Here is a 108,380-nt window from a genome sequence, read left to right as displayed (position 1 = left end):
TAAGTATGAGTAGTTTTTTGAAATATTAGTTGATTACACATGATGTATCATTGAAATAAATGTTTGCCCAAAAATATGTTCCCCCATTTTACAGAATTATATTTGGATAAGAAATAGAACACTATTAAATGAAGTGTTGCTTTAATAATTACAGAATGGTCAACTAATGTTAATATATCATCTCTCAATATCAATCAACTGAGATCATCAGCAGAGTGTTTCCATCTAACTGCCCTTCAATATTTGCTTATTAGTTTGGTGAGTAAAAGAATAAAATACTCTACTTCCTTTTTATCATTAAATATACTTTGATTAGAGTTTGAAATACATAACATAATTAGAAAGCAAGTAGTTTTTACATAACAACTACATATGTATATCAGCATTTTTTATTATTATGATTAATAGTATGAGTATTTATGAATAAATATCAATTATTTTATTACACTGTTCAAAATTAGAGTCTCTCATTTAAAATGAAATTATTTTTAAATATTTTATTGTCCTCATTGAATGCAATTTTATTAATATAAAATAAAATATGATCTCAATATAACAGTTTTTTACATAATAATTTGGTTGAAGAATAAAGATACTTATTCTGATAGTTTTTTTACACTTATTCTGATAGTTTTTTTACACTTCATTATTATTTCTCTGCATTTATATTTTATGGCTATTATATTTATGTATTCTACTTAACATAATCTTTACTTAAATGTAAGGGTAAGTACAATGTTCATACTTATGTCAGTTTATTTACAATTAGCTGTAGCCTTCTAATATTTGTGATAAGGCACAGATATTTTATATAAATTACAATAATAGAGGAAACAGGGGATTTATAAATTTAAAAAAAGCAGCATTTTAGACAAAATAAATAAAATTTCAGTAATCCTGTGTGACACAGCGAAACAAAATCAGAATAATCACTCATTTGTTCATATCGATTGAGAGCATTTTATAAAATAATATACAGTTCTCTATTGCACATTAAGCAGATACTACAAGAGTATATCAAGCTTTCGTATCTTCCTCTAAATTTATGTTATATTTAATACAATAGTATTAAATATAAATTCGATGCCAGATACAAACATGATAAGACAAATTTTGTTGAATAATTGTAAGGAGAAGCGTTTTCCATTTGCTATTTGTGTATGTTAATTTTGATTTGTTAGACATCTTCCTACAAGATTTGCATCATTTTTAATCAAACCCTGGTTGATTTCTCTTGATCTGTGCCTTATCTCCTTTTTTAATGCATTATTATCCTTAATCAACAGATCTGTTTGTGTCAATTTTCATTTTTGCAATTATATTATTATTAAAAGTTTTTATTGGTACTTCAGGTGCTGTTACTGAGGTTGCTAATATGTTTAGATATTGATTATACTTTATATTATTTCAAATTTCTATTCACCGTGTCAACTTTATCTTCTGCATTGTCCCTCACTTTATTGATTTTCTATTTGATTTTTATTGATGAATGAAATTTCCATTAATATTATTTAAACACCAGCTTTTTTTTGAAACGTGATTGTATCTATCTAGTATTATCAAACCAATTTATTTCATTGTTTGCCATAGCATCTTCCTGTACAATTTAGTGCAATTTCTTCTTCTTTTCTGCCATTTCTAACATTTCGCTTATGCATACATTGCACATGAGTGTCAGAATTTATATCTCAAATAATATGTTCATAAATATTTCTTAGCAAAATCACGCCATAGGAAAGTGTTATTAAAGTAATATTTCCCTTTATTTATTACATAATTGCAATAATCTAAAGGATAATACAAGACAGGTGTTGCTAAAAAAGTACATTATTTAATTTTTTCGCTGGTATTTATTATATGAACGTTTCCATTACAAACGGAATCTTGACTTTCGTTCAATATGGCGTCGATAATTTTTAACGAATCTTTCCCTTACGATTAGCATTAAAGTATCGAAGTATTTCGAAACTTCTACCAATGGCTGTGATTGGACAATCCATTCTGCGTCTTCTCATTTCGACCAATCAGATTCATCGCTACGCGGGTGCGTGCACAGACTTGTAGCATAACGCAGCATTCTTCTTCGAAGCTTCGTTCGTTCTGCACGCTTCTCTAACAGGTGAGATTAAATTATCTCCAAATATTAAATTAAACTGTTTTTCTGGTGTTGAAAGTTCAAAAAACAAATAGAATAGCCGAACAGAAATCTAAATTCCTGATTTTTGATATTAATTCGAGGTTTTCTACAAAAATACGTTAGCTCAAAATTTTTGCTCTTGCCGCGAATTAACAATGAGATTGGAACATCAGTATCTGAATTATTTTCCCTTAATATCAATAATTTTTTGCACATTATTGCATTTTTTCATGTTTTCAATACATATTTCCCATAATTTATTGTTATAATTTGTTATAATTGACTTTCTTGTTTTTGACTATACTACCGATATAGATACGAATTAAAATAGCATTTTCTTCATTTATTCTGCTTTTATATCAATAATTTCTTCAATCCCGTCAATATCTTACGTTTTTTCTACTTTGTTTCGTATATTTTGGTGTTTAAAATTGAGAAAAGTAATCTTGACTTTATTTCAATATGGCGTTGATAATTTTTAACGATTCCCTTCCTTTTCCCTTACGATTAGTATTAAAGTTTCGAAACTTCTATCAATGGCTGTGATTGGTCGTCCCATGTTGGCATCCTCTTATTTCGACCAATCAGACACGTCGCTGCGTGAGCGAGTGCGTCGATTTCTGGCGCATTGCGTCATTCCTCTTCGAAGCTTCGTTCGCTTTCCACGCGTCTGCAACAGGTAAGGTTAAATTATCTTCAAACATTAAAATAAATTGTCTTTCGGGTATTGAAAATACAAAAAAGAGAAAGAATAGCCGAAGAGAAGTCTAGCTTTTTGTTTTTTGACATTAATTCGACGGTTTCTTCAAAAATACGTGAGATGAAATTTTTTGCTCTTGCCGTGAATTCACAATGAAATTTGAACAGTAGAATCTGAATTATTTTCCCTTTATATCAATAATTTCTCGAATATCATTGCATTATTTCATGTATTTAGTACATTTTTCCCATAATTTATTGTTATTTATGGTGATAATTGATTTTCTTGTTTTTTACTATTACGTCGATATAGATATGAATTAAAATAACATTTCCTTCATTTATTCTGCTTTTATATCAATAATTTCTTAAGCACCATTGATATCTTATGTTATTTTCTGCTTTATTTTCTATATTTTGGTGTTTTGAGTTGAGAAAAGTAATCTTGACTTTATTTCAATATGGCGTCGATAATCTTCAATACTTTATAGCGCGAAATTCAAATGTCTCACTTATTCCAGCCATTGTTCAAGCTTTCGTATTTGTTGATTATTACATTATCACAATTCAGAATTAACTTTTATACGGTGATAGACACGTTTAATAATATAATAGGCATGCAAATTTGATTAATGTTAAAGAATTAAAAAATATTGATTCAAAAATTTATGTTTTGAAGATATGGAGATTTTTTGAAATATTGATTGATTGATTGATTGAATATATATGATGTACCACAAAAGTATATATGTGAAAAATCGTTCTCTTTTTTATTACAGAATTGCAGTCGAATAAAGAATAAAACATCACAAGCATGATATGAAATTATTAAATGAATCTTCGTCAAAATAAATGTAAGTTTTATTATTAAGTAGTTACAATAAATTATTATGGTAAATTTAAAATGGCACAAATATAATATTATTGTTTTTTAATTACAGAATTATCAACCAATGCCTACTATACTACTCTATAACATCAATCTGCTGAGGAGACCATTTGCCGAGGAGACCATCCGCCGGGTGTTTTCTCCCACCTTTCTTCCAATAGCTGCTCACCGGTTCGGTGAGCCCTAAGAATTACAAATTTTATTCTTATTTTAAGTGAGCATAGTGACCCATGAGTGGATGTATACTCATGGAAATATGTTACATATTTTTCATATCTTTTTTCATTTTTATATTGTTGTATTTCTTAGTTCAGGCTAGGGTCTTCTTGTCTCTTTTTAAAAAATAGTTTGTAGAATCGAAGTCGGATGACCCTCCGATTTCACAAATAAAATACAACTTTTAAAATATTTTTTTAATTAAAAGATACTTAAGTTTTGATAATGTATACAAAATTTGTATATTTTATATGCAGTAAATATTACGTACATTTGCTACAATACATTGATTATACTATAATATTTCAATGCAGTATATTATTATATTGTTGATTTCAATATGTTTTATGAGCAAGAAGACATTTCGCGACGGTTAGATGCTAACGTCAAAGTAACATTTTAGAATGCACATTTGATGTAACTTAGACAATTTACTTCGACAGGCAATCAACCGAGGATGTATTACATTTATATTAATTATTAAATTGCATTTCCAACAGATACAGGTTTTTGCTTAAAGTAGAGTGATTTTTTTAATACTTTTCTTTCTTTAGCTATGATTAAATACAGTTCAATTATTTTAATAATTATTTAATTCAATTGCAATTTTTTATTTTAATTTTTATTAATCGGAGTCTTGTATTACAAATAGAATCATTTTTTAATGTTTTATTCTTCTAATCAATTTCAATCTCATCAGTTCAAAGAAAACATAGTTCCAACATAAGAATTTTTTACATAATAATTTATTTTCAAATTTAAAATGTTTATTAGCCCGTTAGCTTCACGATGTATTAATCTATCATTTTAGCTTAGGATTTTCAGCTTCACACGGTAGGTGTATTATTTCTTTACCCGTATTCATTACTTATTAGCCTGAGCTCATCAACGAACCCAGGTGTGCGTTGTTGGGTAAGGGCGGTGGGTACGGTTTTAGAATTAAGGAATATTACAGCGATTGACAAACGTATTAGCGTATTGTGCACGATGTACGTTTCACATGTGTGTGTGTGTATTTAAATTAGTGGAATGTACGTCGATTTTATTATTCAACTTAAATAGTTTATATAAATACATACAGAATAAATATGTTACATATCTAATCAATATTTTCCATATTACATACTGTATGTATAATATCATACAATCATATTACATTGAATGGATACTTGTTTGAAAGTATTTCATGTATAAAAATCATAATAATACTTTACAATATATGAAGAAAATTTACCATTTGAATACCATATTCTTTTTTTAAATCAATGAAATACTAATTATTACTGTGTTTAGTTTTATAAAGAACAGAATGACTCAAAGTCAGCATTATAGCATAAATAATTTTACATTCTAATAAGAGTTTTATGTGACACAATACATTAATATTATATTAATAATAACGCAATATACGCTACGTTGTCAGTCGATTACAGGAAATGGTACGTACATAAAGTATAAATGTGTGTGTTACAAGCTTGGGTGACGGAGGCGTCCCGGGACGTTCTCTCTAGGGCAGGCTTGCACCCGGGTGTTATGTGTGAGTACCGTGGATTGTGTGTGTTGGAATGAATGAGTTTTGCTTTTTTAAATATAGGGATAGGCAGGCAGGTAGCTTACTTCTGGTGTGTGTGATTTAGATGTAAGTAGGAAGGGCCAGGAAAGCAGACCGATCACATTTCTCTTTCGGGTACGCTTATAGGTCCGGTGAAAAGTCTGCACCTGGGGTGGTATAATCAATTACTTTTTAGTTAATTGATTTTGATTAAATCTTGGTCTATACCTAGTATGTAAGCTCGCCCGCGGCTCTAGGCCCGGACGAAAAAGGACTACTTCAATGAAATCTGCTCAAAAATTCCTTTTTTTTTTTTGTTGCATGCTTCGGACAGCTATTCTATTTAATAGTTGGTCGTTGTGTGTGACACTCATTTTCAATATATATCTTATTTTTATGGAATCTTTGAGCTAATTCATTGAGTAGTCGAAGAAAGAATATCGTCGTGGGACATCGTGGGACATCATCGCACATCACCAAAGGATGTCTTTCCTTCTTTTTATGGAAAGTCATCCTTCAATTCTGATTTAAGTACATATTAATATCTTTTTCACTACTTTTTACAGTCACTATGCTCACTAGATATCTGTTGTCAATTTAACATGTTTAGTAATAGCACTTAATTAGAAATTTGTCCATCATAGACTATTTCTTTCCTTATATTATGAAATAACATAAAACAAAGAAATATTACTATAGACTATTATATTATTTTATGGATTTTGTGATAGATTCTGAATTTAAAACATATGATACAAAATATTTTGATAGATATATGTGACTAGTAGCAAACATGTTAAATTGCGAATTATATTACATTTTGTCTACAAATGACGTCAAGTATATCTACCTCATTGTGAACTGACATTATATGTTGTTTTCCAATTAAATTAAATTTAATCATTTAAATTAAATTGATTGCTACATTAGCAAGTAAAGTCACGGGCTTCTTCTTTTTTTTTTTTTTTAAATTAATCTTTATCGTTATCCTTTTTAACATTTTTTATTAGCTTCCATTTTACTTACATTTTTAAATTATTGCATTCAAGTAAATTTTAACAATGACAAAACAAGATTTACTTACATAGACGAATAATTTTCTACGATAACCCAACCCTATATAATTACTTGTTCATAAATAAAAATAAAATGGTTTCAATTTATCATATTTTTATTGGTATTGCACTGTACATTTGTATTGTATTTTTTATCGTCTCAAATCACCCCCTATGCGCGGGGGGATGTAGAATACGCGCATAGTATCCCTGCTTGTCGTAAAAGGCGACTAAAAGGGCGCGATTGTGCCACCGTTAATAAATTTCGAATTTTATATTTCTAATTTTGATCAAGGCATTCGAGCTGTTTTACGAAAATTTGCAGTAGCGGTGCGGCTGAAATTTCATAACCATCATATGCCACACTTACCGAGTGTGATGACGGTGATAGGGAGCCAACGCGTCACGACGGGAAACAGTTAAGGCTCACGGGATATATACGCGATTTTATGCGACGAGCGAATTGAATTCGCGAGTAGGAATGCGATCGAATACAATGAAATTCCACGCTTACCGAGCGTGATGACGGTGCTTAGGGAGCCAACGCGTCGCGACGGGAAACATAAAAGGCTCACGGGATATATTCGCGATTTTATGCGACGAACGAATTGAATTCGCGAGTAGGAATGCGATCGAATCCAATGAAATTCCACGCTTACCGAGCGTGATGACGGTGCTTAGGGAGCCAACGCGTCGCGACGAGAAACTTAAAAGGCTCACGGGATATATACGCGATTTTATGCGACGAACGAATTGAATTCGCGAGTAGGAATGCGATCGAATCCAATGAAATTCCACGCTTACCGAGCGTGATGACGGTGCTTAGGGAGCCAACGCGTCGCGACGGGAAACATAAAAGGCTCACGGGATATGTACGCGAATTTATGCGACGAACGAATTGAATTCGCGAGTAGGAATGCGATCGAATCCAATGAAATTCCACGCTTACCGAGCGTGATGACGGTGCTTAGGGAGCCAACGCGTCGCGACGAGAAACTTAAAAGGCTCACGGGATATGTACGCGAATTTATGCGACGAACGAATTGAATTCGCGAGTAGGAATGCGATCGAATCCAATGAAATTCCACGCTTACCGAGCGTGATGACGGTGGTTAGGGAGCAGCGAACTAATGCTTTCGATGCATTTGTACCGTTAAGTTATCATTTTCAATCAAGTATTGTCTTGTCACTTAATACTTAGTCTCACTAGTTTACAAGATCTCTTCGTGACTGGCGAGTGAAGTATGTACGAGCAAAGTTCTTCGCGTTGCATGCTCGCGAACGTGAACATTTTCATGTGCCTCGTCGTTCTTATTTTTTTTTTCCTTCGCGAAATTTCGTGTTTGAAAGGCACCGTAGGATAGCTTATGGGGATACATAGTACACATGTGGGTGGGGTTAGGGCCGGGGGGTATCAACACCGAAACGTATTTCATCCGATATGCTAATCGGGAACGTGAATTAAGTGTGCCAGGCGTACGCGGACGGATAGGGGATTAGGAAGATGGTACACTCAGATCGCTCGCTTAAAATACGTATCAGAACTATGTGCGTACATACTTTACAACACCAGTCATTTTGAGAATTTCCAATTTTTTGTTTACTTTATGACGAGACGTGGATTAATGCGATCGAATACAATAAAATTCCACGCTTACCGAGCGTGATGACGGTGATTAGGGAGCCAACGCGTCACGACGGGAATCTGTTAAGGCTCACGCGATATATATGCGAATTTCCGCGACGTACGAATTCAATTCGCGGGTAGTAATACGATCGAATATAATGAAATTCCACGCTTACCGAGCGTGATGACGGTGATTAGGGAGCCAACGCGTCACGACGGGAATCTGTTAAGGCTCACGCGATATATATGCGAATTTCCGCGACGTACGAATTCAATTCGCGGGTAGTAATACGATCTAATATAATGAAATTCCACGCTTACCGAGCGTGATGACGGTGATTAGGGAGCCAACGCGTCACGACGGGAATCTGTTAAGGCTCACGCGATATATATGCGAATTTCCGCGACGTACGAATTCAATTCGCGGGTAGTAATGCGAGCGAATATAATGAAATTCCACGCTTACCGAGCGTGATGACGGTGATTAGGGAGCCAACGCGTCACGACGGGAATCTGTTAAGGCTCACGCGACATATATGCGAATTTCCGCGACGTACGAATTCAATTCGCGGGTAGTAATACGATCGAATATAATGAAATTCCACGCTTACCGAGCGTGATGACGGTGATTAGGGAGCCAACGCGTCACGACGGGAATCTGTTAAGGCTCACGCGATATATATGCGAATTTCCGCGACGTACGAATTCAATTCGCGGGTAGTAATGCGAGCGAATATAATGAAATTCCACGCTTACCGAGCGTGATGACGGTGATTAGGGAGCCAACGCGTCACGACGGGAATCTGTTAAGGCTCACGCGATATATATGCGAATTTCCGCGACGTACGAATTCAATTCGCGGGTAGTAATACGATCTAATATAATGAAATTCCACGCTTACCGAGCGTGATGACGGTGATTAGGGAGCCAACGCGTCACGACGGGAATCTGTTAAGGCTCACGCGATATATATGCGAATTTCCGCGACGTACGAATTCAATTCGCGGGTAGTAATGCGAGCGAATATAATGAAATTCCACGCTTACCGAGCGTGATGACGGTGATTAGGGAGCCAACGCGTCACGACGGGAATCTGTTAAGGCTCACGCGATATATATGCGAATTTCCGCGACGTACGAATTCAATTCGCGGGTAGTAATGCGAGCGAATATAATGAAATTCCACGCTTACCGAGCGTGATGACGGTGGCGAAGGAGCCAACTCATCACGACGGGAATCTGTTAAGGCTCACGCGACATATATGCGAATTTCCGCGACGTACGAATTCAATTCGCGGGTAGTAATACGATCGAATATAATGAAATTCCACGCTTACCGAGCGTGATGACGGTGATTAGGGAGCCAACGCGTCACGACGGGAATCTGTTAAGGCTCACGCGATATATATGCGAATTTCCGCGACGTACGAATTCAATTCGCGGGTAGTAATGCGAGCGAATATAATGAAATTCCACGCTTACCGAGCGTGATGACGGTGATTAGGGAGCCAACGCGTCACGACGGGAATCTGTTAAGGCTCACGCGACATATATGCGAATTTCCGCGACGTACGAATTCAATTCGCGGGTAGTAATACGATCGAATATAATGAAATTCCACGCTTACCGAGCGTGATGACGGTGATTAGGGAGCCAACGCGTCACGACGGGAAACTGTTAAGGCTCACGCGATATATATGCGAATTTCCGCGACGTACGAATTCAATTCGCGGGTAGTAATGCGAGCGAATATAATGAAATTCCACGCTTACCGAGCGTGATGACGGTGATTAGGGAGCCAACGCGTCACGACGGGAATCTGTTAAGGCTCACGCGATATATATGCGAATTTCCGCGACGTACGAATTCAATTCGCGGGTAGTAATGCGAGCGAATATAATGAAATTCCACGCTTACCGAGCGTGATGACGGTGATTAGGGAGCCAACGCGTCACGACGGGAATCTGTTAAGGCTCGCGCGACATATATGCGAATTTCCGCGACGTACGAATTCAATTCGCGGGTAGTAATACGATCGAATATAATGAAATTCCACGCTTACCGAGCGTGATGACGGTGATTAGGGAGCCAACGCGTCACGACGGGAATCTGTTAAGGCTCACGCGATATATATGCGAATTTCCGCGACGTACGAATTCAATTCGCGGGTAGTAATGCGAGCGAATATAATGAAATTCCACGCTTACCGAGCGTGAAGACGTTGATTAGGAAATAGGCAGTCAACTTAAAATTAGAGAGATAGAACGAACGGCAGATTGAATTAGAGCCGATGCTAATGCGAAAGCTAAAGTGGAAGCTGAAGCTAAGGCTAAGGTGGAAGCTAAAGCTAAGGCTAAGGTGAAAACCCGAGCTAAGGCCTAGGTGAAAGCTGAATCCAAAGCCAAGGTGTAAAACTTAAGCTAAGGTGAAAGTGATAGCTAAAGCTAAGGCGAAGGTGATAGCTAAAGCTAAGGCCAAGGTGGAAGCTAAAGCTAAGGCTAAGGCGAAAACTAAGGCGAAAGCTAAAGCTGAGGCTGAGGTGTAGGACGTGATATATTCGGGACTGTCAATAATGATCGAATTCGATTCGCGAGTAGTAATGCGATCGAATATAATGAAATTCCACGCTTACCGAGCGTGATGACGGTGGTTAGGGAGCCAACGCGTCGCGACGAGAAACTTAAAAGGCTCACGGGATATGTACGCGAATTTATGCGGCGAACGAATTGAATTCGCGAGTAGGAATGCGATCCAATGCAATGAAATTCCACGCTTACCGAGCGTGATGACGGTGATAGGGAGCCAACGCGTCGCGACGGGAAACTTAAAAGGCTCACGCGATATATATGCGAATTTCCGCGACGTACGAATTGAGTTTGCGAGTAGAAATGCGACCGAATATAATGAAATTCCACGCTTACCGAGCGTGAAGACGTTGATTAGGAAGTAGGGAGTCAACTTAAAATTAGAGAGATAGAACGAACGATAGATTGAATTAGAGCCGATGCTAATGCGAAAGCTAAGGTGGAAGCTGAAGCTAAGGCTAAGGTGGAAGCTAAAGCTAAGGCTAAGGTGAAAACCCAAGCTAAGGCCTAGGTGAAAGCTGAATCCAAAGCCAAGGTGTAAAACTTAAGCTAAGGTGAAAGTGATAGCTAAAGCTAAGGCGAAGGTGATAGCTAAAGCTAATGCCAAGGTGAAAGCTAAAGTTAAGGCTAAGGCGAAAACTAAGGCGAAAGCTAAAGCTGAGGCTGAAGTGTAGGACGTGATATATTCGGGACTGTCAATAATGATCGAATTCGATTCGCGAGTAGTAATGCGATCGGATATAATGAAATTCCACGCTTACCGAGCGTGATGACGGTGGTTAGGGAGCCAACGCGTCGCGACGGGAAACTTAAAAGGCTCACGGGATATATACGCGATTTTATGCGGCGAACGAATTGAATTCGCGAGTAGGAATTCGATCGAATGCAATGAAATTCCACGCTTACCGAGCGTGATGACGGTGGTTAGGGAGCCAACGCGTCGCGACGGGAAACTTAAAAGGCTCACGGGATATATACGCGATTTTATGCGGCGAACGAATTGAATTCGCGAGTAGGAATTCGATCGAATGCAATGAAATTCCACGCTTACCGAGCGTGATGACGGTGGTTAGGGAGCCAACGCGTCGCGACGGGAAACTTAAAAGGCTCACGGGATATATACGCGATTTTATGCGGCGAACGAATTGAATTCGCGAGTAGGAATTCGATCGAATGCAATGAAATTCCACGCTTACCGAGCGTGATGACGGTGGTTAGGGAGCCAACGCGTCGCGACGGGAAACTTAAAAGGCTCACGGGATATATACGCGATTTTATGCGGCGAACGAATTGAATTCGCGAGTAGGAATTCGATCGAATGAAATGAAATTCCACGCTTACCGAGCGTGATGACGGTGGTTAGGGAGCCAACGCGTCGCGACGGGAAACTTAAAAGGCTCACAGGATATATACGCGATTTTATGCGGCGAACGAATTGAATTCGCGAGTAGGAATTCGATCGAATGCAATGAAATTCCACGCTTACCGAGCGTGATGACGGTGGTTAGGGAGCCAACGCGTCGCGACGGGAAACTTAAAAGGCTCACGGGATATATACGCGATTTTATGCGGCGAACGAATTGAATTCGCGAGTAGGAATTCGATCGAATGAAATGAAATTCCACGCTTACCGAGCGTGATGACGGTGGTTAGGGAGCCAACGCGTCGCGACGGGAAACTTAAAAGGCTCACGGGATATATACGCGATTTTATGCGGCGAACGAATTGAATTCGCGAGTAGGAATTCGATCGAATGCAATGAAATTCCACGCTTACCGAGCGTGATGACGGTGGTTAGGGAGCCAACGCGTCGCGACGGGAAACTTAAAAGGCTCACGGGATATATACGCGATTTTATGCGGCGAACGAATTGAATTCGCGAGTAGGAATTCGATCGAATGCAATGAAATTCCACGCTTACCGAGCGTGATGACGGTGGTTAGGGAGCCAACGCGTCGCGACGGGAAACTTAAAAGGCTCACGGGATATATACGCGATTTTATGCGGCGAACGAATTGAATTCGCGAGTAGGAATTCGATCGAATGCAATGAAATTCCACGCTTACCGAGCGTGATGACGGTGGTTAGGGAGCCAACGCGTCGCGACGGGAAACTTAAAAGGCTCACGGGATATATACGCGATTTTATGCGGCGAACGAATTGAATTCGCGAGTAGGAATTCGATCGAATGCAATGAAATTCCACGCTTACCGAGCGTGATGACGGTGGTTAGGGAGCCAACGCGTCGCGACGGGAAACTTAAAAGGCTCACGGGATATATACGCGATTTTATGCGGCGAACGAATTGAATTCGCGAGTAGGAATTCGATCGAATGCAATGAAATTCCACGCTTACCGAGCGTGATGACGGTGGTTAGGGAGCCAACGCGTCGCGACGGGAAACTTAAAAGGCTCACGGGATATATACGCGATTTTATGCGGCGAACGAATTGAATTCGCGAGTAGGAATTCGATCGAATGCAATGAAATTCCACGCTTACCGAGCGTGATGACGGTGGTTAGGGAGCCAACGCGTCGCGACGGGAAACTTAAAAGGCTCACGGGATATATACGCGATTTTATGCGGCGAACGAATTGAATTCGCGAGTAGGAATTCGATCGAATGCAATGAAATTCCACGCTTACCGAGCGTGATGACGGTGGTTAGGGAGCCAACGCGTCGCGACGGGAAACTTAAAAGGCTCACGGGATATATACGCGATTTTATGCGGCGAACGAATTGAATTCGCGAGTAGGAATTCGATCGAATGCAATGAAATTCCACGCTTACCGAGCGTGATGACGGTGGTTAGGGAGCCAACGCGTCGCGACGGGAAACTTAAAAGGCTCACGGGATATATACGCGATTTTATGCGGCGAACGAATTGAATTCGCGAGTAGGAATTCGATCGAATGCAATGAAATTCCACGCTTACCGAGCGTGATGACGGTGGTTAGGGAGCCAACGCGTCGCGACGGGAAACTTAAAAGGCTCACGGGATATATACGCGATTTTATGCGGCGAACGAATTGAATTCGCGAGTAGGAATTCGATCGAATGCAATGAAATTCCACGCTTACCGAGCGTGATGACGGTGGTTAGGGAGCCAACGCGTCGCGACGGGAAACTTAAAAGGCTCACGGGATATATACGCGATTTTATGCGGCGAACGAATTGAATTCGCGAGTAGGAATTCGATCGAATGAAATGAAATTCCACGCTTACCGAGCGTGATGACGGTGGTTAGGGAGCCAACGCGTCGCGACGGGAAACTTAAAAGGCTCACGGGATATATACGCGATTTTATGCGGCGAACGAATTGAATTCGCGAGTAGGAATTCGATCGAATGAAATGAAATTCCACGCTTACCGAGCGTGATGACGGTGGTTAGGGAGCCAACGCGTCGCGACGGGAAACTTAAAAGGCTCACGGGATATATACGCGATTTTATGCGGCGAACGAATTGAATTCGCGAGTAGGAATTCGATCGAATGAAATGAAATTCCACGCTTACCGAGCGTGATGACGGTGGTTAGGGAGCCAACGCGTCGCGACGGGAAACTTAAAAGGCTCACGGGATATATACGCGATTTTATGCGGCGAACGAATTGAATTCGCGAGTAGGAATTCGATCGAATGCAATGAAATTCCACGCTTACCGAGCGTGATGACGGTGGTTAGGGAGCCAACGCGTCGCGACGGGAAACTTAAAAGGCTCACGGGATATATACGCGATTTTATGCGGCGAACGAATTGAATTCGCGAGTAGGAATTCGATCGAATGCAATGAAATTCCACGCTTACCGAGCGTGATGACGGTGGTTAGGGAGCCAACGCGTCGCGACGGGAAACTTAAAAGGCTCACGGGATATATACGCGATTTTATGCGGCGAACGAATTGAATTCGCGAGTAGGAATTCGATCGAATGCAATGAAATTCCACGCTTACCGAGCGTGATGACGGTGGTTAGGGAGCCAACGCGTCGCGACGGGAAACTTAAAAGGCTCACGGGATATATACGCGATTTTATGCGGCGAACGAATTGAATTCGCGAGTAGGAATTCGATCGAATGAAATGAAATTCCACGCTTACCGAGCGTGATGACGGTGGTTAGGGAGCCAACGCGTCGCGACGGGAAACTTAAAAGGCTCACGGGATATATACGCGATTTTATGCGGCGAACGAATTGAATTCGCGAGTAGGAATTCGATCGAATGAAATGAAATTCCACGCTTACCGAGCGTGATGACGGTGGTTAGGGAGCCAACGCGTCGCGACGGGAAACTTAAAAGGCTCACGGGATATATACGCGATTTTATGCGGCGAACGAATTGAATTCGCGAGTAGGAATTCGATCGAATGCAATGAAATTCCACGCTTACCGAGCGTGATGACGGTGGTTAGGGAGCCAACGCGTCGCGACGGGAAACTTAAAAGGCTCACGGGATATATACGCGATTTTATGCGGCGAACGAATTGAATTCGCGAGTAGGAATTCGATCGAATGCAATGAAATTCCACGCTTACCGAGCGTGATGACGGTGGTTAGGGAGCCAACGCGTCGCGACGGGAAACTTAAAAGGCTCACGGGATATATACGCGATTTTATGCGGCGAACGAATTGAATTCGCGAGTAGGAATTCGATCGAATGCAATGAAATTCCACGCTTACCGAGCGTGATGACGGTGGTTAGGGAGCCAACGCGTCGCGACGGGAAACTTAAAAGGCTCACGGGATATATACGCGATTTTATGCGGCGAACGAATTGAATTCGCGAGTAGGAATTCGATCGAATGCAATGAAATTCCACGCTTACCGAGCGTGATGACGGTGGTTAGGGAGCCAACGCGTCGCGACGGGAAACTTAAAAGGCTCACGGGATATATACGCGATTTTATGCGGCGAACGAATTGAATTCGCGAGTAGGAATTCGATCGAATGCAATGAAATTCCACGCTTACCGAGCGTGATGACGGTGGTTAGGGAGCCAACGCGTCGCGACGGGAAACTTAAAAGGCTCACGGGATATATACGCGATTTTATGCGGCGAACGAATTGAATTCGCGAGTAGGAATTCGATCGAATGCAATGAAATTCCACGCTTACCGAGCGTGATGACGGTGGTTAGGGAGCCAACGCGTCGCGACGGGAAACTTAAAAGGCTCACGGGATATATACGCGATTTTATGCGGCGAACGAATTGAATTCGCGAGTAGGAATTCGATCGAATGCAATGAAATTCCACGCTTACCGAGCGTGATGACGGTGGTTAGGGAGCCAACGCGTCGCGACGGGAAACTTAAAAGGCTCACGGGATATATACGCGATTTTATGCGGCGAACGAATTGAATTCGCGAGTAGGAATTCGATCGAATGCAATGAAATTCCACGCTTACCGAGCGTGATGACGGTGGTTAGGGAGCCAACGCGTCGCGACGGGAAACTTAAAAGGCTCACGGGATATATACGCGATTTTATGCGGCGAACGAATTGAATTCGCGAGTAGGAATTCGATCGAATGCAATGAAATTCCACGCTTACCGAGCGTGATGACGGTGGTTAGGGAGCCAACGCGTCGCGACGGGAAACTTAAAAGGCTCACGGGATATATACGCGATTTTATGCGGCGAACGAATTGAATTCGCGAGTAGGAATTCGATCGAATGCAATGAAATTCCACGCTTACCGAGCGTGATGACGGTGGTTAGGGAGCCAACGCGTCGCGACGGGAATCTTAAAAGGCTCACGGGATATATACGCGATTTTATGCGGCGAACGAATTGAATTCGCGAGTAGGAATTCGATCGAATGCAATGAAATTCCACGCTTACCGAGCGTGATGACGGTGGTTAGGGAGCCAACGCGTCGCGACGGGAAACTTAAAAGGCTCACGGGATATATACGCGATTTTATGCGGCGAACGAATTGAATTCGCGAGTAGGAATTCGATCGAATGCAATGAAATTCCACGCTTACCGAGCGTGATGACGGTGGTTAGGGAGCCAACGCGTCGCGACGGGAAACTTAAAAGGCTCACGGGATATATACGCGATTTTATGCGGCGAACGAATTGAATTCGCGAGTAGGAATTCGATCGAATGAAATGAAATTCCACGCTTACCGAGCGTGATGACGGTGGTTAGGGAGCCAACGCGTCGCGACGGGAAACTTAAAAGGCTCACGGGATATATACGCGATTTTATGCGGCGAACGAATTGAATTCGCGAGTAGGAATTCGATCGAATGAAATGAAATTCCACGCTTACCGAGCGTGATGACGGTGGTTAGGGAGCCAACGCGTCGCGACGGGAAACTTAAAAGGCTCACGGGATATATACGCGATTTTATGCGGCGAACGAATTGAATTCGCGAGTAGGAATTCGATCGAATGCAATGAAATTCCACGCTTACCGAGCGTGATGACGGTGGTTAGGGAGCCAACGCGTCGCGACGGGAAACTTAAAAGGCTCACGGGATATATACGCGATTTTATGCGGCGAACGAATTGAATTCGCGAGTAGGAATTCGATCGAATGCAATGAAATTCCACGCTTACCGAGCGTGATGACGGTGGTTAGGGAGCCAACGCGTCGCGACGGGAAACTTAAAAGGCTCACGGGATATATACGCGATTTTATGCGGCGAACGAATTGAATTCGCGAGTAGGAATTCGATCGAATGCAATGAAATTCCACGCTTACCGAGCGTGATGACGGTGGTTAGGGAGCCAACGCGTCGCGACGGGAAACTTAAAAGGCTCACGGGATATATACGCGATTTTATGCGGCGAACGAATTGAATTCGCGAGTAGGAATTCGATCGAATGCAATGAAATTCCACGCTTACCGAGCGTGATGACGGTGGTTAGGGAGCCAACGCGTCGCGACGGGAAACTTAAAAGGCTCACGGGATATATACGCGATTTTATGCGGCGAACGAATTGAATTCGCGAGTAGGAATTCGATCGAATGCAATGAAATTCCACGCTTACCGAGCGTGATGACGGTGGTTAGGGAGCCAACGCGTCGCGACGGGAAACTTAAAAGGCTCACGGGATATATACGCGATTTTATGCGGCGAACGAATTGAATTCGCGAGTAGGAATTCGATCGAATGCAATGAAATTCCACGCTTACCGAGCGTGATGACGGTGGTTAGGGAGCCAACGCGTCGCGACGGGAAACTTAAAAGGCTCACGGGATATATACGCGATTTTATGCGGCGAACGAATTGAATTCGCGAGTAGGAATTCGATCGAATGCAATGAAATTCCACGCTTACCGAGCGTGATGACGGTGGTTAGGGAGCCAACGCGTCGCGACGGGAAACTTAAAAGGCTCACGGGATATATACGCGATTTTATGCGGCGAACGAATTGAATTCGCGAGTAGGAATTCGATCGAATGCAATGAAATTCCACGCTTACCGAGCGTGATGACGGTGGTTAGGGAGCCAACGCGTCGCGACGGGAAACTTAAAAGGCTCACGGGATATATACGCGATTTTATGCGGCGAACGAATTGAATTCGCGAGTAGGAATTCGATCGAATGCAATGAAATTCCACGCTTACCGAGCGTGATGACGGTGGTTAGGGAGCCAACGCGTCGCGACGGGAAACTTAAAAGGCTCACGGGATATATACGCGATTTTATGCGGCGAACGAATTGAATTCGCGAGTAGGAATTCGATCGAATGCAATGAAATTCCACGCTTACCGAGCGTGATGACGGTGGTTAGGGAGCCAACGCGTCGCGACGGGAAACTTAAAAGGCTCACGGGATATATACGCGATTTTATGCGGCGAACGAATTGAATTCGCGAGTAGGAATTCGATCGAATGCAATGAAATTCCACGCTTACCGAGCGTGATGACGGTGGTTAGGGAGCCAACGCGTCGCGACGGGAAACTTAAAAGGCTCACGGGATATATACGCGATTTTATGCGGCGAACGAATTGAATTCGCGAGTAGGAATTCGATCGAATGCAATGAAATTCCACGCTTACCGAGCGTGATGACGGTGGTTAGGGAGCCAACGCGTCGCGACGGGAAACTTAAAAGGCTCACGGGATATATACGCGATTTTATGCGGCGAACGAATTGAATTCGCGAGTAGGAATTCGATCGAATGCAATGAAATTCCACGCTTACCGAGCGTGATGACGGTGGTTAGGGAGCCAACGCGTCGCGACGGGAAACTTAAAAGGCTCACGGGATATATACGCGATTTTATGCGGCGAACGAATTGAATTCGCGAGTAGGAATTCGATCGAATGCAATGAAATTCCACGCTTACCGAGCGTGATGACGGTGGTTAGGGAGCCAACGCGTCGCGACGGGAAACTTAAAAGGCTCACGGGATATATACGCGATTTTATGCGGCGAACGAATTGAATTCGCGAGTAGGAATTCGATCGAATGCAATGAAATTCCACGCTTACCGAGCGTGATGACGGTGGTTAGGGAGCCAACGCGTCGCGACGGGAAACTTAAAAGGCTCACGGGATATAGACGCGATTTTATGCGGCGAACGAATTGAATTCGCGAGTAGGAATTCGATCGAATGCAATGAAATTCCACGCTTACCGAGCGTGATGACGGTGGTTAGGGAGCCAACGCGTCGCGACGGGAAACTTAAAAGGCTCACGGGATATATACGCGATTTTATGCGGCGAACGAATTGAATTCGCGAGTAGGAATTCGATCGAATGCAATGAAATTCCACGCTTACCGAGCGTGATGACGGTGGTTAGGGAGCCAACGCGTCGCGACGGGAAACTTAAAAGGCTCACGGGATATAGACGCGATTTTATGCGGCGAACGAATTGAATTCGCGAGTAGGAATTCGATCGAATGCAATGAAATTCCACGCTTGCCGAGCGTGATGACGGTGGTTAGGGAGCAGCGAACTAATGCTTTCGATGCATTTGTACCGTTATGTTATCATTTTCAATCAAGTATTGTCTTGTCACTTAATACTTAGTCTCACTAGTTTACAAGATCTCTTCGTGACTGGCGAGTGAAGTATGTACGAGCAAAGTTCTTCGCGTTGCATGCTCGCGAACGTGAACATTTTTATGTGCCTCGTCGTTCTTATTTTTTTTTTTCTTCGCGAAATTTCGTGTTTGAAAGGCACCGTAGGATAGCTTATGGGGATACATAGTACACATGTGGGTGGGGTTAGGGCCGGGGGGTATCAACACCGAAACGTATTTCATCCGATATGCTAATCGGGAACGTGAATTAAGTGTGCCAGGCGTACGCGGACGGATAGGGGATTAGGAAGATGGTACACTCAGATCGCTCGCTTAAAATACGTATCAGAACTATGTGCGTACATACTTTACAACACCAGTCCTTTTGAGAATTTCCAATTTTTTGTTTACTTTATGACGAGACGTGGATTAATGCGATCGAATACAATAAAATTCCACGCTTACCGAGCGTGATGACGGTGATTAGGGAGCCAACGCGTCACGACGGGAATCTGTTAAGGCTCACGCGATATATATGCGAATTTCCGCGACGTACGAATTCAATTCGCGGGTAGTAATGCGAGCGAATATAATGAAATTCCACGCTTACCGAGCGTGATGACGGTGATTAGGGAGCCAACGCGTCACGACGGGAATCTGTTAAGGCTCACGCGATATATATGCGAATTTCCGCGACGTACGAATTCAATTCGCGGGTAGTAATACGATCGAATATAATGAAATTCCACGCTTACCGAGCGTGATGACGGTGATTAGGGAGCCAACGCGTCACGACGGGAATCTGTTAAGGCTCACGCGATATATATGCGAATTTCCGCGACGTACGAATTCAATTCGCGGGTAGTAATACGATCGAATATAATCAAATTCCACGCTTACCGAGCGTGATGACGGTGATTAGGGAGCCAACGCGTCACGACGGGAAACTGTTAAGGCTCACGCGATATATATGCGAATTTCCGCGACGTACGAATTCAATTCGCGGGTAGTAATGCGAGCGAATATAATGAAATTCCACGCTTACCGAGCGTGATGACGGTGATTAGGGAGCCAACGCGTCACGACGGGAATCTGTTAAGGCTCACGCGACATATATGCGAATTTCCGCGACGTACGAATTCAATTCGCGGGTAGTAATACGATCGAATATAATGAAATTCCACGCTTACCGAGCGTGATGACGGTGATTAGGGAGCCAACGCGTCACGACGGGAAACTGTTAAGGCTCACGCGATATATATGCGAATTTCCGCGACGTACGAATTCAATTCGCGGGTAGTAATGCGAGCGAATATAATGAAATTCCACGCTTACCGAGCGTGATGACGGTGATTAGGGAGCCAACGCGTCACGACGGGAATCTGTTAAGGCTCACGCGATATATATGCGAATTTCCGCGACGTACGAATTCAATTCGCGGGTAGTAATACGATCGAATATAATGAAATTCCACGCTTACCGAGCGTGATGACGGTGATTAGGGAGCCAACGCGTCACGACGGGAAACTGTTAAGGCTCACGCGATATATATGCGAATTTCCGCGACGTACGAATTCAATTCGCGGGTAGTAATGCGAGCGAATATAATGAAATTCCACGCTTACCGAGCGTGATGACGGTGATTAGGGAGCCAACGCGTCACGACGGGAATCTGTTAAGGCTCACGCGATATATATGCGAATTTCCGCGACGTACGAATTCAATTCGCGGGTAGTAATACGAGCGAATATAATGAAATTCCACGCTTACCGAGCGTGATGACGGTGATTAGGGAGCCAACGCGTCACGACGGGAATCTGTTAAGGCTCACGCGATATATATGCGAATTTCCGCGACGTACGAATTCAATTCGCGGGTAGTAATACGATCGAATATAATGAAATTCCACGCTTACCGAGCGTGATGACGGTGATTAGGGAGCCAACGCGTCACGACGGGAATCTGTTAAGGCTCACGCGATATATATGCGAATTTCCGCGACGTACGAATTCAATTCGCGGGTAGTAATGCGAGCGAATATAATGAAATTCCACGCTTACCGAGCGTGATGACGGTGATTAGGGAGCCAACGCGTCACGACGGGAATCTGTTAAGGCTCACGCGATATATATGCGAATTTCCGCGACGTACGAATTCAATTCGCGGGTAGTAATACGATCGAATATAATGAAATTCCACGCTTACCGAGCGTGATGACGGTGATTAGGGAGCCAACGCGTCACGACGGGAAACTGTTAAGGCTCACGCGATATATATGCGAATTTCCGCGACGTACGAATTCAATTCGCGGGTAGTAATGCGAGCGAATATAATGAAATTCCACGCTTACCGAGCGTGATGACGGTGATTAGGGAGCCAACGCGTCACGACGGGAATCTGTTAAGGCTCACGCGATATATATGCGAATTTCCGCGACGTACGAATTCAATTCGCGGGTAGTAATACGATCGAATATAATGAAATTCCACGCTTACCGAGCGTGATGACGGTGATTAGGGAGCCAACGCGTCACGACGGGAATCTGTTAAGGCTCACGCGATATATATGCGAATTTCCGCGACGTACGAATTCAATTCGCGGGTAGTAATGCGAGCGAATATAATGAAATTCCACGCTTACCGAGCGTGATGACGGTGATTAGGGAGCCAACGCGTCACGACGGGAATCTGTTAAGGCTCACGCGATATATATGCGAATTTCCGCGACGTACGAATTCAATTCGCGGGTAGTAATGCGAGCGAATATAATGAAATTCCACGCTTACCGAGCGTGATGACGGTGATTAGGGAGCCAACGCGTCACGACGGGAATCTGTTAAGGCTCACGCGATATATATGCGAATTTCCGCGACGTACGAATTCAATTCGCGGGTAGTAATGCGAGCGAATATAATGAAATTCCACGCTTACCGAGCGTGATGACGGTGATTAGGGAGCCAACGCGTCACGACGGGAATCTGTTAAGGCTCACGCGATATATATGCGAATTTCCGCGACGTACGAATTCAATTCGCGGGTAGTAATACGATCGAATATAATGAAATTCCACGCTTACCGAGCGTGATGACGGTGATTAGGGAGCCAACGCGTCACGACGGGTATCTGTTAAGGCTCACGCGATATATATGCGGATTTCCGCGACGTTCGAATTCAATTCGCGGGTAGTAATGCGAGCGAATATACTGAAATTCCACGCTTACCGAGCGTGAAGACGTTGATTAGGAAATAGGGAGTCAACTTAAAATTAGAGAGATAGAACGAACGACAGATTGAATTAGAGCCGATGCTAATGCGAAAGCTAAGGTGGAAGCTGAAGCTAAGGCTAAGGTGGAAGCTAAAGCTAAGGCTAAGGTGAAAACCCGAGCTAAGGCCTAGGTGAAAGCTGAATCCAAAGCCAAGGTGTAAAACTTAAGCTAAGGTGAAAGTGATAGCTAAAGCTAAGGCGAAGGTGATAGCTAAAGCTAAGGCTAAGGTGGAAGCTAAAGCTAAGGCTAAGGCGAAAACTAAGGCGAAAGCTAAAGCTGAGGCTGAGGTGTAGGACGTGATATATTCGGGACTTTCAACAATGATCGAATTCGATTCGCGAGTAGTAATGCGATCAATATAATGAAATTCCACGCTTACCGAGCGTGATGACGGTATTAGGGAGCCAATGCGTCACGACGGGAAACTTAAAAGGCTCACGGGATATACATGCGAATTTCCGCTACGTACGAATTCAATTCGCGGGTAGTAATACGATCGAATATAATGAAATTCCACGCTTACCGAGCGTGATGACGGTGATAGGGAGCCAACGCGTCACGACGGGAATCTGTTAAGGCTCACGCGATATATATGCGAATTTCCGCGACGTACGAATTCAATTCGCGGGTAGTAATGCGATCGAATATAATGAAATTCCACGCTTACCGAGCGTGATGACGGTATTAGGGAGCCAATGCGTCACGACGGGAAACTTAAAAGGCTCACGGGATATACATGCGAATTTCCGCTACGTACGAATTCAATTCGCGGGTAGTAATACGATCGAATATAATGAAATTCCACGCTTACCGAGCGTGATGACGGTGATTAGGGAGCCAACGCGTCACGACGGGAATCTGTTAAGGCTCACGCGATATATATGCGAATTTCCGCGACGTACGAATTCAATTCGCGGGTAGTAATACGATCGAATATAATGAAATTCCACGCTTACCGAGCGTGATGACGGTGATTAGGGAGCCAACGCGTCACGACGGGAATCTGTTAAGGCTCACGCGATATATATGCGAATTTCCGCGACGTACGAATTCAATTCGCGGGTAGTAATACGATCGAATATAATGAAATTCCACGCTTACCGAGCGTGATGACGGTGATTAGGGAGCCAACGCGTCACGACGGGAATCTGTTAAGGCTCACGCGATATATATGCGAATTTCCGCGACGTACGAATTCAATTCGCGGGTAGTAATGCGAGCGAATATAATGAAATTCCACGCTTACCGAGCGTGATGACGGTGATTAGGGAGCCAACGCGTCACGACGGGAATCTGTTAAGGCTCACGCGATATATATGCGAATTTCCGCGACGTACGAATTCAATTCGCGGGTAGTAATACGATCGAATATAATGAAATTCCACGCTTACCGAGCGTGATGACGGTGATTAGGGAGCCAACGCGTCACGACGGGAATCTGTTAAGGCTCACGCGATATATATGCGAATTTCCGCGACGTACGAATTCAATTCGCGGGTAGTAATGCGAGCGAATATAATGAAATTCCACGCTTACCGAGCGTGATGACGGTGATTAGGGAGCCAACGCGTCACGACGGGAATCTGTTAAGGCTCACGCGATATATATGCGAATTTCCGCGACGTACGAATTCAATTCGCGGGTAGTAATGCGAGCGAATATAATGAAATTCCACGCTTACCGAGCGTGATGACGGTGATTAGGGAGCCAACGCGTCACGACGGGAATCTGTTAAGGCTCACGCGATATATATGCGAATTTCCGCGACGTACGAATTCAATTCGCGGGTAGTAATGCGAGCGAATATAATGAAATTCCACGCTTACCGAGCGTGATGACGGTGATTAGGGAGCCAACGCGTCACGACGGGAATCTGTTAAGGCTCACGCGATATATATGCGAATTTCCGCGACGTACGAATTCAATTCGCGGGTAGTAATACGATCGAATATAATGAAATTCCACGCTTACCGAGCGTGATGACGGTGATTAGGGAGCCAACGCGTCACGACGGGAATCTGTTAAGGCTCACGCGATATATATGCGAATTTCCGCGACGTACGAATTCAATTCGCGGGTAGTAATGCGAGCGAATATAATGAAATTCCACGCTTACCGAGCGTGATGACGGTGATTAGGGAGCCAACGCGTCACGACGGGAATCTGTTAAGGCTCACGCGATATATATGCGAATTTCCGCGACGTACGAATTCAATTCGCGGGTAGTAATGCGAGCGAATATAATGAAATTCCACGCTTACCGAGCGTGATGACGGTGATTAGGGAGCCAACGCGTCACGACGGGAAACTGTTAAGGCTCACGCGATATATATGCGAATTTCCGCGACGTACGAATTCAATTCGCGGGTAGTAATGCGAGCGAATATAATGAAATTCCACGCTTACCGAGCGTGATGACGGTGATTAGGGAGCCAACGCGTCACGACGGGAATCTGTTAAGGCTCACGCGATATATATGCGAATTTCCGCGACGTACGAATTCAATTCGCGGGTAGTAATACGATCGAATATAATGAAATTCCACGCTTACCGAGCGTGATGACGGTGATTAGGGAGCCAACGCGTCACGACGGGTATCTGTTTAGGCTCACGCGATATATATGCGGATTTCCGCGACGTTCGAATTCAATTCGCGGGTAGTAATGCGAGCGAATATACTGAAATTCCACGCTTACCGAGCGTGAAGACGTTGATTAGGAAATAGGGAGTCAACTTAAAATTAGAGAGATAGAACGAACGACAGATTGAATTAGAGCCGATGCTAATGCGAAAGCTAAGGTGGAAGCTGAAGCTAAGGCTAAGGTGGAAGCTAAAGCTAAGGCTAAGGTGAAAACCCGAGCTAAGGCCTAGGTGAAAGCTGAATCCAAAGCCAAGGTGTAAAACTTAAGCTAAGGTGAAAGTGATAGCTAAAGCTAAGGCGAAGGTGATAGCTAAAGCTAAGGCTAAGGTGGAAGCTAAAGCTAAGGCTAAGGCGAAAACTAAGGCGAAAGCTAAAGCTGAGGCTGAGGTGTAGGACGTGATATATTCGGGACTTTCAACAATGATCGAATTCGATTCGCGAGTAGTAATGCGATCAATATAATGAAATTCCACGCTTACCGAGCGTGATGACGGTATTAGGGAGCCAATGCGTCACGACGGGAAACTTAAAAGGCTCACGGGATATACATGCGAATTTCCGCTACGTACGAATTCAATTCGCGGGTAGTAATACGATCGAATATAATGAAATTCCACGCTTACCGAGCGTGATGACGGTGATAGGGAGCCAACGCGTCACGACGGGAATCTGTTAAGGCTCACGCGATATATATGCGAATTTCCGCGACGTACGAATTCAATTCGCGGGTAGTAATGCGATCGAATATAATGAAATTCCACGCTTACCGAGCGTGATGACGGTATTAGGGAGCCAATGCGTCACGACGGGAAACTTAAAAGGCTCACGGGATATACATGCGAATTTCCGCTACGTACGAATTCAATTCGCGGGTAGTAATACGATCGAATATAATGAAATTCCACGCTTACCGAGCGTGATGACGGTGATTAGGGAGCCAACGCGTCACGACGGGAATCTGTTACGGCTCACGCGATATATATGCGAATTTCCGCGACGTACGAATTCAATTCGCGGGTAGTAATACGATCGAATATAATGAAATTCCACGCTTACCGAGCGTGATGACGGTGATAGGGAGCCAACGCGTCACGACGGGAATCTGTTAAGGCTCACGCGATATATATGCGAATTTCCGCGACGTACGAATTCAATTCGCGGGTAGTAATGCGATCGAATATAATGAAATTCCACGCTTACCGAGCGTGATGACGGTATTAGGGAGCCAATGCGTCACGACGGGAAACTTAAAAGGCTCACGGGATATACATGCGAATTTCCGCTACGTACGAATTCAATTCGCGGGTAGTAATACGATCGAATATAATGAAATTCCACGCTTACCGAGCGTGATGACGGTGATAGGGAGCCAACGCGTCACGACGGGAATCTGTTAAGGCTCACGCGATATATATGCGAATTTCCGCGACGTACGAATTCAATTCGCGGGTAGTAATGCGATCGAATATAATGAAATTCCACGCTTACCGAGCGTGATGACGGTGATAGGGAGCCAACGCGTCACGACGGGAAACTGTTAAGGCTCACGCGATATATATGCGAATTTCCGCGACGTACGAATTCAATTCGCGGGTAGTAATGCGATCGAATATAATGAAATTCCACGCTTACCGAGCGTGATGACGGTGATTAGGGAGCCAACGCGTCACGACGGGAATCTGTTAAGGCTCACGCGATATATATGCGAATTTCCGCGACGTACGAATTCAATTCGCGGGTAGTAATGCGATCGAAGATAATGAAATTCCACGCTTACCGAGCGTGATGACGGTGATTAGGGAGCCAACGCGTCACGACGGGAATCTGTTAAGGCTCACGCGATGTATATGCGAATTTCCGCGACGTACGAATTCAATTCGCGGGTAGTATTGCGATCGAATATAATAAAATTCCACGCTTACCGAGCGTGATCGCGGTGGTCGAGGCGTTAGACAGAGAACGTCTTCGACTGCGTAAATCGGTTCCGTTCACGCTCCGCTAAGATTCCGTTTACAACTAGCTGCTCATACATATGGCTCACGCGGTTTATTCGCGGATGTCGGTTATTTTCGCGGAGATTTTATTATTCGGGTTCTATCGGTATTTGTTATTGAAGACGGTGGCACATTCGCAACTGTTAGGTTAAGTTGCACGGTGCAGAAGAAAAGAAGATTTTGCAATGAAACGAAAGACGATGCAGATGAGAAGAGGATGCTTTAGAACAGCGAAGGAATCGCGGTAGAAAAGAAGAATGCAACAGGATAGTCGGAGAGACGGAAGAAGAAATGAGACTGTCCCAGATGAAGAATGAGGGGGATGTCCCAGAGGAGAAGGGAAAGCGGCAATGCAGAAAAAAGCGATGTCTTCAGAAGAGAAGAGATGAAGATAGAAGACCAACGGAGAATAAAGAGGAAAGAAGAAAAAAGAAGAGGAGAAGCTCCATAGGAGGAGAGAAAGCGGCGGCTTCAGAGGAGAAGAGCTGAAGATAGAAGACCAACGGAGAAGAGAGAAGTGGTTAGGACGCTGCAGTAGAGAAGAGCGAGTGAAGCAGGAGACAGAAAAGAAGAAAAACGCTCCAATATGGAAGAGAACACGGCGGAAGAGGAAAGAAGAGGAGAAGCTCCATAGGAGAAGAGAAAGCGGCGGCTTCAGAGGAGAAGAACTGAAGATAGAAGACCAACGAAGAAGAGAGAAGATAGGACGCTGCAGTAGAGAAGAGTATGCTCGGAGCGAGTGAAGCAGGGGACAGAAAAGAAGAAAAACGCTCCAATACGGAAGACAACACGGTGGATGAGGAAAGAAGAGGAGAAGCTCCATAGGAGAAGAGAAAGTGGCGGCTTCAGAGGAGAAGAACTGAAGATAGAAGACCAACGGAGAAGAGAGAAGATAGGACGCTGCAGTAGAGAAGAGTACGCTCGGAGCGAGTGAAGCAGGAGACAGAAAAAAAGAAAAATGCTATAATATGGAAGAGAATACGGTGGAAGCGGAAAGAAGAGGAGAGAAGAGGAAAGAAGAGGAAAGAAGAGGAAAGAATTGTATTGTATTATTATAGTACATTTTTTTATCTGCACAAGGAAGGGTGGATGGGTGCGGATCGGGCAGGTCTCCAGTCGCGGCAACCTCCACGTGGTGAGACCTGGGCAATCGTTATTATTTGATGACTAATTAGTAACTGTATCATTACATTTATTAATTATGCAGCAAATAATACGAGCGAATTGGCTGCGAAAATGCTTTTTTTTCTATTTAATCGCTGTTATATTTTTTTCGGGAACTATGCCTTTGAGATTCTGAACTGCATCACATTGCAAATGCAATTTTACGGAATGAAAATTAATAATAATGAATGCATGGTCAGTATTGTTTAATTATGTACTTATACATATAGCTATCGTAACATAATAACGTGTCATTTAGGTGTATGCGAAAGGTGACGTAGTATAGCATGCCGTTAGTTGGATGCAATAGCCAAGGTGGCGCTTGAATTAGTTTCTGTTCAGCTTAATTTTCGATCAAACATGGGCTGTTTTACCGATGCGGAATTCGGAGTTCGGCCTAAAATAATTGATTTTTGAGCTTGACTGACATGTGTATAGCACTCTACAAATATAGTTCTATAAGTGTAATATAAAATATGTTATAATTCGAAACATACAAACTATAGAGAACATTGAAAAAGGTTGAAAAAGTGGAGTACTACAAGAACGATGTTTCAAATTTAGTTCCAACAGTTCATCGTTAGTTGGCGACACCATTCAATCCTCTGAAACGCGTTTTTTTTTTAAATTATTAATTTTTCCGCGCATAATGAGAGGGCACCGCTAGTACTGTTTTTAAAAAGCGCATCAATATAAAAAGTTAGAAAACGTGAAATAATAGCATTTTACAACGCTTTTAGCTTATTGAATTAATTTTTCAAAAACGATATGATATTCTCTTCTTTTAGTACCAATCAAGTAATTATAGCACATGATTCATGAGTTTTATTAGTCTTGCTACAATTCCCATATATACAAATGTGAACCTATCGAACTACACGAACAAGATACTGAATAAAAAGATAAATAAAAGAAAAATTCGTACACTACTACGAATAGCAGACATTACGAGTATCAACAATCGTATAACTTCAAGTAACATTTACAACCCTAAATGATCTTTTTCAATGCTATGACTTGATCTAACTTTGCACAGGGAAAAGATTTGCATTTCGTGATACTTCAGTTATAAAATACGATTATTAATCGTGTGTTAATCGCACGTGTATACATATATACTATAGTTTATTTTAACATACCGTAGATTCTCGTTACAATATACGTACAATATTCTATTATTTTATTGTATAATCGTATCATACCTTAACCAGATATACTCTCTTCTTTTTTTCACTCATACATACGTAGTGCCTTATATTAAAATTTGCTGGGAGCAAAATAGGAACTGTGATCGCCTGATGTACTAGATTCGTCTTTTAAAAATGTACATCCAAAGTAATAAGAAATGAAACACCTTAAATTAGAACTGCGTAAATGTTCCTTTAAACGAAATATGTGAAATATTAAACCTAACATTATAACAACTTACGTTCTATAAAACTAAAGAATAAATAGTATAATAAATCCTCGTGAAATGGACGAATCAATGATGCAGGTTCCGTACAAACAGGCCGTAAGAAGGCACCGAGCAACGCAACGTAAGAAATCTTCGAAATCCTCGAGGGCGACCGCGAGAGGAAGTCCAGCGACTTCCGCCGATTTGTATCGCGAAAAATGTGAAAAATGCGTGGCTCGTTACGGAAACGTCTCGTTGATCAAACGAAGGATCATCGACTCGGTGTTTCATGGGAAGATTGGTCAGGTTCTTCGCGGGGCAACGCGTTTTCACGAGGAGGAAACGCTAGCTCGTGAAATACGCGACGTCGAATCGATGAAAACGTCGCGCGCATCCGTATTAAAGCGGAGCTTTTCTCTTTGACTCGCTTCGGATCCTCGAATCAGCGCCTCGACCCTAAATTCCGCCTTTCTCGACGCTTTAAACGACGCGTTATTACGTTCGATCGATTGCCACCATGAGAATCAACGCAGAGATACTAGGGAAACTACCATCTGATGGATATTGTAGACATTTTTTGGGAATGTGACAGAAGGAAATTCGCAGTCGCTGCGGTAAATTTTGAAAAAATTATGCGCAAATAATATCCAATCGCCTAATGATATTTCGAATTTCGGGATGATCCAAACGGTACCTAAATACACTCTGCGTATTTCGTGTAACGACCACGAGGACGAAACGAGCCGCAATAAAAGACAAGAGTATAATTTATATCCTCGTAGACGAGTGTTTCCAATTTTACGATCGGAATTCATGTCTCTAAGCCTCTCTCCCGGTCGATCTCGTGATTAGAATGGACACACATACTGGACGCGATTAACATGAACGTTACGCAAAGAATCTGGCTAAGATTATTACTACTTTTTCTTTTCCTTCACATACACGCGTATATCTATCACTCTATGCTTCGTCCCTCTCAAACAACGAAGCACTGCGGGTGCTTGTACGATTCTGTGTCGGTTTCACGCTCTCGAACGTATTAGAGGCAATTTCCGGTCCGATCCATTATTCCTCGACACGGCCAGCCTCGATAAATAATAAACGGCGATAAAACGCATTCGCTACACGTTTACCGAGCTCATCGGTTACGCGTGAATCGCTTTTAAACGTAACAAAATCCGTATCCTCTCGAATGATCTTTCTGAAATAACTGTGTTTTCTTGTATTTATTGTTTCTCGAATCGAAATCATTCGGATTCCACGCATACATGTCTAGTTTACGGGTAATTTTGTACTTTGATCGAGACATTTGATTGCAGTTCGGTGGATCACTGATTACGTGTGGAGGGCAATCGACGTACGGTGTGATTTTAAGTTTCTGATAAAAATTAAGTATACAAAAATGTGTACATTCATATTTAATGTAAATCAGTAATTAAAAAAGAAATTCGAGTATTGTAATATTGATATTACATTAAATTCATAAAATATCAAGTGGAGCAAATTGGAAAATGAAACGATAATATGTATTCTGAAATTATAGCGTGTCTGATTACGAAAAGTTGATGTCTAAATTATTGAATTTTTATAATAACTATCAGAAACTGAATTCGTATGTGTATGTTGTGTTTCTGTTAGAGACTTACCCGTGCCTCGAAAATCACAAAACCAAACACACCCCACAAAAATACATACTTACACTTCGCGACCGAACAAGAACAGAAGGAACTGAAATAAATGGGCATAAACTAAACTCAATTACAATGTCTCTCCTTTCTAAACATATTTATTGTAATCGTATTGGCAAGTTGGATGGCTTACATGCTAAGAATGGCAAAAAAAGTAACGTAAAGAACATAAAGTAGTAACGTATTTACGTGCGAGGAGAAAAGGAAGAACAAAGTAAAAGGATCATTAAAAAAAGAAGATAGGAAACTGAAAGGATCCTTGGACTGGGAACAATTAATAGATAAATATATATGATATTTACAAACAAGAAAGGAAGAAGAAAGGAAGACGAGAAGTATAGAATCGAGGGAAGGAAAGACGGGATATAATATCTGACATACTGGCTCGTTCACGTACAGTAAAGATTTGCCTCTGTCTCGTTGGCGGATCAACATCAAAACAAACGAAAGCAAAAGAAAAATGAAAAATTCAAGCGTAAAAATCATTCTCTTTCATTTGAAATTACAATTAACAGAATGGCCACGAAATAAAAATGAAGTTCGTCTCACAGATTTCGAATCCCTGCCAGGAGACAGATGTACATATCCCTCTAACACGATCTATCGAAGCTAATAATAATGAAAATGATAATGATAATAATAACATTAATCTTAAAATGGCGGTAATAAAAAAAAAGAAAAAAACGTAACAATATTGAAGCACCTTAATGATAGTTAACCGTAAAAAGTAAAGAACGAGATGTGTGTCTCGATGACGAGGCTGATGAGTGGATCATTAAATGATGATCGTCTCTTTTTTCCTTTTTTGACGAAATCGAAACACGTCTAGATATGCTAAACTTTCGCGCTTTATAATCCTTTTTCGTTCGCTCACTCGCCTATTTATTTCGCCTTTCAATTTCCTCAATGCTATCGTCATCAACGATAATCACCGACTGAAGATATTATAACGAGCGAGTCGATGAGACGGCGTGCACATTTATCACTTTAGTCATCGTGTGACGAACGAGCAATTTTTGAAAAAACGCAACGTGTTAAACAGAGGAAGCTACGATAAAATTATAATCATTTTTGAGGATTTGACTGGTACTTTAATAGTATCGTTAGAAGGTAAAATTCATAGTGACGATCGCGTGGTTGATCGATTCGGGGTGAAATTAATTAGCCTTTCTCGCGGCATCGTCTCCGAAGTAATTAACGAGAACGAACGAGAAAAAAGAAGAAAAAGAAAATTCGATGTTCCTTGGAGATCATCAGATCGAACTTTAATAAACGTTTCATCGAGTTTCCTCCGTTCGGGTCGTTATTAAAAATCATAGATCAATAAATTGTCGGGAGCGACAATTCTTTTTTAATTTCTTTTCGAAATAAAATAAAAAATTAAAGAGTCACACCGTACGTCGAGTGATTGCACGCTTATTTGTTTCGCCACGCGACCGTGTTTTCCTCAGATCCGACGTGAATTACAAAATAAGTTAGGAGTTTATGGTTTCTATCACTAGAAAGACTCTATTATATAATAATAATAATAATATATATACAGGGTGGGCCACGTAATTGTTTCAAGTCATAACTCCGTTATTAGCGTATTCACCCAAAAATGCCAAAGGAGAAAGATAAATGGCACGAAGAGCACTACATTCGTATATTTTCATTTTAAAAAATGATACAATTATTAATCGCACATGCACTGTTTGCACTTAAAAAAATCTAATGACTTATGGATGTAGTGCTCTTCCAGCCATTATGCTCTAATAACGGAGTTATGACTTGAAACAATTACGTGGCCCACCCTGTATATGCATATTGTTACGACGCATCCCTGATTATGTTCTCTGTAAAATATCACGTAGATAGGTATATTTTATATTTTTTCTCTTTTTTCTCACTTTCTAATAATAATAATATATATATATATAATTATATGCGTATAGTAGGAGGCCATCCGAACATTTTCTTTTTATTCGACACATTTTCTCACTGATTTTTAACATTCTCACAGTATCTCTCACGCGATGTATACATCATAATGCATCACACTAAAACACGCTCACGCGAAAAAAAATGATTATTTCTTCTCTCTCGATGCAGCAGTAAAATCACTAACCGGTATATATCGACGAGTCAACGCGTAAAAACGACTGTAAGTACAACGTATTGCATTGTGATTTTGGAATTCAGCACATTTCGCTCGCGGAACAGTCTCGGGCCGATCGCGTTTTGGCAGTGAATTCAATTCGTCCGCTAACTTTTAATAATGCATTCGTTAAACTGAGGTAGCTCTATTGTATTTATTCTTTCTTGTTGATTTCTCATATGCTTTTCTATTTCTTTTCTATTTGCTTCGTTTTTTACCGCGTAGGCTCGACTGTTCCGCGCAAGGAGGCAAATTCTTAAACCTATATAATCCGTGGAAGCTATATATTTATCTCTCGCGCTTCTGACTATGTATAAACATTGTGTATATATATAATTATGTATATAATATATACACGATACGGAGACGTGGTTTACGGGGACGAATCGACGTCGTAAAAGTAAAACTTTCGGTAAAATATGAGCGTGAGTATAGCGCGAGAAGAAGACTGATATTTAATAACATGGAGGTAGCTGTGGTGATTTTCACAATTATTTCTCTTTCCTCTTTTTTTTTCGTATCCTAATGATCGTGACGTGTTTCTCGTGAAATAAATTCGAGCTGCAAAATATTGTGACGGTATTATAATTCTGATAATTGTTAACGAAAAGAGAGCGACAGAGGAAAATAAAAGTAATTTTAATTAAAATGTGCGAGTATCGATGTTGACAAAAAGCTCGATTCAATTTCATCGATCACACGTCGATGCACGCGGATACGGTGTGCACACGCCTTGCCACTTGCCAGTGTAAAATCTCGTAACAAACAAGAAACAAACAAACAAACGAAACAAAACAGAATATAGACGCTGGCTCGCGAATCACCCGAGCGCCCGATTAACGCAAGAATCACACCTGTAGTAGTAGTAGTAGCAGTAGTAGTAGTAGTAGTAGTTTCTATAAGTATAGTATCACGGCCTGGCTGCTTCAGATTTCCTGAGTTTGTTATTACATTTATATAATGCATTATTTAATCGTGCCGGTGTTCGAGTACCTGAGATGGCAACACGCTCCCCTTCATACAATTTTCACCAAATCCTGCTGATTTTCAAGAATCACGCACGACAGAACTTCTATTATTAATTCGAAATAAACAAAGAAATTTTAATTATAGGCAGTCTTGTATTTTATTTTTATTTTTATTGAAACGAAATTTAGTCCTATCTCTGGGATCATTTTCTTCGTACAGTTAAGACCATTCTGGCACCCCTCGGTCAGGGCGCTTATTTGCATTCACCCCAAGGACACCCCGACGTTCGAAAGCTGCCTGCCCGACAATTCGTGAAAGGCTTGCCGCGTTTACGGCGTCGTTAATCCGCCTTTATAATCACCGTAATGCCACGCACGAGTGTGCACTCGTACGATTCGGTCTTTACGACACACCGGTCTTTTATCGTTGTACCGAGAACCGCGTTCACCACTACTGTTTATCGTCGACAAGTTCTGTCGTGCGTTCTTCCGCCGTCCTTTCGTTTCTACCCCTTTCGAGTCGTCTGAAATCGCGATCATTTCATCCTCGAAGAGATATTCGGGTTAACCTTGCTTAACCCTTTTCGTTTCATTCGAAAGTGTTGGTACAATTTTATTGAAAAATGAAATGTTCGCCAGACGCCGGGGAGAAAGGTGATCGATCGATGCCCTCGGACGGGAGCGTTTGATGGCTACGCACACGATTGTCATTCTAACAACTATTGCAATACTGTAGTTGGTGGTATTCTATTCCAAGTGACTATTGCGAACTATGTTCAACGGACTATCATTCATCGTGGGGATGCAACCCCTATGCGCGGGGTGACGGGGCACCGTCGCTGAAACGTTCGTGTAAAAATACGTGTATATGTACATCTCGTATATACATATAATTCATCTGTTTGTATACATACATATATATATAACTATATAAATACTGTCGTAGAAAACTATGATCTGAGGGGAGGGGGTTAAATCTGTCACTTTGAGGGGAGATACGAACGCACCCCGTCAACCCTGTAATTATGTAATATATTCTTGCTTAAAACTCGTGTAATTAGTGTTTTTTTTTGTGTGTCTCTGTATACGTGTGTGCGCGTGTGTATACGTGTAACATATGTATATCATGCGACGGTCTGTCGCTTTTCTATCCGTACAGTTAAAAAAAAAGATACAGAAAAATAAAGAAAAAAAAACGACGAAGAAAGTCTATCGACGAGATCACTGTTGGGTTCCATCAACTTTGCATGCTCGATCGTTGATCGTCATGGGATTTTATAGTGGGAGACACTCTAACCGTGGCGAGGAAAAGATGAAAAACGAAATGACAAAGGAAAAAAGGAAAATTCTTCGAAGTACAATTAATTATTTACGTGGATTTTCACGCGAAACGTGCTTTTTTTCTTCTTTAAGCTTCCTCCTTCGATCGGTGTTTATTCTTTCAAGATTCACCTTCGAACACCGTGGATAAATTTGTACTCTATGAAAATTTTGCTCTTTCTCCGATTTTCCATTTGTTCCTTTCCAACTTCTGTCTCGCGACACGATTACCCGATCCGTATAACATTTATAGAGAGCTTTTTTTCAAGGCAAGAAGTGGTTTCTTTGTACCGATTAGATCCGGATTCGCGTCACGATCGATTATTCTCTTCCCTAAAACGAGCTCGTGGATCCGCGGCGAAATGCGAGATACGATCTTCAAAATTTCGTCGATAACAAGCGTCCAAAAATCACCAAGCCCGAGCTTGTCCCGTGATTTTCACGACGATTCGTATACAAGTGTTCCAATCGTATACAATTACCCTTTCATATGTACATACGATATAAAGTTTTAAAAAAATTCGGAAAAGCTCGCGAATCAGCCGACGAACTCACCCCATCGATCCGATAATTCCGATCATACAACGTATTTCTAATGTTTCTAATACGTTCGTACAATTTTATTGTCTCAAAGAAATTATCGTTTGCCGTCGATAGAAATTATTTTAAGTAGCTAAAGCAAGGGGGTGAGTTTTCCGTCGCCGAACAAAATTTTCCCTCGGTCCGCACGCGATCCACGGTCGATTTTATTTTATTTTTTTTTATTTTTTTTTTTTGATTTGCTGAACTTTATTTCGGACGTATCGTCTCGCACGAGATATATGAAGCATGCCTGCGAATGATATATACCGCGTGTGTCAGTGATCAGCAAAATCACTGACAATGAGAGTCCCTGTCTGTTATTTTCTTTTTCCATCGAGTAAAATTCTCTTACAGGCTAGAGAAAAAAAGAATGGGGGTTAGTATACTCCGAGTATTGTGTACAACCTACTAATCTAGACGAGATAGTCTCTAACACCTGCAGAGTGGTTTATCGTTAAGATTTCTCAATCGTTAAGTCGTCAGCCATTTAATCGATTCTCTCTCATTTGCTCGCTGTCACTCTCTGCCTTACACGCACACTCGTAAAAACCAAAAGAATAATAATAATGTCGATAATAATAATGAAGAATACGAAACGGAAGAAATTATCTTCGTTCAAACCACGCTGCGTAACTACCGTATTGCTAAGTTCTCTTTTCTCTAGGCGTATCTAAATTAGGTATACCTGTATGCGTGTATATATTTATTTATACACACATACATGTTCTATATATATATATATCTATATCAAGGTATATCGTAAATCAAAGTAGCTCGTGTATGAATATTCATTAGTAGGAACCATTTTAAGATTACACTCGAGCCTGGACGCGAAATCGCGCGCGATGATTCGAATCGTTATTTCCACTAAAAAAGAAACACTTGCCTCGATTTTTTTTCTTTCCATTGTCACCGAAGAACGAGAATCACGGCCGAGGATTCACGCGTGAAAACAAACATTAACGATTTATAAATAACGCAAAGTGGAGGGAGATCGTTGATCGAGAGATGAGTCAGGGTCTAATGACACGTTCAAGAATGCGGAAGGAAAAATTCGATGGATGTTCCAAAGGGAACGAACGAAAATAAAAAGATGCTGGGTGATTCTCGTTTTATCGCGACGCCGTATCGTTCCCTCTCGCTGGATCTTTTATTTGTCCCGAGTCGTAAGTATACGATGCAGGAGCAAGTAAGAAGATTTCGTCCGCGGTGTAAATAATCGTCTCGAAGAATGAAAAAGCAACGTCAAAGTTGAAAACTTAAGTACTAGAGAGTCATGGCAAGCCCTTGAGTGTATTTCGAGGCCGATTAAGTAGAAAAAAGATCACGCGGACCGTGGAACGACGAAAGGGTACGACAAGAGGGTCGAGGCATTTTTCCAAGTTCGCGCGCTATTTCGCCTGCTTTGTTTTCAAATACCAGGAGAATTATCGTGTCGATTAGCATGCGATAAATAATTCATGCGATTCAGAAACGGCATTTGTCGCGTTCACTTTGATCGCTAAACATTTTCACGAATCGCTCGAAAGATCCCTCGTTCGCCAATCGACGGATGAATTACACTGACATCGTTCCCGCCTCTTTCACCTACGATAAAACGAGTAGACAATTAACAATCTCGATGATCGTGACGATCATCAATCGAAGACACGTGTCTTCTGCTCTTCTCTAATATTCCTATTCCTGTGTTCTCCGTTTGTGTATAAATGTTTGCGTCTGTTCGTGTATGTAACTGCCGTGTATTTCCAAAGTGCACGCGTCTAAAAAATATAATTAAGGGATGTGCTAACCCTAGCGCTACACGTATCCGTTCTACTCGTTAAATATAATGCGTGTGGTTTCTCTCTCTCTCATCCTGTGTATTCGTGTACGTACGTGTCGTGGTACACTAACTTCTCTATAAATCTAGATAATATATATTTGTCCTCAACATTCATATATAATAATAATAATATAATAATAATAATAATAATATAATATAATAATAATATCTTCTCGGGAGTCGCGTGTTCGCGATGCTCGCCGTTTTCTCTTTAAACCTTTAGAAAATAAAAAGAATAAACAGTTGCCCTGGCGTTACCTGGCTTCTCGATTCTGTTCTCTTTCTCTCGTTCGAGGCTCGTGAGAAAATTGGTAAAAAACGTCAATGAGATTCGTTTATCGTAATTATTCACTATATCGTTTCATCGTGTTGTTCACTTGAGGTAGACAGATGGAATATTATAACGGGGGAGGGTAAAATATGTGTACACGCGTGTGGATGTGTGTATGTCGTGTAGAGTGTGTAGTCGGGTGCAATGTAGATTTCTTTTGGACTAAAAGTGAATCCACCATTGGCTTGAATCCCCAAATCGGTCGGGACGCGACCAAACGTACCGTACAACTCGTATCGTCGTCTTCATTCTTCTTTGGAAAACTGTATCTCTCGCGACAAAAGAAAACAGGAGTAAGTCTCTACTGAGGTAGTGGATGGATTTGACTGTGAACAGAGACTACGCCCGGATCGACAGGAACCGGGCCACGTCTCGAAGCACTTCTTCTAATCGGGTCACGTGTCACGAACTCTTCGGGTTCACAAGTTCCCGGCGAGCGCGTCCGTCTATTCAGCTTTCACGATCTCCGGCTCCTCGTTGTCGCTGAAATCGTCCTCCTCGCCGCCGGATGACTCGCCCTCCTCCATCAGTACACCGTGCCTGTCCTGCAACAGATCCTGACGATCCTCGTGCACAACCCCGGGTCCCCGACCTTCGTCTCGTCCGATCATCGGATAATCCTCGATCCCGCGTCCACCAAGCTTATCCATCGCGCTCATGTGTGCCATTTTGGCCGCGTGAGCAGCTGCGACCGCGGCGGCTTGTTCCGGACTGAGTCCCATCGTCGTCAGTCCCGAATTCTCCGCGATAAACTGGAGGTAAGTGTCTAGAATCGCCGATCCCGTCGCGCTGGCATTATGGTGACCGGGATGTAGGTGTCCGGGTGGATGAAGAGGCGCCGTATTCGGTTCGCGACTACCGTGCATCGTGTCCAAAGACTTAGCCGCTATCGCGGTTGCGGTAGAGTTCTTGGCGCTGCTGCTACTGTTACTACCGCTCACTTTGGTGATCACAGTGTTGTTGTTGGGCGTGGGTGATCCATACCTGAGGCTCAGAGGTAACGTGAGATCCTCAGGATCGTCACCCCCGCACACGCTGCTCCCTGCTTCGGACGGCGCGCCTCCGCGCGGTATCTCCAGTCTCATGTCCCCTCGCCTCGGTCCCGTGGGACTGGCACGAGCTCGCAACTCCGCGGGACTCACCTTGACACCCGCCTTGGCCAACAGACGCGACGCCAAATCGGGATCGAACGGACTGGGCATCGGTAGCACCGGTAGATCCTTGGTACTGATGCCACGATGCTGTCGGGACATGTGGGAGTGCAAGGAGTTCCTCGATTTCGCCACGGTTCCGCACAACACGCAACGATATCCCGGACAGATCGTGTGCTTATCTTCCAGATGGGTGCGCAACGTGTGGGCAGATCGATAGATCTTGCCGCACTTCGGGCAGGGCCGTGGATCTGTCGCGCGTACCCGAAGCATGTCCAAACTGCGTCGGCCTGGAAAAGAGAAGATAAACAAAAGGCTGATGAAGATGAGTTGTTCCCGCGTGATGGTCTGCTGTCTGCGATCGGTGGGCAACGAGAAACTAGCAGAAAAAGATACGGTTTAAAGAAATGAAAGATGGAACTCAAAAGAAAATGAGCAATTATTGTTTTTAGAAAAGGATCGAAGATGGACGTACCACGTCGGCTTCTTTGAATACCTTTTATTGTACAAAGCATTACTTAAATAGTATATATACTTCATTTCGTGTGTTTTATGTATAATCTTACGTATGCTAGTGTCTGCTAAAATAGTGCGTATGATGCTCTATACATTGTCCGTGGCCGCGAGCTGTCAATTGTGAAAGCGATTCAACGAACCAACAGAATTTTGTTTAAAATAGAACAGCATAATTATTTTTCCTTTTAAATTAATATTAAAACACGGACATCGAGAATAGGGGTAGTTTTCCTGCAACCGCTCGCGCAACCAACAACTCGCGCACGCGAATATATATTCGTATTTATATATATTTTTCGTATTTATTCGCAGCGTATCCTCTAGTAACTATCGTACATCGTGTGTCGTGAAACTTAACCAGTAACGGGGAATATTCTTTACCTAGGGAATACTGACGAAAACAGAAGACTGTAGAAAAATAAGGCTAGGCGTTGTTCATCGTGTGCTGGTCGATCATTAATCAACGTTCGCTCGCGTATATATACGTCTGCCATTAAATGTATTTCTCTACGCGTGTGTGTCTGTGGTGTGTGTCTGTTAAATATACGTATAATATTCGTATTGCGTCGCACATCTTCGAATAACGATTACGGAAGCATCGCGAAAGTTAGTCTCGACAATTAACGTCGTTTCAGTTTCTTCCGTTGTTTTCTTTCTCATTCCATTTAGTTTCTTTGCTTTAAACTTACAATCCTTCTTCCATATCTAAACACTTTTCTCGACTCCTGTCTATGCTCTTAAAAACTACGCTCTTTAAGGTAAGGCTGGCTTACTCAGCTTAGAGGAACATTGTTTTCTCTTGTTAAGATACATAACCTAATCGTCAATTATCGTCAATTATCAACATCATTGTAGTCTTATAATCAACGACGACCTCTTATTTATTATTACACAATCTCTATTGGTGTGACTACGGTATTTTTTTCTTTTTCTCAGGCTCTACTAGAAATACTGCTTCGTACATTTTTTTATACAAAATCAACTCTCTTTCTTTTTTTTATCTATATAGATTTACTCTTCGTATGTATATATATATATATATATATACTCTCTCTATATTTATATAATATATATCTTTTTTCTTTCTTCTGCAATATAATCTCCCGAATATTTACAAAATGTGCGCTTCTCAGTGGGTACGTTAATTCTCAGGAAGAGAGGTGGGGGTGTTTGTGTGACGTTCTCGAGACTAAAGCACTAACGACAATCTTCGACGTTCAGACTTGTTTGCTGGTTATACTTACAATTCAACCAGCTCGTAATTTCGCGTATTACAATCCCCCCTTCGAACTTTTGTAGACTCTGGCACGCGAGACCTTCTCGCTGCAACGCACCCTCCACCGTATCCCAGAAACGATACATCGAGTCACGAGCAATCGATAGGCGACTGATAAATTGGCGAAGAGAAAACGATTCGATGCAATCGGACACGATCGAATGACGATTCAAAGAAAAGAAAAAAGGATAGAGAGAAAAACATTTAGATAGAAATCTCCTTCTGTTGAACTTTGGTTTCAAACCTAGAAGTATTCGAATTGAAATTATTGAAGAGTTTGAATTTTGCCAATTTCAATTTTCCAAATATCTCGCTAATGAAATAAAGAGTTGAATGGTTCTAAAGGGAAGAAAAACGAAGAAAAATGAAAATTCCACGATTTCCCGCGCGAACGTGTCCAACCCTAATCCACAGAGATACCCAGCTCGAGCCCATTGCCTCTTTATCAGACGTAGGTCCATCTGAGCGTCTTTATCCGATCCCATTGCACCGGATGCTTCAACCGCATGTGGTTCCTTACGCTGTTTGGGTGAGAGAAGGTTTTGGCGCAAGAGGCAACGGGACAGGTGGGCGAGTCACGAGGATAATGATGCTCCAAGTGAGCTCTCATCGTGCTGATGTCCTGCAACGTTCTACAACAAAGAGGACACCTGTAACCGTGTTGCTGATGATGATCACGTATCATCTTTTGTTGCCTGAAGTCGGCTGGACTCCGTTGATACTTGGTAGTTGTGTTGTTCGGTGTGGTAGAGGTGGTCGACGACTGGTCTTGTTGCTGTTGCTGCTGTTGATCGTCTTCCTGTAGCGCCTGATGATGATGATGGTGAGGAGGAGGAACGGATAGTGGATGATGATGACGATGCCGATGATGTTGCTGGTGATGGCTGTGGTGGTGGTGGTAAGCCGCGCCCTCTGCCTCATCGAGCCCGTGATCTGCAACCACCACCACACCAACGTTACCACCAGCCACCACCACCATAAACCCAACCCAACCCCTAATAAAAACACAGTGTACCCAAAACGTTGCCCCCTTCTAACGTTTCCCCTTGGTACAGTCTGTTTCAAATAAACTTGCTACCGAAACTCTTTTAATTAGGAAAACTTCAGAATTTAACAAATTGAGATATAATAATTATTTTCTGAGATTTTTATTGTGATTAACCCCTCGGATGGTGAACCGCGGAGACAACGACAATTAAAATTTTATTTTCTATTATTTTTTCTCCCTAAATTTTAGGAGATTGCTAATCAAAGATTCTACGATTATTTTAAACAGCCTGTACTTGTGGAATATCTAGAGGAGGTTACATCCCCGCAAATCGTTACCCGGTTATACTGGTATCTGACGGAATCGCTAATTGCTCTCTCTCCCCGTGTTCGGATATCGTGCGCGCAATTGGCAGACAGGACTGTATGGAATTCGCGCAATCATCGCGTAAATCGAATACTGAAGGGAGATGTTCGAACGTGTCCGGACAGAATCTCACGTGCCAGATTATTACGGAAGCGGCTGTGTCTCTGTGTGGGGTAGGGTTGAACACGTTCTCCCCGGATAGTCATCTAAGGCTAAACGAGGCACACGTTGGCTCGAAGGTGGCGGAGGTGTGTAAACGTTTCGTTATTACAATAAATAAAGTACACTATATTTTTACTTAACACGCAAACGATCGATTATCGATTATTCGTGCCATGCGTTCGAAAGGTGCCTGACAAAATATCCCGACTGTTTTTCGTGCCGCATTAGATACCTGGTTGCACGATGATATCGTGACCAGGGAACATTAAGCGTGTCTGAGTCTCGGTACGTTCTATAGTCTGAAGATTTCTCGTTTTCCCGGCTCGTTCTCGAGGCAATCGGTTCGTCTGCCATCGTTAAATAGACATAGAAAATAGGAATCTTTGCGTGAGCTCGTCGATACAAGCGGCCACGCCTCGAACGTCGCGTGAGATTATTTCAACTTTCTCTATCGACGACGTGCAAATACGAAACGACAGCGTAACCCGGATTCCCTTAAAGATCGCTTTCGTAAAAATAACGCGTCGATATTTCAAAGAGAATAGACCGACGACACCGAGCGATTCTTGACGTGGATGCAACAACAACGGGAACGTCAGAATTCTAAAGCGAGCCAAAATCAAACCGGGGACCGCTCTGTATCGACGAACATCCTCTAACGACTCCCAACTTCATCTGGTCGCGGATCGCGGCTTTCTGTGGTCGTTTCTCAACGACAACACGAGGGCAGACGAGGAGGACCGTACTCATGGCAACGAGGAGGACGAAGAGGGTGACTGGTGCTGCTGTTGTTGATTCGGATTGTTCAGGCTCGGTCGTTGATGTATCCCGTGAGCCTGTAGCTGATGATTGATCAGGTAATGCTTCGTCTTGCATCGTTTCCCGCACACGTTGCACTGCGGCCACGTCTCCGGCGGCGGCCAATTCGAGTGGACATTTTTCACGTGTTGCCGAAGGTTGCTCGGCGACGAGTAGCTTCTGCCGCAGTAACGACAAAGAGGCCTAGCATCATCGTGTCGCAGTGCCGTGTACAGTCTCGCGAAATTCTCCACGGCTTGCGTAGTTTCGCTGGCGGCCGCGGCCACCGCCGCCATCGCGGCTTCCTCCCTCTTCGGCATCACCGATCCTACAACCAGGACGTGCCCGTCAGTTGATTCTGTCGCCTTACTCTCTTTCTCTCTCACGACATCTGTTCCCCTCTCTCTCTCGCTCTCTCTCTCTCTCTCTCTTTCTCTTCTTTACACATACAATCCCTTCACATATGAGCACACGTGCTAAGCCTCTCTCTCCATTGACACAAACGCCCACGCATGAAACACATGCGACCACTCATACCGACTCCTTTCCTCGATTGTCTCACTTTCTCTTTCGATCGTTCCGCACCCTCGAGCACACCAACGCACTCAATTCATCGATCTCTCTCTCTCTCTTACTCCTCTCCTTCACGTGCACACGCTGCGCTTTTCATGCACACGCACTCTCATACCTGTACACACGCACGCAGACTACTCTCGTACTCTCAGGGCATGCCCGGTTGTAGGATGTTTAGTGTGTTGTTCTTGTTGATGTTGTTCTTGTCGATGTAGCTGTGCTCGTTGCTATCGATTTTATTTAAAAAATTTACTTCGTGGCGGAACGCATTGATCGCGCACTCTTTGATCTTTAGCGCTCCTGGAAATTCTCGAGCGCGTCTTTGAGGTCCGCGCCCAAGAAAACAGCGTTTCTCGTTCCTTCGTTCGCTCTCCCTCGCTCGTTCCGTCTTGAACGCGTTTCCATTTCGCGGCAGGAAACTTTCCTTTCGCGTCTCCTCGACGCGAGGGTTGCGAAAATTCGGACGATATGCAAAGGTGTGAAGAGAAACGCGCGAAGAGCATCGTCGCCACCTTCGTCCTCGTGCATTTCAAGCTCTCGATGAGTGAGAGAGAGAGAGAGAGAGAGAAAGAGAGAAAAGTAGAGAGAAAACAAAGAGAGAAAGTCAGATAAAAGGGAGTTCCCGACGTAAGAACGAGACAAGTGAAGCCGGAAGACAGGGTGGAGTTTGTGGAAAGGACGAGAGAGCGTACGAAGAGAGAAAGAGAGACAGCCAGACAGAGAGAGTGAGCGAACTACGTAAGAACCCTCGTATTGATCCACCCTCTACGCCTCGTTACGACTATCTTTCCTACGAATCTCTAAGCAAAAGGCCTCTCCCACTTTCGTGCACGTCTCATTACGTAAAAGGGGAAGAGGATGTGCAGGCACGGCGTGACAGGTACCCGCCTTCGAAATCGTCTTCCATAAGCGAGCCACCCCTCTAATCTTCCTCCCACATACCCCCATAGATTTTGTTCGAAGGAAAGCAGGGATGATTGGACGCCACGATCGCTCACTCGCGGACCATATTAATTTACGACCTGATATCGTCGTCGTTCTCCACGTGACTCGATAAAGAGGATCGATTTTTCTTCAACATTGGAATAAGGAACTTCGCGCGGGAAAACTGAACTGACTTAAGGTCACATCGTTTGTTTTAACTTCGAACCCTTTTCCCGGGTTGGCGAATGGATAATAAAAGGGACCCGAAATGTTCCAGGAGACTCGAGACACGATTGTCCGAATCGTTTTTCTTCGTAAAGCAAACGTTAACTCCTCTGACTCGACCATCAGAAATTTTGTTACATTTCAATTATTATAACTTCCAAGGTATTTAAATCATTGCCAGAATAGATTACGTAAATGAAAACGTACGAAAATTTATGTCGAGTCCGAGGGGTTAAAGGGTACGTTTCAATTTTGTTCCAAGAGAAAATATCAAACGCGGTTGTATTTAGGGGTAGAAGAATAGCAGAAAATCGAATAACTCGGGAGGAATTTCTTCTCTGTCAGATGGAATCACGTAAGACAGTCGGCTGAGTAATTGTAGTAGCCAGTTCGATCGATTAGGGTGGGAAGTGTACGTGCGCGTTTGATTACAACGAACCTCGAAGTCGATCGGTCGGAAGAGAGTGATAGAACGTCGGGAAAGGGATGGGAAAAGCATCCAGCACGGAAGAGAAAATACACCGTTAGAGGATGGGAATGGAACATTGATAGCGTGACAAAAGGATCGAAAAACGGTGGTACATTTAACCCTGAAACACAAGATGTGTCCAAAACGAAGCATCCAATTTACCAACACAAAATTTAGGATCTTCTATCCTAAAATTACTAAAATATCGTTCTTAGAACCGGACGCTTCGTTTCAGAAATACCTCGTACAGATTCGAAAAGGAAAGTAAGCAACATCAAAACGTTTGAATTTGGGAAAACGGAAACAGAAGGCGGAACGAATGGACGACAACGATCTACTTTGAAACAGAGCCAGGTACAAAGTTGGGTGAAAAGTGGGAAGCGTGAGAGGCGCGGTTGGCGGTCTGGTTCGAATTAAAACGGGGACAAAAACACGAAATGAGTGAGTTATGAAATGGATGCAGAAAATGGAACGAGGAGGAAGGAAGGAATAAAGGAATGCTGTTGACGAGGAAGAAGAAATTCAGAAGTAAGGGATGATTGCGCCGGTCCATTAGCGGCGTCTCTCCGACGAATTGCGGCGCATTAACGAGGGCCTGCTTCTCAAGAAGCAGTCAGCACGCTGATTGGCTGAAAGGAAGCCGAAGATCGATGTCTTCGGGGTTTTCGGTAAACTTCTTCGTTGTCTGTTTCCTCTTACGAAAAGGAATTCCTCGACGAGAAAATTCGTAACGAGAAACGATCGTTGAAATCAATTTATCGACGACGATCGAATTCGAATCCCAGCCATCGACCCTCTGGGGATCTAATTAGAACAACGTGTCGAGGGGTATGTTCTTTCAATCCTTTAACATTCACGTCAGAACGTCCAATTTGTTTAAACACGCGACACTCGAGGGCACAGTTTGCTTATCCCAAGCATTGATATAATTTCTCTATACTATAGAGAATTGGAATAATTACCCACGGTTGTAGGGTTAATAGCTCGAATTTTACATAGTTAAAAGGTAGATTGCCTCTACCTCTAATACTTTCAAACTCACGAGAACTCATTAAAACCAACCAAAAAAAGAAAAAAAAAATTGTTCATCCCAGGGTTGAAAACTTTCATATTTCTTTGGGAAGTCGAGCAATTTCGAAGCGATCAATAACACCCTCCCGCCACTTTTATCTATCGTGAGCCCTCCTCGAGTTTCTTCGAGCGGTTATTCCCGTCGGAAGGAACACCTGGTTTCCGGTACCAAGTTTCTTAACGATCGGTTACATCGAACGCGCTTGGCACGGCTTAGGTTTATGACAGGCTGATGTATGGGGCCTCGACGGATGGGGGAGGGGTGCGTTTCGAACGGGGAGAAAAGTTTAATTTAGGTAGCCCGCGTTGTTGCCCGCCAACTCTTGGCCCTTCTCTCAACGTTCGCTTCCACGTCGCCCTTCGCCGATGTCGGGCCAAATTTTTACGAGCCTCATCGTGGAAACTCGCGGGCTACGAGGGATGAAAGGGGAGAAAAAATTGCACAAGCAGGGTAAATAATGTTCGTCTTCCCGTTCGTGATTTTGAATATTTAAAATGCGCCTATAATTGCCTGAACTTTCTCTGCTTGTTTTAACTCGGAACATAATGTTTACACGTAACCCTGCATTCATTAGCAGAAATTCTGATTAATCCCACGTGAAAACGCGTCGAAAAAAAAGACACCCTTCTGTCCCTAGACGACGAAGAAACCTGTCGATCGCTGGTAGCAACCCACCCCAATAACCATTCGAAAATCTCCTTTTTCCCTCAAATTGAAAAACCGTGTCTGCCGCGAGGCGTAACGCGTACGAAGCGTGACACACGCTCGCGTGTCGAGCGGCGAGGATTCTAAAGCCCTCTAAGGCACATTAGCGAGAAACTAAAGGGGGGTGGGGTGGAGTGTCTCGGGCGTAGTTCAAACGGCTTTGGACAGCGGATGGTGCGAGTGGATGTTTTGGGCGATCGTAGGAACCCTGAAGAAGTTGAGGGTGGTTGGCGGTGACGGTGGCGTCAGTGACGGCGTCAGTGGGGGTGGCGGTGGTTGAGTGTGGCAAGGGTGGGTGCCGGGGGCAAGTGAGGGCAGATCAATGCGGACATGTGCGGGAAATTGCACAGGGATCGATCCCAGGACCCTCGGGGGAAACGCGGCCTCTCTCCCTTTCTTTCCGTCTTTCTCTCACACCCTTTTCTCTCTTTCTCTCTCTCTCTCTGCTGTCTCTCTCACGTCACCCCTCCTCCCACTGGTGCCCTCGTAACCGTGTCTCACCTCCTCACAACTCGTCTGTCCCTCTTTCCACCGCTTCGTGAAACGTCCGATGGCTTTTGCGCGTCGCTTACCCCTTACACCAAACCCTGACGACGACTTCACCGATAACGCGGACAGGTTCTTTTTCTCTTTTCCTTTTTCGTTGGTACTTTTAGGGGACATTTGTTGCGTCGCTGCGAGAGAAAAATTCTCGGAAAAACGGCGCGTCTTCGGCTTGAACGATCACGTTCGTGGAAAAATTGTGTCTCTCGGGGGGAAACAGATTTCGGTAATTGAACCAAGGTCGAATTTCATGGATTTGAATCATCTTGATATATTATAGAGATCAATTTTCTGCGATTATTCGTCGAAATGAAAAAACAACTGAAACTGTTCAGCTTGAAAACGTCTAAGAAATGTCCTCCCAGCGGGAATTCCGAGGGAAAACGAACGAAGGAAATTGACAAAAGGCCGGCGTTAGGCTTCAATCCTGCGACGAAACAAGAATGAAGGAAAAACGGTCGGTCACCTTCGGTGAAATTGATGAGAAGTTGTTGCAAGGAGGTAAGATGGAAAGGACCTTGGGATCTCGGAGGATCCACGCGGTGCCGAAAATTCGTGACAATGTCGGCGGCAAACGCGCCTAACGGGATCTTCATGAAAAATGCAATCTACGGCGACGAGCCGAAGGAAACCCCGTCGACAAGACGTCGTGGAAAATAGAAAAACAGGGACAAAGAAGCGCCTCGAAATAAATATTCCGCCGGGATAAAATATCTATTCTGGCTTCCGCCACCCCCCAGTGCTCTCACCACCCCGTCCCGCCTCACCTCGTCCTCTCCGTTTTAATTTCAAACTCTATTTTAATTTCAAATACGTCGTCCGCCGGAGAGACGGTTTTAAAATTGAAGCCGCGCGAGGTTTTAATAAAAAGCCTGCGGGTCCGGTCGTGCTTCAATTCAGAAACTACAACAGGAACGAACATTTAGCGCGGCAATAACGAAACTCTGTAATCCCCCTCGTCCTCTCTAATCCCTCTGGCGAACGTGAGAACCGAAAATAACCCCGTCGAGGGACCAAAACTCGACCGTGTTCCAATGGAAAGGTTAAAAGCTTTCCAACGAACGGCGTACAATCGGAAAGAAACGAAGAAAGCGCTAGAACTTGTCCATTTCCTGATACCGGCCACTCGTTAGAATTCAATCAAACTTGCAAAGCTTTCTAGCCAGCAGCTTCTCTCGAGTACTAACTCGAGATTTACGGTTAAGTAAACAACAAGCTCGATAGATAGAGGGCTAGGTAGAAGGATTTCGGGACGATAACGACGAAGAAAACCCCAACATTTTCCTGGTACACCTTGGTGCAACGCAGACTTCTCTTTGAGAAGAAGGAGAGGCAGTTGGACGTTCCTTAAATAAGAGAAGTCTACACTGCGTTCAAGGTACTTGTAGTTTAACGAAGAAACGGAAGAGCTATGTGGCGAAGAAAATTACCGACAAGGAAGAAATCGAGAGGCGAGAGACGGTTGTAAAAGGAAGAAAGAGCAGCGTGGAAAATCAATGTGGTCAGAGAAGAAGATAGGGATGAGAGATGGGTAGGAGAGAAAGAGACGGATGGTAGCCGAAGACGGGGTGCCTTTATGTCGGGTCACGTCTTTAATATACCTCGCGTGGGCGGTGGTGGCTGCGGCAGCTTAATCAATCTTCCTGGTAAAGTGTGCTGCACCACCCCATCCGTAGCTGCCGCTGCAACCGTGAAACCCAATCTCGTTCTATCGTTCGTCTCTACGTTCGACGCGGAACAATCGATACGCTCCAGGCATTCGAAACGAGCATTCGCGATGCCTATACAAGCGGGTCAGCAGCGAGAAACTGAAACTTCCAACCCGTGTTCCAGCCTCTGTCTCCGGGATACCGAGTTGAAAAACGATCCTCGTTAATTAGAGAGCGATTTAATTAAGCCGCACTCGCACCGGAAGGCTTTAGTTTCTTTAATTAACTTCGCGAACGATCATCACGACTCCGGCTATCTTTCGTTTGTTATGAAATCTTGCCGGGATAAGAAACGAGTTTCCGTTTTCTTCGTTCTTTCTTCTTTTTCATCCTAGTCATTTCCTTTCTCGCCTGGATAGTATGAACGAATCGATACGATGAGACTTAAGGGGGGCGTTTCATTTTTTCGGTGACAAAAATCGATTTTTTTTTGTAATCTTGTAGTTTGAAGTCTTGAGAATGTCTCTACAAAGTTTCAATTCAAAACTAATTAAATTGTGAAAGTTATAGACTGTAAACCGACTTGGTGCGCAGGTATATTGTGGAGCGCGCAGCAACTTTAAACGCGTTTTTCTCGAAACAGGTTTTTTACAACTGGCGGTCATGATTTCTAAAAAACTATTCAATCGATTGACTTGAAATTTTAACTGTATGTTCAGAAAACATCCCTTTATCGTCTGAACTAGGGAAAAAGTGATACGTTGTATATATTTCTTTTTATCGCAAGAACAATTACCAATTTTAAGAGTAAAATCGATCATCCAAGTTTGACAAGTTGCCATTTTCTCAGAAACAATTTTTTTTTCTTACTTCCAGTTCAAACGATAACTACATGTATACAGAACAAAATACCATTGGATTTATTGATATCAGATAATCGTAACAACTGATATCGTGCACGCCAGCAAAAAAGGCACCCCACGCGGCATCCAAATTTACAAGGAACACAATGCAATATTTTTAAGTACAAAAATATATTGTGAAAAGATGTACCAAAGATGAAATTAAAATACTGCGTGGTTTTGCTGAAAAGAATTCCCAAAAAACTCGTTTTTCTCCACCGAAAAAATGAAACGCCCCTCTTAAGAAAGAAAGAACGCGTTCGTGGAGCGATACCGAGCGTACACGAGCGGAATAACAAAGTTCAGATACGAGGCGCCATGTGACACGCACGCTCCAGCTGCGCTCGTCCCGTCATTTTTCTCGATGGCACGCGAAAACTTTTGCAATTTCGAGGAGAAACGCGCCGACTATGGGACGCGTAACTCGTAGAAAATTGTACACCTTATGGCCGGGAGCATTTATGATTCTCTAAGTCGTTTTTATAACTCCTTTTTAAGTTCACGAGGAGAGAAATCGAAATTATAGAAGACACGTATCATTATGAATGATTTTTGCGAACATGTCAAAAGAAAGACAGGTAGTTTTGCAATCTAAGGGGATCCGGACGACTAATACGATAGATTCCGAAAGGGAATTGCAATTGTCATTTGTCCGGACGACGCAATATACGGTGAACCCTTCGGGTCGAGCAACCCCTCTTGTTGGCTGGTCGCGCCCACGCGCGCGCGACCAGCACGTGCATGCCACGAGGGTGAAAGCGAAGAAAAAGAGGATTCCAGAACATTAAGTAGACAAGAAACGAGAAGGATGGTGAAATCGGGATAAGGTGGACCGTGGGTGGGCCGAAAAAGAAAAAAATAGCGAAGACAAAAAAATACGCTACGTTGGGGTAGAAGAGGGAATCGAGCGGACAAACATTTGAACTCGACGACGGACGGTCGGATCCGGGTTCGGTCTGCTTATCGCATAAAATCCCATTTTTATTCTTTCACCCGGTCCTTTTCCTGCTTTCTACCAGCAGCCATCTTCCTTCTCCCACCCCCTCGAAACCTTCGATGTATCTGATCGCCGCCACCCAAGTAGGCCACAATATCCTATATTCCATCTCATTTCCTGTTCCTCCTCGTCCTTGTTTTTGCTTCGTTCTCGAGACAGATTGCGTTTTTGTCCCGGCGAACTTTTCATTTTCCATCCCTCGTTTTATTTTTTGATCGAAGAAAGTTTTTTTCGTAAATTACATACGCGGAGGATATTGCGTACACAAGCAGAAATGTTAGTAAAGAGCACGCTGTTGTTATCAGGGAAACTCGTCAGGGTGATAAGAATCGAGTCGGGAGCGAAACGAACGGCAAAGTTATCCGGATCGAATCCGGGTGATAGATCACTCTAATCTGGAGGGGTGAAGCGAATCGAGAGCCGATCTTACGAATGTAAGCTGGCATTTCCGATTGGATGACCAATGATAAGGCAGCGAATAACGAAGACAATACTGCATTTTATAATTAAGATTTAAAATCGAAAGTAAAAATAAAAAAAGTATATAAACCACTTCTTTTCCCTTGCTCCTCGAAAACCGGGGCGGTTTCTTGCAAGAGCCTTTGGGGAGGTAGCTTTCAAAGACGATGCAGTTTCATGCGGTCGCCTTGAAATAAGAAGACGAAGAAACCGACCGGCAGGGTGAAGGTAAAAACCGAAGAGAAAGGCGGAAAGTACGAGCGAGGAAGAAAGACGAAGAAGGGTTAGAAGGGGCAGAGGAGGGTGTGACTGGAACAAATGCGAGTATCCACCTCCATTACGTTGGAACTGCGAACGTCAGGGTTGGGTAACACGGACAGGAGATGGAAGAGATTCGTGGAAATACCGTGGAATTGGATAAACCGGCAGGGTTTGTTTTGTCAGGGGTTCGCAATGAGGGTGATAGGCTGATCGTGAGCTAGGATCGCGTGGCTCGTGCTCGTAGGGATGGGTATCGCGTGTTTCGTGCAACTTTCTTTCTTTTCACCCTTGAAAAACGTGAATTTACCGGCTCGAGACCGACACACACCCCATTAGCGATGGACACTAGATCCACGGACGATTCATAGTATCTTTTCTATTCTCGAAGCGTATAAGTTTAATTTGAAACTTTAGTTCCAGTGAATTTCTATTAAGATTTATTCGTCTTTGGAATAAATCAATTTGAAGTACAAGAAACCTATATAACCGGCAGCAAGGAGGCTGGAAACTATCTTTGGGAAGGGGGGTGTTGTTCATCAAACTCTATCCAGAAGACGAGTCGAATTGTGCGGAATACGTGGAGAACGAACTAAAGAGGGTGAAGGCAGAGGGTGGAAGAGTAAGGTGAAGTTGGAGAGGAAGGAGCGGGCGGCACTAGGTGCTGTTTGTTGAATCCTCGAGATCAATACAAGCCAGTCTATCTCTTTCTGCCTCGTAATTCCGTGAGCCTAAATGTGCGCGGGCATTCGACGTGTGTACGTGTGTGTTTTCACGTGTGTACGAAAGCACACCTTCTCTCATACAGGTACACACGCGGTGCGATGCAGCGAAATGTGGTTCGTCAAGACGGGAAAGCGACAGAGAGCAAATGGAACGCGCACGTTGCATTGCTAGCTACTCGTTTTAGCCAGGCGTGTCAATGTTTTAAAAGCAGCCTACAGAGATGTACGAAGCGAGAATATTGTGTCCCAAATCGTAGAATTTAGCTCGTTTGAAAATAATTCCTTTGCTCTAATTTACGGAACGAACGAAACGATTCCGCTGAAAGTTTAATCGGTTAAGTATTTTTTACCGCGGAGACCTGGTTTTCCTTTTGCACTCTCGAAAAAAAAAAAGAAATAAGGTGGTGAATAGAGTTTTAGCTGAACCACTTTCTATCTTCTTATTCTACACTATTTTTACGCCGATAAGAATTCCCTGCGAGAGAACTTCAAGAAGTCTCTGTTGGCCAATCGCGAGAGCTTACTTATCGCAGCCCCCAAAGGATTGGCTGCGCACTGCGGTACAATACGAAAATAGGTCGGCCAATCCTCGTATCAGCACCCTCCTTTCACCCTCCTCTGCCTACTATTATCGCCACCTCTCTCCTCTTATCCTTAACTATCAAGAGAACTCCGAAGTAGAGATGAACGAACAAATTCAAACTATCTATCTATCGAATGTTCGTAAATACTTCCCTATACAATTTTACAACTTATCAACAATTGCTACAAAGATTATTGCGAGGTCATATAATAGTCGTCTTCCTGTCGACAATCCGGAAGTCAGACTCGGTTTTCTCAAATACTGATATTCACTTTCGTCGACCTTGTCTTTTCCACCCCCTTTAGGACCAGGGTGAAATCACGTTTTTCTTATCGATTTTCGTTCGTAAATAAATACACAAGTCACGTGCACACGATCATCCCTTCGTTCTCGTATCGTCGCGTGTGTCGTATTACTGTTGCGATTGCTGACTGCCAGATATCTGCGAGCCAGGCGGCACGGATTGTTGCTGTTGTATCTGAGTCTGCATCTGGTACAATGGATAACTCTTTCGTTTTCTGATTCCGTGCATCGACAACAGATGTATCTGAAGGTATTGCTTCGTTTTGAATTGCTTGCTACACACGTGACACGACACGTACTCGGTCTGAACCGTGTGAACGTTCACGATGTGTTGCTTCAGGTTCGAATTGTTCGAATAAATTTTACCGCACTCCGGACACTTCGGTTTACCAGACTGGTTCATGGTGTCCGTCTGATGAGGGTGTTGATGCTGTTGATAGCGACGCGACGTTTGCTGATGGAACAACGCGATGCTCTCTTGAATTTTGCTCTTCGTCGTGGCGTTCTGTTGCTGTTGTTGCAAACTTTGCAGATTGTTCTGCAGTTTCTGATGCATCATCGTCAGCTGCTCGGTATTCAGGCTGTTCAGGGAGTTCAGTGAGTTCAAGGCATTGAGGGCGTGTTGCTGCGACGCTTGGCTGGTGGCGTGGAGGTGATGATGATGATGCTGCTGGAGGAGGGACGACAGATCCTGACCTTTCGAGTTGTGAACTCCGCTCTGGTAAGTTCCAGATCCAGCGAGATCGTTCCCCGTGGAGGACGTGGCCGGCAACCAACCGGAACTCGAGCTTGAACCGTCTCCTCCAGAGGGCTGCCATCGCCCTGGAACCACCAGCCAATGTCAGTCCTCAGCCAACCTCGTACGATCCCTTAAACACTATTCAATTTTTTTTCTTTCGTCCTCCCACAGCCCTTCGTTTTCATTTTCATTTACTTCCGTTTTTCATATTCTAGTCCGAGCAACACACGTTGTTCCGTTCCCACCCCTGATTGCGTGTATCGTTTCACCCCAAATATCTATGCGATCGAATCGATGAACATTTATATTTCATTTTATTATATTCACTTTTTTTTTTAAATCTTTATCTCAAGATTTTTTTTTTCTTGTCCTTTTTCTTGTCTCTGTCCTTCTTCATTGCCATTTCCGTACCTCCACCCTCTTTCTCTTTCTCTCTCTTTCTCTTTCATATCTTTTTTTTCCGTAAACAGTTTTAACAGTCGATTGAATTCGCACCATATCAACCGATCGAGCGACCAATTAGTACGTGTTTAGCCTCGTTAAAGGAAATCAAGTGAAACGGCGAAGCTTGGCACTCGCATGGCAACCCTAACGATCTGTTCTAGCGACAGCAGCCTGGCTTATGCCGAGGAAGATCGATATATTTATTCCGGGAAACGAACTCGAAGAGCCGTCGGAGACGCGGCTCTTGCTCGCTATGTTACCTTATTTTATTTCATTCCTTTTTTCCTTTTCATAGGGGGTAGTTGGGCAAGGGAATGCAGGGTTGTGAGAGGTACGAGAGTTCCATGCATTCAACGCAACAACGAGAGACCAGAGTCTTGAGGGAACGACGGGAGGATACTAAGTTTGGGCTATCGGAATCGTAATAAACTGTGAAATCGAATCGTTGCATTGATCACTTACCGAAATTCGGATCCTGATTCGCCGCATGGATCCCGGACGGGCCTGGTATCAGTCCTGTAATTATCAATCACAATCGTAACGTTATTATCGAACAATGAATTCTTCATTAAACGTGTTGAACGACGCAAAAGTCATCAAACATGAATATAAATTTACGATGAATTATTAAAAAGAATTCAAATGAATTACCTGGTATTCCCAAAAAAGTCGAAGTAAACGAGTTACGATGATGCTCCATAGAGTCATTCGGGATGTCGCTTGGTTCGGTTTTCACAGAATTCAGGATACTATCGTTGTTTGACATTTCCTCCTCGTTGTCCGACATCGAATTCGAATCCTCGCCGGTAGACTGTGCCTAGGATCACCAAAGATTCCTTTCCGTTATCACCTAATCCTACAGGACACTTCCGAAAACGATGAATCAATCAATTTTACCTGTACATTGTTGGTGGAGGCTGTGTGTATCGTGGGTCCTCCTTCCAGAGCCTGGCCCAACAGCGACTCCTGGAGGTCTGACGACTTTTGTTCGACATGATTGCCCAGGGGTGGACTGTAACTTCTGGGTCTCTTCTCCGGTGGTGGGCTCAAACCACCCTCGTTTAAGTCTCCTCTGCCGTTGTCTTGCCAAGGATTGCGCGGCGTCGCCTGTAATGACACACCAAACGGATCTATATTATCAATCTTGTATCAATGAAGGATTTGAAATAAAGATCTAGGGGTGGACTTACCGGTGCGCTACCATTATTGCCAGCCGACGATGGCGGTGGCGGAATCTTGGCCGTGGCAGCTCCGCTGTTCACGTCAGCTAATCCTCGAACCTGCAGCATCTGCGCCGTCTTCAGGAACGCGGCCAGCTGCTCTTGACCCACGTGAACCTCGCCGTGGTACATGAAACGCAGCAACGACTCCATGTCAGACGAGGCAACGTCCCTCAGGATCACGATCGGGTGCTGGCATGGATTCGCCTGAAAGGAAAAGAGCAGAAAACAAGCGTTGATTCGGTCTGTCTGCATCGAAGGAAATTAATTCGAGATCCTGCCTTTCCAGGCTGCGTTGATTATGATCGATGCCGGCCGAACGAATCTCGTTCATGTAAATCAGTTAATCCTATTTATCAGACCGTTCAGCCTGACCAGATCTGGCCAATTGATTTACAACGACGATTTACCACCGCGACACGTATAACGAGCCACGTTTAATCCACGTCGTCGATATCTTGCGCGGGCTTTTAAGGACTCACGGACCACTCTCTGTGCCTCTTCTCCTCTTTCTCTCATTTAATTATTTTTCTTTCCGAGCCTACAAATTGACTACTCGTAGTAACGCGTTACAAGCGTCGTAGATCGTCTCGTTGGAAGATGAAAATTTACATGGACATACGTATCGCTTACTTGTTTGCTACGCGATTTCTCGTCTACATAGAGTAATATACATATTACTGCTTGTCGTTATCGCTATGAATATTAATTACAATTAATAACCGCCTTTCGAAACGGACGCGATAGGTGATTCCGAGAGAATGCAAGCGTGCTACCAGTGTCCCTGATGAAAATACGAAAGCATCAAGAGTGGACACGATCGAAATCTCGACGAGAATACCTGCGTAAACAGGTCCCTCAAGGCAATGTTCTTGAATCGAGCATACGCTAAAACACGGAAGCCACGGAATATTTATTATACCCCGAGACCACTATCGACTTGTTCGCACCGTTATAATCGTTCTCGGTTTTGTAACATCGGCTGGCGGTATTGACCGGTTGAAATTCGACGCCATCGATCGAGTTGAAACTGTTTTATTTTTTCAATCTTTCGTGAAAGTAGTTGCTACCAGCGATGTAACACGATAGGTGTGAAAATTTGTCGTTACAACAGTGTTTTTCATGCGACCGATCTTTTGCCAAACACCGAGATATAGTGCAACGACGGCGAAGTGTTTCATAAAAATATGTTTCAAGATAATAATTGCGATGGGGTTTTCGTAAACACCGGCGAAGCAATTAATTTCGCGAAACGATCAGGCGCCCGAAGAATTATGATAAACCACGCTCGATTGAAATTCTTATTTTAGCAACTTTCTGAATGGGATTACGACGCAACCGTGGCGCGTAAACATCGTAAGTGGCCGAGCGTGGCGTCCATTATGAACCCCGACGACGGCTTCTCACGAGCTGGAACGGCGTCGTCGGTTCGATCGGTGTAACCCGGTGTAATTGAAATGATCACGGTAGCTAAAGGTATATCCGTGCACGGTTCTTTGCAAGCGGATACAAAAGAGACGCGACGACGAACGGAGAGGGGCGATGGAAAGAGGCGAGAAGAGAAAAGGGAACGAAGAGAACTCCGCTATGGACTCCTTTATCGCATTAACCAATTTAATTAACAACTTTGAGACGGACTCCCTCCCCACTAATTAGACCTAACGCGATTAAAACGGGTCAATAATTAATTGTATGGACGCTCCTGCGTTGTAGACACCGGACTCTGACCGTTCAGTAAAAATTTCTAACGAGAATTATCTATCATTCGTTTTTATTCTGATTCTATTTTAAAAAAAATTTTTTTTTTTTTCATGGATCTTGAATATATGTAGGTAAGTCTTGCTAGGAAGAGAAACGCAATTTCGAAATTGAATCGAAGGTAATTAGACACGTCGATGCCGTACACGTAATAATACGCGCGCTACGTGCCGCCTCGAGCCGGGAATTATATTTCGCGTACGCATTCCGTCAACAACCAGGGAAAAGTACGTATCCAACCCGTTGCTGGATGATTAAAGCGTATCCTCGGCCAAGTACAACGTTGTTCAGCCGTTAGCTGTGTTATTTTTATCCGAGCATCGAGATTTGCTGTGAAATGAAAATTGCGATTCCGGAATGAAACTTTCATCCTCGATTCTCTTATTAACATCGGTGGATCTGGAATGATCTGTGCAAATTTTGCAAGTTTTTTGGTAAAAACATACAATCGCACTTGTAATTATTTTAAGTGTCTGTATTACCGTAAATGGTCATTATTTTATTCTCGTTAAAAACACATCAAGCCCCATCGAGCTGGCATATCGGAAGTGACGATCTGAAAACAGGTCGCGAGTAAGCAATTGGTTCTATCTCAGGTACATTCCTCGCTATCTAGTTTATTCCTTCCAGTTCACCTTCATTGTCCCCCACGTTCTCCTCTATTTCCATTAATCAATTATCGAACCGAGCCGGATCACGAGCAAGAAAACGCGAAACATTCAAACCCTTGCACGTTCTCCAAGCACAGCCTCTTTAATCGATCGAAACGATCTTCCTGCATTACTTACGGTTTTTAGAAAGCGGGGCGCTCTGGATTCCAGCCTGATCGTTTACAGGTGGCTAGAAAATTATGGCCGGCAAACGGTGATACACGAGAGAGGTTTAAACTGGCCGTTGCTCACGGCGAATCATTCGTAGAAAATCCGTGTTTGCCCGCGCGAGAGCGTGACTACAAAGCGTCGTAATAAAGTGGGCGAGAGGTTTCCCACGTTTCGCGGTATCTACCATCGCGCGGTTAACGCGCGAGCGAATCCGTTGAAAACGCTCGCGGATGAGAATCAACGCGGAAAAATGAGAGGAATTACTGCGAGCACGAGGAATCGTTAAATTCCCCTCTACACACTCGTATCGTGCGACTCTGTTTCCTTCGATCTCTTTCACCGATTCTCCTCTAACAGTATGCTTGCATAGCGAATTAAATTATTTTATTCGTTCTCAAATACGCCGCTCTCCAAACGGAAAGCTTGTATTTAACAAATTCATAGTTCTCCCTGCCAATGAGGGGTTTTAAAGAAGAAAGTTCTTGTAATCGCGCCTCGCCGTGATCGCATGTAGGCGAAGCACCCCAACTAAAGCGTAAGTAGAAAAGTAGATACGATTGCATGGTTTCTGATCCGGTTATGCAGTGAATGTGCAGCTGTCATGGCTTCGCGAAACATATCCGTCCGTCGTTCCCGGAGCCCCGGCTGCATACACGGCCTGCCGCCGTGCGAGCAAATACACGGGCAAGTGGTTCGCTCCGTGTGTACACACACCACACCCTTATCTGCTTATCTGGATAGTTGATGTTTTACTGACGCATGTTTTTAAGCTTCGAAGCAGTCAAATCATGAAATAACAGGGAGGAGGTTGGATATCGATCAAACTTTGCCCGTTAGTTACCCTCTCGAGTCTTTTCACCCCCTGAACAAACCTAAATCGTTCTCCCGATTTCCCTCTCCCCTTTGATGATCCATTAGTTTTGGGAAATAGAAACGGTTCTATTTCCAATTTCGAAGGGAAAATATAATAGTGTCCAAATTTCGAACAGACACGCCACAGCTCTGTCACTGTCCTCGATCGACGATGACAATGGCGGGAAACAAGAAAATACACGTACTCTCTGCGTGTTTCACGCTCCCTTCTCCTGGTTCTGCGTCGCTTTTCCAGGCGCAGCCTGTGCAGGAATGCGCGCGGGTACAACTACGCACTTCCGTTGATAAAAATACACGGGTGGTATAATGTGTCTGTCTCTCGGTACACGCGCGAACGTCGTCATTTCGCTCGGCTGTACTCGTGCGCCGGAAACAGAGCAAACAGAAACGTGGACAAGAAAAGACGGGTAAAAAAGGAGGAGGGAAAGGAGGAGCGTCGAAAGAGGAGTGCACGTTATACGCACACGCAGCACAATAATATACCGGTGATAATTTGCTGGCTGCATGCGCGCGGCTAAGAGCGACTGGACGCGCGACATTAAGCGTAATGCGAGTGCATAGACGCCGCATTAACGAAAAACGAGAATACGAAAGGCTTATTAGAGACGGCGGGGAGCCGGTGCAACGCGCGGAAATAAAATACGCGCGTGAACCGAGAAGCGGGAAAGAAAATAAGTATTCTTCCGCTGTGTCGCCACGTGCATTCCGCAAAATTCACATTGGAAAAGAATTGTATATTTAGACGGAGGGAGGCGAGATATTTTCAAATATGAATGCGACCGCAGGAAGACGCAATCCCTGGCCGAATTGTAAGGCTGGAAATAAAATGCGGACATTGATGGGATCGATCGAACTGCAAGCTGGAAATGGAAACGAGGAAAGTGAATCAGAGGATGAGAATGTTTCACATTTTTATATCTTTTCGAAAAAGAATCGTTTCGCTACAGATTTTGAGGGGTGATGAATGGCAATCGCTATTCTAATCCTAATCATATCACTCGAAGCAAAATTATGTTTCGTATATTGCTAAATTCCAAATGAATATCCCCAAAGACCGGCGGTAAAATAAAAAAAACTGTGAAACCGCGCTTTCGAATTCCTAATCCCTCGATATTCCCACAGTTTCTGCGGCAACTGCTATTCCGGCTCTGTCATCCGTACAATAAATTCCATGTAACCGCGCATTAAATCTGCTGAAAGAACCGAGCACACCACCAACGGTACTTAAATCACCGATGGCTCGATCTCCGAAATACCAAACGTGTCTCGGGAATTACACGCAAGAGGGAAAGACAAGAAAAAAAAAAGTAACACCGCCACGTAGACAGGGGACTTAGAAATACATATTTCGACGCGTTCGATGCTTAGATATTCCGCAAACGGCAGTCTCGTTTGGTAGTGAACGAGTAATTGATAGCCAGAAGAGGAACGTACTGTTATTTCACCTATCTGCCGGGCTGATCTTCGCGCGTTTTAAATTCACGCCGCCGCGACTCGCGAGAGGTATATATCCATTTCGGAACGAGAGGACGCTTTCGATTCGACCAGCAGGGATAAATCACCGCTACGGTTCTCCGTAATGGCGCGCGTAGATGCCGTCCCCCAGCGAGGGGTACCTAGACGCGCGTTTAATACGTCACTTACACACCAGTGTCCGTGTTTCACGTATGGAACACACGGCCACCGACTCGTTCTACGACCGCCGTCAGATGGAAATTACCGATCCGATATGCAAATAGCCACGGCGACCACTAATGCGTGGTTAACGGTAACGTTATTAACGGATCGTTACACGATGTCCACGCGACGTAGGTGTACGCGAAGCGTAATTACACGTGTACGAGTTTAATCGTTACGGCGCGGATGAAATATGGCACGCGTGAAAAGGAAATCGAGAAAAATTGTTTAACGCGCGACTGGATAGGAGGAAATGGATCTGCATTATAGCAACGCGAGAATTTCTATAAGGTTGAGGAGTAAAATCGTTATCCTGATAAGATATGTTGCAAGGAAATGATTCAATGATAACAGGATTTTCGAATGAATAATCAGGATGGAATGGAAAACGAATACCTAGGTGCTCGAAAGATGGCAGGATAAATTGATGAATGCTAGGAGAAGTGACTCAGGTGAAATTCTTGGATTTAAAAACGATGAGTAACTATGGAAGGATTAATAAAACTCAGGGAATGGGTAATTGGTCCAGTGTCTAATAGATCGAACCGCAGAAAGAAAAGAAGAATTAAGATCACCTCGAGAATCAGGATGATTCAGTTCAGTATTTCCAGAAAGTATTGGCAGAATGCACGAAGAAGGGAACTGACGGTTAACAGGCAGGATTTTCGCGGAAACAGACTCTCGTGAAATAAGAAATATTAATACTGTCGCGAAGAGCAGGGACGAGTACCCTGGGAAGTCGGTGTTACGACCGCTTGGAAGGATGTCACTTCGCGGTAAAAAAAGAACCGGTGTTTTGTTAAAGCAGTGACTCAGTGACGAAAGAAAACCGGGAACAAAGGGGCTGTTTGTTAGCTGATGATAATTGCAGGCTACAATTTAGTTCCACGAGGGCTACGATCACCTGGCGTGTACATGTTTCTTATCAGAGCTAGTTGTTATCAGGACCTGTCGCGAATCACCAGCAACAAAGGAACCTCCGAAACAAAAGCGTCCAGGTATCCGGTAATGATAATGATAATACAGGGAAAAGCGGACGGAGACGCGGTGACAAGTTGATCCCGATAAAAATTAAATTTGTCGTCTTTCAAAACATAATCAAGCTTGTTTCGAAACTTTTAATTTCCTGTCTCTTTATCAGTTCACTTAAAAAAACCTATCATATACGAGAGCTAATATAGAGAGCCATGTTTCAAGTCAGCTTTCTCCGGATTTCGTTGGCCGCTTGTGTCGCGGTGGCGTCGTGTGTCGGGAGCTGAATTCTTGAATTACATCGTTAACATATATAGCAACATCTTCTGGCGAGCACATTTATAAGTAACGCGCGTGCCTTTGGTGCGCACTCGAAGGAACAGGGTGTTCTCCTTCCTCTTCCCAATCCCTCGGTGACTCACTTTATTCTTTTCACTCCATTTTTTTTTTTTATTTTTCGCTTCTTTTTCCTCCTCCGCCAACACCTCGAAACGCTCATTCCCCCCGCTGAATTCGGCTGACACTTCAAGAGACACGCGGGCGCGATACGTGCGAGGAAAGAGGCGCACTGAGAATTTATTACGGTGCGGTGGCCGGTCTTATTTTAAGACCCAAGAGCTGCGGCAACACGCATATTCTGTGTGCACGCACACGTACGTACGAATTACACCAACTCGTGTCAGTGTTAGGTACTTACGGGGACAGGAGTCAATGGATATTATAGTCGACAGATGTACTACGGCTGTCTAAATTTGACGCGTCTACGAGTCGCTTCTTCGGGAAAAATTTTCCTCCTAGTCGCTCGGATTGCTTTGATACACTGCGTCGAATCGCGTGAATTAGCCGCTGGTACCAGGAATTTCCGACAAAAATTCTGTCTTCGATATGGAGATTTATTTTAAATGGTATCTTAAGTGCGAAAGAAGTATCAAAACATTTAATGCAATTTGGAAAAGAACCGAATGGATGATTCGTCGTCCAGAAATAAGACACAAGTATGGAATATTACTTTTTTTTTTTCCGAGGGAAGATCCATTGAATATGCATGCACAGCAATGGTCTCGCATACCAACCGACACTATGATTCGATAAAATGCACGTTACGTCATGTTTATAACGATAATTCGATATATTATTTGCGTACTAATGACGAGGTGACTTTATTGAAATTATGCTCTCTATATTTGGCCAACCCGATCCTATGCGTGAGTCAGCGCGAAAAATAATAGCATCCATGTGTATTGAAGATAACTTGATATTTGGCAAAGGAAACAAGCGATAATCTCTACTTTTGGCTTATTTTATCGCGAAAGATCATCTAAATTCGAGAGACTTAAGCAACACCGGATAATTTTACTGGTATTTCATAAATTTCAAACAACCCATCCAACGATTACACTGAAAATCGCGTGCTCCAACAGCCGATTATTTAACGAACGCTCCCAACTCTAATAATTAAGAATCGATCGTTTGCGCGTCACGAAGTTTCTCCCACCTCGGTGTAGAGGAACATATTTCGATCGTTAATTACACGGTTTCACGGAAAGCGACTAGAAAGACTCAGTATCCGATATGATATTTGGTATCTCGTTTCTTAATTCATTTTTAATGCCTGCCCGGCTCGACGTCGGAGCAAAGGTCGCGCATAAAATTTACAATCGTTAAATGCCATCGATTACCAGCGACGGAAAGAAAAATTCTAGTTATTTGTCATTGAATGCAGCCCAGACGTTTTAACGAACCTGCCGTGATTCCAGTTACGATACGCGTGAACGTTAAGTTCGATCACCGACGAAAGAAACGCGCTTCGTTAGCGGATTATTTCACGTATTTGTAATTAATCCCAGCAACGTGGATCACGAAGCTAGCGGAGGAGAAGAAGGGAAAAAAAGAAACGAAAGAAAATTAGGACAGACCGAGGGGTCTCTATCGTCTTTCTAATCCACACGCTCGTTTGAGCCATAGGCGCGGCCCATTAACGGCCTCTCCATCGAAGGAAGTACGCGGGTTAGAGGGGTTAAATGACGCCGTATATCCGAGGCAACGTCATGAAATTGTGGCTTGTTTTCCTTTACTGCCGTTCCTATGGAACCACTTACCCGGCACGTACGCATACATTAAAGCACGTGTCCGCCACCATGGGCCCCTCTTAATGCGTGGCCCATTTGCGTTTCTTACTCTTACAAGCAACCGGCACCCATCTACAGCCTCTATCAATGGAACGTTTTTCGAACGTTTACATCAGAGGCGAACTTAAAACGACATTGTTCAGATGTGCGTGCCAGTATCACACATTTCATTGTCTCGTTTATTTGAATGTTGGGCGCCTCGAATCTCGACCGTCCGACACGTTCATTGTCGCCGTAAAAACGCAGACACGCGGCTACAGAATAAATTGACGTGCAATTTAACCGTTTTGTTTCTATAAGCAAGTACTTGTCAACTGCCATGGAATATTAAATGCGCATCATTTCCTTTTTTTACCGATATTCAATTTATTCGTTTAAACCATGTAGAAACTCGATCGAGTAATCGTTTTGAATGGTAACATACAGTGTTGCAGAAACAAGTTGAAGAACAGGTTCTTCAAGAACGAAAAATAATAAACGAACCCGAGACGAGTATACCAATTAAAATATCACGCGGTTAGGTAGCGAAAGAAATTTAAAAAGATCGTAGTGGTTTGACATGTGGTAATCGATCGTTGATTTGATCGCTGTTCTCTTATGAAGTACCACGGGGGTCACTGCTGATCAAGTAATTAAAAAAATTGCGGATGGAAAGATTCTGAAGACCGTGAAGATTTCTTAATCCCAACATTGGCGTAACTAGGATATTTTTCTAGGGCAGGTCCAGTACCTTAGATTTATTAACAATGTCAAGTGTTTTAATTTTTTAATTTAAAAATTTCTGAATCCTAAAATTTTAGAATCTTAGAATTTTACAACCTTAGGAACTTAGAATCATAGAATGATGAGTGCACATATTTTGGGGGGTGGCCAGGCTCTTAATCCTTACGTAGCCACGCCAATGACTATCGATACCATTCTAAAATCGAAGAGAATTAGAAATCCTTCGTTTGTATAGAGCTATGTTGCAAGAAGCGTGATTTTCCAATTGACCCGTGAAGGGTTTACTTCGAAAACGATTGCAATAAGCAACGAGAGGGTTTTCTATTCAACAACAGATGGCATTCGTGAAGAAACGTTGAACCGTGCAATTATGCGGTTACGTTCGAGCATGTTAGGTGGGGATCGTGTGGTCGTAAGTTTCCATCGGATCGTTACTCACTGGCTGGTGAGAATCATTACTCGCCTCTGCCATTATGCGACTCGCTTTTTGCCCGATCGTACGTGGGTGTGCTAAGCATGACGTATGTAATCGTAAACAGCCGTGACGTTACACAAAGCGGAAGAAGCGAACAAGTCTTTGATTGGATACTGTTGTTGCTCGCTTATTATCATGCGATTTCCAAGAATAATGCGGACCGAAGGAAAACATTCGGTATTGCGATTAGAGCGTCTCCAAAAGCGATCGCTCCACTGGAAATTGCGATCGATCAGTTTGATTCAGGATCCTCGACGATCCTAATCTACGATCTGAAAGACTTTCGAAAGGTATCCGTTCAATGGGGGATTGGAAACATCGAATGATTTTTTTTCTAAGCAACTTGAACATGCAATGATTCGTGATCGAGCTCCTTCGAGATATCGTTGACTATTAATTATCGGTTATCTCACGTGGAATCTTTACCTATACTTTGACTATTACACTAAAATTACCCAACTATTCGGAGTAGTCGTTAACTACTTCTATTTTAGAATAAAATTTGTAAAATTCATAAGGATCTCTCAGCAAATTGTCGAAATGCTCCTCGATCTCGACAACAGTGAAATCTTCATGATGACTAACCCAAAACGAATCTCTTCGTCTGCATTACCGGCTCGTAAATTATTTGTAGGATTTCGAAGCGATCCGCATTTCCCGGGAATTATCGTCGATTCGAAGGCGTCGAGGCTGTTCGAGTAGAAAATAGAAGCCACGATCTCTTAGCTCGTCCTCTCGCCCTTCTCCTCGGGCTGCTTGCGGCCCTCTTCGGCGTTAAGGTTCTCGTTACAGCCACGTTTCGAATCACACGGCCGGAAACAAACGGGATCGAGAGCCTCGGTCTCGTATATTTCCAGCGTCTTCATCTCTCCTCCTAGTCTCTTCGATACGACACGAGCAAAAAGCCCGCGCGTTTCGTTGGTAAATTTAAATACGACCGGTCACGAGACGCGAAGCGCAAGTACCGAGCGAGTACGAGATGGTAAGAGGCGCGCGTGCGTATTCACGCACACGCACGTGGTAATCTCGGTTGGCCCGCGTGCGCGCCTTTTAAATATAGAATATGGAGCACCTTTTGCCCGCCACCACGATGCGATGGGATGGATTGTGCAAGCATGATTTCTGTTCCCTGCACTCGCCACCACGTGTCAGGCGTCTACGTTGTTTTCCCTCTTTTTAATATATATAGATATATATTTCCCATAGTTCCATGATGTTTCTTCAGCAAACAGATCGAACCTCTCGACCTCGAACGCGTTTCGAATGAAATTTTCAAGCTGCTGTTTCCCCGCTGTACTTCTATAATTGGTCCGTTCCATCCCCTGCAATTTCGAGGAGACAAGCGTTTCGAATCGATCGCATCGATTATTCATTCACTTTCAACGCGTCTTCTCTGCTTGTAATTTATGTTCAGACGATATTCCTCGGACCGACGTAGAAATAACGCTGTCGTCGCTCCACTTTCGAGCCTCTGTCCCTCCGTTCCTTCACATTATTATTTTCACGCGACGCGTGGGTCGTTCGCGCGCACCATGCGTGTACACGAGCGATCCCTCGCGATTAATATAGCCGGGACGCGTGTAGCGTACGATTCCGTGAAAACGATAACGAGCCACAGACTTCCTTTAATTCTAACCAACATTACCAGCAGCCCCCCCACATCAGACGTCTTTAATATGTTCATCGGAGACCCGAGAGTATTTCTCGAGCGAATAAAATCAAAATAATATTATTAAACCACGTTGTACAGCACCCTGCTGCATTTTATAAGTTCACCGTAGACGTCAGACACGAAAGATATTATGCAATATCAAGGCTATTTATAAATCACTAGAGGCTGGAACTAATCTCCAGATTTTTAATCAAAAGCCATTTTTAAAGGGACCCCTGTGTAATTTATATCGACGATAATCACCGCTTCTATTACCCCGTTCTCTTTCTCGTATCAATGAATTTTACACGGTAGATCGAAGCCGAGAACTCACCGATAAACTACGTAGAACTCGTTCAGCCTGTTTTTCTATAACATAACCGGCAGCTGGGGATATCAGAAAGCCGGCTGATCCACTAGAGACACGCCTTTCAGACGCTGTCACGATTCGAGATAACTGCATTAATGGGTCAGCAGCCGTGATGACCATTTCAGAGGAATTAATCTACTCTCGACGGTTACGTTCGAAATTACCGTAACTCTGACTCGCTATTATTGCCTTGTACTTATTTCGCGGAGCTCTGAGCGACACGCGATTACACGCACGGTTTAATCCAATCCTCTCGGTCGACGCGCGCTTTTACCTTGCAATTACACCTCGCCAATCGGAGTGTCTACCTTTCCGAAGTTAAACGAAACTCGGTATCACCGTTTCGTAAATAATCGTACGCTGACAATTGATTTATCGTTACAAATGATCGCGAAAGGAAAATGAATTACTCTATCGATCGATCGAACGAACAGGATTTTCCAAAACAGAAAAACCGATCTCTATCCGTGGATTCTTTTTTTTTTCTAACGAATACTTGTAACTGCGATAGTCGAGCAATTTATTATCTGTTTCAAAACGGGTCGAAATTTATGATCAATAGTAGACGCGCACAGCAGCCGATCGTGTTTTGGCAAATATCATTGCGGACGCAGTCGATAGCTCAGTGATTCGTCATCGACTGCCGGCCGATAATCAAACGAATGGTCTCTATCGTAAATCGTAGCACGGCTCTGCGCTAACGCATAAATCAAAATGGGTGCACGGTTGTCAGGTGTTCCGGTCAGCTTCGTTATCGCTGTATCCACGCGGATTGATATCGAAGAGAAATATTTCCGCAAAGGAAAAAAGTGGCAACGCGAACGCTATTAATCCTCGTTAATTGCAGCGTTCAACGTTTACCTGCAAATTGGAGATTTGAATAATTTTAAGTTAAACGAACAATCAACCTCGAATGCAAGTAAATGGAGCGTTAATTACTGGTATGCCTCTCTCCCGTGTGTTATAAAGTCCGCGACGCTTTGAGACGGAATACTATGATGATAATCAGCAAGGCGACCGCGATCATTAAATAAACGTTCCAGCGCTTCTAGGACGCCGGTGAAAGTATAATGGTGATATATTAACGAGCAGAAAAGGCCCCACCTTCGTGACCGCGCAACTCGTGCTTTTTATTACGTCGTCCGCGTGACTTATATTTAAACGAAGCGCCATCGCGACGAGCCGTATGCCGGTCGTCTTCGTGGCGTCGTGACGCACAAGCAACGGAGAACAAATCCGTCCGATTTTATTAACGCCAGTCTAGATCGGCTAGTACAGCTCTCGACACTTAAAATCAATTAGCGGTACGCGTCAATTAGAAAGTCGAACGCCTCTTCGATGTCGGTTCCTTGCTGAACGCCAGCATCAAGGCGTGAAAGAATTTAAATAAAATTGTTGAAAAACTAGCAAACGGTACTTGAATTTTACGATCTTTGACGAATCGTTTGACATGGCAGAAGGAAACCTCGTCGAGAGGCAGCGATGAAAGTATCAATCAAAGAAGAAGTGGAGGGAACGGCTTCCACGCGGGATAGGTGGACACGGTTGACATCGCGACGACGCATCCAGGTGATCGATAGTCCCTTTGCTCGGCAAGAAGGATTCGAGTTGGGTCGAACGACTTTGACGGCACGTTATTATGTAAATTAAACCGGAAGTTCTTTCTGGATTCTTCGTACCACGGCGAACTCATAATTGGGCTCTTCCGTTCTTGGCACAACTGCAAACAATGTCCGACCGAATTTCATACTCTAATCGACAGCATAAATTGGTCTCTTTCCCTGTTAGATTTCGAGGATAAATTGAAGGAAATTCGACAAATTGACGTGTACTCGAGTCGTTAACGTCCGCTAAAAGAGCAATTGCTTTTTTCACCGTTTCTTTTGCCATTACGATAAGACAATGGCAATTATGTCATTGTAATTGAGAAAATAATGCTTGTACTTCGTACCAGTCACGTTGTACGTGCGTGCCTCTTACTGCGCTTCGCAAATATTGTATCTGTTTTTCTGGAAATTGAAGATTCCTCGCAACATTGTCACCGTCATTTGTTCAACGTAGAAAAAAAGTGTCTATTCTTAATAGCCACGATATAATTTGCGTCAAAACACCCACACGCGAAGGATTGAAAATGTCGTTTTCACGATCAGTCAACTTCAAAACACAAAAGCCCTGTTCGCGAATAGGTGCTCCGAATAATTCATGTGTCACAATGACGCAGATAGAGCAAGATATAATAAAATATAATTTGCGCAAATTACGAAACGACCGTTTCGTGCCGATTCCGGTGCACGGTGAACCGGCAACGAATTTTTCACGTGAAAGCCGCTCGATCGATTTCACCTCGTGCCAATTTGGAAATTTCCACGGTACACGTACGGTTCGCGCGATAATTAAACAATTGAACGTTGAAATTGCCGATGGGGTGAAATATTTCACCTTCAAGAACGCGAGAGCAATTTCATTTTCTCTGATACCTTCACCGATGAAGATACCGATGCATTCGATAGAAAGGAAAAATCGATGGTAAATGATAGGGGGAAAAAAAAGCACTAACCTTGAGAAGCCTGCGGAAGTAAGGGCTGCACGCAGAGAGGACGACCTTGTGCGCGGTGAAGCTGCTACTGTCGCATGCCAGGGTCACATCCACGAAATCCTCCTCATCCCTGAGATGACGAAATGAGCTGAGGATGCTCGAGTGGAAATCGTTCCACCTGAGTGAGTACTGTTGCTCGCCGCTCGACGAGGACGAAGAGGCCGCCATGGCGTCCGTCCCCTCGGGACCCACGGCCGAGGGTACCAGAGGTGCTATCGTGCTCACTCTGGCACCCCACGGGGACACCTTCACTTCACCCTCTCGTCGCGTTTCACCACGCACCCCTCTATTCTTATCAACCCTGTGCCGTTCTTCCGCACAGACGAACAGCTGCTTCCTCTGCTACCGTCCTTTTTCTCTCAAACCACACGAGAATGATCTTTTCTCGAGGTTAAACGATCACCGTTCTTCTCTCTCTTTCTTCCGCTCGATTAACCTTGACCTCGTTCGTGGCACGTCCTTGCGGATCTGTCTGGCAGAATCAAGTTCTTCGCTACTTCTTCCACCGTTTTATCGAAATCGCTTCAGCCTTCTTTACGAACAACACGTGATCGAATGATTTCGTGAAAAAAACTGTCAGGTATAAGGAAGTTTCGAGTCTATGGATCTCATAGTAACGACATCGCGAATTATCCGTCGTTGTTGGAGGATGCTGAGACAATGAGCCCGCGATTACTTCTGAAAACAATGCGGCGTTTATTGTGAGCGAATGGTAACACGTGACGCGGATATCAGACATTTTTGTACACCAATCGATAAATTCCGTTAGATTCGTTCGTATTAAATGCTTGCAACTCGACCGAAATTAATTACACTTCTATGGTATCGAAACAATTTTGCAATTATCAACTTTTCCAATTACAGAAATAGAAACAGGGATTCGTAGAAAAGATAGCGAATAAAATAACTTACCTTAAGTGTAAAAGATCCAACAATTCACCAACGCTTCTTCCTTTCGTTTCTCCCTTGTCTATCGAACTCTTCTCCGCCTTGTCCGGCACAACCACGACGTGTATCACTTTTCCCCGTTTAACGAAGTCCTTACGCCCTCTGCCCTGCCACGGTTTGATCGACGCGTCATTCCGACATCCGTTGTCGTAAAACGCGACGATTAATCTGTCGATACTTCCTCGCCCTTTGGAGAACACTGAGCGATTCACCGTCGTCTGTCAGGTCACTCGATCTAACACCTGTATCCTTGATTATCATTCCCCCTTTGACCTATGCTCGATCCTCTCTTTCGGTCGTTTCTCTTCCACTCTTACCTCCGCCTATTAAATCGCCTGTTCTCGTCTGCAAACAAGACAAAACATACACACGGTTAACGCGAGATCATTCAATTTGTTTATCTATATACTCTTTTAACGTCCGAGGAACGTAGCGGCTTAAGATTCAGTCAGTCCTGATTCCATCTTCGAATGTCACAGCAAGCAATTAATTCCTGATTAATTGGCAACGTTCTTATCCGACTATTATCGAGTGCTTCAATGTTAGGAAAAATGATACAAAACCACCAAAGAAGAAAGTCAACCGATCTACGGAAGACATTATCAGAAGATTAACGAGTAATGAAGATCAATTCCATCGGTGTTCATCCATCTCCTTCGAGGAACATAATCGATCAGCGATAAGAAACGAGTAATTGCACGGCGACGGGGAGAGAAGCTTACGACTTACGCGCTGTAATTTCCCGATCGATTGAACGACTTTCGAGAAATTGTTACGCGTTTACTTCCTCGTAAACATGCACAATGGTAAAACCATGAATGAGAGACCGAAGAAAGCTCGTAGTATCTTACAACGCGTTCTTTGCCTGATCAATCACATGCTGGAATTTAAATCCGAATCTTCATAACAATTCGGGTTAAGAGAAAAAGAAAACACGTAGAAAGGAGGCTCCCTTCTTTGTGCATCTGTCAAGCATGATCAACGCAAGAATTCGATGCACGGAGTTTCTTTCGTCGACGTCTCGCATATACATATTTCATATTGCATCATGGAAATCGTCTAGCCGCGCGATAACATCGCGATTTTCCAGCGGGGAATAATTTATCTGACAAGCAAAAGCGTCGATGCGACAGCTGAGACAGATCTCGCTGGGAATCTTCTTAGCTGTCCGTTCGTTCGGGGGTAAAGAACTCTTCTGATTTTTATCCGACACGAATTCGAAAAGGAAAGAAGAGAAAAGTGAAACGAATGGATAATAATAGTGGGAGAGAATCATGAACAGACGAGTTACTCCGTGGTGTACAAACGATAACGCGGCTATCGCGGTTGTTTACGATTTCCATGAAATTTATTATACTTTGTAACCGGCTCGAAAAATGTTAGAAAAGTGTGCTTCAATTCGTTCGGGACTTCGCTTGCGTAGGCTTTTAATTTAATTCCGATGAAAAAAAATGTGGAACGATCCACATGACAGAAATTAAAAAGCACACACACGCCTCCGAGCAATTGCACATTATGAAACTGACATAATGACCAGCGGCTGATTTCGCAAGCGCATACCTAGAAAGCGTTACGAGGTGTGGAGAGCCCGAGCGTTCTTAGTTATCTCAGTTTCGATACTGAAATTAAATACGCATTTTCCCGTCCCTCGGGCCCCCGGAGGCGAGATTGAAAATTATTTACACGAAAGCAGCTGGCCAGTGCACGTCGGAATCGTCGATAAATAAGAATTAATTCACCGACGGCGTTGCTGGATTAAAACAAATACTAAGGCGAAGAAACATTTAACCAATTAACGTTTTGTACGTAAAAAAATGTCGAGTGATAAATGCTTGAACGGTTACACGATTATCCGCAGGAAGGATTAAAGTGTTTAATTCATCCCCGTATCGTGTAATCGTCTAATTATTCCGTAACCATTAAATGCGTTGAAATTTTCACCTATAATCCCGCAACGGCTCATTCTCTGGATCAAGTGTTTCGATTGCAGAACATTGTTTGCGTAAAATCGCGATGAAAATGAGCTGCGTTCCGCGTGTGCGTGACCGACATATTCCATTATACCGTATGAATGAATCCCGCGTCCCTGAATATATTTTGAACGAATCGATCGGTTCGTCTGTTGGCGATTAAACCACGCGTTCACTGTAAACAGTGTAAAACAACGTAGCTCACGTTGGAAATTCCGGAAAATTGTTTTCTCCGCTGCCAAATGACCACCGAGATACCGCTATCAAACTGGTTAATTACTCGCATTCGGGCTAAGCTTCGAACAGTGTACTGTGATTCGAAATGCATGCACAAAGGAGAAGTTATTCGACGTAAAAAGACGCTGATCTGCATACGTCTGTCGCGGAAGTGATTTATGAAGCTACCGAGAGAAGATCGACGACTGAAAGTCGACATCATTAGCGATCGTTCCTTTTGTGCCTTCGATCTTTTTACAATGCACGCTTATCGACTCGGTTTAAATCGCGAACATGCTATACGAGTCTTATAATACTAATTTACATTGGTAAAATTAGTAAAAATGGAAACATGAATTCGGAAATCACTCGTATTATTAACTCTCGGACGGCGGACCATGGAGAGAGCCACAGTCTTTATGTAATTTTGGATCACGATTGACTAAGGCTTCGCTCTGTTCGTGGGTTAATAATTAAAGATCAAAGCGAAGCTTTCAAAATAACAAAAAATGAAAAAAGAATTTCATTGCCTGTTATTAATGCTTCCTGTCCTAAAATATTTCAAATCCATCCGTCAGTTGGTATGCAACCTTTTCTCTTTTTATCACAAGTGTTTGCACGGTCGACGGCGATACGCGCGGAAACGCGATAAATCAAAAGATACAAGGTTTAAATATTTCATTGGCGAAGAAAAATTTCGTCGAAACGAATGAAGGACGCCTGTGTGTTGTGCAGCGAGCTTCCTCGAATCCGCGGATCGTTTTATTATTCCACGGTGCGATTCGCAAGCCTCATTGCAGTGCGTCGCAACGCGTTTGTTAATCGCGAGTCAACAACGCCCTATCGTGTTTTAGCTCCGTGAATCGTCGGTACTTTTTCAATACATATTTTATTGCGTTTCACCGTCACTCAACAGCGCGTTACCCATGAATCTTTCATTCATCGACGGACACGCGTATCCGATCAGTACCGAAGCCTTGATCCGCCATCGGTGAATGCAATTAAACAGAGATATCAAGATATCCGGACAAGATTTCGCGAGATATTGTTCCGTAACGTATGTTGTGCCGGCGCGAAAGTTGTTCGCCAACACCTACGAGCCGACGATTTGCATACGCGTTGAAATTCGCGTAACACGCGTGTGTAATCGCGAGTCAACAACGCCTATCGCGGTTACTGCACACGCTCGTCCACTATCCTCTAATACGTTATTGCGCTTTTTATTTTTCATAGAATATCTTTCAGTAACCGTCCCGTTATTTCATTAGCATTCAATTAGCGATTAGCATATTTAATCAAGTTTTTCCATCGGTTCTGTCTTTCATGTAATCAGCACATTTGCACAATTTACATATTTTCTGTTCATTCTTGTATCAAACGTGACACTGTTATAAATAGAACTTATTTCTTTATTTTATTGTTTAACCATTTCCAAGAACCGTATGTAAGGGGAGGGATAAATTGAACTTCACCAAAGCTGATTAACGGATCGGAAATTAAAACGAGACGAGAAGAAATAAGTAAATAAGTATGGTCGTTCGAGGAACGACAGCAACAATTCAAGAATAGTAATGACCAGATTCGATGAAAACAAAGATCGAAAAAGCGTTCGATGATCGCATCCAATGTACAGATAGCAGGGGCTTCGTCTGTCACGAAAATATCGTGTTCCCGGCGATGCGAGCGGACGCAAATTGAATTCGAAAGGTGTTGAACAGCAGCGTGGAACGATTTGCATACGCGTTGAATTTCGCGCAACGCAGTAGGCGGGCCCGGGTTTCGCGCGTCCAGCGTAATTACGCCGCTCGAAGACGGGCCATCGGTGTAATAATTGAATGACGATTGCTCGGAGAGCATAATAATCAGCCCACCGTGGCCAAAATGACTTTCACCGTGTTCCCGGTGACGAGGAACGGGCGTGTACTGTTTAACGCGTACCGTCCCATACATACGTTTCAAACTCCCTGGCCATTTAACGACACTCGACGATGACACTTTCTTCTCGACAAACGTCGTACTTTCTACGCGTATTCCGCACACGTTGCTCCACTACTTTCGCTTCTATGCTCGAGAAATACAAAGAATTCTTAGCCCATTTGCAGAAATGCTACTTTACATTTTAAATTTAAATTTTGCCCCACCAATTGACACGTCATTCCTAATCAAAATATTTGATCACTGGCTCGCGAAAAAGGAAAAAGAACACGATATAAAGATAAACTGTGTTATTTGCGTCGCGTTGTCGCACATAAACATCGTCTGCCGTCTGAAAACAGCCACGTTATTTCCATTTTCCTAATCCGCTCCTCGTCGTCCTGTACTTTTCCAGATTCGAAGCGTAAATGAGAAGATCGCGCGATTACCCTTATCAGCAGACTCGTATCGATACGCAGAACAGCGCCGATGCTCGTCTACCTGTAACGTCGTATGTTTACAGGTATTTCCTTGATCAGCTCGCTACGGAACGTCGGGTTGACGACCCTTTGATAACCGAGGCGCGTTCTCGTGATTCTCGTGTCATCCAATTAGGAGACATTTTGTAATCGAAGCCGTTAATGAGCTACCCATGCTCGCGGCTCTCTAAATTGACCGTAACGAAAGAAAATGAAAACGAAGGAAATAATAAGGAAGAGAGAAAAAGAGGGAAACAACATTTAACGGTTACGTACTTATAAGGAGAAGTCGGATTTTAATGAGCTTTTTCGTCTTGATAGATCATATTATTATGAATCTTTCTGTGTATGGTTTTGGGCGTAGTCGGTTGATAGTTTAAGAGACATTTAATATTAAATTATCGAGAAAGATTTAATTACAATGATAAGAACGTTTTAAGATTCTTTAACGATTGATATTGAAAATAACTGGAATGATTATATATTTCTATTTCTGAGTTGGTGTAAGTATTAATTACTGTAAATGCAGAATAAGGATGTTGTACCAGTCGTAAAATCAACGACCAGAACCCATAAAATCTTATAACGTAAAATAATTTTATTTTTCTATAATTTAAAGCTTGTACCATGTTAATTATCGTAGTCAGCTGTAATCGAGTGAAAGGAGTGAATAACATTATTAGAGTACTGATAAGCAATTCCTTATTTGAGAAACCACTTTCCTTCATTGGAAAAAATGAAACTGAATAACTCATGGGAAAGAGGACAGCTCCGACACGAATTTAATCGCGAGCACAAATAACGCGCTAGATAAAGAACGAGGCTCGAAATCGATTCCATATGGACAGGAGCGGGCAAAATAAAGGGGGTCCGAGAGAAAAAGCTGCGATGAAAATGGAAAAAAGTTGCCGATGCAGCACAATGCTCCAAGCGTTTGCATGCTCGTACGTAAATAACGGGCGAGCACTGTTATCTCGTCGGCTCTGTGCAATATGGAACGCGTTATCTTGCAGTCGGCTACGGAATATTGCGTTTTTATCGCGAAAAACCGCGAGATCTGCGCGGCGGGAAAAGAAGTAGAGGGGCAGATAGGAGAGATCGGAATTAAGATCGATTACGAGTCTCATCCAGAGAATCTACGATGATTTTTCATCAAAGAAAATTATTGATAATTTCGTGGAATTTTGTATTTTCCTTTCAAAAAGTGTCAGACTAAAGAAGAAAGAAATCTACCTTGAATGATGGAAATGACTAATGATGTTTATTGGCTTGTTTACAGTTACTCTTGTGAAATGATAATGCTTTATCTAAATAATCGTTAATACCGTTGACGTTTATTGTTGCAACGAGTAAATTTCAGCGTGCAATTGCTGTGCAATCGATTTGATTAAACATTTCAGTATCAAAAAATTTTCAATTTGCAATTAAAAATGAAAAACTGACGTTGATAATTTACATTTTTTCCCTCATTTTTTAACGAAGGTTTCGGATGAAAGAGGAAGCCAAAGTCTCTTTAACGATCATTCATGCAGACTACGCCACGTATCGTTCATGAATATATTTCGACTTCGGCGATCGGCTTGAAATTTTTTTGTTCGCCCGTCCGCTCGTAATTTATCGCACTTACTACGATATTCAAGGTGAAGTGACTGGCTAATTTCGTCGGTTGAGCAACGCGATCGCAACTCCTAAGAGAACGCGACTGAACAGAATCTCGTTTCTAGCTGACTCCGTGAAAAAGAAACGTTAAATCGCGATTCGAACGATAAATCCGACTCGTACGTCTAGTAATCTGCTTTCAAACGCGTAATCGCTCGCGATTACTAGTGAATACGATTTTTTCAAGACCGGAACGAGGAAAAGCGAGAGGGTATCGCGACCTAACGACCGACCACTCGCGCGGATAAAACCGCGATATTTATGCATCAGGGAAATGCATAAATGCATCGTTCACGAATCGATAGCCACCGTTCGAGAAAAGAACAGAGACACGGATGCAGAGAAATAATCAAAACGAATCTTGATCGATCACTGTGAAAGAATGTGATGAATTTGAGGTGCGGCATCAAAGATCTTTGCCATTTTCGCCTTCTGTCACGGGTCTATTCGACTACCGCGCGATTAATTCTGACGCTAAATCGATGAAATTTAGATTATAAAGAGAAGAATTTCTGAAGCGAAGATGGAACAAGCTTTGTCAAAGTCACGAAGCTTCGCGATTGCAACTCTTGGCTCGGATTCAATCATGAACAAACGGAATTTTCATGATGCATTCACAGAAACTGACCGACGTATGGAGAGCATGAATGTTTGATTCTGAATAGAATTGCAAAATTGAATGGTTTCAAATGGGTTGATTCGTGGAAGCTCGCAATACACTTTCAATAAAAGGTACTTGTCTTCGGTGCATTCAACGTTTTGATGGATTACAGGATATAAAGTGTAATCGTGGAAGAATAAAATTAAACGAATGTGTGCTGATAAGAAAATACACGCTTATCGTATCAGTTTTGCATCGATCTCGAACAAAGTAATATTTCACTGCTTGGAATAATTGTAGAATAAATTGCTTTAATGACTCGTGTTGAAATAATCAATTTTTTCTGCTTTAATTATTCTTGGAAATAGTAATTTGTTGACGCTACATTTATTAATACTGATACGTTCGCACGTTTCAACAGACAAATCTTATCATTTTATGTATTTCTTCTATAATGTATGTTATAAAATTACTCGTTTGCAGAGTTTCTATAATGCACACTATAAAATTACTAATTCCCGGGGATTCTATAATGCACACTACAAAATTACTCATTTCCAGCGTTTCTATAATGCAAGCAACAAAATTACGAATTTCCATAGATACAAATAGACCGAAGAGCGAAGTAAATTCATGAATATATAACACCTGGCATCAAAATGTTGAATACACATTTTTATCACATTTTTCATTCCTGTCGTTCCCTATATAAAATATTTAAAGAGCTGCCGTATCGATCGTTCCAAATAATACATTTCAATTCCACGAATACAAACAATCTCTAAAAAGGGGTTCAGGAAGTTCTATGAAAAATTTAATTCTCATCCCAGTTGAGATTTCGACGGGAGAATATTCAGAGGAACGTTCCGAAGGCGTAACTTGCACGAAGACTGCAGTTGAGCGGAAATCGTTCCTAAATATTGAAATGTATTCGCGACCGAACGGAGAATAGAAATGCACGATTTTCATCGGCTCTCAAAAGATCTGACGTCAAGGCTTAAATATTAAAGAGGAATAATATCGGTTGGCGTGCAAGGAAAGACGAAAACGTGGACGTTACAATGAATGAAAACGCGCGTCCTTGATTTTAAATTCCTCCGAGTGTCGTTACGTTTCCTCTCGCGCCATTTTCTGTGCTCACAGTGAAAGTTTCCTTAACGAAAACGAAAGTGAAAACACAGATTTTCACGTGTTGGACGCCTGGATGTGTCCACTCTGGGAATTCCCATAAACGTGGCTCGTGTTACCGCCAGATCCATTTCGAACCACGTTCGAAACGATCAGGAACGGAAATGTTCGGGTTGGAAAAGAAGAAAATGTACCTAGAGCTCGAATTACCAGAGGAGAAGTTTTTCACGAAGCTGTAATGAAAGTGTGCTGCAGCCGAGCTAACATTCCGTTTCTAACCGAAAATAAACACTCCTAACCCTCCTTCCACCCCTAACCCTTCTTGGCTAAGTAACCGAGAAATTCTGCCCCTCCTTTGCTCCACTGAATCCATGAATTTGAAAAATTTGCACGTCACTTCGAAAAGGAAAAACGAGAATACTTCTCGTGCAAAATAATTTAATCCCACTGAGAAATTCAAACCTACACCCTCGTATTTTTCTGACAGCATAAAAAATTTCGTATATTTCTAAATTTTAAATTAGAAACACGCGTAGTTTCAAGCTGTTCGAAGATGAAAGAACATTTTTCCTTCTTTTTACCCTGCATCAATGGATGGTATATCATTGTGGCACGGTTGCATCCTGTACTTTTTCACGTTCCTCGAGGATTAGGCACACAACGTGCAAGTACAGTACCGTATACGCCGTCGTATACCTGGCTCTCGTCCGAAGCAAATCTTTGGGACCATTAATAATATCGCCGGCGCAATTATCGGGCCAGCTGCTACGTTCCCTCGAGGCCCGGTTCGGTCTTCACAGCAGGTATACATACGTACGTGGCTAGAGAACCCATCTTGTGTACGTGTGTACGTTTTCCAGCCAGGTACGTAGCTACAGACCCCTAGAACCCTTAATTTCTGTTATCTCATTGCGGTTCGCCGCTCGGAGACCTCTCTAAAACAATCCCGCTCGTGTTACTTTCCAACGATACCTTGGAATTATTACGGAAGAGACTGTGTTTTCGAAACCGGTCGATTTTACGAGTACCCGAAAATTCTACTACCGAACAGAAAAAAGAAAAAAAATAAAGGACCAGAGAGATTTTCATCGAGGTAAATGTTACGTAGACGTAGAGGCACGCTTGTGTATTAAACAGGGATAGGATCGGTCGCTTGTAAAATTTTACACCCGGCCATTATTGGCTACCATTTTCCTAGTAATTATCTTTTTATTGCGTTACTCGATCATCGAACGATCGCCTTGTCTATTTATTAGACTCCCCGCTTGGTTCGAGCGTTTTTATACACAGATCCCAAGCGACGGTTAACGCTGTTCGATCGGCCGGATATATCGACTCGTAATAATACTTCCTGTTGTTGGACAGGGAATAAAGGAAAACTCTTCAGGTATTCCCACGGTGACCGCCGTATCTTTGTACGTACAGTAGCCGTTCGATAATTCGTCGCCCTCGGGCCTCGAGCGGTGGACCTTTCTAGGGAATCATCGAGCGGCCACTTTAGTAATATCGATACAGCTGTAGCAAGTTTGCGTTCAATTCGACAATTGACCGTCTACCGGTTGACGAATGTATGTACATCATTTCGCGGCCGCAATCTCGTGCCTCGTCAATTCATTAATTAATCGGTGGACAGACCGCGTCGCGCAACGCGTTGCTCGCTGCGTTGCTCGCCGCCAATTACCGGCACATTGTCGCGCATAAATCATTAGCAAACGTGACGCTTCCATAATTCGGTTAATTTGCACTGTTTTTGCAACGTCTCGCCGCTCTGCCTCCGGCTCTCTCTTTTCTATATTCGCTTATACTTGATCATTATTTCGGGGATCGGTGTCTAACTAGAAACGTTATTATTATTTTTTAGGACAATCTTTTGAAACTTTAAAAGCACTTCATACCCCACCACAGTCGCTAGATTAGTAAAATAAAATCGTTCCTATCATTGGAAGATCAATTGTTCTGCTTTTCGATGAATCAAAAAATATATACATAAACGATTTTTATCAACCGCGCGGAATGATAAAAATCTGCGACGGATCAAGACATGTTTACACGTTATCAAACCGACGAGACAAGAGATTTCGACTATTGTCCCCGGGATTTCTTCACGGATTTATATAAATTTTACGAAGACGCGTCATTCTACTTGACTTTGTCCCATCGGTTATCATAACCGACGGATTACCAGACGCGAGTATTGATAATCAAGTTTGATAAATGTGTATTTAAAAACAATGAGCTAGCATCCGTTTTTTTATTTTATCGATTCGACGAATGTCCCAATTCTAAAGATATTTATTGATCCTTAAACTGTCAAAGTTCCTATATAAATTCTGCTTATGAAAAACAAGCACGTGTACGTAAAAAAAGAAGGAAACATAAATTTCACTGTTTAATTCATCGCAGGATTAATCACACCGCTTTCACCGAAACCGCTAGATTCATCAACGGTTCATATTCGGGAAGATTTATAAAATTTTAATTTTAGGTCTGAGTAATAATTGACGTGGCTCTACTATTCAAGGGTTAAATAGGTCGTGTTTCGTTTCTTTTACTTATACGTCACCTTTTTCGTGTTACGAGCGTACAGAAAGGGAAAGAACCCCTTATGGAGGGAAAGAAATCGTGAATGACCGAACGTGTGCAAAAGAGTGAGTGTTAATAAATCGGCCGGAAAGATAGAAGCTGATGCGTGGTTGGAAAGAACGAGCCCGAAATGCCACGCAAACGTTGCTTCGTGTCTATCACGGCTTATCGAGATGCGTGTGAGTCAGTCATTAATAAAAAGGGTCGCAATACAGTGTGACGGTGAAAAAGCGAAGGGCTCGAGGTATCGATCAAATAACCATCGTTCGCCATGTGGAAAGACACTACCCGTGAAGTGATTTCCATTTCTAATAGGGTAGATATATTTAACGCTACAACTACCCGCATCTGACGCACGCTTATTTTTAAATTAAAAATAAAATCACTGAAAGTGTACTTCTTAAAATAGAAGAAAAAATTATTTTATGGAAAGCAGGAGGTGTCCCCTCTTAATTATCATGGAAAATAATTGAATCAGGAGATAACGAGCAATTTATGTTACACGATTTTCTCTCGAGATATCACAGCTAGTTTCGTTTTTAATTTAAAACGTTTCAGTGCGAGAAATGAGTACACGAAGCATGTATTACCCGCTAAAAGATAATACATGCGCGTACATTTGTTACGTGTCCAACATCCCGTTCGTTCAGGAAGTTTCGTATCGAATTTATCAAAAACACGACGGGAAGCCTGTTATAAGATGATAGACCAAGGAGAAAGTGAACCAACATACACCGTTGATTTCGACAAAAATTCACCCATTACCTACATGACCGTTTTATTGTATCTTTTTTGAAGAAGATAAACTAAGAATTCACGAAATACTTCAATAAGAAAAACTCAAAAATTTATAATTTAAATTAATTTCATATGAAATAATCCATTCGTTTTTTAGTTTCTTTGGAATTTTACAAATTATGCAATATCTATTACAAAAATCTAAAACTGCGTGCAAACTATTCCACGGTCGCTGTGTAATCACCTCGTAAAAATTTTAATTAAAAGGAAATTTTTTTATGAAACGGACAAAGGTAATCTTATCTATGTTATATCGTGAATATCTATCGTTCTAAATTGTAAACTGCTTATCGAGAAGGTTACCTAATTCGAATAAAGTATCGTTGAAATTATTTTTAAAATTCGATTCTAAATGAAGAAAAATCATGCTCTCCTCGTGTTCCGCGGATATCGAATTCTTAAAGCGTCATCGAGACACGTACGGTTTGCAAAGGTGAAATTTTCATCCGTGCCGAACGTTCCGAACTGCGTGTGGATTTTTGTAATACATTGTCGTAGTGGCGCAGGAAAAAGGAACGGCCTTACGTTTAGGCTGCGTTTTAGAGTGGCTCGCAATAGTGTGCATCACACGTGCGTACACGAATCGATGCACTTGTGTATGTGCTGCACAGACCGATTTATTGATCACACGCGTCGCACGCAATATATGAGGCGCGTGAGTGCGTGTCGCAACGGACTACGAACTTTTAACAAATTCCGTCTACGATCTGGCCTGACATGTGCACAGACAGTTGGGTCGATGCATTAGCATAAAATCGAAGGGAAATCAAAATTTCAACAACAGCTAGAAACGGAACTCGAAAATTATCAGATCGCTCGATAAATAAATTTGTTAACACCTCGACCGTTCGATAAGATTACAATTCTAATTATTATGGATTCGAATGGATAATATTTTTAAACGAAACTTTTCATTTCAACATTTCTCTAATAATTCTAATAAAATTGAAATATAAAAGGGATTAGTAGTGCACCTTTAGAGAAGCAGAAACAGAATTCGTTAAAATTTCTCGTTATTACCGAAGTTTATCTACGAAGGTGATCGAGAAAAAAAAAAGGTTTGAAATTTTGAATCGTATAATACGATAGGAATAATCTGGGGTATGAATACCGGTTCGAAGAGCAAATTGTATGCCGGTTGAATGTAATCAGAGCGAGACCGTTAATAAATGACGCTCGAAGAAATGGTTAATAACGCGGCTGACAAAGGCGGGTAGGCAAGGCGACAAACAAATTAACAAGCAAGTCATTCGACGATCACGATCAGCAGGCTTTGCCTGTTGTCACAAATTGCGTACAATTCGAACGTGTTCGGTGCAACGATACCAGAAAAGCCAGTATGCGGTTGTCGTACTGTTCGCATAAATCGTGAGCAACGCGAAACCGCGATGTGTATTTTAATATCAATTGCAATTCAGTGAACTGCAACAGAGTCGCGTGAAACATTCGTTCGGCATCGAGAAAAAAATGAACGGAGAGCGATTAATTTAAGATACCGGGGGACAAAATAAAAGAAAACAATGACGAAACTGATGATTTTCGCGCGTTCTCTTTCGATCAAGACCCCGTACGTAATTTCTATAAAAGCACGACTACGCAGCGAGCAGGGACGGCGTAGTTAACGACGTGGGCCGTGGTCGATCGTGCAATTAACTTTAACGAACGGCGGCCTTGCGATTAAACTTAATTAGTATCGCGGTAATAACTCGTTAATAATCAGCCGTGTCTATACCGTTCGTTCGTGCACGTGCACACACGTGCGTTCGAACGCTTCGTTTCGTGGCATGCATGCGTGTTTCATATTTACGTGACTACGTGGACCAAGCGGAGGTACGGATCGAGGATGGCTCGACACGGTTGGACGTTCAACTTTTGGAAGACGCCTTTCTGGAGCGACGACGACGACGACGACGACGACGACGACGTGGAGACGTGTAAATTAGCGAGAACCAGCACAATCATCACCAACAATCGTAATCAAATTAAGAAAATCACGAAATTTATCATTCACTCCGGCCGTGTCCATGGCGGCACGTTTTTCTCGAGCTCCGATACGACAGTAGCCAAATGGTGTACGTTATGTTATACTTGATGGAGGATCACAAAAAATCACCAGAGAGGTTCCGTTTCGCGTTTCGGTTGGTTTCTTCTTCTTCACTTACAAAGAGACGAGTACTCATATCCCATTGGTGTGTTCCAAGGAAACACACGTCGGAGCGTTACCATTGAGGAAACTCGAAGCGCGTATAAACAGAGACAGAAACGTTCGAAGCGTAGAACCGGCACTGACTGAATGATTGACCGACTGACTGAATGGTTGGCTGGTTGACTGGCAGACGCACGCTCCTGTCGCGAGTCTACCGGCAAAGCCACTACGTTCCTCCTTCTTCGTCCGCGTTTCCGTTTTCAGACTTTTTTTTCCTCACACTCTTGGATTAGGTTCCGCGTCTCTGGAGGAACAACCGCTGTCCTTCCGGTTTCAGCACGCACAAGACAAACACTTCGTGTGCGTTCGCCGCATCAACCGAGAGGTATAGGTGGTCTGTCAGCCGCTATAGCTGCCAGATAGGTAGAGATAAACAACGAGGTCGTGTGTGTGTGTGTGTGTACGCGCGCGAGGCAGCGAGGAGATCGAGCGAACGAGCTAAGGCACCGCGCTACGATATATCCCGGATCGTACTTGGACCACGGAGCTGACGAGCAAACGTAAAAACGTGCACTACCGTCTCTCTCTCCCGGCTGCGACGAGCGAGGCGGTTAGAAACATCGAGCACGAACCTGATTGCGGGGCGGCGCACCGAATTATGGGCCGCTATGCGCTTTCGGCGGCTTCTCGCTCCCTCTCCTCCGTCTACGTCTCTCCTACTCTCACCTTTCGTCCTCCCTCTTGCTCTAACTCAGCTTTCATCCCCACCATCTGACTGTTCACTTGCCCCCACTTCTACTCATTCTACTCTCCCCCTCGTAGGACGTAACTACTCAACTCTCCCCACCATCGACGGACACATTGCTAGAGCGCGCTATAGTTACCCTCCCCTCCACTGTTGAGTATTGGCGCGGGCAGTAGCATTGCCCCTTGCGTCTGACTCTAAAGCTCTCACGCGAGAGCAACGTTGCCACCTTACGGCGTAGCTGCGGGGATGATGGACGTCGCGTCGCCTCGCGTCGGATGGCCGCGAGCCGCCAACGCACTCGCTTGCGCCGCGTCGACATCCTTCATCGTCTCGCTCGGTACAACACGCGCGCTTTACGATGCCATCCTCGCCTCTTCCGACCGGAAATCCCGCTATGCGACGCCCATCGCGCGACACCACGCGCTGTCTGACGATCCTCTTCGCGGTTGATCGATGATCGGATAATGCGCTACGCTTTCAGGTAGAAAGGGTTGCGCCCGAGGGGTGAGATGACTTTCGATGAACGGATCGACCGGGAAAGTTTTCAGTATTAGACAAAGACGAGTAAATAGAAAGGGTGCTGAATGAAACATTGATCTTCTTAAGGGAGACATTTGTGATCGATGCAGAATGATTTTTTAAGTATCGTTGTTCTTGGATTTGAACGATTACCGCTCGAAAAGAGTGACTTCCGATACTAACCACCAGCACGCAGCACTGCATAGCGATCCTCTTCACGCTACTGGCACGTTGTTTAACGATCAATAACGTTCGACCAGGCCATAGCTATTCGTCTAAAGTAGGCGCATCTTTATCGAAAGGTAGGGGTCGTTTCAGCCACCTCCGTGTTATCACTGAAGGTCGGTAAAGAGAGCTCTTCACGGAAGGGTGGAATCGCAAAAAGGGTAGTTTCTCTCGCGTAGAAAACTGCAGACTATTTCCTCTTTCGCGAGACGGCTTTCTTTCGTCGCGATTCTTTCACCCTCCGTCAGATGTCGGGGTGTCTCGCGGGTGATTGGGGTGGTAGCCGCACGATACCACTCGCGAAGCGCCACGAGTTTTGAATACCACAGCCCCAAATAAGTTCTAAGTGAAATTTCGTATTCGTTTATGAACTGAAACCACGAACATATGTTGCGTTCTACTAATTGCAACACCGTGTAATTAGTCTAGTTTTAGTCAGCTTAGCCTGTGGCATTTGGCGTAAGTTAATAACGAGTAATTAAACAAATGCGTCGCTCTTAATGACTGCTTGGCGGTAAACAGCTTAACGACGTACGCGTATCGTCGTTTCGAAACTGGCTTCGCGCAACGGCTTCCACGATAACGAAGCTACGTTGAACGATAAGCGAAACGATTCGTTCGTAACGCAATTTGTTTCAATTGTTCTGTCATATGCCGTTCGACCACTCGGAATTGAAACGTGTCATAACAGAAGTAACGTCGCGCGTCGTTTCAAGTTGGTATGCCGAGATTGTCCCCAATTCGAATCTATGGCTTGGATGACAAATGAATTAACATTTGCCGTTGGTTTTTTTTTAGACCCACTCTTTTTTGCGCACAAATCTTTCACTACTTATAGGATATACAGTAGCCGCTCGATAATTCACCGCCATCGTGAATCTAGAAGCGTCAATTGACCGCATGCATTCTTCGTAACCATCTGCCGGGCCCTCAGACGCAATTGTCGCAATGTATGCAATTGCAGCAAGGTCATCCCTTGACACCTAGACTCCGCGATCCCGGAAGATCCCCGGCGCATCTCCACCGAGGTGCTACTTACTCATCGATCTTCGATAGAAGCGGATCATTTCTGACTTGGTTGACGATGATCCATTGAAAGTGCTCGTGATGCACGATCGGGACAGGAATGATCGGTGAACGGACACGTAACCACGTGTCTGGCACCCTCACGCCAGTCGAGAAAGGCGCGTGTTGACGCGCCGCAGCGTAGCTCGCGTGCGCTGGCGCATGTGATCGATACTCAACATCGCCGGGCTTTTCGCGTCCCCGCGCGACGTCACGACACAAGAGCCGAGTAACACCGACAAAGGACGAGGCCGACCGAGACTGGCCGAGGTAGCGCGAGCCACGGTAGCAGCAGCCGTCGACGCGAGCACGGCCCCAACCGTCACCGTCGTTTCGACGTCGTGCACACTTTCTTGCCGCCGATCGTCCACGCGGAAATCAGTTCCCGTCACGAGAAACCCCGTTGCTCTTGGTCGGCTGCTTGTCACACGGTCTGGCTCGATTCACGGTGAACGCGAGCCGCGCGCGAAAGTGGTCCGAGTGGTGTGTTCCTCTCTTGACTGGAAAGGTCGCGTTACGAGTACTCCGGGTCGAACAGAAACTGGTAAGTATGTTCTGATCACCTGTGTACCCTGAGCTTTTATCCAAAATCCAATTTGACTGTGTGCTTTTTTCGAATCGCCTCATCTATTCCAGGCTAGAGCGATCGTTTCCTTGTACACTGCAATTCGAAGAAATTAATTATCTGTAAAAACAACGTTCGATGAGTGGATCGACGCGTCTGACGGTCGATCTGACTCGTGACGGTTCATCCTATTGTCACGTAACATGGTTCTTTTTTTATAGAATCGCTTAGCGAGAGGTAGAGGGAAGACGAAGGGGTGTCTGAGATAGGGTTGATTTTTTTTCTGTAGAAAAATGACGGAAATAGTCGAGTGTCTCTGGCGTGTCTGACCAGTGACGAGCCGCAACCCCTTTAGGTCGCAGCGCAGCTGAGCTCGACCGGGCGCGACCCACAACCCTACATTCGCGGTCTGCGGCGTGACCTAACCTCAACTCACCCCACCTTGGGTGAGCTTCGTTGCCACCCTCTCTCCTTCGATAGACTGGCGCGCCGGGGACGACTTTACGCACCGGTTTATCGTTTGATTTCACGCCAGTTAACGCGTCGTTTCTTTCGCTTCGAGGACGTTCCTTGCTGGTCCGCGATCCGCTTTTCGATATCACCGTCAATTTACGGATCAACTTGTCAAGGTAACGGTGCACAACAGCCATAACATTCGAACGGTCTGACCTTGGCAGAGTGGAGTCCGCGTCAATCACTATCAACTGACATTACGCCTCCCGGTTGGGGATACCTTAATTAAGGACAGTCAATTGGACGTACAAATATCGGTCACGCTATCGTTACAACGATTACGACGATGTGTGAATTAGTTGGGTGTGAATATTCGCGATATTTTGTAATATGTATTATTTGTTTTAATCAATGCAGCGTGATGATTGTATCCAACATTTTCTTCGATTCCTTTGAATTTAATTAAAAATTTAATGGCTGTCATTGTATAACGATTTATGAAAGCACAATAATCATTCCGTTCCTCGATTTATAACGTAATACGATGATCGTGTTAATAGGATTTCGCGAACGCGAGCGATGGAGAGGAAAAAATGTAAACTTCAAAGGACGTCGATGAAACGTTGGGTATATCGCGAGCTGGGACAATGCGGCATATAGCACGTGTAGTTGTGTCAAAATTGCTTGGTTCACTAAATTTAAATCGAATTAACCGGCGCAACGTATGGCAACGGCGTGGAAATTGAATTTACATCTTACATGGTTGCGCCAGTGGCGTCAGCGTCTGCGAAAACTGTAGATTCGTTTTTTGGCATCCTTCGTGCAAAAGACACATTTATGATATGTTCATGCACCGTTGATCTACATTAAATTACTTCATCCCGGATAGTTTCAGCCGATCAACCATCTTCTGCCAAGCGTTTCAGAGTCTGGGGTAGATTAAAAACGATGACGTTACCCACTTGCCTCTGTTTACAGAGTCACTCGAAGCATTCAGCGAACCACGAGATCTTCAGCCGCCACTCTGCCGCTACTTCCGGTCCGTCCATCACCGCTCCGTCTCCGCCAGCCGCGAAACATCGGATCGAGAGAAATCGAGGAAAAGGATCTCGCGAGGAGGTGATCGCGTGGCAAGGGGTTAGTGAAAGCAGCAGAGTCGTGTCGTGAGGGGTCCAAGAAGCGTAGCCTTTGGGTGTGATGTGGAGGAGCCCCCCGGGGGGCCGCGGGGGCAGGAGGTTCGAGGCAGATCGGTCGTGAGGGCCCCAGGCACGGCTCGGTTGCCCCGCGGCGAGGTCGCCGGAGGGGCGGAGGAGGAGGTAGGATGGTGTGACCTCCGACGTTATCCCGCCCGACGCGGAGGTGGTGCTGGAGGTGGCGGAGGCGGTGGTGGAGGAGGTGGCGGTGGAGTCGAACAGCTGCTGCTCGACTCGGAGGAGGAGGAGCCGACGGCGATGTCGAGGCAGCTTCGCGGTGAACGGGACCACGTGAGCCGTTGCGACCTCCGAGAACAGCGCGACCTCCGCGACCTTCGGGACCTGCGCGACATCAGGGATCTGAGGGATATCAGGGACCTCCGGGACGTTCGGGACATTAGGGACGACAGGGAGAGACACGGTTCCGGCAGACACCATCGGGACGAGTACCTGGATTACGATCACCATCCCACCGCTGCATCCACCTCGGCACTTACCAATAACCCGGTGAGTCTATTATCCGATTGCTGATCGATGTGATTGATCAAACGCATCGATCTTACGAGGGTTGATTTTCTCTGATTTTCATGAAACTTGGAGACACATCTTTTTAGTCTCAAGTGTTATATTTTTACCCCTTCATGGACAGTACTCTAAGGAACGATTGACACGAGGGGGTGATAATATAGATACTGTTATCGGGGTAGGTTCAAAGAAGGTCCGACAGAGAGCAAGCAAAAGAGTGTCACAAAAGGGTGGGTTGTTTAATTCCGTCTCGAGGCCAAGGTTTCGTGGTGAGGTAACGAAAGACTGCGGTTATCAAACGGTCGCAGTTACATATCGAATTCAATAAAATTTATGTAACTCATTGGTTGCGTAGAGAGTTTACGAAAGGGAACGCAAGATGAATTGTACGATAAATGCATATGATCTACGTGCACGTACATAGATTTATCTATTATCACTCTAAGACAAATTGCATCGTGTTTAACCGTGTTATCTCCTACGACTGATAACGAGATCTTTGAACCTTTGCAAGAAAAAAATGCCGAACAATGCAAATAAAGATAATTTCTACTTTGAAGATTCCAACTTACTCATCACAAATCTGTCCCTTCTATGTAAAGAAGCAATATTACAAAGCTGGAGGCTATTTGTATGATAAAAATTCACTCTGAATTTCTCCGAGACATTTCTATTGGGTAAAAAGAGGGTGATGGATGTTGCAGAACGCGTCGTCAGGTATGAAAATTTCAGGGGGCAATAACCACGCGTTTTGGAAGCTTCGCAGAAAGCTTCAAAAGAGAAATCTCGGTACAAATTGCCGTTCGAAATATTTTCCCCTTAATATTTCGCCCACTTTATATTGCGTAACATCACCCGACGGAAATTCTATTTTCTATATGGCGCACGATTCGATGCTAATTTTGTCATAATTTATACCATCGAAGGTATTACGTCCACGTCGTTTGCGCAACGGCACGGAATAATACGTCGAATGCAAATATTGACTTGCCCAATTGGTGTTAATTTATCATTTACAAACGAATAAATGAAACACAACGTGATAAGAGATGAATATTAAAATTAAAAAAAAAAAAACAATTCTAGTTTATATTTGAACGACCTATGTGTCTGACACGTAACGCAGAGAATTCTAGGAAACTAGTTCACTGGGAGGGAAAGTCTATTCGACTTGCTCCAGAAAGAATTGAATACCGCAGGAACGAACGGTTGAACGAAAGAAAATGAAAGATGGACGACGTGTCTGATCAAAGCGCGTTCTCGTTGCTCGTCCTCCCTGATATACCCACGCTATCCTCCGTGACCACGGTCTTCATTTAGCTCCTCTGCATCTTTCATAGGGGCTAGTTCGTAGAAGCGAACACCGCAGAGCATGGTCGGTGCCTCTCATTTGCAGCTGCATTCACTGGGTCGGCTGGGTTGGCTTTCTTGCCGACGCAATCGCGCATCCTCTCGAGGGTCAGAAGTGCTAATGAGACAGACACGAGAGATGATGGGGTAGAAAATGGAATCGAGCCTCTTTGAAACGCTTCTTTTTTAACGCCGGTGAACAGTGGCGTGGTGCACAGGAGAGACACAGGAAACTGGGCCACGTTTTGTTCGCCAAGGTCGATCTGAAAAGATTTTAATAGCGTTACTCGGTTCTACCCGGTCCCACGACGAGGACCGACCGAGTGTCGTTGAAGTAACCCCACGCTCGTTTCGGGCAACGAGTTCGGAAGCTTTTAATTATCCTTCGCAATGCAGCCAAATCGAATGCAGTTTTGCAACGAAATTAAAAATGAAAAAGAAATCCATTGGTCTGTCACTTTGTACACGGGATTCCGTAAACATTTAAAATAATGTGAAATAAAACACGTTTCACGTGTGACAATTTCAAACCTGCCACTATCTTTTACGATTCTGTATCTTATTTTTAAAAAAATTCAATTTGGACAGGCCCATTGCGAGGATTAATTGTAACAGGCGCAGAGGCAATAAAGAGACATTAATGAATTGTATTACCTTGCAAGCTGTCCGCGCGATGATGCAAGAAAATCAACCTGGACACACATTGAACTGATTTATTCGTTTACTTTCCATTCGGTATGGAAATCAGTTTACAACATGTTGCTCATTACGCGTGCCAGCTCGCTCGAAAACAGACTTGTTTAACGTCCAGAATTATTAACATTTACGAAACAGCAAATATTTGCATTAACTGTAATCACTTTGCAGCCATTTCGTTGACATTTTAACAATAATGTAAGACCAATGGTGACAATTTTTTTTCTTTTTTAATTTTCATTTAATTATTCTGTTATATTAAGTTCGAGGGATTGGACGATCTTCACGCCAGCCAACGTGTTAATCGATATTCTTTTGCATGGTTCCGGTATCAATCACCAAAGTATTTATCACCTGGGGTTCCTCTGTTATCTCGATCGCGTCCGTGTTCCACGCTTTATAATCGTACACCTATAATCATGCAAATCAGCGGGCGTGCGTTAAAACACAGCTATATAACTATCGGTCCCGATAATCGCGCGAGCTTAATCGAGACTTTCCTGCACCCGTGTGTGCACGGCCAATTATCGATCATTTCTCATTGCTGGAACGCGTCGGCGTTGTTTGCGAGGCAAACGATTAATTGTAGAAATTGAAAATCATTCTTCGAAATTCATATACCGTATTGTCGTTTGGAAAATTGGGACAGCTGGGATTGCGAGTCGATAATCGATGATCGATTTCAAAATTTTCAAGCTCGATCGGAAGCGCAGGTTGATGCACCGAGCGTGCGACGAATGCGAATAAAATTTTGCATATTTATGAAAGGCGTGCATCGATACGTTACATTCATATTCAAGCCACCCATCTACGTCATTATTTACTCTCGCCGTTTTCCACTCAATTGTTAGTTGATTCCACGGAGTGCTTGGATAGAATATCATTTTCCACCTCCTGTCGCGGCCAGTGCATAATGTTGAATAAAACTGCGCGCTTCTTCGTTGACTAATGAATATTAACTCCATAACGAAGGAGTCTCTTATTTTGAAGGAGTTTTCCAGGAAAGAGAAATAACGTATTTTCCAACTGGTGTCAACTCAGAATTCCTCCGAGAAATATTTATAATCCGCTTCTTTTCAGTGGAAATTGCTTATTCCATGAAATCCAAAGCCGATGTCCCTTCGTTTGTCGATATTGTGTACAATCAAAGCACTCGTCGGTGAATCTCGAGATGCCTTCTCTGGTCGCAAAAATCGATCAAGTTTTCCTCGCCTGGTGTTTCAATCCAGGTTAGAAGAACCGTGACAAGGATGATCCTTGCTTGACCCAGATCCACGGCGTCGGATATATCCTGTCGCCTCGAGTGTCCCAGGACGTTTAACGAAACTGAAAATCAAGGCTCAAACGCGATATGGAAAGCGAGGCGAAAAATTGCTGTTTGAATCGAAATACACGGTGGCCTCGTTTCAACGGCGCCTCGTCATTCATTTCAAAGCGTGTAATATCTTTCCCCTCGTAAACGTTGAATCGTTGTGGATATCTGTCGTTGTTAAAAAGTTTGCGCACTACAGACGTAGGAACACTGGCTGTTGGCATTATGCTTGTTCGTAACGCACGTGCCCTATAACTCACGCTTTTCTTCATTAAACTCGGGGACGGGTAACCGTTAAGAAAAATAATTCTCTAGCTCGCCGGAAAATGAGAAAAATCCGGAGAAACAAACGACGACCAGCGTCGTAGGTTACTTCGAACTTTACATAAAAATTTATGAAAAGTTTCATTATCGCAACGTATAAATTTGCAAGATCAGCGTTGCAGTAAGAATTATGAAGATTCGATTAATTTTATCTCTAAGATAATTCGCTACCGCGAACGAATCCTACCACCCACGCGGACTTCAAAGAAGTTCTTCGATCAGCAGATCTCATCTGGTCGGAGTCTGGGATCGATTATCGCGTACCAGATAGCCGTCGAAGTGCGTCACACGCTAAAAGATTCAGCAGCACCGACCACGTAAATAGCTCCTCCTCGGTTCAGCCTCTGCGGGCTGCATCGATCTAACTGCATCATTCGATGCAACTAGGCACGCGTAGTCGTCCGGTTTACGTGGAAACACTGCGATAAATTTTCCCTGGTGAAAAACAAAAACCGTTTCATCGTCGAGAGGGTAGACGCGGTTGCTCGGAGCGTCGATCGATATCAGCTCGACGCGTGTAGGCAAACGAGGAGAGTTCAGCTCGAGGAGTTCGTCAGGCTAGTGGGTCTTCGATGGTTGCACGGGTCTCCAGACCCGGTTCCATCGAATATAGGTCAGTGTACAAGGCGGCAGGAGCAAAAGAGCAGAGCAGACTTTTAGCCGTGAGCACGGCACGATCGTCCCGATGCGAGCCGGAGCGTGCTGGCCCGTAGTCTGCTAACGGCCAAACGGGTTTGCACAGGCGTTCCCTTCCTCTTTCCTCTTTTTTTCTTTATCCTCCCGTTTCCTTTTTGCCGACGAAAGGATTCCTCCTTCAGACGTGTCTTTCGCTCGGATAGGATCGCTCGATTCACCGTCGAAATTATTGTTAATGGACCGCTCGTGGTGCGCTCCGCGACTCTACTACCAAACCGGTCGATCTTTTTCACCGCGATGGAATCCGCGTCTCGCTGCCTCGCGATAGTAATTAAACGTTCCTTTGTTCTAACCTGTCGCTCTGCCAAATGTTAAAATCAACGAAGATCGCGTATGAAGTCTGGTCAGATCACTTTATCTGTAAACACAGTGTTCCAGGATTTTCCTATGAAAAATGACATTTCTTGTTCGAAACAGAGTCGTCGATCGGGTCATCATTTTTATCCTGTCACGAAGGCCGCGAAAGATCGCCGCGATAAAGGATACAGCGACAAATTCTCTGGTCCTCCCTTACAAAACGAATGGAACGTAGAAACGTAGGTGGTGAGGGAAGAACGGAGCGGACGCGGGATAAAAAGGAGGCAAAGGAGCAGTGTATGAGAGGAGGTACGGGACGTGATCGCGAGGCAAGACCCGGCCCTTTGTTGTCCTAGGCTGGTAGGCTTTCGGTCCACTTCTAGACTGTGTTTTGTTACAGCACGCCATAGTTACACTCTTTCTTTCCTCCCTCCAAACGGCGCTCCTTAAACACGTTTCTAAGCCGACGTTCCTGCGTCCTTCGTCCTCCATCGCCCTTCCTCGCCCTCGGCCTGCACGCAAACAGACGCAGCGGAGGGTTACAATACGGCTGCTAATGTAGGATCGCAGACGCTCGAAGCGAAGGACCGGGCGCGAACCTACGTCGGCGACGACGGCGATGGCTGCGTTTACCGCGTACACCTGCGGAATTAGTCGCGAAGGTGAAAAAAGGAGGAGGAAACGAGACTAGACGGCGTCCGCGCGCCTCCGAAATTGCAGAATTATTATTTTTCTTGGAAGGGTGTTAGCTAAGTGTCGTCAGGCTGGTATTAAAAGCCATGACTTTCGGTGTCATTTGAAAACATATCCCCTAAGAGAAGATCCCTCGAGGCTCCGCGACTTCCCTTTTCCCCCGTTTGCCCTTTGGCTATGAAAAAAAAAGAAACGAACACTCGCTGGCTCGTGCACCCTCTCTTCCTTTGCACCTGATCGGACGAGCCTACGACTGGCCGCTTAATTGGAAAGATCCACGAAGATCGAGCATTGTTTGCGGACAAGAGTCGCGTGAAACACGCGAGCCAGGAATTTCTCTGGTAGTCAGTGGCCGAGTCGGCGTATATATTCGACCGGTCGATCTGTAGTTCGAGGCGTAATAGAAGTTAACGCCGTGGTTTGAGGTATTCGATAACGCCGGCGAGCGGTCTTGGAATAATTATCGGAGCGCAGGTGGCGCGACACGAGAAATTGGAGTTTCCGGTCCGTCTGGAATGCCATCCGGCTGAACGCGGAATAATACCTGCGAGGCTTTCGCCCCGGTGTAAATGCAATTTTGATGTTGAGGTTTCGCGATATGGAAATAACCGCGGGAATCGTGTCTCGATTTCTTGCCTCCTCGTTCGAAGGGTATATTACTTAGATAAAAGCGGACAGTTTCGTTGAAGATTCTTATTGAACGAGATAGCAACGACGTTACATTGCTTTTGGGCTAAAAATACATCCTCTGATATTGGGGAATCGTACGAAAGTTGTTTTAGAAATAATTCTTCAGTATATTAATCTCTTGCGCTAAACGTGCACACCACGTTTGAATAAAACGAAAATTTCAAAGTTTAATAAATTAAACTTGTCACTGATTACTTTTTCATCGTCGATAGCGAGCTGTGTGTATTATTTAACGTTATTTCCTCGTTGAAAAAGCATATAACTCACGGGATAAACTCACCGTCACGTCTCACTGAACTTCCGTTTGCTCCTTGCGTCGAACGATAAATCATTACTCTCGCCTTGGACTGGGTTATTGGTGGATTAGTTGCACAACGCTGTTTATTCCTTTTATTTCTCTCTGTTCTACCTGTACGATAGTAACGCGAGGGCAATTAAACTTATTTACGTAGCACGATATCGATATCGAGCATCAGAAAGCCTAACTACGCGTGGGATTTAAAAAAACAATGGTCCAGAAATCGATAATTAATTCATCCCTCTTACCACGCTTCGATACCCATAATATCGACCGTAACTATTCTCGACACTAGGTAATATTAGGTCGTCCCATTAGTTCGTGTCGTTTTTTATATTCGCGTACGGAATAAAATATTAAATCTGCTTTTAAATATTTTTTTTAGAGACATTACGACAGGAGTCGATGAGATGACCTAATAACAATTACCGTTTCGATCATTCAGTTCCAAAAATACTCGATTTCCTTTTGGTCATTCGCGGTTGGCACGAATAAAGGATGATCTTTGCGGTTCGCGTGATACACCGAGCATCCTGATACAATGACAAATGAAAAATAAAATGTAAAAGTAATGGAAGTAGAGGAGGGAAGTTAACAAGGATCGAGACGATAGATGGACAGGAGAGAAGGAGACGGAAAGAAGGAGGACTCGAAGGATCCTTACGTAAAATATCGCGCGGCTATCCGCAGGACGGTCGGCCGAATATTATTTCGCCTCGTAAAGATCCTGATGAGCGTCGGCCCGGGATTATTTAATGACGCGTGTATCTTCGCGTCGGTGCACGAGGCTCGTTCCTGGCAGGTATAAAGGTATAAAGGTAAGTAGGGTGAGAGACGAGCGACGTCGACGGGGGAGGGTATGGCAAGTCTGGTCAGGTATGCCAGTGCTCGGCCAGTTACACACCATCGAAAGATTTACGCGTGTATGAGTGGGTGGAGAGAAGAGAGAATCGTAGATGCAAGCCGCGCAACCGTAGCTGGACGAGCCTCGAGGTCTTCACGACTTGAAGCTCGTAGCAAATGACAGGGGATCGGGAGGGCTAACTTTCCGTCCCTTTCTATCCGCTAACCATCCTCCAAAGTGTCCGTCCAGAAGTCTCGTACCCTCTCTCTTTGCCCGTCTGTCCGTCTCTTTCAAAGGGAGAGCAGAGTTCCTTTCTCAGGTAAATCGAAACAGGTACCACACCGTGGCCGACGTTTTTACCAATACCAACACCGTCCTATCCTGCCGAACGTCGATCCACGGATAGAGAAAGATTTTTAGGATGGATGAGGGGGCGTTTTTCGGTTCCACCCGCTCTCGAACGTTGATTTTTACCGTGTGTTTAACGCTTATAGAGGTACCTCTGCTAAAAATACGTAGAACGCGGACTGAGACGCGTTCATCTACTCTCCTGCCTGTGTGAACGTATTCTCACGGAATGCACAGTGTTCATTCGCTCAATTATTCTTAGAGATCCCCTTTTTCGGATCTCCATGCGATGACACCAATTGAATTCCACCGATTTCTGAAATAATTAAACGAGGGTATAAATTATGGGAACTGCGTGTAACTTGAATTTTCTCTCCAATTACTTCACCTGTCTCTCATACTTCCGATCGTTACGTTCGATGCACAAAGTCCATGGACACGCTTCGATTGCCTCGAAAAACGAAAAGAAAGAAACTCGACTATAACCCTGTGTACCTCATTTCGAGATTCCACGGACGCTTTATCATAGGAAATCTTCGGTCGCCCTCTTTGCTCGCGGCCGGGAACACAGGGTTCGGGGATGGCTACCTGACGCGTTCAGGGATGAAGGATCTTTGAAAGGATCTCCGGAGAAAAGAGAAACGCAGAAGGTAGACATTAGTGACACTTCATTAAGATAATTCTCCGACGAATCCTGGTTTTCGGCTTCTACCGCCCTTTCCTTCTTCCAAATCTTAGGAATCTGATACTACAAATCAATTTCATTTTGAAATTCAATAGATTGACCCAATTCTCTGATCGTTGATTCAATTTTTAATGGAAGCACCCGGCAACAAATGGGTTGATCCACGTAAAACCGAAAATCCGTGAAACACGCGACCGGTATCATCTCGTAACAGGCATTATCTGGTGGATCCTCCTCGTGCAGGTTTCGCTAATCTAATTCGTCGAACAGATTATCCGTCTGCGTACGACTATGGACAATTTCTGTCCGAATGAAACGCAGCTGCAGCCACGTTTCGACGAGGATGCCTCTACCGACCGTAATTATTAATCGTTCTACGGGCGTAAGGGGTTTCGCGAAAAGAAGACGAGCATGAAGGATCAGGGACGTTGAAGGGCGAGGAGGTGTACGCTGTCTTGTGCACGAAATTGGTCGGTGACTAGCAGACGAGGCGGATAGCTCGCGAGCAATTTGGCGGCTGGTAACGAAGGGCCTGCGAAAACAAAGGATCGTCCTCGGTTCGGCCAATTGTTGCATTATTCATGCGTTTCTAGCAAGAAGCGGTCGTAAGCCATGCCCAGCCCCAGGACTCTACTCTGCTTCGCTCTACCTATCTCTCTCTTTTCTGCCTTTTCGAAAATTCATTTTGTTCCCTTTCGGCTGGCTTAGACGCACCATTAGTGCGCCAGCAGCGTGTATGGCTCGCTTCCACTACCTTGATTACGAGACTAGAAGACCTTCGGGCTTGAAACTAGTTCCCTTTTCCTTGTCTCAGAGATTGTGTCAAAAATTTTGACTTAGGTCCCAGGCAATCTGATAGTATTGATAAGAGACGAATTAGGATGAAGAAGAGTTAAAAAAGATGGATGTATTAATTACTGTATCGATGAATTCAAAAATTATTTAAATGTTATTTAAAACTTGTTTTCCTTTGTTTAATTGCCAACTGCTTGATCAAGTTGTAAATTATCCACTTGTGTTACAAAATCTAATGGCAATAAATAATATCGTTTAAGCAGTATCGTGGAATGTCGTAACATAACATACTTTGAGATTCGTTTTATTGCTTTTCAGTGGTCTTGCACAAATACCCTTCATTATATAATTCCCTGATAGCGTTTGGTTCGTGTAGCATTAGGTGAAAAAACCTTAATTATTTTTACAATGATTATCTTAAGCTATCGATCCCGGTCTAATTAATTAAATTCATTTTTTCTTTTACTGCTCACGGATATTGTGAGATTATCTAACACACGGGTGATAGAATCTGAATTTACGACAGGTTTTAGAAGGCGATTCTTAATACATTTGATGGTTGAATTCTTCAAAAGAATCATGTTCTTCAAACTTATCCCAAGAAATTCGTATTTCTTGGTTCACACGAGACAGTGGCGGACGTCGTCGCGACGGAATCGTCGTTCTTTGGCTCATTTCGGCCCGTTAAATTAATTAATAAGACTGATTTGTTTCTTGTGCACCGCGTTGAGGCCGGGTTTTGCGTTAGTGGCGAGTCCTTTGACGGTCGGTACGATAAATATGGAGCAGCGTCTCGTCCTTTCCTCCGCATTCCTCGCTGCCCTGCCACCCTGTTCCCAGAAACCGCGACTTCTGAACCAACGTGATCGCGCGCGCAAAAAAAGAGCGATGCCGTCCGTTCGTCGCGGTATTTCGATCGCCTAGAATCGAGGGACAGAGAAAGAGAGGAAGAGAGTCCGGCTAAAGCGGCTTTCATTGCGGCAATAAGAATTCCAGAGGGTCGTTAAGCTCGCTGAAATCCACGGCATAACTTTCTAGGAACTTCTAGGAAGCCGTGCAACGCGCTGACGTTACAAAGAGTGGAAGCTGAGCCCTGACAACAGAGAGAAATAAAAAAAGAAACGTCCTGTTCGTTCGAAGGATTATTCCGGCTTGTAGGATCTTCCCTGAATAAAAAGCACATTTGTTGCTCGAACGTGCGACGAGTCAGGAACGATTCTAATCATAATGTGGTAGGAATTCATATTTCAGCATCATTTAGTTATTTGACTTTCGAAATTCGACGTAGACCCATTGAAAGCAGAAGAATCCGATTGTAATTCAGTCAATTGAACGTTCTACTCTGGAATATTAATGTAGGTCAGACGAAAAACCGTGCAATCCTTTCCTTCAACTTCGTTCTAATGGCAGATCCTGATGGTAAGCTGGTTCCAATACGGCTCGCTCGAAAAACCATCGACCAGTCGTCCCAGAACCCATGGAATTCGGCCAAACGGCAAACATTTGAATTCTACCGCGTAGAAGAAGCCTCGGTATCGATTATCCTCCGGCTTGCTTCGACCTCCATTTCGTTTTGGCGGGCCTTTATCCCGACCAAAGGGAGACGCGTCGCAAACATAACTCTTTCACCGAGCCTTTTTAACCGCTTCCTTCTGCGTTCGCTGCAATCGTCGTATGAAAAAGGGGAAATTATTTAGCGATCGCGGACGTTGGTGTAGGAAATAATTGTCGCGCAGCACGAGCTACGATAAAAGTATAATTTACCGTACGCGGTATCCACGGATTATGTAATTTCTGTCCGGGTTCCCTGGCGCGAGAGCCATCGAGCGAAACGCGAAGCAGAAGAATGATTCTATAAATTCCCCCGGTATCTTTATTACTCTGTACACGTACTATAACCTGATCTTTCTTTCTCTGTTTTTCCTCTCACCAGTCACGATCGGCTGCGATCCAGGAGCAGAGGGTCGTTTAAATTCCGTCGCGTTAAGTCGCTCGCGATCCAGGCTAACTGGGTATATCAGGAAGTCGCGGATCGAGCGAGACGAGACTCCCGTAGCGAGACATTTGGCGATTTAACCCTGTACAAAGTGTTCTTAGATCTCTGAGATGTGAGAATTGAAACTACCGACTTAGGGACTTGGACAGTTTTCGATCTGTCAACTCGTTCCTCGTGCTATACTTTGCTATGGGTACCAAGGATTCGTCCGGTAGCTGAATATTCCACCTAAACATTCTGAATAATTTTGAACGCTGATATGATTTCATACGGAAATAATCTTTATAAAATAAGCAGAAATATAAAAATGAAACGACTACTTATCTAAACCAGTTATTAGTTGAAGAAGAGAAAGAGAAAGGGAGACTCCGTGAGGTTGTTTGCTAATAAAGAATTTATAGTCCTCGTTACTGGTACGGTTTTCTACGAATTAACGTTGATTACCGAGCCGACGTAAAAAGCTAGAAAACACGATAGCCCGGCTACGCGCAGAAACCGATTAAACGAATTCATGAATAACTTAAGGCCGTTCGACTGGACGCACCTGCCCCTTCTCCTTCAACTTCTTATCCTGTCCTCTCTTTTTCTCTCCCCGGGCACCTAGGAATTTATTTCGAGCTCGTAAGATTGCGGATGGAACTGAAACACTGACACCTCTCCATTATCCTGTCACAAGACCGTATCATCCTATTGGTGAATCTACGAGAAAGGAAGAGAGGATGGGGAACGGTTCGAAAGCACGATTCATGAAAGGTGCAAAAATTTAAAAGGAAATCGTAAAGATCACGAAATTGTTTTACGTTCAGCCGCATCTCGAAGTGCAGCTATGAATTTGTCCCATGCGGAAGAAGGCGCACACGTTTTATGTCCGTTGTTGGAAGATTTACGGGATGTACGGGATACGTTACCTATTTGCTGAACGAGATGCTGCGTCCTGGTTGATGCTGAGGTCGTATGAAATGCTTGTCGTGATCGACGCTCGATGCTGGTGCATTCTTGCAATAAAATGCAACTGCATCTTTGCTCGAATATAGAGGGATAACGAGGACAAAGTGCAGGTGTTTCTTAACCCTCACATGGACAACAGTGTACTCAGGAAATTTCTACATTTCCTAAATTAAATAAAAAATGTTTAATTATTAAATTTTAATGGGTGACCACGCGATAAAGAGGCTCGTGCTGTGGCAAGCTGCTGCATAAAAGTTTCGAATCTCCAAGAATCAAAAGCAAAAGGAATACGATGAACGATATCGTAACAACGTTCGAGAGCCGAGGATAAATTAAAATCGCTATCTGCGGCGCTGGTAATCGATGCGAATTAATTGCAGGACACCCGGTACAAACAGGCTACGGAGCAATGCGTGAACCGCGAAGGAAACGATTCACAGAACTGGATTCGTCGGGCGGGCCGTTAATGAAGATAAAAATCTAATTAGCCGGCCATAAACGAACACGGGGAATCTTTTTTTAAGCCTGTCCAACCGACATGTAGCCCAGACGCAAATTCATGAGTTTCCTCGGCCAGCTCCACGGTAAAGAGGATCTTTTTCGATGCTGACGTCACGCGGGTGAGAATGCGGTCAGTCCGGATGGGACCCCACGATAGGTCCTAGGTGTACGGGAGTAGAAGATGCGATTAAAAGCGTTGCTTGCAACCGGGAGGAAAATTTTTTTCAACGTTCTTTCATCGATGAAGTGTATCTAAATTGATCAGCCAATGATTTGAAAATTTTCGAAATTCTAATTTTTAAAAAATCCAACATTTATAATTTCAATTTCTTCTTCTGCATAATTACCTACGTACGATAAACTTCTCCGGGGAATACCATAAGCGCATCAATAATCACTCGAATAAACATTAAGCAAAGAACAAAGGTGTGAGAGAGACAGGAAAGGTTTAGAAACCGATTACCATTTCCCTGCGTCGTTTTCTTCCGGCATGTCGGGAATCTTAATCCCGAAGGGGAACACACGGTTAAAGTGGCTTTAGGGACGCCCTTGTCGGACCTTATTAAGTACTTAGAGAGCATAAGGGACTTCTTGCTCCCCGGGTCCACGTTTAACCGTGCTCGAATTACCTTCTGTTACCATGCTGTGGCTTTCGAGCGACTGCACGAGAAAAAACCGGCTGAACGAACGAGAGACAATCGCCTTACCAAAATTAATAGGCGGAAATACAAGCAGCCAGGATTATTCCCTGTTTCGCCGTTAAGTCGACCGCTAGGTTGGCCAGGTGTCGATGCGTTGCACGAATCGACAGGAGTGAGAATTTCTTAGAACACGTGCCAGGCATGATGTTTCGCGGATAAATCGTCGTTCGCGGTGAACCAGCGAAATTTCGTTAATGGAAAGATAAGAATAATCAATCACGCTCCCGTTATGAACACCCTTCAAAGCAACGGCAGATTTGCTAAGAATAAATACATTACGCCATTATTATGTAACGTTTCTATCTCCTCAGTTTGATCCACAATGGTACAGGTAAAGATCAACAAAGATTATTGTATTTAATCAAGTTTTTGTGCCACTCGAGAATCTCTGATTGCTAATAAAGCGAGCGAACCGAGTGGATAAGAAAGATCCGTTCCAGTTAAGAGAATCTGTAGTTGGTCCATGACTGAATTTTGCGGCAGCTGAATGTCTATCCGGGCGTGATTCAAGGGGGTTGCATCGGTATAATAAAGCGTGGAAGGGGTGATCAACAGCGGGCACGCGCCACTGGCTCGGAAGAGCAACCCTTCATCGGGTTATCCTAGCCTTTCCAGCCCACGAACGATAATCTCGACCCCCTTCGGCGAGAGACGGTTTTCTCTGTCGCCTTGTACGCTTCGCGAAAGGCTGCTGAACCCTTGGACGTTGTTACAGTTACGTGACATAACACCTTGCCCCGTAATTTTCCCTTCGATGCACCGCTATTTAAACACGCCGATTGAAAGAGAGGGAAAAGGACGAAACCGGAGAGGGGAAGGAGAACGACCAGTTCATTACGCAACGAGAAGATCGTACGATTATCATAAACGTTTACGGATGAAACTACGGAAGAATGTTAATTGCCTCGGTCGGACCGCAAAGATCGTCCAATGGTTACCTGTAATTGGGACCAATGGAGAACAAAGATCTCTTGACGGGCTGCGTTGATACCAACTCTCTTATACAGGGTGTCATTTCGAAATTTCATAAATTCAAATTTTACATTAAAAGATGAGAAAAAATTAGAAGAAAATATTTTTATAACACAAAATAGGAAAAAGATTTTATTTTATAATTTTGTATTATTCTTTTCTTGATGGATTTTACTGTTTTCGGTTCTATAGTCAGTTTCATGACACCCTGTATATCCGAATCCACGACAGCAGACAGGTCACCGGTTTCCGTAGTTTATCCACCATAATACCCTCTCGTGCACCTACATAAATCTACCGGCTCCCAATATATACACAGTTACCGCTGGACCAGAAGGTAATTCCATCTTCGTGCCACTTTTCTCTCTCTTCCCCACATGAGCCTACCCGTTCTCTTCTTTGTTTCTGTGTCTTTTCTGTGCGCTTATACCTGGTCCTGCCTCGACAGCCGGGCAACAGTGAAATTATTGGAGGATACACGATTTTTCCTTGAGATGGGTCTACCTAACGTCTTGGCGCGAGCATTGGCCAATCGTAATTTCGAGGCTGGCGCTGTTCAGCCACGAAAATAAAGCAGGATTCATTTATCGTATCTCGGATCGTTCTCCAAAATTCCGACCGTTGGTCCCGTAATTATTTCGACGTATACTTAGCAACTAGAACATTTGAATCCTGCGGTTTTTGCAGACGCCTGAAAAGGGGATGATCGGGGAATTTCGCGAAAGCCGTTGAACATCTGCGGATAAAACGAACGGTTGCCGCATATCTGCCGGTAGCGGTTCACGTTAAATACTATCGTGGATGCCTAGACGAACGGAACAATAGGTGCGGAACTAGAGACGAATAGAAAAAAGGGGCAGCTCTAAGATCCGAAGACCGGCAATTTGGTCGTCCATCAGATGGCGTCTTCGTGACCACCGGATATTATGGTCGTTGTAAAGTTGAGCTGGAAATTCAAATTGAACTGCACGGACCACGCGTGGTTATACGTGTACCATATAGCCTCGCGGCTACTTTCCTACTAAATCGTTTTGATTATACTCATTACCCGAGGCCGGGACCGTGCTGTTCTTTCTTCGGTGAACAGGGATCACCGAGACCTTCGTATTCTATTATTCCCGGAAATCGTGGGCCAACGAATCGTTTGAATACGACGTATTGACCGTATCATTTCGTCGAGACGGCATTCTGGAACGTCTGAAGAGAAATTTATACTCTGGAATTAATTAATTGAAAAAAAAAAGGACATATATTTGTATTAATTTTTTTCGTATCATTTCTATGCAAAAGAGTTGACGTTAAGCGTGAATATCACATTCGAGGAACGCGTATTGAGAATGTTAATGTAGAACAGGGAGTCAAAGGCGGTCCATTAGGCGAGCTTGTCGCCCGTTGCTTTGCATCATTTTTATCCGCGACACCAAAGGGAAAACGGGGCTACTATTTCTACCTACATATATCTATTTAGTAGCTTTACAAGGTAGATAAGATAAAGCCTCGTTCGTATAGTGGGGCTCGTATCTAGGCGAAACGACAGTCTGAAACGTCGATAATTGTCGGCGAGATTATCGGACGAATCGGAAAGAGAGACGGGGCAATTAAAGCGACTGGAAAACAAAAAGATATAGAGCCGCGATTTGTATAATTGCTCGGATAGAAAATAGTCACCGGAAGTTTGTCATTTGTCGATCGATAATTTCTGCAGTTACCAAATGAAATATATCGAGCAACGCCTTCGTCTCGATAACACGATCGAATCTAGTGAGGGAAAAAAAGGAAAGTTATCGGGATTTACATATTTAATAAATACGCAAATGAACGGACAAACGGATTATTAACGCGAGATCCGCAATGAACACGCCCGATGATTTACGGCCATTGAAGAAGTGAAATCTCCGTGAAATCATCGAAAGTATTTAAACGAGCGTTGATAATACCTCTCTTGATGAAGGAATATCCTTTTTGCTAAAATGTGTCGAAGTAAATCATCGAATAATTACCTGTGTTTAAGAGAAGAATCCTAATGATTGCAAATTCATACGAAAGATTTTTCTTTTTCGAAATTACGTGGGATGAATATTACAAAAATTGTCTTTTTTATGGAGAGATCATGAAGGGTTACGTTGAAAGGGACAGATCTAAATATAAGCATTATTTATGCGCCATTGCAACTGTGTATTCCGTAGAAGGGTGTCAACGGAAACGCATTGCCGAACTATCGATCGACTGCAGTCGCTAGAATGCACAAGCGGGCGGTACACTTAATAAAGGAGTATACGTGTACCGGTGGAAAGTTGCAGCTAGAACCGGGATAATCCAATAATTATCCAAGGCGCGACGTTTATCCAATTTTTCTCCCCTCGGTTTACTGAATTCTGAACTAGCACTGACACAATTTCCAGATTGAAACGCTAAGAGGAAGCGTCGTAACGTTTCCTTTCATTAATATCTCAAATATCAAGCAACCCTTAAAATCTAATATTAGAAATTATCTATGGTTTCAAAATTCAGCAATTCAGCTCCCAATTGTAACAAAAGCGATCGATCGGTGATTTCCAGAACGCACTTTTCAACCGTAGAAACATGTTCGTGGAGCGATACGTGTCCGTGTTTCGTTAGCTGGCATGGGGACAGCCTGCGGACAACATTGTAGGGACTTGCGACATGCGCCGCAATTATCCGTTCGCCGTCTCATTTGCGATTGTAATTAAGATCAGCCACGGGTCTGAACGCGGGCGCATTCGAGCGTGCACCGATCGGTCCTGATTGCGCCCGCTTAGGTGCGAGTTGCGCTTTCATTGCGGCGCTAACGCGACTAACTGCCTCGCACGCGAGTCTTCTTTCTCGTTTTGCTTACTCTCACTCCGTCTTTCCCTCTTCAATCTTGTCGTGGAACAGGTAGACGGATAACGGAGGATAGAAATTTTCGTTCCGTTTCGTTAGAGAGGGTGTGGGGGAACGTTTAATCGCGATTCAATTGGCGGGGAAAAATGTTGGAGAAGGTTCAGAAACGTTATCGCGACGATCGTGTAATTACAGGTTAGAGAGGCGTGCACACACGTCGCAAATTATTCGCATGGCACGGTCGTATCGAAATTATCGTTGAGCAACGAGCCTGAGGAAAATCGATTACTATTAATTCCCGTGAAACTAGTTCTACGAACGGTTATCGTTTTTCGGTTTTTCCGAACCGGGGAAAAATGGACGAGGCGGAGCGGAGAGGCTGAAGGAAGCGTGAAGCTTGAATTAACGATAGGAGAGAACGCGTAGGAGTATCGACTTGACTGCGTAATTACAAGACCGTTGGATTAAAGTACACGTGTTTAAAGCGTACGGTAAACTGGCCGAGCTGAAAAAGCC

At 43.7% G+C, this 108,380-nt stretch overlaps 2 protein-coding genes across 15 annotated transcripts; one reads left to right on the top strand and one right to left on the bottom strand.

The window, feature by feature from the left end:
* Positions 1-29,605: 29,605 nt before the first annotated feature.
* On the bottom strand, positions 29,606-86,299 carry LOC114878981 (protein abrupt). Of its 14 annotated transcripts, none has more exons than XM_029193403.2 (9): positions 86,214-86,299; positions 85,862-85,993; positions 72,052-72,432; positions 71,101-71,817; positions 57,065-57,301; positions 56,772-56,981; positions 56,526-56,691; positions 56,337-56,390; positions 29,606-40,488 (listed from the first exon to the last, which is right to left on the bottom strand). In XM_029193403.2, the coding sequence occupies exons 4-9, from the start codon at positions 71,305-71,307 to the stop codon at positions 39,494-39,496; spliced, it is 1,869 nt and encodes a 622-aa protein (XP_029049236.1). In that variant the 5' UTR covers positions 71,308-71,817; positions 72,052-72,432; positions 85,862-85,993; positions 86,214-86,299; the 3' UTR covers positions 29,606-39,493. The 14 variants fall into 14 exon arrangements, with proteins under 14 accessions (XP_029049236.1, XP_029049242.1, XP_029049244.1 ...); XM_029193418.2 differs by lacking the exons at positions 29,606-40,488; positions 86,214-86,299 and adding exons at positions 42,838-42,923; positions 44,253-44,632 and having other exon boundaries at positions 85,862-86,152; XM_029193409.2 differs by lacking the exon at positions 85,862-85,993 and having other exon boundaries at positions 86,214-86,228.
* A 3,805-nt stretch (positions 86,300-90,104) lies between these two features.
* LOC114878979 (WW domain-containing adapter protein with coiled-coil homolog) lies at positions 90,105-91,389 on the top strand. The gene is made up of 3 exons (XM_046288705.1): positions 90,105-90,293; positions 90,365-90,856; positions 91,057-91,389. Exons 1-3 carry the CDS (start codon positions 90,105-90,107, stop codon positions 91,150-91,152), a joined length of 777 nt encoding a protein of 258 aa, XP_046144661.1. The 3' UTR covers positions 91,153-91,389.
* Positions 91,390-108,380: the final 16,991 nt, after the last annotated feature.

The sequence above is a fragment of the Osmia bicornis genome, chromosome 14, assembly GCF_907164935.1.
Source record: "Osmia bicornis bicornis chromosome 14, iOsmBic2.1, whole genome shotgun sequence".
NCBI lineage: Eukaryota > Metazoa > Arthropoda > Insecta > Hymenoptera > Megachilidae > Osmia > Osmia bicornis.
The sequence above is the reverse complement of the archived record's forward strand: the minus strand, read 5'-3'. Positions and strand labels throughout refer to the sequence as shown.

Coding starts and splice junctions, on each gene's coding strand:
- LOC114878981 (XM_029193403.2), bottom strand. CDS start 71,307: ATGGCGGCCTCTTCGTCCTCGTCGAGCGGCGAGCAACAGTACTCACTC. Junction 56,692..56,771: donor CCTCCACCAACAATGTACAG/GTAAAATTGATT, acceptor TGGTGATCCTAG/GCACAGTCTACCGGCGAGGA. Junction 56,391..56,525: donor GACTTTTTTGGGAATACCAG/GTAATTCATTTG, acceptor TGATAATTACAG/GACTGATACCAGGCCCGTCC.
- LOC114878979 (XM_046288705.1), top strand. CDS start 90,105: ATGACGTTACCCACTTGCCTCTGTTTACAGAGTCACTCGAAGCATTCA. Junction 90,294..90,364: donor AGGTGATCGCGTGGCAAGGG/GTTAGTGAAAGC, acceptor GATGTGGAGGAG/CCCCCCGGGGGGCCGCGGGG. Junction 90,857..91,056: donor CGGCACTTACCAATAACCCG/GTGAGTCTATTA, acceptor TTATCGGGGTAG/GTTCAAAGAAGGTCCGACAG.